The 135,964-nt window shown below is 36.4% G+C and overlaps 4 protein-coding genes and 3 pseudogenes across 6 annotated transcripts; 5 read left to right on the top strand and 2 right to left on the bottom strand.

The window, feature by feature from the left end:
- The first annotated feature begins 16,929 nt into the window (after positions 1-16,929).
- Positions 16,930-17,618, top strand: LOC104605851 (putative calcium-binding protein CML44 pseudogene; annotated as a pseudogene). Its single transcript, XR_016081228.1, has one exon. The product of XR_016081228.1 is annotated as a putative calcium-binding protein CML44 pseudogene (transcript).
- A 16,754-nt stretch (positions 17,619-34,372) lies between these two features.
- On the top strand, positions 34,373-35,282 carry LOC104605879 (putative calcium-binding protein CML44 pseudogene; annotated as a pseudogene).
- A 16,727-nt stretch (positions 35,283-52,009) lies between these two features.
- LOC104605852 (putative methyltransferase PMT11) lies at positions 52,010-70,755 on the top strand. The gene is made up of 9 exons (XM_010270788.3): positions 52,010-52,919; positions 54,871-55,020; positions 55,127-55,397; positions 55,668-55,778; positions 62,924-63,083; positions 66,765-67,022; positions 67,194-67,316; positions 69,845-69,922; positions 70,147-70,755. The coding sequence occupies exons 1-9, from the start codon at positions 52,248-52,250 to the stop codon at positions 70,349-70,351; spliced, it is 2,028 nt and encodes a 675-aa protein (XP_010269090.1). The 5' UTR covers positions 52,010-52,247; the 3' UTR covers positions 70,352-70,755.
- Positions 70,756-74,639: 3,884 nt separating this feature from the next.
- On the bottom strand, positions 74,640-82,892 carry LOC104605853 (BTB/POZ domain-containing protein). The gene is made up of 2 exons (XM_010270790.3): positions 82,419-82,892; positions 74,640-75,495 (listed from the first exon to the last, which is right to left on the bottom strand). Exons 1-2 carry the CDS (start codon positions 82,707-82,709, stop codon positions 75,028-75,030), a joined length of 759 nt encoding a protein of 252 aa, XP_010269092.1. The 5' UTR covers positions 82,710-82,892; the 3' UTR covers positions 74,640-75,027.
- Positions 82,893-92,370: 9,478 nt separating this feature from the next.
- On the top strand, positions 92,371-102,309 carry AAK6 (P-loop containing nucleoside triphosphate hydrolases superfamily protein). Of its 2 annotated transcripts, none has more exons than XM_010270791.3 (3): positions 92,371-92,691; positions 101,697-101,842; positions 101,923-102,309. In XM_010270791.3, exons 1-3 carry the CDS (start codon positions 92,497-92,499, stop codon positions 102,110-102,112), a joined length of 531 nt encoding a protein of 176 aa, XP_010269093.1. In that variant the 5' UTR covers positions 92,371-92,496; the 3' UTR covers positions 102,113-102,309. The 2 variants fall into 2 exon arrangements, with proteins under 2 accessions (XP_010269093.1, XP_010269094.1); XM_010270792.3 differs by having other exon boundaries at positions 92,374-92,691; positions 101,926-102,309.
- A 34-nt stretch (positions 102,310-102,343) lies between these two features.
- LOC148802989 (telomere repeat-binding factor 1-like) lies at positions 102,344-109,687 on the top strand (annotated as a pseudogene).
- Positions 109,688-111,913: 2,226 nt separating this feature from the next.
- On the bottom strand, positions 111,914-119,336 carry LOC104605855 (Pentatricopeptide repeat (PPR) superfamily protein). Its single transcript, XM_010270793.3, has 2 exons — positions 118,926-119,336; positions 111,914-112,959 (listed from the first exon to the last, which is right to left on the bottom strand). The coding sequence occupies exons 1-2, from the start codon at positions 119,301-119,303 to the stop codon at positions 112,546-112,548; spliced, it is 792 nt and encodes a 263-aa protein (XP_010269095.1). The 5' UTR covers positions 119,304-119,336; the 3' UTR covers positions 111,914-112,545.
- Positions 119,337-135,964: the final 16,628 nt, after the last annotated feature.

Raw genomic sequence — 135,964 nt, 5'->3', positions numbered from 1 at the left:
CTTTTTCCAGCTCTTACTTTTTTTTTGGTATAAAAAGTCAAATTTCATTTGAAAGATCAGAAAACTTGTTACAAACTTACAAGGTAGTTGTTCCCTTTGAATGAGAGATGCCATCCACCTTGGTATGGCTTCAAAGAAGCACCTAGAATTAGATAGACCTTTTTGGGCCAAGGAATGAGCTAACCCCATTCACTACACCAAATCTAACATTATAACTTGTACATGAGTTTAATATGTCAGCAGTTTGAAGCACTTGAATTAATTGATTGCAATCACTTTCCAAAATGAAACTTCCTCTCCAAAATGGTTCCTTATAACAACTCCAAAAGCTTCTACCACTAAATCATTAAAGCTTCCATCGTAGTTAATTTTTTACACATTTACAGGGGGAGGGTGCCAAAAAAGATTTTGAGATTCCCTTTCATGAGGAAGTGAAGAATCTGGCCATCTTGGTTGCAAAGTCTTCATCCTCTCCTTCCAAAGCCTGTTAAGAGTTTGCAAAGTTGTATTTGGGTCAGGATGATCTGAGTTTTCAAAGATAGCTCTATTTCTAGATTTCCACAAATTCCAAATTAACAGAGCAGTAAAACTAATACCAACTTGACATGGCTACAGAAAGAACCAAACAATACCAACTTGACATGGCTACAGAAGAATAAGGCAGGCATAACTGATTCTAGTTCTTTCCCACAAATTGGACAGGAGGAATCATCAGAAATTTTCTTTTTAAACAAATTTTCTTTCATTGCAATTGCATTCCAATAGCATTTCCAAATGAAATGGGATAACTTTGTATCTATTTTAAGCTTCCAAATAGTTTTCCAAATCTTCTGACTTTGGGAGCTTGGAATCCTATTTGGAGATGAGCTCTCAACAATGTTTTATTCTGCTAATTGTTTGGCTTTATAATATGTAGATCTAACTGAAAACTTCCCAGATGCATAGACTAGTCTATTTTCCCAGGAACCCTCAGCCAGCTTTAAACTTAAAATCTGATTTGCTATTGCTTCACTAAAGTTCTTTCTTATAATATCCTCCTTCCAGCATCTTCTATTATTGTCAATTAGCTCACTAACCCAGATTGGGGATCTAATTCCAAGGTTCGGACCTATTGCTCTCTTTTCTAGAAAATTTTCAAGCCAAGGGTCTTTCCATATTCTCACTTTCAAGCTTGAATTGATTTCCGAAAGGACTTCATTTTTAATGATTTTTTTACCTGCCAATAAACTTTTCCATCCCCATAAGCCTGACTATTTTAGATTGTCATTTAAGAAGTCTTTACCTCTTAAATACTTTGCTCTTATCAACTTAACCCAGAGATTATTTTTCTTTTATACAAGCTCTCCAAGCTTGCTTTGCTAAAAGAGCCAAATTGAAGTACTGTGGGTCCTTGAATCCCAACCCCCCATTGTTTTTGTTTTTCCTAATTGTCTTCTAGTTTAACTAGTAGCTTTTTTTATTTCTTTTAAAGAACCCCACCAAAATTCTATTTGAGTATTTACCATCTCCTTGCAAATTCTCTTTGGGATTAAAAAGTAAGTCATAGGGTAGGTTGGAATGGCAGACACCACAGATTTCAAGAGAACTTCTTTTCCCCCTTGAGATAAAAATGAGTTTGCCCAGTTGACAATTTTTACTTGGGTCCTTTCTACCAAATAGTGGAAAAGGTCCTTTTTAGATCTACCTACATCTATTGGTAGTCCAAGGTATATAGATGGTTTTTCCACATTTTTATCCCTATGCTCCTAGTCAGCATTTTTTGCAATTTTGGATGCAAATTTTTACTGAAAATAATCTCAAATTTAGAGAGATTTACCTGCTGGCCAAAGGCTTTTTCATAACTTTTGATTGCTTCTAGAAGAGTTTGACCTTCTTCTGGAGTGGCCCTTGTAAAGAAGAAACTATCATCTGCAAAAAAAAAGGTGAGAAATCATCGGTGATTCCCTATTAATTTTGATACCTAATAGTTTCTTTTAAAGGACAAGGTGTCTGAGATGGGCTGATGGAGCTTCTAAGCAGAAAGGAAATAGGTAAGGGGATAGAGGTTCCCCTTGTCTGATTCCTCTTTCAGGTTTCAATTCCCTGCCTAGAACCCCATTTATTAATATCTGGTAGGTTACAGAGGTTATACACTCCATGACCCATCCTATCCATTTTCTTCCAAAGCCTATCTTTTCCATGACTTTTTCTAGAAAACTCCATTCTACCCGATTATATGCTTTGCTCATGTCCAATTTCAGGGCCATGCAAGATTTTTTTTTCCTTTTGTTTTCTTCATGAAGTCAATTACCACATAAGCTATTAGAATGTTATCTTGAATTACCCTGCTTGGAGTAAAAGAACTATGATTTTCACTTATCATTTGGTTGAGGAGTGGTTTAACTTTGTTTACCAAAACCTTGAAAATTAATTTGTAAATTGTATTACACAAACTTATAGGATGAAATTGGCTTGCTTTAGTCAGGCTCCAAACTTTTAGGATTAGAGCTATGAAGGTTTGATTAAGGTTTTTGAGAAGTAGGTTTCTGTTGAAGAAATCCTTGATAGCTCTTGTTACGTCTTACCCTACTATATCCCAGTATTTCTAAAAAAAGATACTTTGTAAACCACCTGTTTCAAAGCAATTCTGATCTCTTCTTCCTCAACTTCCCTCTCTAACCAATTTTTCTCTTTCCAGAGATTTTCTTATTAACATTGTTTAAGAACTGATTCCAATTCGTAGGTTTTGAAGTTTTGTAAACATCCTCAAAGTGATTGTACATGATCTCCTCAATTTGGTTCTCATCTTCCACCCACTCCCCATTATCTTATTCTATATTCAAAATCCTATTTCTGCTCCTTTTCATGGTTGTTGAGTAAAAGAATTTTGTATTCCTGTCTCCATGTTTCAGCCAGTTTATCCTCGATTTTTTGGTCTACATTTGCTCCTCCCTTTTAAGCTAAATCTCCATCTCTGTTTCTAGTTTCTTGGCTTTGGTCTTATCCCCCCACCTACTTTCCCAATTTCAGACTCTAAGTCTTTTTTGATTGCTTCCAACTTCCTATGAACATTTCCAAAAGTTTCTTTATTCTAGGATCTCTGTCTTTTTTGAAGCTTATTTATTTTTTCTTCTAATTGCACTTGGGCTGAATCCATTTGTTGAATCTTCCAGGCATCTTCTACTATGTCCTTAAGACATTCATGGGAGAACCACATTTCTTCTATTCTGAAGTGTCTCTTTCTCCACCTTAATGTGTTCTCACTTTCCACTAAGATGGGGAGGTGATCTGAACCCACAGTAACCAAAATTTTTACATATGCTTCTTCATTAATTGCTTTCCATTCTTGATTGCACAGTGCTCTGTCCAGTTTTTCTCGAATGCAATTTTCCCCATCCCTTTTGTTTGACCAGGTAAAATTAACACCGTGACTTTGAATTTCATGAAGACTACACTTCTCTAAGAGTTCCCTATTTGTCTTTAAATAATTTCCACTACATTTCCTTCCACCCTCTTTTTCATTTGAATTGAAAACAAAATTCAAATCTCCGCAACACATCCAAGAGACTTTGACTAGTTTTGCTAAAAATTCCCATTAAAAAAAAGACTTTCCTTTTTTTTCTATTTGGCTCACCATAAACAAAGGAGCAAAACCATTTTTTACCATTGAAATCTTTGATTTTAACATGAATAAAATTCTGATATAAAAATAGCGCTTTGTTGACATTTCCCTCCTTCCAAAATAATGCTAGACCTCCACTTAGACCCTCAGCATCACTTCCCCAACAATCCTAGAGTTTGAGAAATTTCAAAATTTTTCTCACATTTAAGAGGGAATGTTTAGTTTCCATCAGAAACACAATATCAGGATTTGTGGTCGTTAAGGTCTCTTTTAGGACTTGAATTGTTAGGGGAGATCCAAGACCCTGACAATAAATCACCAATTCTCAGATTCTCTAATTCTCTGAGATTTATTAATATATTCATTCTTTTTTCTTTTTTGATTTTTTTTACACAAGTCCATCAAGGTGGCTGATGATGTTTCTTTCCCTCTACTTATACATAAATGAAGGTTTTGTTTATTCCCCAATAATTCTCTATTAAATTTCCATCAATGGATCTAATAACAAACTTTGATTCTGTTGCCTCTTGACTATCATTGACTAATACTTCTTCCTTAATAGCTTTGAAGACAATATTTCTAGATTTTCTTTTATTTTTTCTCCTTCCTTTTTTGATTCTTTCCAAAACAACTTTTTTATGTTTCTACCTTTTTTTTAATACTTTTTTATACAGATTTCATAGGAAATTTTCTTTTTTTTTCTGGTAATAACCCTTTTTTAAAACCCACAAACTCAAAACTTTAAACCAATCATGAACCAAATTCCATTCATTGTAATTCAAATCATGAATGCTATTTAAAAAAGAAGGAAAAAGGAAATTAAGTTGTACCTCTTCTTCATGAATTGCTAGACTAGAACTTGATTCACCCAACTTTGGATTTTGAAAATGACCATCCTTAGCTGCTTCTGGGTTTACGTCCTTGGGATGGTTTGCATCTTCTTAGTCTTCTACCATTTGTTCGAAGTTGACCTCCTCCTCTCTTAGCCCTTGGGTCTACAAAGTCTCCAAACACATTGGCTCTTATTCATCAGTGAATATGAGAAATGGGTTTTGGTTCTGTAGATCCCCTATTCCTTGGATCGAGTTCAGGTCATACGAACACCTCACTCTCTTTTCAGCCCAACTCCTATCATTTTCCCTTCATCCTTGTCAGATGGTATTTCCTTAATTATTATTCCCGATGCCTTTGTTTTTTTGTTGAACATCACTTCGAATGCCATGTCATCTAGGCCATCATCATCTATCTTGTTTTTTCATTTTTTGAATTTTGAAATATCTCTCAGAGATCCTTGTTTAAGATTTGCTCCCTCTTGAAATTTTGCCACCTCGGCTTCCAAAATCTCTTCCAGTTGATCTTGTAGCGTATTGTCCCCTTTTTCCTGCGCACTGTAGCTAGATGTCTTGTCAAACCTTTCAGACATCAGTTCTCTTTGATTCTTCTTGGATTTGCTTTCTTCTCCGATTGAACTTCGTCAGTGATCATCTCTCACTGGCGAAATCACTACATGAATGGTATTCCTTTCCAGCCAACCCAAGTTTACATTGGCTTCTTGGGGATGCAAGCTTTGAAAGAGTCTGCATTTTACCTGCATGTTAATTAGGTTGTGGCTTCCCCTATGTGCAATTCTTTCCGGTGAGTTTTCTTGTTGGAAACCTTGGGCAATTATGGCTCATTCCTCTACAACTCTTTCTTGTTGTTCCTTCTGTCTCGCCAATCGACTATTACTATTCCCTTGGTCATTCTTGTTGATAAACTCAAAGTTATCTTTGTCCGAGTTAACTCGCAGCCATTCCCCGAGAAAAACCACTCCCTCTTCTTGGATCCATTAATTGTTTTGTCATTCTCTCTACAAGTTGATCCATGAATTGTTCTTCAGAGACTCGTGAACAGTTAAACTCCCGATGCCCTATAAACCCACATCTGATACAAAAGATTGGGAGTTTCTCGTACTGAAAAGAATACTAGATTTTATTTCCATCACCATCCTTATCGGAGTTACCAAGCACCAAAGGCCTTCTAATATCAAACAACACTCGGATTCTATAAATCCTTTCCCAATCCAGATCCTCCTCCTCAGAGTCTTCCTCTTCCTTGTCTTCTGCTAGCGGGGTTCCTACAAACTCACCATCTTCATCTCCCAAGCCCAAAATCTTTTCTCCATAGGTGTGTCAATTATTCTGACATAGATCTTCATTTCAGTAAAGTTCAAACTTCTTGGTATTGAGTTTGGTTCTCACCTCCTTAAAAGTAGAGAATACCCTTGAATCAACCATGGTTCTTGGTCCATAAAAAGCTCCAAATCTGATCTTTTCTTGAAGACAAACCAAAGCACTTCGTCTTTGAGCCATTTCACCTCATACTGATTATTCTACCAAAAGTTTTTAACTTTTTGGAGCACTCCAAATGCATCCATTGGAGTGCTCCAAAAAGTGCTTTTTTGCAGGTATCCTCTAGTTTCTTCCTCCGGTGATTGATTTGTTCTTCATCATGCTATATACTGCAGTGATCTTCCATGAGACTTTTTCTCCCTCCTTTATCAACAGAATCCTTATCTGGAGATTTCAAATATGAAGAGTGAAGCTTAGATTTTCTTGGTTGATTACTCTCTCTGGTGATTGATTTTTAGAGCTCTTGACTAGAACAAATAGAGGATTTTGGTTATTTGCTCACCAGAGCACACTGTTGCCACACATGTCGCTCACTAGAGCACTAGTCCCACTGTCTAATTAATGTAATTTTTCTAGCTCTTACTGGGTCAATGAAAAAACCCATTTAGCTTGGGGTAGGCTGGATGACCAAGTGTTGAAAGCCTTAGTCATTGAGATAGTTGTCTCAATTTGAAGGGACTTGAATTGGTCTTGCTCCCAACATATAGGTTAGTTGTGTTCCCCACCTCAAAATGAGGAAAGGAGTGTTGGGGAAGACCTATAAATAGCCTTCTCTCACAATGTTGAAAGACATGTGTGCTGAGAATAGAAAGTTTGGAAGGGCAAGTAACCTCCACTTTTTTTGAGCCCAATTCAGATTCAACTTTTCCCTTCTATGCATTTTCTCTCAAGTGGATTAGTGTCTTGGGATTCCATGTTGTATTTCTGTTTTCCCTCTTTGTGCATGCAGATTTGGAGTAGCCAAAATATTGATTGCATCAAGGAAGAATGAAGACATTCAAGTATCATTCTTCAAATGGGATTAACCTGTTGTTATATGCCGAGGTGGGCTAGACATAGTAAGGTTTGTACCCAAACTGTCTATGCCTTAGGCATGAGAACTCATTTGCTTATGCCGAAGAGGCGACTAAGACTTGTCTACCTATGCGGAAGAGGCAATTAGGACTTGTTTGCCTATGCCGAAGAGGCGAGTAGGACTTGGCTGCCCATGCCCAAGAGGCGACTGAGACTTATCATAGTGTCGAGGTCTTATGTCAGCTCGACATCATGACCCTTGGGCTTCTGGGAGTGACTCGCAGTCCTCTCTCCAGTTCGGTGATCACAAATAATATTTTCTTAGGTTACCGATGTTCCACGCTCAAGGTACTTGCTTCCCTTCCAGAGTCTCGAGCTCGTATGTACCTTTCCCGAATACCCATCTTACTCGGTACGGACCTTCCCAGTTCGAGCCAAGCTTACCAACGCCGGGCTCAGGTACCATAACCTTCCGAAGAACCAGGTCACCGATGCGGAAGTGTCACTTTTTGACCCAAGCGTTATAGTACCGAGCTACTCTTTGTTGGTAAGCTGCAGTCCAGATGTATGCTAGGTCTCGTACTTCTTCCACCAGGTCCAGGTTAGTACGGAGCTCATCATCATTCGTCTCTTCGTCGTATGCCTCCAAGCGTAGTGTAGGCACCTCGATCTCTGCTGGGATCACCGCTTCTGTGTCGTAAGTGAGGTTAAAGGGAGTCTCACCTGTGGTAGTCTTGATGGTAGTCCGGTAGGTCCAGAGTACACTGGGCAGTTCGTCTACCCATAATCCTTTGGCTCGAGCTAAGCGAGCTTTTAGCCTATGAAGTATAGCTCTATTGGTGACTTCCGCTTGCCCGTTCGCCTGGGGGTGTGCCACCGATGTGAAATTCTGCTGAATTCCCATTTCGGCACACCAATTTTGAAACTTAATATCCTCGAATTGCTTCCCGTTATTGGAGATGAGTACCTGAGGTAGCCCGAAGCGACACACTATATTCTTCCAAAAGAAGTTTTGTATGTTGCGGGCTATGATTGTTGCTAGAGGTTCAGCTTCCACTCACTTCGTAAAATAGTCTACTAATACAACCAAAAACTTCCTCTGTCCTATCACTGGCGGGAATGGGCCAAGTATGTCAATTTCCCACTGTGCGAAGGTTCACGGGTTAGTGAGGTATTTCAGATCGACAACAGGTCAATGATGGATGTTAGCGTGCCTCTGATACTTATCGCACTTCTTGACGAGCTCGAGTGTGTCTACCCCCCAAGTGTCCACCGCACAAGCCTTCATGGGTGCCGCGGAGTACATACTCGGCCTCTGAGGGTCACAAGTAGTGCAAGTAGGGGAGAGTGAAGGACCTTCTGTACAGCTTTCCATCTATAATGGCGTACTTAGCCGACTGGCGCTCTACCCTTTGGGCTGCGTTGTGTTCTGCAGGGAGGGTCCCGTGAAGCAGGTAACTCACGAGTGGGTTGATCCAGCTTGGTTCTGCTTGAACTACAGGAGCGACCTCTCCTGCCCCCTAGAGAATGCTAGGCTGAGGTAAGTCCTCTATGTGCACGGTTCGCATGGTTGCAGCTTGTACTGGCTAATCGGAACAAGGCATCGGCCTCATCATTCTCGGACCTCGGAATCTGTCTAATGAAGTAAGAAATGAAGTCGCATAGGATCTCCCTAACTTTGGCCAAGTAAATAGCGATAGTGGGGTCGCAGGCTTAATACTCACCGCTGACTTGGTTGACTACGAGCTGAGAGTCGCTGCATATGACGAGGTGCTTTACCTTCATTTCCCTTGCTAGGGTGAGCTCAACGACCAATGCTTCGTACTTTGCTTCGTTGTTCGATGTCGCGAACCCAAACTAGAGTTTGTATCCTAGCTTCACCTCGCTTGGGCCATACAGAATTATTCCTGCACCGCTTCCTTGTTGGTTGGACGAGCCGTCAACGTAGAGAATCCAGGGCTCCTCATCCCAGGTTGGACATGCTCTGACCGGGACTGGTGCCGCACTAGTTGATGCTTCCATCGTCTGTTCGAGCTCGACCAGCTCAGAGTTGCATTACAGAATGTACATTCTACCACAATGTCGATCAAGGCTTGGGCTTTTATAGCCGTCCGAGGTTTATACTGGATGTCATACTCACTTAGTTCAATGGCCCACTTCATCAATCTGCCAGACACCTCGGGCTTCAGCAGGATCTGTCATAGAGGCTTGTTAGTGAGGACGATGATGGTGTGGGCTTGGAAGTATGGACAGCACCCGAGCTGCTATGACTAGCACGTACACTAGTTTGTTGATCTCCGGGTACCTTGTTTCAACATCCTACAAAAATTTGCCAACATAGTAAATGGGTCGTTGGACCCGATCTACCTCTTTGATCAATACCGAGTTGGCCACCTTGTCACTCGCGGAGAGGTACAACTTTAATACATCCCCTTCCTCGGGTTGGGTCAGAACAGGGGTGCTAGCTAAGTATCTTTTTAGCTCGTCAAAGACGAGCTGACACTCTATAGTCCACTCAAAGTCTTTACTCTTTTTTATGGCTTTAAAAAAGGGTAGGCAGCGATCTGCTGACTTGGACATAAAATGGCTCAGGGCGGCTATCCGGCCATTCAGCCTCTAAACCTCTTTTAGTTTGCGAGGTGGTCTCATATCTAAGATGGCCTTTATTTTTTTCAGGTTGGCTTCGATGCCACATTGGTTGACTATATAACCCAACAATTTACCCGACGTGACCCTGAAGACACACTTGTTGGGATTTAATTTCATATTATATTTTTGTAAAATTTTGAAAATGCTTTGCAAATCATCTAACAAAAAATTTGAATACTGGGTCTTCACGACCATGTCATCAACATAGCATTCGACTTTATTTCCGATTAGCGGCTCAAAAATTTTGTTTACAAGTCTTTGAAAGGTTGCCCTAGCATTTTTTAGTCCAAAGGGCATGACCTTGTAGCAATACAGCCCGAGCTCAGTTATAAAGGCAGTCTTTTCTTCATTAGCGGGGTCCATCCTAATCTGGTTGTAACCAGAATAGGCATCGAGGAAGCTCAGCAACTCATGCCCTGAGGTTGGGTCCACTAGGCGGTCGAACTTAGGCAACGGGAAGCTATCTTTCGGGCAGGCTCTATTCAGGTCGATGTAATCGATGCAATAGCGCCACTTCTCGTTGGCCTTTTTTACCAGAACTGGGTTGTCTACCCAACTCGGGTAATGGACTTCCCTAATGAAATCTGCAATTAAGAGCTTCCCGACCTTTTCATCAACTATCCTCCAGCGTTCTAGGGCGAGGTTGCGCTTTTTTGTCTAACTAGCCTGACTAAGGGATCGGTATTTCAGTTATGAGTTAGAACCTTGGAATCTATTACGGGCATCTCTGTCGCGGCCAAGCAAATATATCTAAATTTTGCAGTAAGAAGCTTACCAGCTGAGAGTGAAGTGGCTCCTTGATCGAAGTGTCAATCTGGAGAGTCTTGGTTGGGTCATCGGTTGAGACCAGGATGTGGACTGTCTCCTCTGTTGGTGCAGCTCGCTCGTCAGCATACTTCGTTGGTCACTCGAGCTCGATGTCAGCCACTAGCTTTTCTTTCCCCTTGAGAGCGGCTATGTAGAACTTGCGAGATTCAAGCTGGTCACCTTGCATAACTCCTACCCCATAGTTCGTTGGGAACTTCATTGCTAGATAGTAGGTGGATAGTACCACACGTAGGGCGTGCATAATAGGTCGACCTACTATGGCATTGTAAGGAGAGGGAGTTGCGACTACCAGAAACGTGTGCTCGAACCTCACTATATTTGGCCACGTGCCGGCCTCTATAGTTATTGAGACTCGCCCGAGAGGTCTGACCTCCTTGCTGTTGAAGCCTACCAGGGGAGTATTTGTCGGCTTTAGGTCGCTTTTCTGGAGCTGTAGCTTGTCGAAAGTGTCATTGAACAATATGTCTGCCGAGCTACCCGAGTCCACCAGGATGCACTTGACTTCGAAGTCGTTGAGCCTCAGTTTTATCACCAAAGCGTCATCGTGAGGATACTGGATCCCGCGCGCGTTATCCTCTGTGAAGTAAAATGTCTCTTCAAGTCGAGGTCACTTTGGCGGGTTTTGCTCCTTGTTTTCTAGTTTGCGGACTGAGGATCGTCTGGCTACTAAAGTACACCCTGCGATGATGGACCCACCAGTAATCATATTGATTACTCCGCGGATCAGTCTCTCCTCGGGCAACTACTGCGGCGGTGGCTCGTTCTGCCTGTTGCTGGACTCGAGGGCATTCCTTCTCTGGTCCCCCTACCGGTTTGCTTTCCGATCTGCCTAACTTCTTTCTTCTTGCTGTACGAAAATTTGTAAGTATCCGCGACGGATGAGCTCCTCTATCTCGTCGCAGAGGTTTTTGCAGTTATTCGTACTGTGCTCATGGACTCTGTGGAAGTGACAGTGGACATTCCTATTTCTTGTTGCGGGATCTCCCCTCAACCTAGGAGGCCACTTGACAAAGGAGGAGTCCTTGATGGCCATTAGGATTTCTCCTTGCTTAGCATTGAGAGGTGTGTAGTTCATCCTTTCAACAGGTGTGGTCCTGGAGCGTCAATCGAACTTGTGAGATCCCAAAGGATATTGGCTCCTAGACTTGTTTCCTCCTCTGCTCGGGGACTTACTCTTTCTTCTTTTGTGCCCGTCATTACCTGCATTGTCACTGTCTCTTTTTCTTTTTTCTGTCGGGTTGTCAATCTTCTGGTTCATTTCCTCTTCGGTTCCAATGAACTGGTCGGATAGCTTGAGGAATTCCGTGATGTCTTTAGGTTTATTGGCCACCACATGCCATTTGAACTCTCTGTGAGTTATTCCCCTCTTGGTTGTCGTGAGTCTTACCACCGGGTCTAAGTCGGGGAACTGCAGGTAGGTGTCGTTGAAGCGTTTGATGTAGCTTCTAATCGACTCCCCTTCTCTCTGAACCATGTTGAGGAGGCTCTCCTGTGACTTCGGACACTTCTTGCTGGTGATGAAATGCAAGGTAAACAACTCAGCGAACTGCACCCAACTCTTGATCGATCCCGACGCGAGGTTCTAGTACCATGTCAGCGTTTGCTCTTTGACTCGCCAGTTGGTCTGTAGACGGGTCTTGCCCCTTCATAGTGGGTCCATTTGGTTCACAGTTTAATTCAGAATCGGAATGGAAATTCCTTAGAATCAGAATCAGAATGGTCTATTCCTATAATCTGTTAGAATCAGCCCCAACTAGGTGCATCTGATACTGGAAGGAGTTCACATGACCATTAGGATCAAAAGACCCGTCATATTTGTCCAGGGGAGGCATTTTGAAATCTTTGGGCATCGGGGTCGCCAAGAGCTCGGGAGACAGAGGAGACGACCTGGAATGTAGGGGTAGCTCCTAGTTCCTCATGGGATCCTGGGTTGGCTATCATGGACGGAGAGGATTTGCCTTGAGTCCGCACCCAGAACTCCGAACCAGTTACCTGCGAGTGAGCATCCCTGGATCTGTTTTCGAGGTTCCCTTGCGAAGTAGGTGGGGTGATCTGACCATCTCTCCTCCCGCGGGGTGAGACCTGACTCTTGGGAGGAACTAGGAATTACGAAGTCTCTTTGCCTCGCTGGGGAGATCGAATGATGTCTTGGTTCACGCGAGGTCTGTTTTGATTTTGCTGGGCCCCTGGGTGCCGAGGTGGAACAGACTGCTGGCTTTGTGGCAATGGGGGGAACTGCTGTTGGTCGTCAAACTATGACTGTCCAACTCCGGGGGGAACCACAGATGGCTTAGAAAAGGTTGCGCCTACCACTGGGGGAAGTGGGGCGTTCACCTGTGTGGTGTTTGGTGGCATGGTCTGTGTTGGAACCCCAGCCACAGTAAGCGGGATGGTGAATTGGCCAATGCACACTGAAGGAAGTTGAGGTTGCCCCCCAGAGACGTTCATCCCGTTGCTTTGTCCGGCGTGACTGGAAGATGCCATTGATTTAGAAGGTTGATAGCTTGTAAGAGGGATGACTTTTTGATCGAGTTCCCACAGACGACGCCAATTGATGTAGCACGATTTGACTACTCCCTGTTGGAGGATGATTTGGCTTCTAGTTGGGCAGCGAGATAGATGAATCTGCAAGAAATGATTAGAGAACCCGGGGTGTTTAACTCGTCGAGGTTGCTCCGATGCTTAAGTCAGTAAACTGATGCGAGCTGAAAAGCTTTGAGAGCTTGGAGAGCTAGAGAGCTAGAGAGTAGAAAAATCACGCGTACCTTGTGTCATTGGGGTTGGTGCCTTTATATAGTTGAGCCCTCACAGGTTTTGTGGATCGGTTCCGAGATCTTCGTCCTGATGGGATCCGTTTATGCTTAAATTGGGGATTAACGTTATCAATTAATAAAGATTATCAATTCCGCCCAAACCGGGCGGGGAGAAGATAAGGCCTACCGTTACGCGGCGTGATCCCATGAGGTTCGGAGTTTGTTGGAGAGACTTCCGGGATCGTTACGTGACGGTCCAGATCGGTAGCCCCGAGCTGATACTTCAGTCTTTTAGTTCCGAACTGGATTGACTGCCGAGGTTACTATACGCCGAGGTGGCCCTTGTGCCGAGGTGACTGAGTACTCGAGCTCAATTATTATGAATTAATCTTGCCAGGCTGAACTGACATCTCTTGATCAAATCGTATCCACGTGTCCCCTTTTCGCTAGGTCGGGCCAAATCACCCTTCATCACTTAGGTTCCACAAAAGCGGGCATTATCCTCTAGTGACCACCATTCCAAGATCTCCCAATTTGAATTGGATATTTGAACATACATTTAATCTTTGATGATTAGGCCATTAGATAGTGTTGATTGAAGGAGGAAGAGGAGTAAAATGAAAAATGGATAATAAGAGAAATGGAAATGAGTAATAATAGGCAGCAACCATATGGCAAAAATGATAACTGCACAGGAGGCAAAGTATGGGAAGTCTTACTCTTGGAGTGTCCATGGGGTCTTTGGTATAGTGACATTGCATTTGGGTTGATCAAATCAAATTATATATTAGATTCTCGATGAATTGGATTTGGACATATCCTCACCGAATTCTAGAATCCTAGCTTGGCCCTAATTGTATAAGGTCACCTTGTTTGGGAGTACTTATTGGATAAGTGCTTATCATGATTAATGCTTATGAGTGTTTGATGAAAAAGTGCCTTTTTTCAAATAGAGGTAGTATAGGTATTTTGAAAATTACATGGTGGGCCAAGATGGGTCAGGAATACAATAAGCGCTTTTTCAAAAAGTTCTCAAAAAAAAAAAAGCTAAAATTTTGAGGTTATTAAAAATGGGCTTAAGCCTTCGGCTTGAGCCTTAGGCCCAATGCATAGGGTTGAGCCTATGTTGAACATAAACTCAGGCCAACCTGCACAACTTGCAGCCTAACAGTCCAATCATTTGGGTAAAATGGATCAACCAATAATGTTATAAAGTTAAAGAATAAAATTAAATAATAGATAGAATTACAAAAACAGAAATGTAGAAAATTTTGGCTATCTCAAATACTATAAATTTGTCATATTAAACAAAGATAAGTCTGACAAACAACAAGAATTGTTTTTAAAAGTAATTATTAAAATAGAAATAGAAAAATTATACAAAACACAGAAATTTGTCAGAAAAATTGTATACATCTCTAATATTATATGTTTATCATATTAAACAAAAATAAATATGAAAAATAAGTAATACTTTTATTAACAAAGCAAATAAATTACAAAGTTTAATTTCACTAACACACCATGCTTTAATTACTTATCTTTTTTAATGGATTCTAAAAAGGATATTAAAATTATCATTGCACACCAATATGTGCTTATTGGTGTGGTTCCAACCTAAAATAAGTGCTTTTCCGTTAAATGCTTAAAAATAAGCACCACCAAACGAAGGCTTAAGATTCTCTCAAGGGCTATATCTTTCACTTGAGGGAACCTCTCCCTCCTTCCACAAACGAGCATAAGTTTTTTAGAGATTTGACAAAATGAGAACTATTATTACAAGGGAAAAAGTGGATGGGCAATTTGGCATTTGCTGGATCTCAAAGAATTACAAGAAAATCCTCCGTTCTTTCTATGGTTTTTTTAGGTAAATGGGCTACCATAGCCTCCTTCAAACCACACCAAGACCCCCAAATTCGAGTTCAGATCTGCACCCTCACAAGGGGGCGCCCCACAACGTCGCACAGCACATCCCCGCCGTGTATTGGGAATATCTCCTGATGATGACATCATCATTTCTAGTACATCATCAGGAGATATTCCCAACACATGGCGGGGATGTGCTGTGGGATGTTGGGGGGGCCTTGTGGGGTACAGATGTGAATTCCCCAAATTCTATCTCTCGTCTCCACTACGACTAGAAGAGTTTGCATTTTTGGGCTTTTAAACTAGGCCCATTGAAATTTTAACAATTCCTCAACTCGAGCCCGCCCAAGTTGCACCTCTGTCTAAAAAACAGAGAAAGAAAAGTTGCACCTCGGTCTAGCCGTCTAGGTTCCAATTTGAGCTTTGGGTGGAAGCAGCTTCAAAATGCTTTTACTTTAAATGAAACTTCAATGAAGCTCCTTTGATGCTTAAAGCTTTTGCAAATGATTAATTAATGTCGAGTTTGGATGGTTTCAGGATTAGTGTTTTTCAAAAGCACTTTGGTTTTAAATTAGAGTCCGATCTGCTGCTAGCAAGATCAATGATATTATTGTTTTTGTAAGTAATTCTTATCAAATGCTCGAAACACTTTTTGGCCCATTTTTAGTTTTTGCATTTCAAAACTCAAAATTAGGAATGGCAACAAGGTTGGTTCGGGTTGGGATTACATTCTTTGTTTTCGATTTTAACTTTGAAATAAATCCTTATCCCCAACCCCAATCCTCATCGGGGAGAAAAGTTATGCTCCATCCCTGATTCCCGATGGAAATGGGTTCTCCATGGGATCCAAATCCCAAAAATTTTTTAATTAACAGTATTTTTTTGAAAAATAAATTTACTTAAAATAGAAAAAAAATTAAAATATAAATTATATTATTTTAATATATAGGGTAAAATACAAAAACATCCCCTAAAGTTTTTGACAATCATAAAAACCTCCCTTATAGTTTCATTTTAACAAATACCTCCCTTGAACTTTTGAGAAACTCAACAAAAACCTCCCTTCTATCATCATCCCAGATGGAAAACATTAGACTGATGCACTAGTTTTTTTCAAATACCCATTCTACCCTTTTATAAATTATTTTACATACAAAATTACTGAATTGATCCCATTTTAACTCAACAAAAATACATATTTCAGTAATTTTGTATTGTATGTAAAATTACTGAGATGATCGTTCAAGGATGTTTTTGTTGAGTAGAATGAGTATTTGAAAAAAATCTGGTGAATCAGTCTAACATTTACCGTCTGCGACGGTGACAGAAGGGAGGTTTTTGTCGAGTTTCTAAAAAATTCAGGGGTGGTATTTGTTAAAATGAAAATATAGGGGAGGTTTTTATGATTGCCAAAAACTTTAGGGGAGATTTTTTTATTTTACCCTAATATATATTGGGTTTGGGGGGCATGGCAGGGACTCGACTCCCATCCTCAACCCCGGGGTTGGGGATCATGGGAAAAATTGTCATCCCTACTCAAAACTAAAATGATTATCTGAATAAATTCTTGTGAAAAAAAGGATGAAAAAAAGGAGAATGACTGATCAGTCCAGGTTAGAATTTTGTGACTCCACTGTACATGGGATGAATTGTGGCTGTGAATTGATGCCAAATTCATGGGCAGGATGTAGTTTAGGGGGTTGTGATTTAGAATTCTGCATAGGGTTGCAGAGTACTTAACCCTAACCTGTTCTTTGCCACAAGAAAACCAATAAAAAGATTAGATTTTTCCCCTGAATGGTTTCTCCTACTTCAGTTATGTTAATTCGGGCACCAATCTTTCATATACGTTACGTTGTTGTGGTCCATAGATGTAGACTGACCGGCAGAGAAACGGCCCTTAAACTCTTCAGAAGCTTCTCCGAAATTTCCTTGCCGACTTTTTCATCATTTCCACCTTCGTACTCAATGCGGTACTAGCTAGAACAAAGTGGAAATTTCGCCTAAATTTCATCATCCCCATTGCACCTCTATTTATACAGAAGCTTTGCATACGGAATATGTGTGCAAGGCTGCAAATGCAATGCCACCTGCGCCATATTGTTCCTGAATTCTGATGACTCCTGCTGCAGCATGGCTAGCCTCAAGTCTGTTGACTTGCACAGGATATTCAAGAAGCTGGACCAGAACGACGATGGCTACGTTAGTCTCGGCGAGCTCAGCTGGCTCCTGGACAAGGTTGGCATCCGAACTGGCCCTGACGAGCTCGAATCCATCGTGGGACGAGAGAGATTAGACCTGCAAGAGTTCATCTTCTTCTATGAGCAGATATCGAGGCCAGACGGGGCGGAGCCTGCAGCTGGCTTTGAGGGAGATGAAGAAAGGGACCTTGTCGAGGCGTTCAAGGTGTTTGACCTGAACAAGGATGGATTCATATCCTGTGAAGAGCTTCAGAAGGTTTTGTCCAGCCTTGGACTCTGGGAGGAGAGGAGTGGATGCAGTTGCCGGAGTATGATCTCTGAATTTGATACCAATTCAGATGGGTTGCTTGATTTTGAGGAGTTCAAGAGAATGATGCTACTTACGATTCCTTGAGCCTTTCTGTATATGAACTTTAGACTTCTCGTTCTCTCATACAAAATTAAGGTGTTAATGGTTAATAATAATTTTGGATTTATTTTGATTTTATTGTTATAATATATATTTATAAACAGGTATAACACCTATATTTATGTACATGTATGGCATCCATGAAATTATGTATATAGTTATATGGTTATATATATATATATATATGTATTATATATTATTATTTATTTATCACATCACAGGTTATTCTGGATGGTTGAACCACATACCAGCCACACTAGAGACAAATAGGTCAGGGTTGGTTTTTAAAATATTATGGAAGCGGTTGATTTTATTGTATTTTTTTCGTTTGCACTTCTTGAGAAAATGACTAACCAAATAGCCACTACAGAAAAAACGTTTTTTGTCACCGTCGCCAAAAACTTTCGACGACATATGCACAAACGTCGCAGTCATATACGTTGCGAAAACTTTTGGCGATGTTTACGAAACAATTGACGATGTTTGACAAATGTGCTAATTAAAGCGTTTTGGCAACGTTCATAAGCGTCGCTGAATCTTAGAGGTTTCGCGACGTTTATAAACGTCATCGAATCTGAGAGATTTCACGATGTTTATAAACGTCCCCAAAAATAATACATTTTATTTAGACTTTTGCTTTTGGCGATGTTTAATTAAACGTCACTAGAACTTTTATAGATGCTTTAATAAGCATCCATCACCTGTTTGTGTAATTTGCCCAATAAGGCATTTATCAACCTATAGGCTCAATAATTCTTTTACCAACCTGTAATTTGAATTCACATTTATACACAATGAAAAAATTAAAAATAAATCTTTTTTACAATAAAATATTTGATAGTTGTATGTTTGAAACCAAAAAATGAAAAATATATACATCATCTAAAAAGGACTTTCTTCTTCCCCTTCAGATTCCCCCTTTCCCTCTCTCGACTTGTTTGACTTGCATGAGACGCTCCTTCCCTTTCCTGATTTGTTTGAAGTGCATGAGATGCTCTTTCCCTCTCCTGACTTATTTCACGTGCATGAGATACTCCTAATCCAAGTTGTTGGGTATCTTGTAGAAGACAATGAAAATAGAATATTATTTTCATGCCAAAAAATTATAAGTGCATGAAAAATAAAAATAAAGTTGGGATGACTTACAGGGTTTGCTGGCGAAGCATCATGAGAGGCGTAGAGATTGTTTTCCGATCCATGACTCTACACAAAATATATATTTTAAAATTCAAACAATAACTTATGATTGTTTCTAAGTGATTAGTCCCATAGCTAGTAAAGAAATTATCAGATTCAGTTAATCCTTTCTTTTTATTTGATATATAAATTCAGTTATCAAATTCGGTTAATTCAAACTAGAATCACCTGAAAGGCATTTTCTAGACTCCATAAGTTACTTTACCAAAGAGGTTGGATTTTTCACAATTGAAGCTATAGTCTTACAAGGGTTCAGCATTAAGCATGGAAATCTTTCACTTCACTCAAAATTCCAACATATTTATAAGAATCACCAAGGACCACTTTCTTTTTAAATTCGTTAACTGACATCCTTGCTCAAATGAGTAAGATATTCACTATGGACGCAAGAGCTTTACCTTCTTCAATATGGTGCCTCAATTGCTACAGCCCTTTCTCTACATTGTTCATCCGTCTGATGGTCATTTGAGAGTCATCCTCCACCTTCAACCTTTGAAAGTCAAGGGAGAGCATGAACCTCAACTACTGCAATAATGCAAAGTCTTAGCTCTAATTGTTGTTCCATAACAAATCAGATATGAGCACTGGGTATAATGAATCTTCCCATCTGAATTTATGAAAATACCTTGGTTTCCAGAATTTCCAAGGTTTCCAAAACTACAGCCATCAAAGTTCAGTTTGGCAACTCCAGTCATGAGATGAAGGAAATCAATTCTACATCTAAATACTTCTTCTAGAAGATGTTCTCGGAACATCTTGTTATGCTCTCTTTGCCTCATACACCTCATCATTATCAATTTGGCAATTAATCCTACTAGACTCTTGCAGCATAAGTGTAGACAATTCTAATTGCCTCAACATTAGAATGGATCATCTTCCGATGTGTAGAAATTCATGAAGTTCATGTGTATTCCACCAACATCTCTCATACTTAATGTGGCTGAATTTCTTTCTAGCATTGAAGCAAGTTGAGACGTTCAGCCCAGTAGTTAAGCCTACAACTATTCGGCTCATTCTCTCACTCGCCTTGTCCTTTCAATGGGATATTCACTAATTAGATGTTAGCAATGCCTTTCTTCATGGTGCCCTTGATGAAGAAGTATTTATGAAACAACCTAGTGACTTCACTAATCCCCAATTCCCTAACCATGCGTGCGACTTCACAAGAGTTTATATGGCCTCAAACAAGTACCTCGTTATTGGTTCACTTGACTTTGCAATTTTCTCCTCTCTTTCCAATTTGTTGAGTCAAGGGATGACACCTCTCTCTTCATTACATGATCTAACTCCAAAATGATTACTTTACTTGTATATGTTGATGACATACTAATTACTGGCTCTAGTTCCACTACCATCTCTTCTCCCATTTCTGAGTTATCATCTTAGTTTGCTCTTAGAAATCTTGGTCCTGCTCATTACTTTCTGGGTATTGAGATGCATCACACTCGAGATGGTATTCATCTGTCAACACAAGTATATGCATGATTTACTGGTACAGGTTCATATGTATGAAGCAAAACCTGCCTTCACTCCGATGGCTTCCTCTACTCGACTTTCTATTGATAGTGGAGATTTATTGAACAACCCCACTCAATTGCGTAGTATTATAGAGAATCTACACTATTTGAAGTGTACGATTACTCATGGATTATTTCTTTGTCCCTTGTGTTCTCTCTCTCTGGCTTCTCTGATGTTGACTAGGTTGGTTGCCCTATTGATCGCCGCTCTAGAGTGGTTATGCAATTTTTCTTGGTCCTAATCTCATCTCCTGGAGTTCTTGGAAACAACCGGTTTTCTCTCATTCCAGTACGGAGGTTGAATATCAATGCCTTGCTTCTACCGCTGTTGAAGTCCTCTAGTTAAAGATGCTCCTCTTTGAGTTTGGCTTTCCTCCTCTTAACTTGCTACTTTATGGTGTGATAACATGGGGGTCAAATTTCTTACTTCTAACCCTGTTCAGCGTTCCCATACTAAACACATTGATCTCTTGATATTCATTTTTATCTGAGAGAAGGTTGTTGATCAATCTATTATCATCCACTATAATACATCTCTAATTTTGATCAGATGACTGATATCCTCACTAAAGCCTTACCTTATTCATGGTTTCTGGACCTCACTCTCAAGCTCAATATCTATCAACCCCCATTGACCTTGAGGGGGCTGTCTAGGGATAGTGTTTATCCCATTGTTGTTATAGATTCTTATCCTAATTAACCTCTAACTCTTATCTTTGTAACTTATCTCTTCCAAAATACATGTATAAATATCTATTGTTCAATCAATGAAATCACTAAGATTTTCATTCAAACTCGAGCTCTATTAGGAGCTTCAAAGTGTGCTGGTGAGACTTGACCTATAGTCAGAGAACGATGGGGTCCGCGAGCAAATTGTTTGTAGGTTTGACACCAATTCGGATGAGTAGCTTGATTTTGAGGAGTTCAAGCTCATTATGTTGCTCTACATTCCATGACAATATGCAAAGAGAATGAGAGACATTCTTTGTGAGATTCAAAAAACATTGTTTCTTTCTCATGGTGATTGAGATCATTTCATTGTTTCTATTAGATGGGAATGGATTGGATTAATGGTCAATGAAAGTAAGTTTTCTTCCTTCTCCCTCATACTCTTATTTTTTCTTATGAGAATAATCAACTATTTCATGCCAAATTAACATGGTTTTCAAAACCGGACCAGACCGGACTGGACAGTCGGACCAGAAAAACTAGGAACTGGTTAGGTGACCAGTTCCATTTCCCCCCAAAACCAGATTTTCTAAAAATAATCGTTGATTTTGGTCAGTAAACTGCTGAACCAAGCAGTTAACTGTTCAAACGGTTTTAACCGTTTTTTATTTTTTTTACTTTTTTAATTTTTTTGTTAGAACGGGCCGATTGTTCAGTTCGAACGGTTGGACCATTTGACCCGGTAACCGGACCCTTGACCGATTCAGTCTCTAGGTCGGTTTTAAAAACCATGCAAGTTAAAGGAGCACTGAAACAATGAAACACAAGAAAGAACAATCATCCAGATTTTCTCAAAAAAACATTGATTTTGGTCAGCAAACCGCTAAACCGGACGGTTAGCAGTTCAAACTGTTCAAACCGTTTGAACGGTTTTAACCTTTTTTTTTAATTTTTTTTTATCAGCACAGGCTGACCATTCGGTTCGGACTACGGATCGATTTTAAAAACCATGCAAATTAAAAGAGCACTGAAACAGTGAAACGCAAGAAAGAGCAATCATCCATTGTAAAACTGAAACAAGAACCATCATAAACCATCATACCCAATAAGTAATGAGAGCAAGTAATTATATTAAACTCAATGTTTTAAAACAAAAACTAGTCCAAAACGATGTGATGCCAGAAGCTTCTTAAGCAAAGTTGAAATAAAAGGAGTCCTATCACAAGTTCAAATCAAACAATATTATTTTTTGGATTATGTCTAAGTCAGTCCAACTACAATCCAAGTTTTACTTAATGGTTAATTTTCTATTTTCTATATATCTTCTATTATTTATTATTTTTAATTTCTATTAATTTTATGAATACTTAATAATTAATTATTTTTAAATAGAATTTAAAACGACTTATATGCAAGTATGTTAATTACATGGGTATAACATATGAGAGCATATATGAGATGGATTGGCATCAAACTTAATGGGCCCATGGTCTGAATGAATATCCATGTACTATTTTCTATCTTCTATATAAGATTGTCGTGGTGTGAAATTCTGAATGAGTCCATGTATTATGTGGTTTCTCATTTCTATATAAGATATGGGACTGTATATGGGAAGGGTTCACATTAAAAGTAATGGGCCATACATGTATTATGAGGTTTTTACAAAAGATATAGGACCATATATAGGAGAGGTCAGCATTAAAATTAATGATGGACTTGTGGTTTGAACGAATCCATGTGTCATGCAGTTTATATACAAGGGGCTATATATGGGACGGGTTGATATCTGGGTTATTTTTGGTTTCACCATTTTAGTTTTAGGGTATTTCGGTTCAATTAATTCGGTTTTAGGGTATTTTGGTCATTAGATTAAAGTTTTGTATTTGAAAAATCGATTAACCAAAAATCCGGATTAACCTTATTTCATTGTGGGATTAATTGAAATAATTGAATAAGAAATTAGTTCAATTATTTCTATATTTCCTTAATTTGCTTTTGGTTTGATTGTTCATCTTTGAATTTTAATTAATTCGATTTTGATTTTTAACTAAATAAACACCCCATGGAGGTTATGGATGTGGATGGGCTATCTCCATTGTGTAGCCCTATAAATCAAAAAAACAAAGAAAAAGTTGTACCTTACGGGATGGGTTGTTGATTAAATAGTTTAACACATTAATTCAATAGGGCTGAATTGGGTTCTTCCCTAACTAATGTTTTTTTTCAAATTTGAGTGCTATACAAAAATAATGTAGAGCAATAATGTGAGGTGATTGTGTGTAGAATGATCAACAACAGGGGTGGAGCCAGGAAATTGTTATAGGGGGGGCCAAAACATAAATGAAGTATTGATGCGCCCATAGGGGGGCCAACCTTTGAGATGGAGAGTGGGGGGAGGGGAAAATTTAAATGGAAAACTGTATTATAGTGGGGATTTTTTGAACCATAGGGGGGTGGGGCATGGCTCCCCTCGGTCCCCCTGGCTCCGCCCCTGATTAATAACAAGTTTAAAGAACAATCACAATGAATCAAAAGCACATACAAGATTTATAGAGATTTGACCAACTCATGCCTACGTCCTCTCCCTGGTAGGGGTGTCAATTGGATTGGATTTGGCCCAATTGATTTGGTCCAATGTGAGTCCATTACAAATGGACCAGGTCCAATCCAATCTAATGAATACTTTGGACCATTTTGGACCGGTCCAATTAAACATTTGGATTGTCCAATCTTCTCAAAATGATTTTATTTTAGATTTGTTCCAATCAAACCTGGTCTATTGACACTTGTATTCCTATCTTCTATTAATGGACCAAATGTTGGTTCAATCAGATCCAATCCAATATAAATCCATTACAAATGAATTAGGTCCAATTCAATCCAATGAATACTTTGACTTCTTTGGTGTCAATAAGTCTTTTAACTAGACAGACTTACAAGTGCTATCTCAACCTTTATAGTGGTCAATGTTTAAAAACTCAACAACTATCAACAAGAAATCCACTAACTAATCAAATATGAAAATAAAACACAATATAATTCATCTACAAAGACTGATATATGCAAATACAAAATAAACTATTCAAATACAAGAATGAGCACAAACAAATATGGGCTATGCACTTGAAGAGAGTAATGATTCTTGGAGAGAATCAATGAAACACAAATAGAATTTTCAAGCTTTTCCTGCCAATACATTTGGGTGTATCAGTACTTTAAACCATGCAAGACTTTAGCCCAATTCACTTGAGTTTTTCAACTCAAACTCATGTACATATAGCAAGAATCAAGCTTAGAGAGCTTGTGACCATTATAAAGTTGTTGGGAAGAGATTTACTCTAAAAAATGTTTAGAACTTGTTCACAACATTGCTAAAGGCTTACAAGAAGAGGAAAGAGCAATCAAGGCTCAAAATATCGATACATATCAGGTCGTATCGACCAATACATATCATATTGGGGGCTTCCCGATATGCCCATACAAGGGGTGTTTCGAGGTCTTGACTGGTTCAGAGGGTGGAGGGACCTTAAATCGGCCCGCCCCTTTGAACTAGATCCAAAAAAAATACTAAAAAAGAAGCTATCGATACTGCTTGATATGCTACTATCGGCGTATCAGGCGTATCGATATTTCGAACCTTGAGAGCAATTGATCCTTTAAATGGTCAAAAATCTCATTTATTTTCGTGAAGTAGTTGATTAGTACAAGAAAATGATCAACTACTTCAATCCCATCAGAAGTAGGTAGTCAACTACCGTGTTCAAGTAGGCAACTACTACTCACTAGAGAGAATCTTTTCTCCCTCATAGTTGATTGCTATCTCTTGGTAGTTGACTACTTGATGCAATTTATTCTCAATTAATAGATAGTCGAATACTATCTTTTCATTAGTTAACTATAGGCTAGAGCCAATGTGACGTCAGACTCAATTGTCATAGGTAGTCGATTAATGCCTCATGGGTTGTCAACTATTTAGTGACACTAGTCTCGACTATCAAGGTAGCCAACTACTACCTTATGGGTAGCCAACTACTGACTATGTCCAACCTTAGAACCTTTTGGTAGACGAGTCCAAAGGTCCGGGTGGTTAACTTTTTGACCTCCACATTTAGAATTTCATAATTAAGCTTAATTTAAAGTTTGGGGAAAGCCTAAACACTTTTTTCTAACTTCTCCTTTGGTCTCCAAGGTCTTGAAAATATCAAGATAGGTCTCAATTAAGTCATTGTTGTGCATCTTGCAAATGATTACATTAAATCCTAAGAGCAACAAAACAAGTTGAAATTCTAGAGCTTGATGTCTTCTTTTTCTTGTTCACGGTAGCAGTAGAAATCACTTATTGCAATTTTGGATAAATTCCTTGTGAAGAGAAAGAAGAAGAAGATGAAGAGTTTCAGCGATAGAGAAGAAAAGGAGTAGGATGTCAACCAGAATTGAATTAATTCTGGCTGCCAACCTCTCTTTGTATTATATACTCAACTTAAAAGAATAAGAGATTATAAGAATGCCCTTAGTAGGGTGGCTACTTAAGTAGCTGAACAGTTACAACTTAAAAACATAAACTAATGGGCTTAAAGCCCAACAACTTCCTAACTTAACAACTTAAAAGTAAGAAATAACGAGAAATCGGCCAACTCAATAGTCCCCCTTAAGTTGGGAGTAAATGTCACACATTCCCAACTTGCGTAGATCATGCTCCAACGTGTTTCTTGCAACACTTTTTGTGAGAACATCAGCAAGTTGTAGATCAGAAGCAATGTATGAGAGACAAACTTCCCCAGAAATCACCCTTTCTCTGATGAAGTGTCTATCCACTTCGATGTGCATTGTTCGGTCATGCTGAACTGGGTTATGGGCAATGTTAATTGCTGCCTGATTATCACATGACAACATCATAGGTTCTTTTGCCTTTACACCAATTTCTCCTAACAAGGAACGGATCCAGAGAAGTTCTAAAACTCCATGTGCCATGGCCCTGTATTCTGTTTCTACACTTGATCTTTCCACCACTATCTGTTTCTTACTTTTCCACAAGAATAGGTTACCCCCAACAAGGGTGTAGACTCCTGAAATATATCTCCTATCATCAAGGCATCCTACCCAATCAGCATTTGTATAAGCCTCTAGTTTCAAATGTCCATGATTAGTAAATAGTATGCCTCTGCCTGGGTGTCCCTTCTGATAAGCAAGAATCCTATCAATAGCCTCCTATTTATGGACTCGTGGGGCATGCATGTATTGACTCACCACACTCACTACATAAGAGATGTTTAGTCTTGTCATACACAAATACAGTAGCCGCCCCACAAGTCTCTGATATCTCCAAATGTCCTTTACCAGCTCACCTTCCGATGCATTAATTCTTTGATTCTGATCAATAGGAGTACTGATTGCCTTTGTTCCAAGCTTCCCTATTTCTTGTAGAAGATCCAGAACATACTTCCTCTGGGAAATGAAAATTCCATGTTTTGATCTTCCAACTTCAATGCCCAAGAAGTACTTAAGCTCTCCAAGATCCTTAATTTCAAATTCCCTGTGTAGATTCTTCTTCAAACTGCCAATCTCACTTAGGTCATTCCTTATGACAACAATATCATCCACATAAACAATAAGGACTGACACCAAGGATCCCCTCCACTTCACAAACAAGGTATGGTCAGATTGAGCCTGAGAGTAGACAAAAGCAACCAAGGCCTTCCTGAACCTATCAAACCATGCTCTGGGTGACTTCTTAAGTTTGCATACCTTTCCCTTTTCAGCATCATTGTAGAAACCAGCAAGAAGATCCATATACACTTCCTCTTGTAGATCTTCATTTAAGAAAGCATTCTTCACATCAAGTTGAAACAGGAGTCAAGAGTATGTGGCAGCAAGAGAAGGAAGTATCCAAACAGAAGTCATCTTTGCAACTGGTGCAAAGGAAGGAAATGAAAGGAAAGCACGGTAGGAAGGAGAAAGTCCACTGTAGGATAAATATTGTGAAATACAATGAGAAGTACACTTTCTCTTCCCTTTTCTAAGAGCAATAGGAAGGTCCAGGTTATCTTTTAATGGGATTAGTAGAATCAATGGAAACTAAAATAGTAGAGGGATCAAGAGAAATACCTGAATCCGTGTCAGCTGAATCTGGAGTCTCCAAGGAACCGATAAGAAGTGATGTGAGTTCTACTGCGATGAAATCAACCTCCCTGTGAAGGCTCTGTTGTGAATAATGCTAAGAAGCAGGACGCAAGGGAGGTGGTAAGGTAGGTGACATAGGAGGATCAGACATAGGAGTGGACACAGGAACTGGAACCGGAAGAAGGATAGACTGCTCACTCACTTCCCCAAAACACTCCCCCTAAGAAGGATTCTTTGAGAAAAAGTATGTGGACTCAAAAAATGTGACATCCATAGTAACATACTAACTCCTAGAGACTGGACTATAGCAGAAGTACCATTTTTTATTTTTTGCATATCCAAGGAAGATACACTTCTTTACCTTCGGATCAAGTTTTGAACAATGAGGACCAAGAATATGTGCAAAGCAAAAACACCCAAATACTTTGAGAGGAATATGGAACATCTCCCCCTCAGGAAAAATGAGACTAAATAGGGTGTTGAATCCAAGTATACGGGAGGGCACCCTATTAATTAAAAAGACTGTTGTGAGAACTGCATCACCCCAAAAATGAACTGGAGTTGTAGATGTTATCATCATGCTTCTTGCAATCTCAACAATGTACTTGTTTTTTCTTTTTACAACACCATTCTGTTGTAGACTGTAGGAACAACTGCTCTGATGGACAACACCATATTCTAACAAATACGAAGCAAGATGCTTTTCAAAATATTCCCTAACATTGTCTGATCTGAGCACCTTTATTCGTATCACAAACTATGTTAGCACCATCTGATGAAATTGCCTTATCAAGGATGGTACCTCATCTCGGGATCTCATTAAGTAAATCCAAGAATATCGAGAAAAATCATCCACAAATAAGAGAAAATATCGATCACCACCCATAGAAGGAACATGATAAGGTCCCCACACATCAGAATGAATAACATCAAAAGGAGATGAACATCTTTTATTACTAGCTTTAAAGGAATGTCTACAATGTTTTCCAAGTTGACAACCTTCACACTTCAGACTTGACAAATTAACAGACTCAAAAAGCTTTGGAAACAAGAAACTCAAAGAAGAAAAAGACATATGACCTAAACGATTATGCCAAAGCATAATCTAACTCACAGACCCTAACTCACTATCCCTGCTGACATAACAACCCTGATGAGGAGGAAGCACATCCAAGAGGTAGATTCTATTCACTACATGACCACTCCCAATCGTCCTCTTTGAATCCAGATCCTGCAAAACACAATGACCAGGAGAAAAAATTACTAAGCAATTCAGGTTCTTAGTCAAACTACTAACAGATAACATGTTAGTATTCAATCTGGGAACATGAAGGATGGAGGGAAGGGAAATGGAATCATTAATCTTGACAAACCCCTTCCCAGCAATGGGAACATGAGATCCATCAGCTGTGAAGACTGTCTTTGCCAGAATAGAGCTGGTAAGAGGAAAAGATAGTGAAACTATGGGTCATGTGCTCTGAGGCTCCATAATCTATAATCCAAGGAGGCCCCTCCTTACCTGTAGTAGAAACATAATTTGCAGTGGCATGTAAACTACTTGTGTGAGCAAAGAAAGTAGAGTGTGCTCCACCAGAACCACCTGTACCTAGTTGTCCACCTATTACTAAATTAGAACTGATTGTATCCTATTGATTTTGGAACTACCCATATCTCTCAAGTTCGGCCCTCACTGCAGCAGTTGCAACAGACTCTAGAGTAGTTGCAGTGGGAGGGGCCGGTATGTCACCAGTGACTTCCATGTAAGCATTTCCCTTCTTGTTTATTAGTCTATTCGGCACCAGATGAGGATGAAGCTTCCAACAAATATCTCTTGTGTGTTTATGCTTTTTACAGTAGTCACAAATCAAATCATTTTTGTCTTCCTTCTTGATTTCATTGCCACCCCAGTCTCCTCTTTGTTTATGTCTCACAATGCAAACCATGGCTGATTGATCAAAAACATAATATTTTATCATCACATTTCTCTTGCTCTCTTCCCCTGACACAAAGGCATATGCCTGGGTGAGAGTAACACTCTCCCTGAAAAAAATGTGTTGTCTTGCAACATCATACTCGAGATTAAGGCCAGCAAGAAATTCAAAAACCCTATACTTCTCTAAAAGCTTCTGATAGGTAGTTGCATCCTTAGTGGTTTCCCAAACAACTGTCTCCAGATGGTCAATCTCCTACCACAGGGTTTTAAGGGCTGAAAAGTAAACAGCAATAGGTCTATCTCCCTACCTTGTAGCAATAATTTGATTTCTCAACTGATAAGTCCTAGCAACATTCTCCCTCTGTGAATAGGTTTTTGCAAGCCCATCCCATATTTCCTTAGTTGTATTTGCCCACAAAAAATTTTTACTTATATGGGGCAACATCGAATTACATGGACAAGTCATCACCATATAGTTTTCCTGTACCCACCGAGAGCTGTTAGTTTCGTGTTTCACTTCTTCACTAGTGATATACCCTAATTTTCCACGAGCACCAATGGCCATCTTTGCAGATTGTAACCATTCTAAGTAATTTGAACCATCCAACTTAACTGTGGTAATGGTTTCAGCCCCGAAAAGGTCTCTGGCACCTCCTCCCACTGGTCTCATTTCACTCCCGGGCTTGTTTTAAACTCCGTTACCCTCCAGAATTATCAAAAAGGGGATAGAAGGTTACTGTAATATGCAAGAATATCAAATAAATAACTTTTGGTGCCCTAGATGGTCCTCCCAAGTAGGACTTGAACCGTCCCCCTCAGAAAACTCCAAGGAACCCTAAAAAATCAGGGTGCCACTTCCTAGGTCAAAATTGAAGAGTCCAACAGAAACATGACTCTCCCCCTTTCTCTAGTTTCTCCTGATTTTGATGGGAAACCCTAGACCAGTTACAGGGCAAACAGATCCACCAAAAACTAGGCTTACCTAAGATCTTCGACCAGCCTCTTAAATCACCATGCAATCGGCCGATCTAGGGTTGCATGATAGAACAACTCAAGGAACCTTCAACCTACTCTGATACCAAGTAGAAATCATTGATTGCAGTTTTGGATAAATTCCTTGTGAAGAGAAAGAAGAAGAAGGTGAAGAGTTTCAGTAGTAGAGAAGAAAAGGAGTAGGATGTCAACCAGAATTGAATTAGTTATGGCCGCCAACCTCTCTTTATATTATATACTCAACTTAAAAGAATTAGAGATTACAATAATGCCCTTAGTAGGGCGGCTACTTAAGTAGCTGAACAATTACAACTTAAAAACATAAATTAATGGGCCTAAAGCCCAACAACTTCCTGACTTAACAATTTAAAAATAAGAAATAAATAACTAGGCCCAATAACTAGAAATTGGCCCAACTCAACAGTAGCATAATTTCTTTCTTGGAGAAATTTTATTCCATCATCTAATACTGTTGTTCCCCTATAACTTGGATTATTAGTGAAGTCAATGAGTTTATCAGCAAATCTTTTCAGTTCATCTAAGGAATCTTTAGATACAACTGCACACATGTCTTTTCATGATATTAATACTTTCAATGAGTTTATTATTAGGGTGAATGATGGTTCAGCCCAGGGTCAGAATTTTTAGGCCCAAAGTACAGTTGGGGTGGGTGCCAGCTCGGAATTGATGCCAATGGCATTCACGGGCGGGCATTGGTGTATAGAATGGGAGTTTTTGACATTTTAAATGTTTATAGCTCTATAGTGAAATTCAGAAATCTGCATTGAACCTATCCATACTTTTTCGTTATTATTATCACTAAAACACATACGATCAACATGGGTCCCTTTCAATCTTATTCAACCATTAAATTAATAATTCTTTTATCCGGAGAAATCCATTAAATGATTCATGATCAACAAAATGATAATTGGCATTAAGAGGCATGTATACTGTTAGTAGGGGTGGTAACTAGGTGGGTTTGAGTTGGGTTGTAAATGGGTTGGATTCAACCCAAACCTGCCTTAACCCAATTCACCTGCCCAATCCATTAACCTTTGAACAACTTGAGTTCTATGAGAATTACTTAAAACTTAAAACTTTCTTTTGAGAACTTAGTTGGGCATGGCTTAGTGGTAAAAGTGATTATCTTCCATACAAGTGTGCAAGGTTCAAATCGCATTACATGTACATTAAATTTAAGAGTACTTGATTGTATTTGGGTTTTGGGTCTGACTGAGCTGCTTGGGTCCGAACCGGACCAGGCCAGCCTAAACCATGTGCTTGAGTTCGTAAATAGGTCGAGATTGAATCGAGTGCAGTTGAGCCATTCAAACTCATGCTGGATTGAACAACCCAAACCAATCAGGTGTGGGCTGCTTTATAATGTCCCTGGTTGAACCATTCGGATATGGATTGGATGATTCAAACCAAATTGGTCATGCTGGTTCATGTGCCATCCTTCGGGTTGGTTACATTTGGGATATTCAAACCAAATATGACCATGTTAATCTGAACTAGATCTAGGTCAATTTGGACTTGATGTGGTTGGGTCCATTTTTAGTCCCAAATTGGGACAGTCCAAATCGCATGCTTGTGTTTGGGTTAATTTGGTTTGGGTACTGGGTTGGGCCACCAACTAGTTGTATTTAGGTTAATTCAGATCAAAGTATGGGTGAATTGAATTGCCCCACATCGGATTAAGCCATTGAACCATTTTGACCAAGTTTAGGTTTATGACAATATGAGTGATCTGTTGGCCCAAAACGAAAATAATTTTAGTCAATAATTTTTTTGCAATAATTAATTAGAAATTAATGCATTAGTTATGAATTATAATTTTGAGTTGATTAAAGTGAAAAAAAATTAATAAAAAATTGTTAAGTAATTAACACTTGTATCATTAGTGGTTAACCCAGTGGGTACCCACAACTCGACCCAACCCAACCTACCTTCTTTGATATTATTAGGAAAGTAGTCTCCCACCCCTAACTACTGTTTAAGGTATTATGGAACCTTATGGTTTGAATGGTTGGCTTTAAATGCTGGCCTATAAAGCTATAAACCCAAATGATATAATGAGAAAGCCAACACATGTGGGAAGTTGACAGAAAGTCATAATAAACACCAAGCAATACAATTAGGAGGTGTTTGGTATGGCTTCCGTTTATTTGATAAATGGTGTCATATCATCACCAAATCAGCATTTATCCCATCACGCTGATTCGTATGCATAGGTATTGATAAAATTTGGTCTTGATTTATGTGCGTGCCAACCATTGGGATAAGCTTTATTTTAACGCTTCCCTCAATGGTTAAGTGTTATTCACTGTTCCATTGATGTGGTGCCTAATGGCATCTAGTTGTCAACAAATCCCAGAAAAACGTTTGCCAACCACTTTTTCTCCGTCTTGAAGACAAATCAAGTACAAATTAATTAAGGTCAGTATTCATTTTTATGTACTAAAGTTTGAAATTCCAATGCTTCTAAAATGTAATAACTACTTTTAGAGGTACATCTGAGTTGGTGAACTTTTCTTAGTGCTGATATTTGAATGTAGAGAATGTTGTTCTAATTTTTGACATGTGAATGTTGAGTTTTGAAAAAATGACAATTGACTATTTTAACCATGGATATAAATAAGCTTGTTTAACTATTTAATAAACTAATTAACAATTAATTAAGTATAAAATGATTAAAGATAGTGGAATTGATAAAAAAATATCAATAATTAAATAATATTTAAATAATTGAGCATTTAAAAATTAATTAGATAATTATTATTTAATAATTAATTAATTAAAATAGGTATTTTAATTAACTATTTATTTTGATAAGTATTTTAGTAACTAAAACAATAATTATCCTACTTTATAAAATATTAATTAGAAATTATTTAATAATTATTTTAATTATTTAATTAATATTATTAGATATTTATTAAACAATTACTATGTATTTACATGATCAGTAATGGATACTTAAAATAAATAATTACATAGTTATTTTAATAAATACATAACTAGTAATTATAAATAGATAATCATTAATTAATATATAAATAAATATCAAAATAATAAAATAATCATTACTATACAATAAAATAATTAAATAGGTAATTGAATAAAAATATATAATTAATCAAATAAGAAAATAAAAAATAATTATTATAATTATGAAATAATAGTTAACTAATAATTATATAGTTAGAGTATTAAATATGTAAAACAAACAATTAATTAATATTCCCATATATACATATTTATAAATTATGATTAAATAATTAATAATTAAATAAATAGCTAGTAAAATAATAATCATTACTAATTAACTATTAAAAAATAATTGAATAATTGTGCATTTAATCAAGGTTTTAAAACTTGACCCGAAAATAGAACCACTTTGGCCATTGGTTTTTGGGCCCTCCAGGCGGTGGGTTAAAAAGGAAAAAAAATCAATTTTGATGGTGAGAAACTTGGAATGAATGCCTTTTTTCTTGCAAATTATTAATTGATCATGCTTTTGCTATAAAGTCTAAGGTGGTGTTTTGCAACTGCTAAAATATGTGCTGCACAAAAAATGTGGAAATTTTTCAAAATAGAAAAAGATGCTCCATTCAGCATTTCAGTAACTCCACTTGGCTATTTATCTACTAAATGTGATTCATGACGACTGAGATTATTTCATTTACCTCCAAAAGTTTTATTAAATATGAGAAATCACCCTAAAATTAATCTATTTTTATTTTAGAAATCATTTTGCATTCCACTTTAAACACCTATTACAACAACTATTGAATTCCACCAAAACTTTCATATTATTAATTATAGCAATAACTTGTAAAGATTTATTGCTTTTATTAATTATAGAAATAAGTTTTAAATGTTTTAATATAGAAACCTAGAAAATGTATCGAACCCGATTAAATGAATTTTGCATAATAGTCATATTTGAGATAAGGTGGGTATGATAAAGATAGAATTTGAGATGGATTAGGGCAATACTTGGCTCCTACCCCTTGAAGGACATGCATCCTTCCACCTCTTGATTTTCATATTTAAACCCTAAAACCTAAACCCTAAACTCTAAATTCTAAACCCTTAAATCTTAAAACTTTAATCAATAAAAGTAACTTTTAAATTCTAAACCCTAAAATCAAAATTCTAGCCAAACCCTTGACACTAAAGCATAAATCTCTTAAACCCATCCTAAACTTTATATTTATTGTATAAAATGGCTTTGTTAGCTAGGACGCATGTATCCTCCAATGGGGTAGAACCATGTATTTTCTCCCACTAGAATCCCTCACTTAATTGATTGCATGGCTGATGTGGGGTGTAATTATAGGTTACACAGCCCCTAACACAGCCATAAAGTACAGCTAATATAATCCAGATTAAGTAGAGAAAGCATGTCTTGGTTGTACATTTTAAGGTTGAAGTAACTCCCTCTTCGCTGGGAGAAACGTTTGACTGTTTGGAGAAAACAACCAACAAACAGCGAAGCGTTCCCCCTTCCCCGGAGGGATCCCGTCATTTCATTGAAACCCAGTTGGTAATTGATATATATATATATGAGTCGGTTTCTATCACAAAGATGAAAGCAAATAGAATTTTGTCCAGAACCCAGTAAAGAAGAGGCAAGGAAATTAGCTGAGAAAACTCCAACTACAGAGCTCTGATTATTTTTCTTCTTCACCAAGTATTTAGGACGATTTCCTTCACAATATAATCCTCATTTCCTCCTGCAGCTTGCAACTATCTGTACAAACATGTCTGGTGGCCACCTTCAGCATTCAGACTTGGAGAGGATATTTTTGAGGTTGGACGTCAATGGCGACGGCCGTCTATCCATTGATGAACTAGTTTGGCTCCTTGACAAGGTTGGTGGCCACATTGTCCCAGGCGACCTGGAAGAGATTGTGGGAGAAAAGAGCCTAGACTTAGAAGAATTCATCCTCTTCTGCAAGTCGATATCTGATCCAGTCGAGGAAGCAGATGAAGACTTGATGCAGGCATTCAAGGTGTTCGACCTGAACAATGATGGGTTCATTTCTTGTGAGGAGCTTCAGAGCGTGCTGGTGAGACTTGGGCTGTGGTCGGAGAACGACGGAGGCTGCGAGCAGATTGTTTGCAGGTTTGACACAAACTCGGACGGGCAGCTTGATTTCGAGGAGTTCAAGCAGATGATGTTGCTCTCCATTACATGACAATATACACAGAGAGTGAGAGACATTCTTTGCATTGTGAGATTCAAAGAAACATTGTTAATTTCTTTCTCAAGGTGATGACTGAGATCATTTCACATATTGCATTAATTGTTTCTCTCAGATGGGAATGGATCGGGTTAATATATATATATAGGGTCAATGTTGTTAAATTTTCTTTCTTGTTCTTATTCAATTCCTCTTAGTTTTCTTAGGAGAATAATCAACTTTTTCATACCAACAAAGAATGATATCAAAGTAGGAGGTGGGTTATTCCATCTCTGAACGAGAGAGAGAGAGAAAGAAAGAGCTGTGGTGGTGAACTGGTGATTGGTCCACTATATCTCATGACCTACCGAATGCTATCAAAACCATTAAATACATATGGTGGGAAAAATGACTAAAAGTCAGATATGACCGTGGGAATTTTCCTAAGCTAAAATCCTAAAACCGTGGATCAAGACCTTCATGTATTTACATACGACTATAAATAAGTTACTTGAACATTAAATAAATATATATATATATATATATAATATATAAAGTGTGAAGATATTGAGACAACTTTAAAATGATAGAAGAAATAAAACGCATGGTTTTCGAATTGCCGTTGATCCGGATGGTCAGACCGTTTGGCCTGGTAATCGTCCAAGCAATTGGTTCCATTTTACTCTAAACCTGGTCTCTGGCCAAAAACCGTTGAATCAGTCAATGACCCGTTGACTCGGGTGATCGAATCATCGACCTATCGACCTATTCAATAGTTTTTGGTCATTTTTTATTTTTAATTTTTTTAATTTTTGTTGTCAAAATGGGCCATTCAATCGAAATAAACGGTCAAACCGCCAACCCAGAAACCAGTGGCCAGAACATTTTATTAAAACGTATAGATACATACTCCATGCATCAATTTTCAAAAAAAAAATCAATATAATTTGACTTAATATTTATTATATATAAATTTTAAGGACAACATCCAAAAGAAGGTTTACTTAATAGTCAAACTATATTTGATTTTAACAAACAAATATAATATATTAATATGTGTAGTGCTGGCCTAGTTCAAATCTTTCTACTGCATAATTGTGTTTTTTATATGAAAAATTATAGGTGTTAAGAATTGCATGTTTTGAATTTGAATATTGGGTTATTGAGTTACTGTGTGTGAATGTGTATAAGAGAGAGAGAGCGAGTAATTATTAGATCTGTTCATAGGTTGGGCAATTGAGCCTTCAGATTCGGCCTATTCAAATTTTGGCAAAATCTATGCCCAAGCCTGATCCATTAACGGGTCTAGTAAATATATAGATTATAGGAATTAATTAAAAAGATTAGGATCTGGGAATGAGATAAATTTGACTTGAATAGGAGAATTTTTAGAGAGAGGGATGGGATGGGATTAAATATTAAAAATTATATACGTATCATACAGGTATTGGGCGGTTGGGCCCCAGCTAGAATGATACATATCAGCTGATAGGTTGCTAAATTTTAAACCCTGTGCTGCTATGGCCCCCACCAGTGATGAAGATCGTTTCTTTTCTGCTTAATCTTGCCCCCTTTATGTGGTGGCTTATTTAACCGACTTGGAAAATTTTCAGTAATTCCCATAATACTCCTCATGTAAAGCTATAAATAGGAATGCCTATACTTGTTTGTAACCACTTCATTTTCTTTGTACATAAGGCTTAGTTTGGAAATAGTATAAATATAAATATGTAGAGTATAAAACATTGTACTTTGTATCATTTTCTATGTATTCGTATTGTACATATTTGTATTTGTATTAGGCTCAGTTTGGAAGGAGTACAAATACAAATTTATAGAGTGCAAAACCTTATATTTTGTATTATTTTGTATGTATTTGCACTGTACATATTTGTATTTGTATTCTTTCCAAACTGAGGCTAAGGAATTAGGTTGAGAGAATGAAAGTGTGTGGCAAGTCTGTAATGGATTGTAAGAATGGGCACTGATGAGATTCTAATGAGATCATGTTATTGCATTTTTCTTGTTTATAGTGAAAAAGAAAGCTTTGAGGTGCTGCCCATGAACGTAGGCAATTCAGCTGAACCATGTTAAGCTTGCGTGCTCACTCTTCCTCTTTTTCTTGGGTTATAATTGTCCATACCTATTTTATAACAAAGGGTGTTTGATCTCCTGCTCATTTGCTAAAGGTTTATGAGAATGGTTCTTTTCTTTGTTTGGATGTAGGTGGATTCCACTGTTGGATGTGCAAAGTTTGTTTGCTCCTACTTTCTTTAAATTGTCAAAGAAAAGGAGAAGATTAACGTTGAGATGTGTAAAGGCTGTTGTTAGTTTGACCATTTTGGAAGAAAGAAATTCCAAAATATTCACAAGGAGAAAAGCAAGGAAGCCATTTGGGAGGTGATTTTTATCAGGGTAGTAGTACATTGTCTTAAATCTATGGAATTATTCAATAACATGTCAATAGATGATCTATCAAGAAAGTGGAAAGAAGTTGTTTATTAAGTGTCGGGTCAATAAGTCTTAGTTCTAGTTTGGTCCCCTCCTCCAAGCAGCTTTTGCAAGATGAGTTTCAATTGAAGTAGTATTGGTAACTTGGAGCTTTCAGGTATTCGGGGTATTTTAATCAAGGATTAAAGTATTGCTATCGGGTATCGTATCGGATAACTCGGATATAGATACGGATATGGATACGGATATGCTTTGGAAATGCATAGATATGGACGAAAAACATGAAAACGCTTGGATACTTTAGAAAAATGAATATTAATTCCATAAATATATTACTAACAATAGGTTTAATGTCGAAATATCTACAAATAATGTATAATATATATATGAAGAAATATATTACAATTAATACAACAAAATGCATAGATATCATACAATTTTATTGATATGCATCAATCAAGATTTCAAGAAACATATTATATAGATTTTTACAAATCAATACATGCACAAAGCCATTATTATCTTATTTTATGTTAAAGTCCAAGGAATAAAACATACACAACTATTATGTTTCAATTATTATATCATTTTTTCTATTTTACTACTTTTTTAACATTAACAAAAATGTTAACTAAAAATTAATTCTCAAAATTTTGGTAATATTTTCATTTTTGTAAACAATAAATATGTTATTATAAAATGCAAATCAAAATTAATTGATAATTTATAATAATATATAATCCTAACTTAAAATATATCAAATCTATTTAAATTTCAAAGATATATAATAGGAAAATTCATAAATTTTAATTACTATAATAACTATTTCATTATTAATATTTTTTTATAAATTTATAAAATAAAAAAAATAATTTTTAATATAAATATAGATTAGTGGATTTGATAGATTCAATTTATATTACATTTTTAAAGATTTTATAAATAATATTTTTATTTTTGTAAACTAATAAATACATGGTTATTTAATGCAAATTAAAATATTAATTAATAATTTATAAAAATTTTGAGATATATATCATGTGAAAATTAGTAACTTTTAAGTATTAAAATAATTATTATATTATTATATTATTAATATTTTAAAATTATTTAAATTAAAAAATAAAATTTTTGATATAAATGTGGATTTGGTAGATTATTTATTCTATTGGTTTATAAAATATTAATTTTAAATATTATTCTTTTTAATTTGTAATTGGAGTTGTTGAAGATAAATGTATGTTGGTTGTTAGGATTTTATGTAGATATTAAGTAATAAAAGTTAGTGTATTCCATTTATTAATACAAAATTAATATTAGCTCAGTAGTTAGAGATGCATTGTTAATTGGCACTGAAATGTTGTGGTCTTGGGTTTAAGTCATGCAGGCTGCGTCTTTTTGTAGTGAAGTTGTCAAACGGAGGTTCGATATGCTCCCGGACCCATATCGATATTTTAATCCTTATTTTTAGTATATGAGAAAGGGAAAATAATTGCAGGCGGCATTGGAAGGTGTACAAAGACCTAAAGAGATGAATATAAGAAAACTAATCATGAGAGGAGACTCTAAGGTAGTGTTAGGCTGGTTGAAAGGAGACAAAAATGGACTGTGAATTTATAGCATTGAAAAGAAAAAATTCAGGTGGCTGTCGAAAGACATGGAAGTAAATAAAAAAGTAAAGTGGGTTAAGAGATATGTACACTCCTTTGCTGATGGGTTAGCAAAAGAAGGGGTAAATAGGGGTGCTCTGTTTCGGGCTCAATTGTAATTTTTCAGTTTTGTTTGTTTCTTGTTGGGGGAGACAAGATAGGTTATCTCCTCCCATTGTATCCTTAATCTTCCTCAATGAAATCTTCTGTAATTGATAAAAAACCAAGGGGCTGTTTGATAATGGCTGAATTGACTAAACAGAATTGCGGCATATTGAGGTGATTTCTTTTCTTTACCTCTAAATATTCGACAATATGACTATACCATTCACTAAAATTATGTTTGGTTTGAAGGAAAAACATAGCCTAAAAAAAAGTATTAGGTAGGGAAAGGAAGGGAAAGGCAGGAAAACCTATACAAGCTTTGTAAATGTTTCTCTTCCTTTCCCTTCCTTTCCCTATTTTTCCTTTAAACCAAACACAGACTTACAAGATTGCTTTTAAGTTTCAATTTTCAACTTAGAAGTATGTCAAAGTAAAAAGGCCAATATACAAGGCGGATTGTAACCATCCAAATACATAGAATTCTTTTCCAGCTTTCCACAAGCCTTGGGAGGCTATAGAAACATAATCGTTTAGGTCATTTTGCAGATATTGTGGCGTTCTGCCCAATTTCTTGGATGCTAGATTCACATGGCCAGACATGTCCTAGCATTTCTAATCGGATCAAAGGTAGCTCACTCGATTATAACCAGGAGTTATGAGGTTACATAAACTGGTTCAACTGTCCAACCCAATCCCTATCTGGTTCAGGTTTTCAGAACTGTGCTTTTCAGCTCTACCATGAAATATTCAAACCTTCATGGTCATAGCTCATAGGGCTCGGCGTCTGGATTATTAGACAAAGTAGGCCAGGTTACACGGCCCAAAATTTAATCTAGACAAGGCCCAATGTTTTACAGACCATGCTACCGAAGAAAAATAAACTTACCCATATCTATCTGAGAATCTGAGATTATCGACTTGGTTACTGATGTTATAAACAAGGTTCAAAAAATCGATACGTATTGACCCATATTGGTTGATGGGTATTATATCGGGAGCACCCCGATATGCTCTTATAGAGGGTGTATCAGGATTTTGACCGGTTCAGGGGGTGGAGGAACCTTAAACCAGCCCTTCTTAACCGGATTTGAAAAAAAAAAAGTACCAATACTGCCCAATATGCCCCTACTGGCATATTGGGCATATTGATATTTAGAACCTTGCTTACAAAAGAAATGAAAAATCCAATTATTTTGGACCAAGCCCGTCTAGAATAATTTTTTCTTTTTTCTGCGCTAGGTTTAAGCCCAATAGAATTGTAGAGTTTGGGCCCTTGTCCGACCTACCCTAGTCCACTTCACAATAAGATGGAGGGTCCTTTTGGGAGGGATTCTTAATTGATTGAACAGCAAAGTTACCAAAAAATAGGCTTATTGGAAAGTTGATTTTTTTGAGTTATTTAAGCATATCTTTCACTTTTTTGGATTGTTACACCAAATATGTCTCCAAGGCTTTCTGTGTGAGGCCTACCCTGCAACGCTAGAAGCCACTGTCCCACTACATGAAAGCCCTCCCAAACAGAAACAGGCACAGAGTTTTCCTACATGGTCTCAAATTCATCCAAGATTTGCTGGGGGGGAGAGAGAGAGAGGATAGGTGTGGTCAATGGTTAGAGACAATGAGAAAAATAGATTTAAGTTTAGTATCATGGTGGGAGACTCTCTAATCAGAAATCAACTCGGCTCAATCCAACTCAGCTTTAACCTCAACTATATGGGTTGGCTGCATGAATCTCGTGTCATAGTGGGAATTTATCATGAATCCATGTTTTTTTTTGAATTTATAAATATTTAAGTTTGTTTGATTTGCAGTTAGGATTAGAATTGGAATCAGAATTAGAATCCTTTGGAATTGGAATTGCCTATTCCAAACATAGCCTTAGAGTATAGGGATTGGGGAAACAATTGGGAAAAGTTGAGAATGATAGAATAACTAAGATATGCACGTGTATTTTAATTCTTAGGAAACCAATATAATTATTGTTAATATTTATAAATTTTAATAATCAATTGTTTCTTAAATATTTCTATATGCATGCATTAAGAAGAGAAAATGTCAATCCATACCTCGGTGGGAATTGGTAAGGATTGTAATAATCCAACTGGCCTAATTTGATGCTCTTTCATTCTTTGGCAAGTATCACATGCTCGTATAAAGGCCTGACTTGTTGCCTCATACCCCTCTAGTAGAATGTGGATCGTAACCTCTGAATGGTTTTCAAATATCCCCCCTCATGAGTGGAATTATGAAATTAGGCCATAATGTCAAGTATCAACTGAGAATCTCTTCTAATAAATAAATACACCCCTTGAAAAACAATACCCTTCTTTGTAGCTCCAAGGTCCAATAGCTTCTATTGTACATATGGGTTGTTTAGATGTTCAGATTGAATGGCTTCTATCCAATAAGATATGGGTTGGATCAATGCTAAAGATTGTCCCATATAACCCTCCTCCCCATTTTCTTCTTCAAATCGTCTTTATAGTGCATCAACTACCCTATTTTTAGTTCCCCTTTTATGTATGTGTTTGGCTCCGTTTACATTTATTGAGTAAATATTGCCACATAGACGCCCCATCAGCAAAGGCATCATTAGTTGCATCCGTACGAATCGATATTTACAAAATTCTGTGTGCCTCTCCCATTTCAAGAAGCTTCATTTTGGACCTTTGCAGATGTGGTGCCTAATGGCGCCTATGTGTTATAAATGCCCTCATTAATTGCTTTTCTCGGTTTTGCAGCTACACAAATACAAAACGTTTATTTAATAAACGTAAAAGGAACCAAACACCCTCTATATTTTATTGAAAAATCATATCCATCATCTTGTAGAGCCATTGCTGATGTGCTATAGTGGTGAATGGTGATTTTTTACTCCCAAAGGCACTTGATGCTTTTTTGGTCAAACTAAACAATCAATTTGTGACATCAAATCCAACTTAGAATGGGAAACTTATCTTTGACTGTGACTTGATTTAGTGTATGCATGCGCCACTTCTTTACTAGGATCGCCGGAAAAGAATATGGGCTGCAACTAGGTTGGATCATTCTAGATGCTAGAAGCTCTGCAACAGTTCTCTAAATTTCCGCCTTTTGGTAATATAGGGTGACTTTGATCATGGGCCCTAATAGGGGGAAGCCCACATGGCTCACTAAGCACGTCCTGGAACTGATGCAATACGATGGAGAAAGTCCTTACTTCAAACCAGTGGAATTGGATTGTATATATGGTGTGTAATTGTGACATCACTCCCTTTCCACACTTTCTAACGACCTTCTCGTAATTTGTTTCCTTGGGCAATGTAATCTCCCTCCATCTAAGCAAAATCACATCTGCAACCTTCTAAAATGAAAAAATCCCACCATATAGAACTGAGAGTGGATAACCATTGAATACCTAATACAACCTCATAGTAAAAGTCCAACAACATTGGCTCCCCTTGTAAATACAGCTTCACACCTGTGCAGTTTCCAGACGTGACCAGCTATTGCCCATTTTCTATAGAGACCTCAAAGCACAAGTTACCACTGGGAATGAGCTCAACTCAGTGAGAGAGTTGAGGGCTGAGAAAATTATGTGTACTCCCCAAGTCAATGAGAACCACCACCTTCTCATCTCTCAAAGTGCCATCAACTTTCATAAATCTTGGTACGTGAGAGGCAGAAATGGAATGAAGGCTGGGTGTGTCACTTGATTCTCTTTCGATTTCCATCTCAGCATCATTGTCCTCCTCCTCCCAACATCCTTCAATTTTGTTACAATTGTATCAAAGACCCTTCTCGTGTTATTCCCGCAGTTCATTGGGTGTCATCCGTCTTATAGGAAGTGCTGAAGAGGTGGCCTCTATCTTGTTCACTGCTCAAATCAACGAGCTTCTATGGTTGCAGCACACCAAACTGACAAGTTTCTTATAGCTGACTTGGTGAACCGGGGTGAGATGATTGACCCATGTGAGTAATTTTTCGAATTGCGTTTGGTATTCCTGCACAGTACCGGTTTGTCTGCTATCATTCACAAAAAAGTGATAACTCCACTCTCTTAAAAAATGGCATCTTCAAATGTTATGGTAGTAACTAAGTTTTATTCAAACACAACCATTTCAAAAGTAACGATTAAACAAATAATTTAATTTAAAAATATTCAAAATATTAAATGGATAAAAATAAAAATATTTCATAAAATTGACTAAACAATTAATACAAATGGTTTGAGTTTCATTCTTTTAGATGAAATAGTTTATTAATTGCAAACTAGATTTAACTTTTTTTTGGAAGCATAACCTAATTTAGCTTTTAAAAATAAATTTATCAAATAAATGGTAAATACCAATTAAAGTGAGTCACTGCTTACAAATAAGACCTCATTTAATCTCTTAATTAAATCATATTAAAAACAATATAAATTAATAGTGATTTTCAGACAAATTAGGCCAAAATAGATTGTCAATTACAAAGATATAAGACCCATGTTAATTTTTCTAATTTAAATTTTTTATAGTTAAACAGTTGCCCCTTAGTATATGGGGTCATTCTCTATATAAAACATGATAAATCTCTTAAACCAAATAAAAAGCCTAACCTAAATGTTTAATATAAATAATTTAAAAAATTGAAATAATTCAGATTAATGATCCCGGAGTCATTAAAATAAAAGTAAAATTCTCTCAAGTCACAATAAGTTCATGCATGAGCCATCCATACGTGGCATCATGCATGCTAAGGTAATCCGATTAAGCTATTGGGTTAGTGACAAACTCATATGGTTATAATAAGTGGTTTAAGCATGGCATGGTGGTAGATCCCTCGTCTCTCAATACTTCAATACTTGGGTTTAAATCTCTTTGCTTGTAGCTTTTTGAACGTATAAAGTTTATCGTGTATAGTATAACATTTAAATAAGAAATGTAATTAACTTATTGAAATGTGAAATAAACTTTGGTGGCATGAGTTATTGAGAAGAGACCAAGTGAATAGTGTGAGTTAATGAGAAGAATAGGAATTAATGAAAGGGAATGGGAAGAAAATTTTGAATTCGGGTTAATGAAAGGGAATGAGCAGAAAATTTTGATTTCCAAATGTCTTACAAAATAGGACCATACTGATCAATGATACTTTAAACTTTGGCTATTTCTAAGCTCTTTCAATTGTGTTCATTTCTGATCTTGCCACTCATCCATCTCGACTTGCTAAACACATCCTTACATCCTTATGATTTTATTTATAAGAAAAGGTTGGAGTTGTATTGAGATTTATTGGTTGTTTGGGTGTCCTTATTGGATAAATATGATCCTAATAAGCACTTTTGAATGTTTGGTGATAAAATGCTTCTTTCAAATGGAGGTAGTATAGGTATTTTGAAAATTATGTGGTAGGCCAAGACGGCCCAAAAACACAATAAGCACATTTTCAGAAAACAAACTTTGGATTTATTTACAACAGGCTTTTTTTTTTTTTTGCAAAAGCACTTATTTGCATTTATTTCCTAAACCATAAATGCTTATTGATTTGGTCCCAACTTAAAATAAGTGTTTTTTTTCCAATAAATGCTTAAAAATAAGCACTCCCAAACGGGGGTTAGTTCTTAAGTGTCAAACTGTCAATATTTAAAATAAAAAATCTATTGTTAGATGATGTAGCTTAGGTGACCAAACTATCTAAGTATAGATCTTCTATCAATAGAAGGTCACTGCAGCAGCACAGGAAGATCTCCCATGAATGACAAACGAGATATTTTAATGTAGGGCATAGTTGGCTGTTGGGAGAGTTTCGTTGGTAGCATAATTATCTTAGTTTAGTTTTCCTTATTTTTAAGGGAAATTGTCTAGAATTTACCATGAGTTTTCAGCATTTCTCTTAAACTCACCACAACTTTTTAAAATGTCTAAAATTTACTATGTCATTAACTTGACGTTAAACAAATGAATATATTACCATTTTAACCTTCACAAAAAATATGAAATATATACATATATTTTAATAATTAGACATGAAAAACAGGAAAAGTTCAAAAAACTTCAAATATAAAATACATAAAACACAGAAATTTCAAAAAATATAAAAAAATTAGAGAAATTGCAAACAAAATAAAAAACTATTTTCAAATTATAGAAACTATAGAAATTGAAAAACAAAATCAGAAAATAAAAATTGTACAAAAACACCAAAAATTATAGAAAACACACAGAAATTGCAAATAAATAACAAAAATATAGGAAAATTTATAGATTGTAGAAAATAGAAAAAAATGTAAAAAAACAGAAACTATAGAAAACATTGGAAATTATAAAAAACACTAAAAAGGCAAAAAAAACATGAAAATTGAAAACTATAAAAGACCATTTTTCCTCTAATTCGCCATCCAAGGGTAATTTGGTCATGAAAATTGTTATTTATGCTGATGTGGACACCTCTGTTAATTAAGTTTTGGAAAATAAAAACTTATTGACACTGTGAGTTTTAGACATTTTGAAAAGTTGTAGTGAGTTTAAGAGAAATACTAAAAACTCATGGTGAGTTTTAGACAATTTTCTTATTTTTAACACCTATGTAGATTAACTAGGTTTCCTCAATAAGTTCATTTATGATCCTGTCTTTTTTTTAATTATTTTTATTGATAAATAAATACCAAAAATAAAATTGAAAAATGCAAAATCATCACCTTGGTGGAGAATCTCAAGTAAATAATTAAAGAAATCAATTTTCCTTATTTTTTATAAATATAAAAATTAATTAAGAGAATTCTATAACAATAGAAACTATTTGAGAAATATATAATATTTGAAATGTCTATTTAAATTAATATTTTAAAATTCTCATCTATCAAACAAGTAGATCCAGTTCCTGATCACGTGGTCATTTGATAGTAAAATAAAAAAAAAATGGATTTTTTAAAAAACAAAATAATAATATAAAATCTAGGGAATGTAAAAAGTCAAAGATCTTACGAGGAGTACGATCGGACGGCGTATTCTCGATGTCTCAAACTTTTAAATCCTTGATCTTCCCGCCACCTTTATTACATAAACCATCCACATGCAGCGTGTCGGGATCCACGCAGCCGATTAACTGACCCAAGGCCCGTCATCAATCACGCCGTTAAATCTAAAAATCATTTAATCTAGACACTGGTATCTTAGACCGTCCGGCTATCTTGATTACATATTAGTCGTTGATTTAAAATTTACTGACTTTTCCGACAACTCAGCAAATAATTCAGTTTTTAATAAAGTAGTAATCCCTCTAGCCAAACGTTGTGTAGGCTGCGTTTGGTTGCGGTGCAATTTTATTTGCACTAGTATTAGAATGCACATGAAAAAAATGCAAATTTTAGTTTAACTTTTTTTTCGGCTTTTACTTTATTAATTCCGGCTCATGTCTTAACTTACTTCAACTGCAATCCAAACAAAATAAGCTAAAATTTAAATGAAAAATAGGTCAAAACCTACACTCAAATCATTTATACTGTCATAGTCTTGTACCAGTACAATACAAATTTATTTGCATTGCAACCGAATACAGCCTTACGCATGGTTTGTTTGCAATACAATTTCATTTGCATTTGTGCAAAGGTATGATAGTGCAAAATGGTTTGAGTGCAAGCTTTTATTTATTTTGGGTAAGGGTGTTCACGGTTCGATTAACCAAACCATGGGCTAATTTTTTAAACCGAATCGGGGTATTGAACCAAAGCCAATTGGTTAACCATTGGTCGGTTCGTTAGTTTTTTTTGGTTTTTTATTATTTACAATGTTTATTATAGAAAAATATATAATAAAATACTATAAATATATATAATATTTTATTTTTAATAATAAATAATATATTATATATTATAAACATATATATGTATATATTTATATATAATGCATATTTATTAATTTATAATGTATGCATAATATAAAATATATATAATATATAAATATACATAATATATATAAATATATGTATACCGATCAGTTCGATTAACCGCCGATTTTCTATTTTGATTAACCAAAATCGAAACGGTACCTTTAATTTTTTTTAAATACTGAACTGAAACCAAACGGACCAATTTGTTTAGCCAAATTTTCAGTTCGGTTTTGATCAATTCTTTCGATTGATTTTGGGAATATTACAGGGGAGGCTCTAGCTTTCAGTTGCAAATTGCAATTGAGAGCTACCTTATGCTTTTAAAGTCCAAGTCCATTAATTAACGTTACCGTGAAGATAAATTTACCAAAATGGCCATTGTTGGGGACATAAGGACATTGAGCAAAGATGTGATGAGTCTATTCTCCAAGGGAATCTTGTTGGCAAAGATGGGGAAATTTCTACCCTCTAAAATAAAAAAATAATAATAAAAAAAAACCATTTTCGACCATAAACTTTGTTGAAAAAGTCATTTGTAGCAAAAAAAAAAAAACGAATTAAGTCAACGGTTTGATCGTGGGGGTCAGTGATGATTTTAAAATAATGTAATTAAGCGAAATAACTAATTGACTAAGTAATTTAGGTTAAGTAAATAGAGTAACTAAAGAAATTAAGTCAATTAAACTAAATAAGTAAATTAAGTCAACTAATTGATTAAACCAATTAAGCAAATTAAGCTAAGTAAATAGAGTGATTAAACAATCAAAGCTAATTAAGCTAAATAAGTAAATTAATTAAACTAAAATAAGTAATTAAAGTAATTAAAGAAATTAGCTACACTATTTAAATTAATTTACTATTAGTTACACTAATTAGGTTAGTGCTTAAGTAATAATTTACTCGTAATTGTTGTTAATCATTTACTATCAAATTAACTATTGTTATTTTAATGATTCTAATTTGATAAAATCCCTGAAGTAATTTATTTCAAGGTTAATAAAATTTATTTTTTAACTAATAGATTTTTAGGGTTTATAGTGGCCCATTTTCAAACTTTAGGGTCTCTGTTTTTATTTACAAACTAGCGGGGACCCGTGCTATGCATGGGAAAACGAAACGCAATTTTGACAAACTATTGTAATTTATTTAGGTTCATATTTGATAATTTGAAGTAATTATCATCCTAAGTTCTACTAATTTTTGGAATTTAATGGTTATTTTTACAAAGTTATACTAATTTCATCTATTTTATCATATTTTATGGAAATTAGTGATTATTTTTCCCTACGTTCTACTAATTTCTAGTCATTTCTATTATATAATAATTTATGATAATTCTTGGTAAATATAATATATTATGGAAATTAGTGGTTATTTTTGGCTAAGTTCTACTAATTTCTGGTAATTTCTATCATATCCTAATTTCTTGGTAAATATATACTAATGTATTGTATTTATTATATGATAGTTTATCGGTAAAATATAGTAATGGAATTTAGTGGCTATTTCTGGACATTTCTACTAATTTATGATAAATTTTGGCAAATTATTTTAATGTGTTTAGGATTATATTATTTGATCATTTCAAGTAGTTATCATCCTAAAATCTACTAATTTGTGATGATTTCTTTTGATTTACTTTTAGTAATTTTTTATAAATATTGGTAATTTATGTCTAATGATGGTAATTTCTTTTAATTTATATTTGATGATTTTTATAATTATTTGACAATTGTTATTCTTACATTATTTGAGAACTTTAGGTATAACAGTTATCAAATTAAAAAAAAAAAAATCAAATAGCAATATTTTTAATTTACAACATGTAACAATATTCAAACCACAAAATCTATAAATTTAAACCAAAATAATTCAAGGTCCAAAGTATCGACATGTATCAATCAATACGTATCATGCCGGTGGCTTCCCGATACACCCCTATAGGGGTAGGGATTGTATCGGGTCAGCCACTGATTTAGAGGGTAGCTAGGCCTTAAACTGGACTCTCTGAACTGATTTTGGAAAAAAAAAAGTAAAACACAAAAAAAGCACTGAAACAGGGTTTATCGGCCCGTGCCAATATTTAGAACCTTGAAGCAATTCATTAAGCTAAATGCAAATAACATTTTTAACTAACATTATGTAACAATCTTCAAAGCACAAAACCCAAAATTTTAAACCAAAGAAATTCAATAAGCAAAAAGACAAACATTATTTTTGTTAACATTATTTATTAAATATTTAATTATTAACAACATTTATCAACAATAGTAAATAACTATAATATTTTATTAAATAATCAATAATGATATTTTTTATAATATTATTTAGTTATTTTTAATATAACAATAATTATTAAATTTATGAATAGGATTTATTAGCAATATTCATTAAATTAATAATTACCAAAATTAAATTAAATTAACAATATTTATATATATCAATAATAGTCAGTAATTATAATATTTTACCAAATAATCAATAACAATACTTTTAATAACATTTTCAATTATTTTTAAGATAACATTAATTACTAAATTTATTAACAACATTTATAATTTAAATTAAAATTAAAGTAAATATATATTTATTAAAAATATTTATAATAACAGTAATCATTAATTATAATCACTAATTATATATTTATTAAATTACTATAATAATTAGTAATTATTAAAACCGGGTTACTAAATTTAATAACAATATTTATAATTTTAATTTAAAGTAAAATTAAAGTAAATATTTATTTATTAACAATATTTATAATAACAATAGTTATTAAAATTGGGTTAAAATAATAATAATTAATAATAATTGCCATTTGGTGAAAGGAGATACCCCCCTTTCTTATGAATTTATATATATATATATATAGATAGATAGATAGATAGATAGATATACACACACACACATAAGATGTTTTATATCATAAATCTAATTTTTAAATAATTGCATTGTAATTTTTAAATTTAATTTTAATTTTAATCTTTTGGACTGACTGACCAAACCAATAAATCAACCCAAACCGGTACAACTTGAGTGGGTTGGTTTTCATAAAAGGTTAGTCGGTTTTAGTTGGCCAACTCTCCAACCTGACCATGTCAAATTGCTTGGCCAAATAGCTTACGACCGAACCGAACCAACTCATGAAGACTCATAATTTCAGCTAAATTAATAGTCTCATCTTTGATAAATAACAATAGTTTATAGCGAAAATACACAATTATTGAAAATATATTGTTAATGAAAAAAAATACAATAAGTACTAAAAAATATTAACTTAGTAAATAAATAGTATAATCTCAAGTATAGTTTAATCTCTAATAAATATTAATTAATAAGTTATAACAAAAATACAATAAGTACAACAAATTAAATTTAAAAAATTCAATAATAGTAGTTTAATCTCCAATAATTATTGAAAGTTTTTTGTTAAATAACAAAACAAAATAAATTTATACATAATCATTGAAAATACATTTATCACATAAAAAAATAATTACTGAAATACAATAAATAATAATTTTAGTATATATAATTATATAATAAATACAGATTAAGAGTTTAAAAATATTATTAATAAATATTATTTTTTTTGAATTATTACTTGATATAAGTGAAATTAGTTATGTACAATATTATGTAAAAATATTAAATTATTATTAATTTCAATATTATGTTATAATTATTTTTCTACTTTGAAGATTTTTTTTGTAATTTATTACATAATTTCGTTATTTTAACTATTTAAAATCTAGTTATGATAAATATTTAAATAATCTATAAAATATTTTACATTTTTTGTTATTTGAATTTTATTAATTTATTTAAAGCTATTACATATTATTAAATATTTGTAAAACATTTAAATTGATAATCCAAAAGAAAACATAATTTAAATTGTTAGTACATAATTTCGTGATATATTTTGTAAAAATATAAAATTATTTTTTGTGTTTTTAATCAATATTTTAAAGTTATTATATAGTTTTATTAGAATATTTAAATAATTCTTAAATTTTTTAATCCAAAATTTCTTTAAATAGATATAGATAGAAAGTAGGGGAGAGGATAAATAGGAATTAGAGATAATTTGGGAGAGAAACTTTCTGCCAAAGTAGAAATAATTTTGGAGATAAATAGGAATTAGAGATAATTTAGAAGATAAATAGGAATTAAATAAAATTTTGGAGAAAGTGGGGGATAGTGGGGGAGGTATTTTGGGAGAAATTTTAAGAAAATAGATTATTTAGGTTATTTGGAAAGTGCATGTCATTGGTTGTTTAAAAAATGACAAAAAAAAAAGAGAAAAAAAGAGAAAATTTCTTGACTGCTTCCTTTTAATATATCTATCTATCTATCTATATCTCTCTCTCTATATATATATCTCTCTCTATATATATATGGCGTTTTCACCAAAGTCAAGGGGTTGTGAACTGAAACCAAATTAAAACCCAATTAGATAACTGGTTGACTGATTTGGTTCTTTGCTTTCTTGATTTTTATATTTACAATATATATTATAAATAAATATATATTTATAATATATTAAATAAATATTGAGTTAACCGTTAGATTTTCTTTTAGGTTGACTGGAATCTGATTTGGTTTGATTTTTTGGTTTTTTTGGTTTTTTTTTTTTTAGTTTTTGTTGAGCACCCCTAGTTGGGGGTATGGCTACCCCGGTTGTTCAGCTGCATGAAGCATAAAAAAAAATAAATAAATAATTAAAATTGCACTACCATGAAACAAAATTGAACCAGTATTTGCATTCCTTTCATTTGCAAGTTGCAACTCCCATACATTTATACTGGTACAAATGAGCCCAGTTCTGTTCGATTCGTTTCTTCGTTTTCGAAATATTCTTGCTCGTCAGTCGTCACCTTTGAGACTTGCGAGGCTTTCCATATTAACGAGGAGAAAACGAAACGAAACGAAACCCAGTTCTGCAATTGTTTTCTTCTCACACTACCAAGAGATTTCAAGAATATGCAGAACCGATAGATTCAAATCCTCTTAACATATACACATTCTCTTCTTCTTCTTCTTCGATTGGATCATAGTTTCATGAAGCCATGAAAGGCATCAACAACCCAGAAATCCTTAAGACTTCATTCTTCATAAAACTCTCAGCTTTTGCTCTCATCTCCTTCGCTTTGTTCTATTTCGGAAGACACTACTCCGATGGCTACGACCAACTCTTCTTCTACAACTCCCGCCAAGAAGACCCAGTTGATGTTCAGTCCCCATCTGTTGCCATCTCCCCAAACGCCCACAAAGCTTCCAACCTCGACTCTCTCACACCCAATCAAACACTAACCACAACGAATTCTCCTCCTCCTCCTCCTCCGCCGCCGCCGACATTGCCGCCACCGCCACCGCAAGCGAGGGTGCAAAGAACGGGGATTCTGGACGAGAACGGGAGGATGTCCGAGGAGTTTGAGGTGGGGGAGTTTGATCCGGAGTTGATTGAGAGTTGGGGGAGTCTGAGTCGAAATGAGGGAAAAGCAGACGGTGGGGAAGGTAAGGTTAGGCTTAAGGTGAAGAGATTTGAGCTGTGCTCAGAGAGTATGAGAGAGTATATACCTTGCTTGGATAACGTGGAGGAGATTCAGAAGCTGAAGTCGACGGAGAGAGGGGAGAAGTATGAGCGGCATTGTCCTGGGAAGGGAAAAGGCTTGAATTGCTTGGTCCCAGCGCCTAAGGATTACAAGGCTCCATTACCATGGCCAAAAAGCAGAGACAAGGTAAAGAAAAACACCTATTTTTCATTGAATTTCTTTGAGATTGTTTTACTGTTTGTTCAGTATTGTAGTTGATAATGTGATATACGGAGCCTACAGGGCTGTAACTTCTAGTCTTCAATTTTGTATTAACACTACTCTATAGTTCATACTAAATCTACATGAAAGTTCAGTTGAAGCCAAAGAGGGAGTTCTCTTAGCTTATTCTATGGATCTAGGTATTTGCAGGTTCAATGCTTGTATGTACTCCAAAGCTGTGCACTTGCACCTGACTTGTCCTGATGTTGGTGAAATAGATTTTTATGAACTTTTTTTTTTTTTGGAAAATAAATATATTAAGGAAATCTGAAATAAAGATATGAACGTTCTATGTCAAAGGCTGTGTGGCAGATTGCTTCAATGCTAGTTTTATACTTGAATACAAAATAGACTTGCCAGAAAAGAAAAGAGGATATTGGGAACAAAATCCATTTGGCCAAATGCAAAGGGCTGTTAGACAGAGTTGAACCTTCTAATATCAAGGAAAAATAAGTTACAAATATTCATTGAGACAGCCAAAAAGACACTTCCAGACTTTTTAAATGGAAACGCTATCTTCATCCATCCAAGTACCAGCTGGTTGTTGACAATGAGTTTATAGAAAGATCCGCATACAGTTTGTCTCAAGTTTTTATTTTTTCAGAGTTGCTTAATTTAGCATGAAACAGTTGTATTAGATGATGCAAATATATAAAAAACAATGTATAAAATGTCAGTTAATATTTATATAGATTGCTGATTGTTATAACTCTAAATCTAAAATTAACCAGAAATGTAATCTGCATTTGGATTATTAGAAGTATTGAAATAAACCTTTCTTTCATATCTGACTTAAGTTCCAGTTTTTCATCATATTTCTGTGTCAAAAACCATTTAAAAAGCACAACTAAACACGAGAAACCTGTGATATTGTTCTGCAAATATTATTAGCTCCTCCTTAGGAACTCCTTGGTATACTTGGAAGAAATTATATAATTTCTGCAAATATTGTTCTGCAAGTCAGGCAGGGTTGCCTTTCTACATGCTTTTATATAATTTTGTTTTCATATTTATCTAGGAACCATGAACCCTAATTGACTAACTTTCCATCTTCTCTTTTTGTTTCTTCAACCATCATTATATCTCCTAAACGCTTTTCATACTATACTTCCCATGCTTTCTTTAGGCTCCTTTCTTATATTTGATTGGTTCTAAAGCTAACTCCTATCTAGCAAATGATTGTTTCAAGTTCTCTTCACTATATCTTCACTTTGACTATTGACCATTTAGTACAAAGAAAGGCACTTTTACCCAGCTAAAAAAGGCCATTACTCAATGTTGGTCCCAGCTGTCTGGGGTCTTGGGTGGGTTAGACTGGATATTGTCCTAACCTTTGGCTTTTTTATTTTTTTTATTTTTTTTTTGTTTTTGCACAAAGTGGCTATTTTCAGACTCGAAACTGCATTTTCACACTTTCCATCCTGAGAATTTACCATTGCTCCAAGTAATGACCCTTCTTTGGACAAAATTGGGTCATTCCTGACTACCTAGTTTTCCTAGTGGAATCCTGGCTGGATAGAACCTTCAGTAAAAGGGGAAGAATCTTATGGAATTTGTATCCTTTTGCTATTTGTTGATGCATATGGAAGGAGAGAAAACACATGAGGTCCAGGTGTTAATTTGGCGCATTCTAAGAACTATTGTATCTTGGGTTCCATCTTCAAGGGTATTGAAGGGTTTCAATTTTCAAACTTCTGTAATGGGTGGGTGGTGATCAATCTTTGAACCTTGAGGATCTGTTTTCTTTCTTTTTTTTTTTTTTGGGTTCTTTGTTTTGTTTGCCTTTAGGGTTGTTCTTGTATGCTGGTTTCAGTCTCCACTTGGCAATAAAATTTCTTTACTTATAAAAAACCAAAGATATAATTATTGATTACAGGTTTGGTCCAACAATGTACCATATACACATTTGGTTGAAGACAAAGGGGGTCAGAATTGGATATCAAGAGAGAAAGATAAATATAAATTTCTAGGAGGTGCAACCCAGTTTATCCATGGGGCAGACCAATACTTGGATCAGATTTTGAAGGTCTGTTGTGTACAAAATTCAGAGTTGTTTGAAGAGAGATAAATATTCAGTTCTCTCTGTCTTCCTCCATGTGACATTTATTCTCATTTCTGACCTGAATATGCAGATGGTTCCTAATATAGCATTTGGTCATCATACCCAAATTGCCTTGGATGTGGATTGTGGAGTAGCTAGTTTTGGTGCCTTTCTTCTTGCACATAATGTAAATACTCTATCCATAGCACCAAAAGATGTTCATGAGAACCAGATTCAGTTTGCTCTAGAGCGTGGTGTGCCTGCTATGGTAGCAACCTTTGCAACCCAGCGTTTATTATATCCAAGCCAGGCTTTTGACTTGATACACTGTTCAATGTGTAGAATTAATTGGACCCAAGATGGTATGGGTTTATTTATTTCACATTTCAAGTTTTAAATAAGTATAATTATTTTAACATGGTCAAAGTAGTTATTCCGGTAAATTTATAGCATCAATTTGGACACAGATTTAAGTATGATAGTTACATATATACATGTATAGGCACATCTGTATATGCATATACGTACATGGTACATGTATATGTGTCTCTATGTGTTTATGTATGTCCAATACTTTATTGTCAAAACTTTTCCTTTCAGTATTGATCATGCTTTTTTTTCCTGTTGTGAAGATGGTATTTTGCTCCTTGAGGTCAACAGGATGCTAAGAGCTGGAGGATACTTTGTTTGGGCAGCAGAACCTGTTTATAAACATGATGAGAACCTACAAGAACAATGGAAAGGTAGCTATCCAAATAGATGCTGTCAAAAGTAAGCTTTAAGAACTTATTAATCAATAAAAGTTTCGGTTACCAATCAAAAAGAATGTGATTTTAGAGTTACAGATTAAGGAATTTGTATTGTTCATTGTTTTGTTTAATGTAATTGCAGAATCCCTGATCATCACTTGGTGTTTTAGTCCATCCCTCCTTAGTACTCATTAATGTTACCTAGAATGGTAATTGAAAATAAATAGGAAGGGGATTACAACTGGCAGAATATTAAATGACATTCAGTTTCTAACTCCATGATGATGACCGATGATTCTCAAACCTGCGATTATGCTGCAAGTAATCTCAATTCAATCAAGTCTTGTACCAACTATCTGGGGTCAGCTACATGAATCCTTTTCCACCATTCCATTTTATTGATTATCATATTCATTGTTAGGTTATGGTCCCTTAAATCATTTCTCACTATCTCAACCAATGCTCTTTTTGGTCTGTCCCTAACTCTTCTAGACCCTTCAACTGGTAACCTATCATTTCTTTTTACTGGTGTGGGAGATGGTCTTCTTTGCACATGACCAAACCATCTTAGTTATACCTCATGTAGTTGTCAAGGCACCGCCTAAGCAACAAGGTGCCCTTGGAGGCTTGCCCCGCCTAATCGCCAAGTAGTTTTCTATAGTGTGTTATAAAAAACTTTTGTATTCTTAATTCTTTGAGGTTATAATTATAAAATAGACATTTTTAAACTAAAATATTCATTTTGTGTGTTTATATACTAATTTCTTTTTATTATTTTCTTATTTGTTAGGGTTTAATCAACACAAACATTGCTAAGTGCTGTGTTGAACCCTCAAAAACTTCAAAACCTGAACCAATAAGCAAGGAAGAACATAAAATGTTGTCCAATCAACATATTTTCTTATTTTTCTTTACTAATTTTGTGTGTTTATATACTAATTTCTTCTTCTTCCACCTTTTCTTTTCTTCTTTTTCTTCTCATGAATATGTTGGAATATGTTGATTTTCTATACATGAAGTTTATACTTCTCTTATGAAAATTATAGATATTTATTAAGGAAATATGATTATAGAACCTAGGAAACTACCATAGGATACATGCTTCTACTTACAAAAATCCATCGCCTAGGCAACTAAACGACAAGGTGCCCCTGTCACCTAGCCTTGCCTTGGCGCCTTGAAAACTTTGTTTATCACTATTATAATCCAATCTGCCTTTGAATTCTGTTAGAATAGTGACTGTAGAAATAAGAGAAAGAGGATAAGAGGAAGAAGAAGAAGAAGAAGAGAAGAGAATAAAGGAGAGAAGTCTGGTTCGAACAAGAGAGAAATTCAGTCTCTCTTTAGTCGGCCAGATCTATTTATATGTTTCTATTAATCATAAAAGGACACCTTTGCCGCTACTTAAGTGAGGGACACAAGTACTAACAAAACTTTACACATCAACAACTTAAACATAAACATAAAGACTAAACTACCCCTACATAGTCGACATTAACACTCCCCCTCAAGCTAGTGAGTATATATCATATAGTCCCAGCTTGTTACATATGCAGTCCACTCTTCCCCAACTCAACCCTTTGGTAAACAAATATGCCCATTGGTTTCCTGTGTTAACATATGTAGTATCTATCACTCCACTTAGCACCTTCTCTCTCACAAAGTGATAGTCAACCTCTATATGCTTGGTTCTCTCATGAAACATCGGATTAGAAGAGATATGGACTGCAGCTTGATTGTCACAGTAGAGCTTCATTGGAGTATCAATAGTGTATCCCATCTCCTGTAGAAGGCTCCTCAGCCACACTAATTCACAAGTAGTATGAGCCATAGCTCTATATTCTGCCTTTACACTACTTCTTGCTACAACTGTCTGTTTCTTACTTTTCCATGTCACCAGATTACCCCTAAGAAAAGTACAATTGCCTGTAGTGGATCTCCTATCAGATATAGAACCAACCCAATTAGCATTAGTATATCCCTTTATTTCAAGTTTTCCTCCACTTCTATATATATATCAAGCCACAACCAGGAGCCCCCTTTAAATACCTCACAATCCTTAGAACTGCATCCCAATGTGGAACCTGCATGAACTGACTTACCACACAAACTGCAAATGAAATATCTGGCTGAGTAATGGTTAGGTAGTTTAGTTTACCTACTAGCTGCCGGTACCTGCCAGGGTCTTCAAACTCTTCACCCATATCACTACTCAGCTTAGCATTTGCTTCCATAGGTGTTTCAACTGGTTTGACACCTAACAATCCTGTTTCTTCCAACAAATCAAGAACATATTTCCTTTAACACAAATTAATACCATGCTTAGACCTTGCTACTTCTATCCCCAAGAAATACTTTAGTTTACCAAGGTCCTTTATCTGAAAGCGTTCCTGTAGAAAGATCTTCAACCTATCAATTCCCACTTTATCATTTCCGGTAATAACAATATCATCTACATATAGCACCAATAGGATCTTTCCAGCCTGAGAGTCATGACTAAAGACTGAGTGGTCAACTTGGCACTGTTTCATACCAAACTTCTTTACCACCTCATTGAACCTACCAAACCATGCGCGAGGAGATTGTTTAAGTCCATAAATGGCCTTCTTTAGTCGGCACACCTTACCATCCTCCCCCTGAGCAACAAACCCCGATGGTTGCTCCATATAGACCTCTTTAAGTAAATCGCCATGTAAGAAAGCATTCTTGATATCAAGTTGAAAGAGAGGCCAATCATACATAGCAGCTAGGGATATCACAACACGAACTGAACCAATCTTAGCAATCGGGGAGAAGGTATCCGTGTAGTCAATACCATATGTTTGGGAGTACCCTTTGGCAACCAATTTAGCTTTCAACTGCTCTACACTACCATCAAGTAAGTACTTAGCAGTGTATACAACCGACAACCTACTTACCAAGAGGAAGTGTGGTGAGGTCCCATGTATAATTATGAGTAAGAGTTGAGAGTTCTTCCATTGCATGGCGCCACCCTGAAGAGGCAAGAGCTTTCTGGACATCCGTAGGGACAACAACAGAGGATAACAAGGAGATAAACTGGTGATGGGAAGCAGAAAGGTGAGTGAGAGAAACATAATTAGAAATAGGATGAAGGGTGCAACTGCGTTTACCTTTTCGCAAGGCAATGGGAAGATCAAGTTCAGAAATTGGGGTTGGGGCTGGTGTGGGAACAATTGCCGGATCTGTTGACGATGATGGAGCTGGTGGAGGAGCCAGTACATGTTGGCGATGTGTATGCACTTGACGAATAGGTGGTCATTCAACAGGTGGTGGCACCGGAGGCAAAGATTTAGTCACAGCTAAAACAAGTGGAATGGGATCCGCAATTGGAAGTGGAAGGGAGGAGGTGGTGAGGAAGAAGAAACAACACCTAGCCCCGAGAAAAACGTAATGGACTTAAAGAAAGTAACATCAGTACACACAAAGGAACGTTGAGAACTAGGATTATAACACTTATACCCTTTCTGGGTCTGGGAATAGCCAAGGAAAATGCACTTAATGGATCATGCATCTAACTTGTCCCTTCCCGGTCTCAGATTGTAAACAAAACAAACACACCCAAAAACCCGAGGAGAAAGGGGAAACGGAGACAAGGTAGGAAACAAAGTGGTGAAGGGAGAATGACCATCAAGGATAAACGTGGGCATTCGGTTAATCAGGAAGCAAGAAGTAAGCACAACATCACTCCAAAAAGGTTTGGGTACATTCATATGGTGCATGAGCGATCAAGCAGTTTCCAAAAGATGACAATTCTTTCTCTCAGCCACCCCATTTTGTTGTGGGGTGTAGGTACATGAAGTCTGATGGATAATGTCATGTTGTTCCAAATATTCTTGAAATGGTGTAGAAAAATATTCACGGCCATTATTGGAATGAAGAATTGTAATGTGGACACCAAATTGGTTGCAAATTTCAGCATAAAATTTTTGGAAAATGGTAAACAATTCACTTCTTTCTTTCATTAAATAAAGCCATGTCATCCTTGAATATCTCATCAACAAAAATAATAAAGTATCTATACCCATTGTATGGCATTACTTTATTAGGACCCCAAACATCTGAATGAACTAAAGAAAAAGGACTCGACATACGTTTATCAACCCTAGGAGTAAAAGAAACACGATGATGTTTCCCTAACTGACATGGCTCACAATCCAAAACAGAAAGATGGCTTAACAAAGGAACAAGAGACTTCAAAACTTTCAGCGACGGATGACCAAATCAATAGTTCCACTAGAGAGGAGAAAGGGATGTCTGGAGAGTTGTTGATGTACTTCCACCACCATCAAGGTAATACAATCCACCAGCTTCATGCCCTCCACCAATCTTCATCCTCGTCTTGAGATCCTGAAAAACACACGAAGAAGGGTAAAAAGTGATAGAGCAATTAAGAGACTTGGTCAACTTACTAACAAACATAAGGTTAAAAGGAAATTTGGGGACATACAAAACTAAGGATAAAGGTAAAGGGTCTATGTTAACATTACCAACACTACAAATGGAGGATGTGGAACCATTAGCAAGGGTAATAGATTGTGACGTTGGGCAGTGAGAGAGGGAAGAAAACACACCTGGAGTTCTAGTCATGTGATCAGAGGCTCCAGTCAATAATCTAGGGATTGGGTGTGGATGCCAGACAAACCATACCTGAGTGTGCAAGAGTGGCTGTATTTTTTTGAGATGTGGCCTGAACAAACCTCTCATATTCATCACAGGGAACACTCATCATCTCCTTCCCGAGAACATCTGTGGATGCAGGGGGCATCTGATCAGCTGAATGGCTCTCCTGTCTAAAGTTGCTATTACTAGTCATAGCATGATTGGCCCAAGTTGAAGGTGGGCCATGCAAATCATAACAATAATTGATGGTATGTCCATCCATACCACAGTGTGTACATCTTCTCGGACCTGAACTACGTCCTCTGCCACGAACTCCCCCTGAATCTCAACCTCCACTACGACTACCACTACGGTTATACATAGGTCCACCACCACCACTACGGCCATATACCGGTTCACTGCTACCACTACAACCAAATTGAGCTCCCCGAGCTCCACCTCTAACACCATGGCCCCTTGATACTGCAAAGGCTGATCTATCGGAAACACTAGAATTCTCGGTAGATCCAATAGAAATCCTCCTAAGTTGAGCAAACACCTCTTCTAAGGAAGGGAGAGCTGATCCTCCTAGTATCTGTGCCCGCATTGGTTCATATTCAGACTTCATCCCCACCAAAAATCAGGTCACATCTAGTTGTTCTCTCTACTGTTGCTGAATTTTAACATCAAAGGTGAGGGGGTGATACACATTCAGCTCATTATGAGTGTTTCTCATGCTAGCATAGTATTCCTCAAGACTCTGATTACCCTGTTGCAAATTAAAGTATTCCTGATACAACTGATATACTCTAGTTGTGTTGTTTTGGCCCGAATACAGTTTCTTAGCATGGTCCCACACTTCCTTGGCAGTATCAAGAAACATGAAATTCATACTAATCTTGGGTTCTATACTGTTCCATAACCATGTAATAATCTAAGCATCTTCTTGTTCCCAGTCACCATACTCATGACAATCAGTAGAGGGTTTTTCTTCCCTTATGTGTTTCACTTTCTTCTTTGCTTTAAGAAAGACTTCTACAGATTTTGCCCAAGGTACATAATTTTCTCCATTCAACTTGATAGAGGTCATTTGAACATTCAGGTAGTCAGTAGGAACCATCACACTAGTTTTATTGTCACTATTGTCTCTCATTGCTGAATTCTGCACACTGCACACTAAACCACACTGTTCTCAGCACCTGTTATTGCTGAATTCTGCACTCTCTACACCACAACCCTACCACACGACTACCTGAAAACTCACCACACTACTCGAAGATCACTCCCCCTTCAAACCACACTGAAATTTGCATAAACCCTAACACACTACAACCTGAATTTCCACCATACGATCTGGAACATATTCATCATTTGATTCACAATAAAAACTGCATAAAAAACCACTTACCTAATTACCAGAAAATCAGACTATACCCAACACCCACTGCATCACTCGAATCAGCCCTCTTCTCTTCATCGATTAGGGGAGGGCTTCCTACAAATCACTCGAATCAGCCCCTTCCCTTATCTCCAACTGATGGTGAAGAAAAAAGAAGAAAACCCTAGACTGGATGCGTGAAGATCAGAATCCTGGGCAGATTTGATTTGCTCAACCTGGCTCTGATACCATATTATAATCCAATCTGCCTTTGAATTCTGTTAGAATAGTGACTGTAGAAATAAGAGAAAGAGGAGAAGAGGAAGAAGAAGAAAAGAAGAGAATAAAGGAGAGAAGTCTGGTTCGAACAAGAGAGAAAATCAGTCTCTCTCTAGTTGGCCAGATCTATTTATATATTTCTATTAATCATGAAGGGACACCTTACACAAGTACTAACAGAACTTTACACATCAGCAACTTAAACATAAACATAAAGACTAAAATATCCCTACACAGTCGACTTTAACAATCACCTATTGGAGCTACTCCTAGGTTCCTTCAAACAAGTTCATTTCTAATTCTATCCTTTCTAGATTTTCCCACTAATTCATCTCAACATTCACATCTCTGCTACACTCATTTGTTGGACATGTTTCTTGATTGTGCAACATTCAATTCCATACAAATTCATTAAAAAAAATTCAACTCCATACAACCTTGCTGGCCTTTTAACTATCTAAAAATTTTCTTTTTAGCCCAAGTGGTATTCTCCTATCACATAGGACCATGGATGCACTCCTTTTTACCCATCTTGCTCTCATTCTGTCGGCAACATCCTCAATCTCTCCCTTGTTGTGGACTATCAAACCAAGGTAACAAAATAGAACACAATGAGATATCTTGTGGTCTCCAATCCCGAGTGTATCGTGATTCCACTGTTATTATTAAATTTACATTGCACATATTCTGTTTAGTACTACTTATTTAAAATCCTCTTGTTTCTAAGGCATTTGTTCATAAATCCAATTTTGCTTTTAATCCCTCTCTAGTTTCATCAATTAATACTATGTCATCAGAAAATGACAAACGCCATGGGACCTCCTCTTGCAAGTAATGCATATGTTGGTTTATTTATGCACAGATATGGAAGAACTTACTTTACGCCTTTGTTGGGAACTTGTGAAAAAGGAGGGATATATTGCCATATGGAGGAAGCCTTTAAACAACAGCTGCTACATCAATCGCGGCGCTGGAGCCCAACCTCCACTATGTGATCTCAGTGACAACCCTGACAATGTTTGGTATCTCCATTGACATAAACTTGTTAGTTATGTGAATGCATAACAAAGGAATATTTGTAGCACTGGAATGAAAATAATAATTTCTATAATTTTTTATGTTTAAAGATTTTCTATATTGGCAATTATGAATACATAAGAGAAAACCATTGGATACTTTATTGTAAAATTAGGCTTTGGGAATTATTTTTCTTATTTGTTTGTTTCTTCTAGATATTTTCTAATATCTGTATATTTAATAATATTCTGAATAAAGCAATTTCAAGACTATTACATTGGTTTGCTTTCAAAAGCTTGGCTCCATGCAGTGAGTTTTTTCTTTCTCCTCCTAGTAACTTCTGTCAGTGGACCATTTCACTAATCAGATCCTGTTTACCAGGATATCAATAACCCTGCATAATCAAGAGGCCTGAGGAAATAGAAGGCCTTTTCTGAGATGTGCCACCTTCACTGGGATTACACTGTTTGGTCCCATCTATTAAAAAAAAGTTAGGATAAGGAAAATGCCAACCAAGATTATGTGGTAGATAATTTTGCTTGCCTCGGTCCAATATTTTCAAGAGTTAATTTACTCCATAATCTTTGCCAGCTCTAGCTTTTCTCGTTTCCCTGTATGTTTGAATTGTAATCACTCCTTCACAGTTCACACTTGGGTGTATTTGTGTTTTGTTTAAATTTTTATCATTGTCTATTTTCTTATCTGGGATAGATTGAGTCCTTTTTTTTTGATGAAAAGGTAAAGTAATATATTGGACAAAAAGCAATAGCCAAATCTGCACAACAAGGAGCTGTGCAGTGCTCAACCAGAAGCTGTACGTCAAACTACAAGAGTACTCTGTAAGCGTAGATACAAAAAGAGCTCCCGGATTACAAAAGGAGCTATAAGATCTATTCCTGAAAAGATTATGAGCCCCTACCCATGAATACATCCTATCCCAAAAACCTTTACATAAATTATCTTCTGAAACAAACACATTTTCAAACATTCTTTTGTTTCTTTCTCTCCATATTGTCCAGACCACTAAAGCTGGACCTGCTCTCCAAATTACCTTGCCTTCTTTCGAAAGCCCCTTCAGATGCCAGCTCTGAAGAACTGCTAGCACATTTTCTAGTAAACAGAACTGAGCTTCAAACAGCCCCAAAAACCTTATCCAGAGGAGCTGAGCAACTCTGCAATGGATTGTCCAGATCGAATCCTTTTTGCAATGGGGCTGAACCCTTGATTTAATCTTGGGCATCATTAGCACAGAATAATGTAATAGAAAATCTATTAAGTCCTGTGTGTCATTGACTTGTGGACCACCTGTTTATACACCGCCCTTATGGCATGAAAATCTACCCTTTTCTTGTTCACTTTGAATGTGAGCTGAGTTTCCATAGATCCCTTAGGCTGTGTTTGGTTTGTGGGATGAAATGAGAAAAAAGAATATTCTTGAATTTCCCTTCCCACGTTTGGTCTATGGGATGTCACGAGATGGGATGGGAAAAGGTAGGATTATTTGTAGTTCTAAATTATTGGGAAGTAAAATCACACTATTTTGGTGTGAAAAAAGTGGGAAAGGAGGGGGGAACTTGTTTAACATAAAAAAAAAAACAACTTGTAGTCTTTTTAAGACCAACCTAGAAGGGGACCACTTTTCTGTCCACATGATGGGTTAGCAGTTCAACCAGTTGGGTCAAATGGATCAATCTGTGATGTCATAATTAAGTAATATGGACCAAATAACCATCACTTGTATAACTCTCCATACTGCCCTGCCTTTGTTGCTATATATATATATAACAACAAAGGCAGGGCAGTATGGAGAGTTGTACCAGTGATGGTTATTTGGTGCATATGGATTGGAAAGGAACTCTCAAATCTTTAACAGAAAAGCAACTCAGGAAGATGAGAACTTCTACACTAGCCTATGCTTGGATTTCTGTTAGAAATGAATTTAGTAATGTTACTTTTTCATTCTCTGTTCGAGAGAGACTGTTTAGTGAGCTAAAGGGTGGTACTCTTCATGCTTTTTGTTTCTTTCAGCAGAAGATTATTTGTATATGTTTAGTAATGTTACTTTTTCATTCTCTGTTCGAGAGAGACTGTTTAGTGAGCTAAAGGGTGGTACTCTTCATGCTTTTTGTTTCTTTCAGCAGAAGATTATTTGTATATGTTTGTTCAGTGTCTCACTAGGGGCCATTACTTGGTGTAATGGTAAAATCTCAGGCTGGCAAGCATGAGAACACAGGTTCAAGTCTGAGGGCAGCTACTTTCTGTGAAAAAAATGCCAAAGGTTAGGACCATACTGAGTCTACCCCTGCCAAGACCCCAGATGGCTGGGACGAACATTGAGTAATGGCCTTAATGTCCTGTACAATGTTTGACTGTATAGCTTTGGGGTCTATTTTGCCCCTTTAATGAAATTACTTTACCTTACAAAAAATAAAATTCGTATTCTGTATCCAAAGTTCCTAATCATCTCAAGCTGCCAGAGTAGCTTGTACCACTTCTTGATGAAGTTAGAAAATCATTGTAAATCTGAAATGTATTTGGAAAGAAGAATGCTGCATATTAACAGAACTTGCATTTCATATACAACTAGTACAAGAGTAAGTACAGCAGCGGATGTACAGTAAGGAGCTCTATGATGGGACTCAAAAAGGCCCAGAAAGTATACATGTGCTAGTTCTGTGTACTGCCTATACAGAGTTGTAAAAAGTAAATAATGATAAGGGGATTTCCTTGAAACCTTTGCAAATAGTCAGCCATGATCTGGTGGTTCCAATTGCCTTATTCAAGATTTATTCTTGGGGAGTGCTCTTGTTGTAAAAAAAAAATGTCAGCATTCCTTTAATTCCAGATGGTCCATATTACCACAAAAGGAAGTTTGTCCCTTTATGTCTTTCCCCTCTTACTAAGGCCCTTGATCTGCTAGCTGTGGAAGAAGTCTCCAGTAAATGATGGGAAGCACCCATATACTTTGAAGGTGTTAAAAATCAAGCCTTTATGCTTGAACAATAAGAGAAAAAAAAATAGGTGACTCCTCCACCCTAGCACATAAATGGAAAGAAGTATCAATTATGAGCTTTTCTAGGTGCTCTAAGGTTGAAATAACAAACTAATAGAAGATTCACCATCTGCATCCCAAGCTCAGACACTGAAAACCATATCTTGTGGTTTAGGGGAGTCAGCCTGTCTCTTCTGAAGCATAGGATCCAAATATCAATTTCCCAGTCATTGAAATTGGTTTATTCAGAACAATTTGATTAGATTAAAGATTTTGGCACTGTCACAGGGCCTCAGGTTGACGCTTTCATTGAGTTTTGAGAGGTTGGAGGGTGATTAAGATTGTTATTGAGAGGTTTATTCTATCAAATCAGATAGGCTAGGCTTTGGCTTCCACAAACCACAATGAACATTCTTTTCAGATGGATTCCAAGGTCAGCCAACTATTTTGCTGATAGTCTTGCAAATGGCAAGGTGAGTTGAGTTGATTGTGTGAGATTGATTCTCTCCTCAATGGAAGTCTTTAACCTGTAACTTCAGTTCAGTAAAAGATGGATGAGGTCCCTCCATGGGGTTTTTTAGCCTGTACTTCAGTATAATCTATCATGAGCATGAAATAGTGCTAGTCTTCAAACTTCCCTTCCCCAAAAAATGTTGGTTTAACAAAGCTTTCACTGTTGTCATGCTTCTTGCAGGTATGTTGGTCTTAAAGCATGTATAACCCGACTACCTGAGAACGGGTATGGAGCTAATATTACTGCATGGCCTGCTCGCCTGCATAATCCCCCAGATAGGCTCCAGAGCATAGAAATTGATGCTTATATATCCAGAAAGGAGCTCTTTAAGGCTGAATCAAGATATTGGTATGAAGTAATAGAAAGCTATATCCGTGCTTTCCATTGGAAGAAGTTAAAGCTACGGAATGTGATGGACATGCGGGCTGGGTTTGGAGGGTATGAACTAGTGTATTTGTATTCTTTCAACATTTCCCCAGTTTATGATCCCATGTGGGTTGGAGATGGTTCAAATTCTTTTCAAGTTTTGGATACTTCTTTAAAGAAAGATGCGAAATCAATTATGATTATTCTTCTTTAGTGATTGGTTGAATATTGTGTTCATTTCAGGTTTGCAGCAGCATTACATGATCTAGAGATTGATTGTTGGGTGATGAATGTTGTCCCTGTTAGTGGGCCCAATACCTTGCCTGTTATATATGACCGTGGACTCATAGGAGTAATGCATGACTGGTATGCATATTCCACTTACAAGCTTTAAAATATGTTTCTGTGAGCCTAGTGCTGAATATATGTGACCAAATGAGAGGCATGAAGAATCATTGTTGTACACTTTTATTGTTTAGGTGAATATACTCAGATCAATTTTCTCAACTACAATCAATTTCTTTAGAATTGTAACATGCATTTGTTTGCAAAGTAAATATGAACTGATGTTGCTAAAGCTGGATTTCCCCCAACTTGGCTACATTCTTGGAATTTTAGATGGATGAGTTTATAATGTCCTGCCCTTTTTGGATTGAATGCATGTTGCTACTTAATTAGTTTCTAGATTGTTATGATTGTTGCATATAATCCTGTGATTTTTTTCCTCTTGAGGAATTGTATCTGTAAGAGAAATAAATTAAGAAGAAAAGAAAGATAAAGGAGAGAAGAGAAGAAAAAACGAAACAGTGGTTAATATAGAAGCAAATAAAATGTATATGGGGGTTTTATGCCTTTAAGATCCTCTTCATAGTATTGAACTAACTATTGAAGTGACAAGATACACCAATTACAATAGTAATAATAAGAATTTACTTTAATCAAGAGTATATTTAGCAAGTAATTTCCAACTTGGCACAGATAAGATCTGAAATTATGTTAGTCTTTTGTAGTGAAAAATTATGCAAGACTCTTCTTGAAGTAGAAATCAACTTTCATGTATTTATATATCAATGCATATCAGGACATCAGTGTTTGGTAATATGAATTGTAGTCTGAGTGTCACTGTAGAGGTACTGGAGAAAGACCTATTTAGCCAACTCTTTATGCTATTACACCCATAAAGACTGGAAGCTACACAAACATTTACTCTATTTTGTCTCAGCATTGGACTGTGTAAACAGTATTTTACTGACACATAACTATAGGAGGTTTATCTAAAGAATTGAGAGGGTGACTATAGCAGAAATGCAAGTTATAAGATTATCTATCTATATTATTCACTTCAAGGGTTTCTCCAGAAAAAAGGGCATACCATCTGGTGGTACCAATGAAGAAATGGAACCTATTTTCTGATTTAAAAAAAAAAGAAATGGAACCTATCAAGTGAATGGAATTATTAAATTTATGGAGCACAAGCACCACTGAAACCAGTTTCTACATTAGTTGCATGTTGCCTGGGAGAAACCGATGTTCTTAATCCCCACGTCAGTTGCCACTATTTTGATTATCATCACAATTGTGGAATATGGATAGCCTCTCTTGATAACCTCTATGGGTAACCTGCGCATCAGTAACAAAGGTTGTTCTTTCAATCAATTTCTTATATCTTGATGTCCTAGTATTGCTTGTATGTTTGCAATTCTCTTGTATCCAGTAGAATTGGGAAAAGGGGAAAAAAAACTGTACATTCTGATGACAGGTTCTACTGCGCATCAGTTGCCACTATTCTCTTGTCCAATCATATTCTAGATTGAGCATGTAGAAGAATGTCTAGGCAGCATTTACTTTGCTGTGGATAGAGGACAACAAAACTTTCCTTGATATCTCTTTTGCTGCCTGTAAGCATATGAATTCAAAAGTTTCCAAGTGACATGTAGCTGCATAGAGTAATAAGAAATGCCATAGTGATGAAATTCTTTTCTTGCCCCTTCTATACATAGCACTCAGCAGGAGCACCATTTTTCACCCAGCTCCTGATGGTATATCTTAACTTCTTTTTCCCTTCTAAAAATTGTAACATAAGTTGGAGTATCACAGCTCCACAGGTCCTTTTTCTCATGCAACCAAAGTGCGGTGATTGCAAAAGTACTGAACAACATAACCTTGTTCTTAATTTCTTGTGATGAAAACGATCATAGGAAGAGAACATAAAGAGCTTCTAAACAATCTTCGAACTGCCAAGGATGAATATTAAGAAACTAAAATATGGATGGGGGAGCTATGAGGAATTGCTAGCTAGGTCTATGGAAACTATTTAGGATACAGGTGCTATGGAGACATTTGGTTCCACGGGAACTGTCTAGGATGCGGGATAAGAAACTCTCTAGGATTTAGGAGCTACCAGGAGTTCCACCTCCCATTGTAGAAAAGTCAACTGAAGCTCCATGAAACCGCCTGTATAAAGTTCCATTTCTTCAAGATCATATTAAGAAGCTAAGAGCATTCTGGTTTTGCAAGCTCTATCCAGGATTCATCATTTTTTCAAAAAGAAGAAAAGAAAAGAAAGAAAAACCTTTCAGTTTCTCTATAAAACCTTGTTTCAGAGAAAAGACTTCAGTTTTCCTATTTCCCCAACACTGTTGTTAAACAAATTTATGCTATGACAAGATTGCTCTCATTTATAAATATAAGAATGTGCAAATAAACAATTTCTTGATTTTGGTGCCCATTCAAGACATGATTTTATTTTAGATGGTCTAGGCTTTATTTTCCAAAATCAATTCCTAAGGGCTTTTATCTTTTAATATTCACTTCACTTTATTTTATTGGTTTGCATTAGTACTTTAATGGGATTTTGTTATTATGACACTGCTAACTGAAACTTCCTTTCTTAGGTGTGAACCTTTTGATACATATCCAAGAACTTACGACCTGTTACATGCATGGGGTCTTTTCTCCACCGAACAGAAAAGGTATTGATTGCTGTATCCTATATTGAATGTTGTTTGTGTACACAAAAAAAAAGAAAAAAAAAAGAATGTTTGCACACTACACTCTTAATAAGGTACTCATAGCACTTTCTTCTGGCATGTCTTACCATTCTCCTATTTATTTTTTGTCAGATGCTTCACCCTCATTTCTTTTCTAAAGGTAATGCTCATTTCTAATATTTTCTATTTCTTAAAATCTGTCACAGATGCAACATCTCAACTATCATGCTCGAAATGGATCGAATGCTAAGACCAGGTGGGCGTGTTTACATTCGTGACTTAAGATCTGTTGTTGATGAACTTAAAGAGATTGCGACAGCCATGGGTTGGCATGTGGTAATATATGACACAGCCGAGGGACCTCATGCTAGCTGGAGGATCTTGATGTGTGAGAAACAGTTGAATGCTTGAATTGGTGAAAATGGAGCAAAACAAGCTAGACTTTTGCTTCTCATTTGTTCTCTTTGCAGAATGCATTACTTAACCTTGTAGAGAGTCTAAGGATGATGGATCTGCAACAACTGATGGATAGTAAAAGATGGATAGTTCAAATCTCTTTGCAGTTGAGTTGTTCCCAACTAAGTATCGTTTAAATTTTGCTGTTGTAATTTATGTTCTGTATATTAATGGGGACTGGCTTTCAGAATAATTTAGTTACTCCTGGTCACCTTGGGAGTAACAAAAAAAAATATGTAGCTTTGAAACCAAAGTATAACTTGGTCACCTACAAGTTGGTAGACTCTAGCATGAAACTTCCAGTTATGGACATTTATATTAAGTGTCAAGGAATGAGATAAACAATGCACTTGCTGTTATTGGCTGTTTCATATTTGTAGGTACTAGTTACTACTATTCCATGCTTTTGGATGGTCAAGAGAATCATGAGTTCATGCTTTTGGTGTCTCTGTGAACATCTTTATGAACTAATATGGAGTATACAATTATACATCAATAAATGAAAGTTTTGGCTCTCAACATCTTTATGAATTAATAGTGGAAAACATGCCAAATGTAACATCAACAAATCATCTAGGACAGAAACTTGTCTGCAGCTCAACGTGCGGCACATTAGAGATTTTGCAACAGCATCCTTCCTCCAGTTTCCTACCCTTCTTTCAGAAGTTCTTAGCTATCATGGCAGCTAGAATTCCTCAGCAAAGAAATGCTCCTCTGTTTATACTAGGGGTGTTTATGGGTCGGGTTGGGTTGGTTTATTGGGGTTTTCCCAACCGACCCGACCTGGTCGGGTTACCTGAGGTGGAAATCGAAACCGACCCATTGATAGGCCAAACCGACCTGGTCGGTTTGAGTCGGGTTGGATCGGTTTGGGTCGGTTTCGATTTTGCTTCTATACAAAAGGACACCTAATTGAATTCTAATTGTAATTGCCTAATGGGTTGCCTATTTGGTGTAAAAGGTTTTAGAAAGTTAGAAACTATGATAGATTGCTTATTCTAATTGTAATTGCCTAATGGGCCTTCTAGTTCTAGTAGAAGACTAGTTATAGTTAAGTAAGAAACTACTCAAACTAGGAACTACCGAACTAGTAGAAGATTAGTTCGGTTCGGGTCGGGTTGGTTTCGGTTTTCACACAAGAAAACCGAAATCGACCCAATATATCGGTTTATATATTTTCCTAACCTGAAACCGACCGGTATTGATGAAAACCCAGCCAACTCGGGTTGGGTCAATCCGAGTTGGTTGGGTTGGGCATTCTTATGAACAGCCCTAATTTATATCCGAGTAGATGAAAAAAGTGCCTTTTCACCTTTGTCAACCTTTGTCAGGGATCTCTACTTTGTAGATCAGAGTAATTAGCAATTGTTGTCACATAAGATATCCATTTTTAATGATCAAGTGTTGCTACTTGTTACCCGCCTCCTACCTCATGGATTTAAAGCTCTAGTATGTTTGCTATTAAGCAAAGGCCATTCTTGCTGGCAAGTATTTCCTAGGTAAATTTTTTTTACCTATATTCTTTTATTTTTCAGGTAAATAGGACAATGACCATTTTAGCCATAAAAATCCATTATTAAAAAATAAAAGGACCAATTTTGTCTTATCCAAGTGTTGGCAATTTTCCTTTTAAGTTGGAAAGTTACTTATCCACCTAGGAGATGGGTAGGGGTAGCCACAAGCCAAGTTCTTCACTACCTACTCAAGCTCGGCTCGGGAAAAGCTTGGCTCAGCTCGGTTTCAATCAAGCTTCGAGCCAAGCTTGAGCCTTATATATATATATATTATATATATATATATATATAATAAAATAAAATAAAAATATTTTTTTCTCAAATCGAGCTCAAGCTCGAGTCGAGCTCAAATCCACCCCTGGGAGAGGGAAAATAAATTTGTTGTGGATAAATTTGAAAAAAGAATATGGGTATCTTGGTCAATGGTAACCAAAATCACATTGGCCAACTTTCCCCCCTCTCAAAATACAAAAAAAAGGGACTGGCCCTAAGTGGAACAAGAACCCAACTTGTTTTGATTAAAAGAACTTCTAAAGTAAAGACATCATGCTAAGTGGGTGATTGACCTGCAGGATTAGGAAGACCCGTCATTTTTCTTTTAGATGGTAAAAAAATAACAAATTATGAAGATGAGTGGAACATTAAACAAGGTTGCCAAAATGTGTGGGCCCCATGTATTTTATTACTGGCATGGAACCTTATCATTGGCTCCACAGCAATAGCCATTGCGTTTAGCTAAACCTTGCTCGCTAGATTCAATGTAAGCTCACTACTAACAAGTGACTGATGCTCGAGCTTCACTACTAGATGAAGGTAAATGTGTGGTTACTAATTCCTAGCTGTGGCAATTGGGCAGGTTGGGTTGGGTTGGGTTTGGTTTGGGTTGAGCTTCAACCCAATCCATCTAACCTGCCAACCCATTAATGAACCAGTTATATAAAATTAAATGGGTTGGGTTCAACCCAAACCCGCTTTGACCCAATCCAACCTACCCAAACCCATTAAACTAATATTTATGTACTTAAAATAAAAAACTTAATCCCACTTGACAAACAAGTTGGTCATAGCTTGGTGGTAATAGTAGTTGTTAATTACACAAGTGAAGGTTTAAATCACATTATATGCATTTTTACTTTTACACAAGCGGCAAAACCATTTGACTGTGTTTGGGTTTCGTGTTTGACCGAACCACTTAGGTTCAAACTGATTAGACCAACTTGAACTATCTAATTGGATTGTCTTTAAGCTAATCACATCAAGAGTGGTTGAACCGCTTGGATTTGGATTAGTTCAGTTGGACTAGACTGGACTGGTTCAATCAATGATGGATTGACTTGGACCAGCCCATATCAAGTTTGTAAATGGGTTTGGGACCGAACAGATTGGCCCAAAGTGGGTCAATGGAAGTAAAATTAGACCGGTCTGGACTTGGGTGGGGTTGTATAGATATGAATCGGCCCAGATGATCCAATTCGAGTCAAGGCAAGCTAGGCGGATTTTGGGTCAGACCGGACCAGGTCCAAGCTGAACCATCCTGCCCTGCCCCATTTATGGTTATCCACAACCTAACTGATCCATTCCATTTAAATTGACCCAATGGGTGATCAACCCATTTCCAATCCGCCAAGTAAATGGATGGGTTGGGTGGATCCAAACGGGTTGATGAAAAATTGCCACCCCTACTAATTCTTGCAGTCCTACCATTGGTATGCTGGAGCTGGAATGAAAAGGTAACTAGCTGATAGTTGAGCTTGTGATTAAAAGATAGAGAGGGAGAACAATTGGTTACAACCTTTTCACAGGTTCAGACCTATACACAGTATAATTATATATTTACATTGAAACAAGGTTCAAAATATACGCCCAATACACCAGTAGGGGTGTATCAGGTGAATCGATACCCTTGTTTTTTACTTTTTTTATTTTTTTTCGAAACCGGTTCAGGGGGGCTGATTTAGGGCTCCTCCACCCCCTGAACCAATCAGACCCCCGATACACTCACTATAAAGGCATATCGGAGGGGTCCCGGAACAATACATATGGGCCAATACGTGTCGATACTTTGAACCTTGCATCCAAATAGTAGAGCTGCTTGAATTCCTGATTACATTTCCGTGTTGTTCAGTTAACTCTGTGAGTTTGTCTTATACTATCAATTTCAAGCCTGGATGGGTTGTGTCACAGTTGGCATAAATATTTTGCCAAACTCTTATGTCATGGATACCGAGTTGTCTTCTAGTGCTGAACTGCTGGTGCTAGGGCGTTCCCAAGAAGTGATGGACTTTGACGCTAAACAGAACGGAATGACAAAGCAGGATTATACATCTTTCAGATTCTTATAACTGAACCTTTACAATATTGAACATAGAACAGGGGTTACTAAAACAGTTCAAGCGTCCAACTACTACATCATCAGACCTCCACTGTACACTTAAAGAGTGCAATCTCTGCCCCTGGCATTGACTGTCAGAAGCTGCAAGACATGATTTTACATTTCTTTGTAGGTAAAAGGCCATTATCCAATGTTAGTCCCAGTTATCGGGGTCTTGGTAGTAGAGTGGATATGGTCTTAACCTTTTCACATTTTTTTGCACCAAGTGGCCACTCTCAGACTTAAACCTGCCTTTGCACACTTGCCCACTCGAGATTTTACCATTAAACCAAGAAATGGCCCCTTCTACATTTTTCTGTAGGCAATTCTTCAAAACCAAGATCAACAAGTATCAATCTTTGCCTAAACGTGCATTTAGAATTTTCTTAGTTAGAAATGCCAGTTACAATCACCAACAGGACATTACACAATGACCATAATATGATGAAAGAAATCAATATCTGATTGTTTCTCACAATTCACAAAACAAATGAAAGACCTTCAAAAAGGAATACCTGAATGTGTCTTAAATTCTTGATGTATCATATTACTTTCTGAGAAGAGTGCAACACACAAACAAACCATTAGCAAGACTCCTGAACCACATGGCAATTCTTGCCAACTGCTGCATGGGTGAATCTTTTTGGCAGCAGTCTTGGTTTGTTTGGTGAGAAAGCATTCATGGTTTTCCACTAGTGGACACAATATTACTCTATATCATTTTTGAACAGTGTGACTACACTTGCTTATAACAGTAAGGATGAATCCTTGGGGGCAGCCGTATTGACCTGCTTGGCAAGATAGGCTTCATAGATTTCCACAACAAGGCGAGGATCCTTCTCCACAAGCTCCTTGTACTCCTCCCGTTTTGTTAGCTTTTCCATGTTGTCAATGATCAAGGAAAGAGATGTCTCAAGCAGGTGCTTGGCATTGTGCTGGTGAGCGAAGGCATAGCTCATAACAGCACTGTTCCAGTTCAATTTGGAGGTTATGAACTTCTCACAAAAGCCTTTAAGATGCTTCACCTGGTATTTCTCTGCCAATACCAAGAGGTCATAGGCCATTTGCTCATCAAGTAATGCTTCTGCAGTGTACAGGTAATGGACAAAGGAACGAAGGACATCATAAGACACATCACTGATCTTTATGGTCCCACTCCTTCTCTCCTCCATCTCATTTTCCAGCATTGCTTTAAACACTGGAGATCTGCTTACCTGATTATAAATAAAATAATTAAAGAATAAGGCAAGTAAGAAAGAAAGAACAAACGAGTGTTTTTTGTTAACTAGAAAAGCATGGAGGTTAGTAGTTAAGCACCCATGTATAATCAATCATATGTAGACAATCATGTCATAAATTTTGCTAAATCTACAGTTATCTTACAATAACCAAGCTATTAATTCTAGGGGACATTTGTATTGGGCTCAATTGTAATAATTGTTTTGAGGTGAGGTTTTTTTTACCTCCCTCTTGTGGCTCCTCTTTGTAATATCTGTCCATATTAATGAAATGTTATCATGCTATCTATCAAAGAGAGAGAGAGAGAGAGAATAAAAAAAAAATCCTCTCTTGTTGGAATTTATGCATATTTTCTAAAATCCAACAAGTAAAATAATAAATTGAGGTCAATGACACTTATTTTCTCTTTAAGACTAAATGTGGAAGAACAATACTAAGAAAATAAGCAAGAGGAGAAAAACGTTATAAGAGCAATCTTAAGCATATAGTTTTTTTGATTGGTAACTTGTAATTTCATTGATCAAGAAAAATAAGAATGTGTGTACAACTTCCAAGCAGCCCCAAGTGATGACCACTGTCACGGTGTCACCAGACTCTTTTTCTTTGTGTACACCTTGTATATTTGTACCCCAAAAATAGCAATATAAGATTCCTATTTTCTATTAGTGCACAATGAATCATACACATGTTCATTGTGCAGTAATAGAAAATAGAAATCTTATATTGGAGTTGTTCTCAGATTGGAAGGGTTTTCCCAGATCTAAGTAAACAAGATGATAGGATTTGGACTCTACATCCTTCTGGGGTTTTCAGTTGTGCTTCTTTTTTCAAGTTGTTGTCTGTGCCTTCTCAACCAATTACTCCCTTTCCAGTCAGAGATCTGGTGTCATCCGATTCCCCTCAAAGTGAGTGCTTTTTGTTGGGAGGTCTTCCATGGTGCAATCAACACTTGTGATATTTTACAGAGGAAGAGACCTGGATGGTGCCTCTCCCCAAATTGGTGCTGCTTGTGTGAATCCAATGGTGAATCTGCTCTTCACTTGTTCATTTCCTGTCCATTTGCTTGTGGTATTTCAGATTGGTTCTTTTCTCTTTTTGGGTGCAAGTGGAATACTCTGGACAGATTGGACAGGTTGTTTGATAGATCCACTTTCAGCTGGCCAAAAAGGAGGGGAAGACTGATGTGGAGGTGCACAAGAGCAGCAATAATATGGACCCTATGGGAGGAAACAAATAAGCGTATATTTGAGGAAAAAAAGAAGCAAGGAAGCACTAATTGAAGGGATTATGGCAAAAGTGGCCTTCTAGATAAAGACATTGGAGTTGTTCTCAAATTTTTCTATTGATATATTAAGGAACTGGAGAACAATTGCAGCCTCAACTTCAGCTAAGTGGAAGACACTAAAGGACTGGGAAGAGGTAGGTTTCCTGAAATTAAATTTCGATGGAAGTAGTTTTGGGAACCCGGGGCCCTCTGGAATTGGAGTGATTTGGGGAATGTACACACAAGTCCCATTGGAGTGTGTGACTCTGTAACAGCAGAATTGAAGGCAGTACTTTATGGGATGCAGAAATCTTTGGAAATGGTGTTTCGGAAGCTAATAGTTGAAGGCGACTCCAAAATAGTAATAAGTTGATTAAAGCAGAATGAGAAGATTCCTTGGTTTTTCAGAAACAAATTCAAAAATTTCAAGAGGTTCTCAAGGGATATGCAGCTGATATTTCAATGGGCTCCTAGGTCAGCAAATGGCTTAGCTGACCATCTAGCAAAGCAAGGGGTAAATAGAGCAGAGTGCTTCTGGGCTCAATTGTGAGACTGATCATCAATTTGTCTATGTATTCTATTGTTGGTAGCCGAGGCTGCCCATGTTTCTGTATCATCTTTTTTCTCTAAGTAATGAAATTTAATTTGATTACTGATAAAAAAAAAAAAAGATCTGTCGTATAGAAGGAGAAATAAACAGAGACAACTAATATAAGATTCCCAATTGAATCTCTACATGGATGACTATTATATTAATATCCATCTATTCCAAACACTGCTTCACATTTGTTTGACACCCTTCTGTTTCTTTTTTCCTCCAGCTTCACAAAAGATGGTAGAGGCAGAAAACACCACAAGTTACTACCTTACTATAGAGGAGATGGGCCGAATGGCCCATAGACTGTCATTTCATTATGGGCCTTATTCTGGGCCCATACTCTGTAATGTTCCATTTTTTGTATTTTCCTGCCCACTCAAGGGCCCCTCTGTAATTTGTCAAAGATTAACTTCTTAATAAGATGTTAGAGTGTTAGAGAGGGGTTATGTTCGAACCTCTTACTCTCTAACACTCATTGCCGCCAGCTCTCTCTTCTCTTCCTCTCTTGCTTGTTTATTTTCTGGTTTGCATCTAATCTCAAACAGTTCCATACATCAAGTGGACTGTTTTTCAACTCTTACCTATAGTGAAATTCACCCTCCAAATAGAAGCTTGATCAAATATCTAAACATCACCTAGATATCTAGAGCAGCAAAAAGTATGGCAGATTTTCTAGCTAAGACAAGGGTCATAAGGGAAAAGCTTTTGTGGGTTGTACCAGGGGTAGGAGGAAAATTGTAAAAAACACATTTTGATCAGCAAGACACTGTAGCACTTGTCGACTACATTTCTTTTTTTTTATCAATAATAGGATTTCATTAAAACTAAAGAAGAATTATATAGCAGAGGAGAGGTAACCTTTCTTACCTCTCCTCACCAGAATTAATTTTAGGGATAATTCCTTATACATACCCTATGTGTTCAGGAAACTACCTAAATGTACCTTGTAGTTTCAAAAACTACAAATAGGCCATCTGTTAAGAAAATGCATAATACCGTTTGAACATAGCCATTAACCATTTCATAATCCCATTTTTACCCTCATATTTTCTCCTCTTCAATCTCAGGACTGAATGAATTCAGGGAGGAGGCAGTAGCTCCTCTCTCTCTCTCTCTCTCTCTTACTAGCCAACGAAAAATGGCAATGAAAATTTCAAATAGATATTTTGTTTCCCAAAGATAGATTAGTTTTTTGTTTCCTTTATAAAACCCCTGCTAAGATGGAAGGGACCATCATCGTTTTACCCTTTTTACTTGTTTATTCTTTAATTTCATTATTTAATTTATTGTTTCTTTTCCAGATCGAAGGTGTCAGATCTTTGTTACTGCCTACCCAAAAGCATAGAAGCTCCTCTGATTACAAAGCACTTGATCTTCAGAAATTCCAGTGCTTCCATTTAGTATAATGGCAGGTTCCATACGATGGCCGATCCACTTAGACATTTTCAGGACATGCTAAATTATTAACCAGGTCAGTGATACTTAAGAGTTTTGAGTAGATCAAATGAAGAGATATTATATGCCAATGAGGTTCCCATTGGCATATGAAGTGACAAAAAACCAGTAGTGCTATCCTGACGGAATGGGTCTGATTTTCTGGTTGGGCAGAAGAAGATCCACTCTCAGTAGCGATACTTAGAGTTTTGAGTAGATCAGATGAAGAGATATTATATGCCAATGAGGTTCCCATTGGCATAAAAAGTGATAAAAAACCAGTAGTGATATCCCAATGGAATGGGTCTGATTTTCTGGTTGGGCAGAAGAAGACCCACCCACTCTCAGTGCTTTCCAAGGCCCGTAATAGAACTTTGATTTCATGAGAGACGCTGGCACTGCTTCTCCTGGGTGATCTTTCCAATAATTTTCCTGTTCAACATCATAAGATAGAAATCTTCAAGTTTCCAAAGCCTTCAGTAGTCATCGAGTTCCTGTTTTTAAAGACCATGTTTTGAAAATTCAAAGAACAGTCAAGGGCATGTTTGTCCTGTAACTTTTTTCGTTAATCTTAACAGCTGAATGCATTAACAAAGTATGGTAGTTTTAGAAAGTACAGGGCATATTTAAGTAGTTTAGTAAAGTTATAGGGTATATTTAAGTATTTAACCCTTAATTTTATAGTACAGGTTACAATTCTGCTCAAACATTTGATTTCTTCCCACCCCTTGTTTCGCTCGAGCATCAGCAAAAGCATTAGTAGTCCTTTTAACCCAGCTGAATTTCACTTCCATATTTTGTGTCAGCCATTTGAATTTCTTCATCTCACCATTGAAGATCCAGAATCCACTTCGTCCCTTTTCCAACCACTCCACTACCAGCTTTCAATCACATTCTATATTCAGTTTGCTCACACTCATATCCTTTGCCTTTTGCACCCCTTCCAAGACAGCCAGAACCTCAGCTCTTAATGAGTCTCCCACATCAATTGGACCTGAGAATGACCCAATAACCTTTCCATCCTTATTCCTAAGCACACCACCAATCCCAGGACCTGGATTGCATTACTCCCATCAACATTTAACTTGATAAAATCATTATCTGGTGGAGTCCATGTAGGTTTTACCCAATGAACCACTCTAATCAGAATGGTCACAATAATTCCTTCATTGTTTCTTTCCGTTTTAGAGAAAATTCTGGAATTTCTTCCCAAATAGTCCAGTTCACTGCAGCTCTTACGCATCTTCACATCACTCAACCTCTCTTCTTAGGCCACAAAAAGAAAGCAGAGGTAAACAGGCTTTGCACATTGGGTGGGGGAGTCCAATGTGGAGATAAGCTCCATTTGGGAAGCAAGGGGAAGATTAATAAGTGGAAGCAAGTTTTTTCATTAGCATTATAAAGAACACACCAATGTAGGGATAAGCTCCATTTGGGTCTTTTGATTTGGAGTAGATCAGAAGTATTTTATTCTTGTCTCCTACATTTCTATCTAAAGGAATGTATAAAGTTGTCTGTTTCTAATAAACCTACAATTTTCTGTTGCTTATCTAGGCATCGCCTAATCCCAATAAATTGAAAAAAAAAAGTAGAACTGCACCTTCCATGTGAATATACAAATAACTTTGGCTACCTAACTTAAAACTAGGTAACCAAGGCAGTTAGGTGGCTCCTGATCATTATGGCTTTCATGCAAAGGCTCAACTTATCAGTGCCTATGCAACTACTATTTTGCATGGTTGGCATCTAAGTGACTCTAGGCAACAAGGAGCGATGAGTTGCCTAGGTGCCTTGTCTAGCACCTAAGCATCATCTGGGCAATAGAATTTAACTTTTAACAGCATGCATATGAATGGGAAAAACACAAACACTCTTTACTATACACTGAATTTCATCTAAATACATTATAAATTATCTTATCTAAAAGAAAATAGCATTTAAATCTATTATTTCAATATTCCAGTCATAATATTATAATATAAGTTAGTGTTTAATAGAAAAATTGCTATTCAAAATATTATTAGCAACTAAATAAGGAGATAATTTCAAGAGAATAACAATAAGGAAAAAAGACAAGGGATGAATCCCCCTATTCTATTTAATGTGTGTGAGAGAGTAATTGTAGAAAAATAAAACTTCTTCTATCCTTCTCTTCTTTATTTCTCTCTTGTCAAAAGTCCAAATCCTTTGATCTTTTATATTTTAATAGTGAAGCCTTAAAACAAACCATATGTGCTGTATATAATATATGATAGGATGTTTCAAGGGTGCCTTCTCACCTAGGCAGTATCTAGGTAGTCCTTGAAAACTATGTATAATTTTGTGAAAATTCACTCTATTATGTGACTAAAGGAAAATAAAAAGACCTTCTACCCCTCTTTGGGGGGGGGGGGGGGGGGGGGGGTTAAGAGAAAGTGGGTGTCATCCTGAACCCTAAACAAGTTAATTCCCCAATACCTTATTTAATTTTGTTCTTGCCATGTCATCTGTGTTCCTCTATATACCAAGATACTTGCTTAGACAACCTGACGGTCCTGACCTATTTGTAACTTGCAGTACAATCCTATGGTTAATCTGGACCATTGATCAGAGCGAGACTCTGGATCAGCCATGTCTTCTTCTTAAGTCCACATTACACATCAGTCCTATACCCAACTTTGTATTGGAACTTTTTTACAATTGATAATAGTTGTTAAACTTTCAAAATTTACATTTAAAAGATGCCCATCGAAAAGGGCATATAGGAACATGTAGCAAGGAGTTATGGATCAACATTATTTCCATGAAGTAAAGGTTGAGAGACCTTTTTGGCCCCAAAGTAAGCTACCACATGGAAGATTTTTTAGGTGGTTTTCACTTGCTCACTAAACAGCTTGATTAGCATACTAGTTCTCTATATTAGTTTAGTCAATAAATGAGGAATGTGTAGTGTCTTGATTGACATAATTAATTAAACTTCTTAAGTACCAGATACACAAGCTCACAAAAATCTAAATTGAATAAAATGCTAAAACTGAAATGCAGAAAACATCGAACCGTGAAGTGAGAACCTTGGCATAGGTATTTCAGTTTGTAAAGGAATGTGAAAAATCCAATTGGCAGGAGCAAAATAACTGTTGGGCATTGGTAAAACAACTAACCAATAGAAACATGAAGTTCTTCAACTCCTAGGGGATAAAAATAATTAGTTGTTCATTTATACTAATAGTCAACCCTTCCATTTTTAGTGGGAGGATGCCATCATGTCAGGTTACATACAAGAAACAGCCAGTAGGAAAAATGAAGTACAAATTCTGTGGGTAAAATCAGTTGACCAAACAAGCACAAAGGTTTGCTTAAATCATTGTTTTGGACCAAAGATGAAAAATGTTTTAATCAAAGCAAGGAAGTAATAGAATATTGTTAATAAAACCGCAAAGGGTGTCATCTATCAACAGAGCCGAAAGGGTTTGCTTTAAAACACTGAATGGGGTCAAAGATCAAACGTATTGGAATCAATCAATCATTTCTTTAGTTTATTTTGATACATTGATGAAACCAAACTACACGCATCAAAGGAGACAGTTTTCTGATTTCTCGGAGGTTTAGGTTAGGGTACTTACAAGAACGGCCTTGTGGGCTCGGACAGCGGCTTCGCCGCAGTCATCGTCTGATGATGCGACGAGAACGACATCAGTGAAGCAAGAGGAGTACTGGTCATCGACTGGGGACAAAAACCTAAGAAACGCAACCTTGGCTTTGAGGTCTTCGATCTCGCGCTTAAGCTCCTCCTCCGTCTCGCTGGCCTCCTCGTAGCACTCCTTGCAGGTGCCGGCGTCGCATGCCCGATACTCCTCCCGACATGAGATGCATCGCATCCTCCTCGTCCTCGTCTCCGTTTCGGATTCGGACATGGATGATCAATGGACCATCGTCTGTTGCCTGTCGTAACGTTCATTTACCGGAGGATGCCACGTCCCTTCTCCCTCTTTTGCGACAAAAAATATTATTCAGTTTTTGCATCTCTTTTTATCTTTTTTGGCTCGGTAATCAGTTTTTGCAATTCCATGCATACAAATTTGCTTTTTCTTTCGTTTGGTAAAATAAGCATACACAATGATGTAAATGTAAATTTGGTTCGGTTGTGTTTCGTTGCCGTACAAATACTAATTTTTAGACCGGAATCCAACTTTTTCTTATTATTGACCAACTTTGTGGGGATGGGATTGGCTCTCTCTCAGCATAATTGCATGAACTCTACATTTACCACGAAAGCAAGGAATCCAGCTATTCGGATGATGGTTGAGATAACCAAGGATGACGCATAGCAATCACTACAGCGTCCTCCTCTCTCTAGCCATGTTGATGCCAAACATAGCGGAAGAGCACAATTAAGGAATGTTTTATATGGACAAGGAAGCGGATTTCGTCAAAAAAGAGGAAACCCCCCGAAGACCTTGGCAGGCGCCCTCATCTTGACAACCCCAGAAGCCCTATCCATATGGGACAAAGACACCCAATTATAAATAGGTATTTCCCGCTCAAGGTAAGGGACTTTTGGAAGAACACTCTTTGAACACCTCTTCACATTATCTCTTCAGCTCGAACCAATACTATTTCAACTTGCTTGTCCCAGCTACATATTTCTATATCCTACTAACTTGAGCATCGGAGTACCTACCCAGGGGACGTCTTGATTCAGAAAGTAGCGTCAGCGGAAAATGTAGCAAACCCATTGACAAAGCCACTATCACAAAAAGTGCTTGAGAAACACGTGAAAAGCATGGGACTCCAGCTTGTACCTGATTGGACCTAAGTGCAAGTGGGAGTTGTTAGACAGTTTTGTATGCCCTTAGCTTCAATCAGAATGATGTACACTATGAGTTTATTGTAAATGAATAAAAGTACATATTTGATTCATGTTCCCTTGGTATGTTTTTGTGAAATACCCTTAAACTGGACACTTAATGAGACTCGTGTTAGTTTAGAATGTTCACAGCCAGTGGGTCGGTCTGGGGAGACCTATCCTGATAAGGCTGACACTGATGTGCCACCAAGTCGGTTGGGGTGGTCTGTCTCAGCCGCCAGGGTGAGACCCCAGGCACATGTAGTGTAGGATCAATTGAATCTTTGAACCGGACCATATTTCCAATATTGCCCTGGACCTTGGAGATTAATGGGCAAAACTGGAAAGTTACACCCGACCCCTAGACTCAATTATGATACTGCACTAGGTGTCGGATTGGGCTATCTTTGATGTACCAATCAGTGAGATCCTTAGCGGGGGTCAAAACCTGGGTATGTTGGGACAGTCTGAGAATTCATCTGAGTGGGTGATCATAGTGACAGGATTAGCTCCTTTGTCGGACAAAGGTAATGATCGGGGATGCACTCTCTCTGATGGAAACCAAGACTACCGGCAGCCGATTTCAATCGTTGAGATTTGTCTTGCAAAATATATTTTATATGAGATATAAAAGTATATATATTATGGTTTCTAAAATGTTTGCAAAATGTTTTAATTCCCGGGATCCATATAAGTAGAGAGTACAACACTGTTCCTTGCAGCCGAGGGAGAGGTCCTCTCTTGTCGGGCAATGTTTGATCATCATGGGCTGAGAGGTTGAGTGTAAGACCATTGAGGATAATACCTGATTGGCTAATCTTGCATCTGCCCACAGTCCCTGGGTGTTACAAGGTGTCTTGGCCCAGGGACCACTTAAGGTAAGTGTTGGGCCCATAGAGCCCATATGATGGGTTTCAGGGGGTGCACTGTCCATAACAGTGTATTCGGCCAGTCCTTGTAACAAAGGGTAGGCTGAACCCATGTGGCTGATGTGTAGATCAATGCTTAGGTCCCACGCCATACAAGGAAGCCCAACTGGGCAAGAGTTAGGAAGGCTAAGTGAGCACATAACCTTAATGGGCCTCAAGCCCATTTCGAACTGAGCTAATTTAATGAGTTAAATATGAGGCGAATTCTGAGATGGATTAGCAGATGGGATAGGGTCTTAACCCTGTCCACTCAGAGAGTCCAAATCTGAATGTGATTTAGATCTGGAAACCTCCAAATGAGATTAGGAGAATGATGATCTAATCTGCAGATAAGATAAGGGTTTATCCTTATCACCTAAAGGGATGACTAATCCAAATATGATTTGGATCAGCAACTCCTAATTGGATTAGGAGCTGATCTTTAGGGTTACAAAAGAAGGATGGGGCGGCAGCCTTTAGATGACACACATTCACATCCTCTTTAGAGCTGAAATCACAGAAAAAAGAATTAAGCAACCCTGCAGAATTCTTTCTTGTCGCCTACCTTGCCAGTTCAGTGGGAAAAGTCAAGATTTGATCTTGATATCAGTTCTTTGTGAAATGACTGATAGGAAGCTGTGCTCACGTGCCATCCTACTATTTCTTACGAAGGACTAGGTTCTTAGAGAAGAACACTACTGATTTTGCTCCATCCTGCACTGCGTCATCTTCAGTAGGAACAGTCTTTGGATCCTTCCTTGGGCGTGAACACCTCCATTCGGAGATATTACTTCTCCGTATCAAGTATAATCCTCTCCTACTGCTTTTGTTCAGATCTGGTTCAGTTTTTTGTTCAAGATTGATCCTTGAAAATATGATTTTCTAAATAGGGAATACGATTCCCAGTTGAAAGTGAGAGAAATTTTTTGAAATTCGCCCACCTTATTCCACAAGATTTGGGCATCCATACGATGGATCTCTCATCCCTTCAGGTTCACCGTCTAAGTAGCTGCCGGCCTAGATCAAGACCGCCGCCTTAGATAAAAGAGACCGCCACCTTTGGTGGTTGGTCCGAGGCGGTCCAAACTTTTTTAACGCAACAGTCTGTCAAAACTTCTGGCTTAGTGTTATTAAAGGCGGCGTTTTCTACTGCTTGCTTAGGTTTTGTCAAAAAAAATGTTTGGTTCTTTAGGTAGCAGTTTGAACCGTCGCCTTTGTTCCCTGCCACCTTAGGTTTAGTCCAACTCAGGCGCTGGTCTAAACTGCTGGTTTAGATCTAGATGACTGCTGCCTTAGGTCTTGTTTATGGCTAATCCGACGGTTACATGACCACCGACTTAGATATATATATATTATTTTTATGCCAGGTTAATTCCTATATTTGTTGGCACCTCCACTTTTTTATTGATTCATCACTTTAATACCTACTTAATAAATAATTCATGACAATTGATACATGAAAAGTTAAGCAACTTAAATAAAAAATGCAATTTAAAACAAAGTATATTAAATTAACGGTTAATTAATATCCAAATCAAAATTTTCAAATACAATATCCAATCAACATATAAAAATACAAAGACTTTAAAAAATTCAATTTATCAAATAAGGTAGCATAATTGTTCCAATGCAAATCCACATAGCATAATTGTTGAACCTGAAAATTAAAAACATATAGCACTTATAGAGGAGCTCTTTCAACATCAGATGGTGTAAAAGAGTCCCCAACTTTGCTTAGTTCCTGTGTATAACCATCAGCGAAGTAACAAATCAATCAAACCCTAATGAAATCAAAAGGTGAGTTTATGCTCATACACATCAAACATAAATAGCTCAAAGTCTTACCATATAAGAAAAAGTAAAAACCATACATGAGCCATTCAAAAACGTCTCCTTCATATGAGAAACCCAATATTCTGGTCTAGAATCTATTATTTATGAGGAGGGAAGAACAGATGATTAAGATAAGGTTCAATTAGATGGTATAAAAACACTGCCATAGAAAATTAGTGAAATTCCCTTTGAATATGAAGAGGATAATGAGTAGGACTGTAACCATCCAATCAACAAAGATCACATTGAAAATTCTTTAGTGAAATTCCCTTATTGGCCTTGTTTACTTCCATGCAAATTGAAAATTCTCTAGTGAAATTCCTTCACAAGGTGAAGGTTTCCAGAGATGTAAATTTAACCATCCATTTGGTTCCCCCTTCAGTATAATACTGATCGACAATGGTTGTAATATGTAAAAAGTTGATGTCATTAACTAACTAACAAGATTATCTATGTTAAATTGCTAATGCTAAGCAAAGCTATAGAAGAACCAAAGAATAAAATGACTAAAATGGCCCACCCTCTTCTGAACCACACCCAACACTAACCCAAACCAAACCCATAATGGTAATGCATTGGACCAGAGTAAGGCCTCTAAGATATATTTTGACTTCTAGCTTTTGGGCCATTATTCAACTAATATGGCATACAATATCAAAATTAGTTGTTAATCCCATGTGTGCCTGTAGAGAGAGCTAATGGCATTTGTCCAATAATAAACATTCCTAGAAAGAAAAATTTAAGATCTTTGGCTCTTCCTTCGCACTTCGCAGATTACAGACTTTGCCTGCCGACTGCTAGAGAAGAGAAGGTTTTGCACTTTGCGCTTTTGGTTTCATTCTTCCTCTCTCCATTCGTTCGCCGACTGTCGGGTGCCGCCGCCGCCGTAGCGGCAGTGACTAATTATAAAGGAACCATCGTATCTATTGTTCTTCCTCTCTCTCTCTCTGTTCATCCGCCAAGTTTCTCCCTGTAACAATGAGAGCAGTGGTATGTATTTAAGTTTTCATTTCGAGTTTGAAACTGTATTTAAGTTCTCTGAATCTCTATAACTGCATTTCTCTTTCAGTCCCTCTGTAACTGTGTTTCTTGGTTTTCATTGAGTTTGATCTTCGATTAATTAGTAGCCATCGTTATCCTATTTCTGTCTTACTGTATTGGACCGTGTGATTAATGGTTTTTCTTGTATGAATAAAATTCCTGTCGCTGTCTTGCTCATGTCAATAGTTTCGGGGCGGGGACGTGTCGGGGATTCTCCATACCCGAGGGGGCGGGGGATAGGGGTTGAACCTTTACCCCGATATCAGGGAGGGATGGGACAGGGACGGGTTAGGGGATTTTAGCCACAGGGAGGGGATGGGAAGGGGGTGCCCCGCCCCGCTTCCTTTCGCTTAACGGTTATCTTTGCTCAAACCTCAGTGTAGAGAAGTTGCTCGAGAGGCTCGTGCCAAACACAAAAAAGAGAATGTATTGAACTGGCCAGTTATTAGTACAGGCATGGCCCCACCCATTAGACAGGAGGTAAAATGGACCAAAAAAGAGTGGAATTTAATTGGATATTGCCCACATCCGAATATGTCTAGGAATGGGTCGAATGACTCAATGTTCCATCAATTTGATCTAACTTAAGCCTGATCCATGCTATCAAAGGCCCAAGGCTGATCAGTTTGTCATGGGTTAAGACTCCCTTCTTTCCTGTTTACCTAAATTCTTTATTTCCAGCCAAGAGGCTAAGAATCAAGAATGCTTTAACAGTAAAATCTCTCTCTCTCTCTCTCTCTCTAAGAGAGATCTAGAGAGAGAGATTGAAACCCATATCATCTCTCCATCTTGTTGTTGTGCTATGGATGGCCGGTTGATGAGGAAGAGAAAGAAAGAATCATAGTTGTAGGAAGGGAAGATCATGATGTTGAAGAGAAGTGGAGAACAAAGCTTTAATTGATCTTTTCAACATTACCGTCTTCCTTCCCTACTCTTTGTGGTGTTGTAATGCTGGAGGTCCGGATATTCAAGAACAAGATATCACGCAGAGCAATGAAGGTATCCTCTTTCTGTTTTACACTTGTTTCTTTTAATTCCTTTTTCTTTCTTTTTTTATTTGTAGGGAAGGGTGGAGTTGGACCGATACATTCTTGGCTCCTTAACTTAACCTTATGGGTGCCATCAAGGGTGTCTTATCCAACTAGAGTAATGAACTGTTGCTTCAGACTCACGATATCAAATCAGCCCCCCCACAACGTCCCACAGCACATTCCTGCCATGTATTGGGAATATCTCCCACTGATAATTCTAGAAACGATGAGTGCCATCATCAAGAGATATTCCCAATACATAGCAGGGATATACTGTAAGACTCTGTGGGGTCTATCATGTGGGGGGCTGATTTGAACTCCAGACTCACCTTCGGGGGGGTGGGGAGTTTTTGCTCAATGATATTATTGCCTGGTTTCACTGCTTCTTCATCAGCTTTTCTCCAGGCCAAGAGCCAACCCCTCAGAGTTGGCATGGTGCTATCCATTCTAATGCTAAGACTCGGGACAAACCTTTTAGTTTCTCTCTCAAAACATCTTCAGACCTCCCCCATTTGGATCTGTAGTTTTAAATTTTGTTTTTGGTTCACATGATAAAATGTAAGGGCAAATGCAAATTTGTTGTGTAAAACTTAGTTCAAATTGATTATGTGCAACTTACGTCAGATTTTATTTTCTATATTTTGTTTCAAACTTCCAACAATATTGGGCTTTGACAAGGTTTTTTCTTCAATATTACAAGATGTAGTTGTAGGTATTCTTGGGTCTTAATATGTACCTTACGACCGAGGTCTTTCCATGCAGTCTGGATGGGCCAGAAATAAAGTGGGCTAGGCAGCCTATGAAAAGTGAACACGCTAGTGTTTCATATGAATGAACCCACATGGGACACACATTTAATGCGTACCTTACATAACATTGGCGAGACCTAGGGGTGGAATTGAGTCGAGCTGAGCCAAATATTTGGCTATTCGAGTTCAGTTCCTTCATAAATTACCAGGCTCAAACTCAAGCCTGAGCTTGATTCGAACTAGAGACTTGAGCTCAAACTCAGTTCGAGTCAAAAGTTTGAAAGTTCGAGCTCGGCTCGGCTCGAGCTTAGTTGCCTCTGATTGTAGGTCTCCCTCATTTGCTAAAGTGATGAACCGAAGTCTCCCCAGCAGCCAAGGTCTCCTCCAACTGTTGAAGTGCTGAGCTAAGGTCTCCCTAACAGCTGAGGTGCCGAGCCGAGGTCTCCCTCAATAGCCAAGGTGACACTATGTATATATATATATATATATATATATATATATATATATATATATATATATATATACTTGATTAGGTCTACAAGCCTCACAAGCCAAGCTTTATTAAACTCGAGCTCAACTCGATTAGCAAATGAGCCTATATATTAGGCTCAAGTTTGACTCAAAACTTAGTTTAAACTGAACCGAGCTCGAATAGCTCGTAAACAGCTCTACTCATGACTACCCCTAGCGAGACTGGATCCTTATGAAACGATTCTCACACTTTACTCATAGGCTCTTCCTCTTGCAACCATGCATAACATTTCCGTATTTCTATGTTTTTATTTATGGGAGATATTTGTAATGCACAGCTCCAAGTGGCTGTAAGCATGTTATAAGTACAGTTTTGCGAAGACTGAATCTGATTTCAACACTGGCGTGTTCACCCTTGATAATTGAATTGCCTATCCCACTTTATTTCTAGCCCATACTGTCCCCTTTACACCCCGATTTCAACACTGATGTGTTCACCCTTGATTTCAACACGCCAGTGTCCATCCCTGTAGAGGTGTATCAGTGGTGGCTTCTCGATATGATACGTATTGACCAATGTATCCAAATTTTGAACCTTAGGCCATGTTCGGTTTGAAGGAAGAAGTAGGAAAAGGAAGGGAAATGTGGGGAAACTTTTACAAACCTTGTATAGGTTTTTCTATGTTTCCCTTCCTTTCCCTACCTTTTCCTTCAAACCAAAGATAGCCTTAGTGATCACAAAAAACAACAATGGCGGTTGGTGGAGGCATGTAGCAACGTCAACGGTTGTATACAAAGGGTAACTCTGGTTGAGAAAGAAAAGTGAGAAAGAAAGGACTAGGACATCAAAGAGAAGAGAGAAAGATCAATTCGATTATTAATTAAAATTCAAAGTAGAACTCTTTAGTCTTATCTTTTTTATAAAATAACACTTTTATTCTATATTTATATATTTATAATTTAAAGCCTAAAATAATATATATAATTATATGTATTATATTATATTAATACGGTTAACGATTTAGTTTGGTTTATAAAATTTAATAAACCAAACCTAAACAATAAACCATATTTTTCAAAATTATGAAGCCAAACCAAACTGTTTTTTATTACATACAGATCTAACCAAATCACAAATTTGATTTGGTTCGGTTTGGTTTACGATTTGATCACTCCTATAAAAGGGTTGTTTTCTTACATAACCCAAAGAAAAGCATTTTTTGATAAACACTAACAAAAAAAAAAAAATTAGGCTTCATGGGAGGAAACACGTAGTTGGCATTGAACTAGAGTCATTTCATGTGCTACCCCGTGTGGCCCCTTTTGGTTTTATAAAAAAGTTAAAGTCATATATATAGGTAATGTGCCAAGTTGGCACTTTCCTGCTTCCTGGTTTCTTCCTAAGGCATTTATCTTTTTTCTGGTTTATTTTGAATTTTATAATTTTAAAATTGAACAAAATAATTCAAGTGACCAATCACCTTTAAGACTTTTAGCACTCCTCGTTAATACATCATTATCTCTCTCTCTAATTATTAGTAAAGATTAATTATATTGAAATTGAGATATTCAATGATATATTATTACATTTAATAATTTATTTCCATTCAAAATTAATCAACCATAATAAATATAATTTAGTAAGTTACTTAAATAAAATAAAAATAATTATTAGTTATTGTTATTGATAAATATACTTTTATTAATATAATAAAAATAATTAATTAATAAAAGGAATAAGATAAACAGAAAACTAATATCGATTTAAAATTAATATAAAACTTATACAAAATTATCAAACAATTATTAGTTTTATAATTAAATCTTATTAAAATTTTAAATTTAATAAAAACTTAATATACTTAAAGAAATTCAATTTTTACTAAATTTAAAAATTAATACAAAAATATTAATTTTAAATATAGTTTAATTATCTTAAAATTAATTTAAATTTCATTTAAAAAATAAGGAAATTTATGAAACCTCTTTGGGTTTTCTAACAATCCTATGAACCTCCCTAGTGTTTTGACCTTAACAAAACCTCCCCTATTGTTTTGAAAAAAGATGCAAATGCCTTCATTTCCTTAGCATTCTAAATAAAAAATGTTGATGTAATGCATTAATTCTACTTCACTTCAGCCTTTTTACCTTATTTTGTCCAAGAAGAGTAAGGATAATTATTCTTAAAATTTATCTGGAAAAATAAATTACAAAAGGGTAAGGTTGAAATTTTAAATTATGTATGATAATGCATTAACAATGATAAGACTTCAATGTCTTTGTTATCAAAAAGCCAAGGGAAATGAGGTATTTGCACTTTTTTTCTCAAAACTATAGGAGAGGCCTTTGTTAGGGTCAAAACACAAGGGGCGTTTATAGAATTGTTTAAAACAGGTGTTTTTTTATAATTTTACCTAGAAATAATACAAAAATAATAATAAACCAACAAAAATTAATAAATAAGTTTTTTTTTTCAAATTTATCTAGATAATAAGAAATTTGTCACTTTTAACTTAAATTATGATTGTTTTGTCATAAAACTCCATCTTCAATTTTGTTTTTCTATGATAAACAGCAATGAAACGAAACACCACTCTCTCATACGGTTTTTCACTCCCCAGCCGGATTGGATTTGGTTAGATCGGGTCTCTCATAACCAAACCGGACCGAACCCTACTAGTCGCCATTCTTTCTTTTTGCAGTTGCAGATACTAGTGAAGCTGCAAGTTGCCAAGTTCTGAGCCTTCTGATCTCTGACCCAAATTCAACGAAGGAGAAAGCAGAAAACGTAAAAGGTTGTTGAAGCACAGGTCTTACCTTCCATGGCACAGAATAGCAGGAAGAGGCCCAATATTCTAATGACGGGAACCCCAGGAACGGGCAAAACTACGACCTCATCTCTGCTGGCCGACGCGACGCAGCTTCGCCATATAAATGTGAGTGAACTGGTGAAGGAGAAGAATTTGCATCAGGGATGGGACGACGAGTTCGACTGTCATGTCATCGACGAAGACTTGGTATGCCATTCAAAACCTTAAAACCCTAGATTCCATTTTCTCTCTTCTGATAGCTTGTGATTGTTTGATTGATATAAAGAACTGGGTTCCTAGGAAAGTAAGTGGTTGTCATCTATTAATGGGTTTTTGCTTGTTTTAGTTCTTGGTTGTTCGTTTATAAGCTAAATTCGAAGATAGGTTGATGGAAAATGCTTTCGGGGAATCTTTGGTGACTCCTAGATGGTCAAAATTCATGATTTTTTGATGATACAAAGGGGAAATAATGCCTATGTTGTGGTTGGTGAGAGCATTCTATTTGTTGGATGTGCAAGTGATGACGAAGCTTCTTAACTTGGGGAGTAGTGCAGTAGGAGAAGGTTGAGCTACTAGAGTTCCATTTGCTGAAACAGGTGAGGAAAGAAATTATAGGAACTCCCTTTTGTATAGGCACTTTGATCGTAGGGATAACTCGATAAGGTTTATAAAGGAAAATGGATATAGATGGTATTTGTAGGGAACATGGAGAAGGGCATTAGAACTCATCTGGCATATGAAGGATAATGGTTTAACAAATGTGAGATCAAAACCTTGTTACAGTACATCATGATCCTTCCACTTTTCTCAAGATTACCTCTCTAAATCAGAAAGTCTACCACCTGAGAGGATTTTTTCTATCCTTGCCTAACCTGAACATGGTTAAGCCAGTTTGATGTGAAGCTGAATTGGTAACATCATTTAGAATTGAGGCCTTGAGCAACTTGACACAACCCAAATACAAGTATTTTCTTCTATGCCTTTGTGTATTAAGATATGTAAGGAACAATGATTGGAGTAGTTCGGCCTAATGATTGGATTCTTATAATGAGTGAGAGAAGATGAAAACTCAATTTCTATTGGTATGTAAATGTGGTCTTCCATGTTACCATCTTTCTACTTGATGAATTTCAGACTATCAACTCACTGAACTTGGCAAAAGGAACTTTTACTTTTATATCCAAGGATTGTTATTTTTATGAGAAAAATGTATCGAACTTCTTCCATCTAATTGATTCTATTATTACCTCTATATGTCTTGCATGTAAAATGCACTAGTATTAAGACATGTTATGTTGTGGAATCCACAAATTATGAGGAAGTAATGTTGCCTACAATCTACATTGTATAGGATTCACTAGTTGTAAGGATAAGGCTTATCTGCAAGCTTAAAGCTTTCATGCAGCCAAAATGCCTTGCTGGGGTCAAGTCACCAACAACATGACAGATGATCTATGTCAGGTTTGGTTTGTCAGTGACAGAGTAGCAGCATCATTGTCCCCTATGCATAGGCAAAGATGAATTCAGAATGAGAGCTAAGAAGACAGGCTTTGAAAAAGGAGTGGTTTATTGTGATTATGGATGTTGTTGTTAGAATATATATTACAGTTGATAGTTACTTTCAACTATCATCAGTGAGCCTCCAAAATTTAGTACTACAACAATAAACAGCTGGCTCTTCCTCATTTTGGCTGATTTACATCTCATCCTGGCTCTTTTTGCACAAACTACCCTGTCTTTCCAGTTTCTCACTGCCATTCCTAAACCAGTAATAATTCTCACAGGTCCAGGATGTAACACAGGTTATCTTTGACCATCCTTATGGGAGAGGCTCCCACTGGCCAACTGGAGGCTTAGGGGCCATTTGATAATGACTGAAGCAGCATAATTGAACAACTTATTGCTTTATCTTTTAATAGATAAAATAATTAAATAACAAATATTCAAGGGTATAATAGTAATCAACCCAGCTTCAGCCTGATCCATTAAGGAACTCGCAACCTACTTGATAACTTGTTTACTAAAAGACAAAGCAATATGTCATTATTCAGCCACTTCAGCTATTATTCATGTACTCCTTAGACTCGTTATTAGCAACTGAATGCCCATGAGCGCACAGATTCTCTTCCTTACTAATGATATGCATACACTGCCCTGTTGGGATGAGTCCCTGTACTAGAAAACACCTATTGTGGAAACTTCCAAAACTGCCAGCATAGCAAAGCCTTGCTGATTATAATCCTTCACCTTCATCACCTAGGAAATAACCCACATGATATCTTCTTTCCCTTATTGACTATTGAGTCAGATCAAAAAGGAAGTGGGGAATCATACTAAAGAGCCTTTGTATAGGGCAGTAGAAGAATAGTGCTCCATTTACTTGGTTACTCCAGACAGCAAATGTAGTCATCTTCAGTCCCAATATTTTTCTGAAGGTCTCCTGCTGGTTGTGGTGGAGACTTGGGATCGAACCCGCCTGTACCTGGGTTGGGGGGTGTATGGGCTACCCCCACTGCCTTCAAAAGAAATCAAAAATATTTTTCTGGAAAAAGGTAACTTGTATTGTAATAAAAAAAGAGGAAGGGTGTGCATGAGTGGATTGTACAAGGGCCTTGAGAGAACCTGAAAAGCTCTTTTAACAGCTATTGGCACCAATTCAACCTGCAAAGCTTAGTGGAACCCTTATGTTCTAGAGGATCTGGCACAGCTTATCTGTCCTCTGAATAGATCTGTGGTTTCTCTTCTTCTGCACAAATGGAAGATTTGTTTGGGGACGTTTTTTTTGTTAGACAATTCAGTTTTTGTAAGTTGATTTGCACATGAGGCTGCATCTCGTGCCTCCTTTTGGGATGCCTATCTGTACACTTTTTGTTTTTTTTTGTTTTTTTTTTTTTTGTTTTGAAAAAGAAAACCAGAGGTTTGAGGCTGGAGAGACTTGGGCTAGTTGACTAAGGGTGAGAGATTTGAGGCTGGAGAAATTTGAGGCTGGTGAAGGGAGAGAACTCAAATGTTTCGAAGAGGGTATCCCAAAAAACTCCTGTGGGGAGAAGGAGATGGGAGTCAGAGAACTGGTATAGTCGGGAAGAGTTTGATGCAAGAACGAGAAAGAATTTTTCCTATAGTAAAGCGACGGCAGCAGGAGCTTGGCCAGAGTATGGTGCAGCAGAGCTGAAACAGTGTGGCGACAATCTGGTGGTGCTCATAGATCAACAGGGGGTAGATGAGAGAAGAGAGTTTCTAAGAGGCTGCCTTGTGGGGAGATCCCGGTGGGGAGTAGGGATTAGAGAAGTTGGGGATTGGGTGAAGAGAATACGGAGGGAGGTGGGAGGTGTAAAGATAAAGAAAATGGTGGACGATCTCTTCCTATTTATCTTCCCGTCGAAAGATGAAGCGGATTGGATACTTAGAAACGACCCATTGCAGATGGGAAGAAATCAGCTTCTTCTCGATTGGTGGGGGGCAAGTGTTGGATGCTTCTATCCGGAATCGGATTCTGACTCTGTCCATAACGATCCAATCTGGGAAGTTGCAGAGGTCTTGGTTGTTGGAGGTCAGTGAAAGGGAGGAGGAGAAAGACGAAGAGGTGGGGAATACAAACCATCAGATCTGTACACAGACACGGTCAAGATGGTGCCTTGGGAATACCAAGAGGGGGAGATTCAAATTTTAAACTTTTCGCAAGAGAGGGGATTTATGGTGGTGGACCAACTAAAGACTTTAATTAAAGAATGTATTGAGGAGATACAAAGGGGGAAGGTAGTGGGGGACAAACTGGCAGCCTCGGAGGATAGGAGACAGGTGTTAGAAGAGAATCTCCAAATACACCCGATCACAGTGGAGCATACCCAAACCCAAAACCCACATCGAAACTGCCCAGTTTCTCACCCAGTGCGGGTAAATGAAACCATTCAAGCTGGGAAAGCCCTAAGGGAACCCAGATTACCTCGGCAGGAGCAAGTCAAGAGCGATCAGGTTCATCTCGGACCCCGGTGGCTTAGCCAACCCCAGAGAAGGTCAGGTAATCACTCTTCTCCAATAAAGCGAAGGTCCAACCCTCTCTCCTTCACCTTGGAGAATACAGACGAAGAATTTGGTTTAATCTCTACTCCTAACCAGTCGTTGCGGCAAGATTCAGAGGATTGAAGACTGACTTCAAACCAACTCTCTATTATTCAGGTGGAAGAGGAACCTATGGAGGTGCAGCCGATAGCAGTGTTTGAGTCATCTAACTAGAAGAAGAACCAATCTGCCGCGCAAGAGAGAAAGAAGCTGATAGCTAATCCGGGAATTAACCATAAAGAAACTTTTCAAGTGAATGGAAATACCCCACCCATCGTCAATAAAGGAAAAGGTGTAACCTTGGCGACACAGGAAGAAGGTCTTTTAAACCATCTTCTTCCTCTTCTTGGGTTTCTTCAAAATTATTGGGGTTAGGGAAATTTTTGGGAGTTTCGTTAGAGGGTCTGAAGGAAGAAACAACTACATTCATGGAGGGAATTGAGTATAGAATTCTCATGGAAAGGGGAAAATTAGCAGCCAAAAAAGGGGCACTGCTTCAAAAAAGAACAAGGAAATGATGAGATTAAATTGGAGGCAAAATGACAGGGCGGTGAGCTACGAAGGGGGGGGGGGGTGAGAGGGAGTAAGAAGTAGAAAGGGAGGTGGTTGGTTTTTTATCTGTCAAGTTGTTGATGGATTTAAAAATATTGTCTTGAAATGTTAGAGGGCTGGGGTCGGGCAGAAGGAGGTTAGTAGTGTGTGAGGTTGTTAAAAAAGCCAAAATTCAGATTCCTATGCTTCAGGAGGCTAAGCTGGAATCTATGGATGCAGGGATAGTCCGGAGTATTTGGGGGGAGGGTCAGGTGAGGTGGAGAGCTAAGTCGGCAAGGGGCAGTGCTGGGGGCTTGGCCATCCCTTGGGACCCAACTGTGTGTAGAGTGATTTCACATAGGGTGGGTTCTTTTTCCATCTCTCTCATAATGGAACTTGCTAATGGAAGCCTATGTCAAGTGACTAATGTGTATGGTCCTACTGAAGCAAACCTTAGGAACTTATTTTTGGAAGAATTAGCAGAGGTGAGAGGCTCTACTTCTTGCCCTTGGGTAATTGGAGGGGATTTCTATATCACTCTGTCGGTTGAAGAAAAAATGTAAGAGGCAGGAGATCAAGGGGGATGAGCTTATTTGCTAATTTTGTAAACAATTTGAAGCTCATTGATCTACCTCTAGTGGGAGGAAGCTTTACTTCTCTGATTTCAAGCAAGTGATCCTTCCGAGACCTGTCTTAGACCATGCTCCAATCCAACTGATCTGTGGCAGTAGGAACAGAATCAAAGCACCTTTTAAGTTCGAGAATGCATGGTTTGAAGAGGCTGACTTCCTTCCGTTATTAAGATCATTTTGGTGTGAAGTGCAGGTGGAGGGGTCTAGCTCATTTGTTTTAGCAAAAAAGTTGGGTGCAGTTAAGGAAAAATTGAAAATCTGGAAAGTGGAAAATAATCTGAACTCAGAAACAGAAAAGAGAGCTTGCCTTAGCCTAATTGAAGAAATTGACAGAGCATAGGAAGCAGGCCCAAAGAGTTAAGAATGAAAAAAGCCCAAGCAAAGGCTGTATTTGACAAATTGGCAGTCAAGGAGGAATTGAAGTGGAGACAGAGAGCCAAATCAAAATGGCTGAAAGCAGGGGATAGGAACACTCATTATTTCCATAAGTTGGCAAATGCTAGAAACAGAATCTCATCAATTAGCAAGCTTATTTGGGATGATAAGGTGGGTGAGTCAGTTGCAGAAATCAAAGCAATTACAACTTCTTTTTATAAAAATCTTTATAAAGAAAGTTGGAAATGCAGACCTTTCCCCCTAAACCTTCCTTTTAAAAGGTTGAGTGAAGATCAAAGATGCTCCCTTCAAAGACCATTTTCTAAGGAGGAGATTAAGTTGGCAATCAGCAATTTGGACAATGAAAAATCTCCTGGGCCTGATGATTTCTCCAACATGTTTTATGTTAAGTGTTGGGATTTTGTGAAGCAAGATATTCTAAATGCTTTTCAAACCTTCCACACAAGTGCTTCTCTGCAAAGGAGCTTGAACAATACATTTACCATTCTTATTCCCAAAATTGAAGGGGCTGTGCACTTAAAAGACTTTAGGCCAATAAGCCTTCTGAACAACTTCTACAAGATTCTGGCCAAAGTCTTAGCTGAAAGAATGAAGGAGGTGTTAGATTGTGTGATATCAAACACTCAAAGTGCCTTCGTTCCAGGTAGGCAAATGATTGACTCGGTTCTAGTTGCAAATGAGTTGATTGACTCTAGGAAGAGAGGGGATTCCTGGTTTGGTGTGTAAGCTGGATATAGAAAAAACTTACAACCATGTTAATTGGAGATGCTTGGGTGAGTTTTAGAAACAAATGAATTTTGGGCAAAAGTGGAGAAACTGGATGAAAGTTTGTATGTCTTCTCCTAAGTTTTTCTATTTTGATAAATGGCCAATCAGCAGGTTTCTTTGAGAGTTCTAGAGGGCTTAGGCAGGGAGACCCCTTCTCTTTATTTGTATTGCTGAAATTCTAGCTCTCTTTAGTCAGAAGGCAGCCGATTCTGGTTTGTGGGAAGGATTTGCAATCTCCCCAGGGGAGGAAAAAGTTAATATCCTTCAATTTGTAGATGATACCTTATGCTTTATTGATGCCTCTCAGGAGCAGTTGGAAAACCTTCTTGGGATTCTCAGTTGATTTGAAGTAGTGACAGGTTTGAAAGTTAACCTCAACAAAAGCCAAATCACCCCAGTGGGTCAGGTTCCTAACTTGGAAGAGTGTGCCAATGTTATGGCTTGTCGGGTGGAACTGCTTCCGATGAAATATCTGGGCCTTCCATTGGGAGCTAAATGCTCTTCTTCAGCCATTTGGGATCCTATAATCGAAAGATTGGAAAAGAAACTGTCATCATGGAAGGCAAAATACCTTTCTTTTGGTGAAAGAGTGACCCTCCTAAAAAGTACCCTCTCCAACCTTCCTACTTATTTTCTTTCCCTTTTCCCTATCCCATCAAAAGCGGCAAATAGAATAGAGACTCTCCAAAAGAATTTCTTGAGAGGTTGGGAGGAAGAAAAGAAGATCCACCTTGTGACTTGGGATCAAATATGTCTCCCTAGGGAGGAAGGGGGTCTGGGATTGAGAAAAATTAATGTGACTAATTTGGCTTTGCTTAGCAAATGGATCTGGAGATTTGCCACTGAAAGGGGTATCTGGTGGAGAAGCCTGATAGCTACCAAATTTGGGGTTGATTGGGGAAACTGGAGAACAAGAGATCCTCTTCCTAACTGGGGCTGCTCTTTATGGAAAAGCATAATGAGGCTCCCTTGTTTGAAGGGGGTATCAGTCTTAAAGTAGGCAGAGGGGACAGGGTTAGATTCTGGAAGGATCATTGGTGCTTGCCTTTGGCTGAAGAATTTCCCCTTCTCTATCAGTGTGTTTCCAACCAGCATACTTCAGTGGCTGATTTATACAGTCTCGGGTAATGAGGTGACTTGGGTCCCCCAGTTCAGAAGAGGCCTTTTTGATTGGGAAGTACAAGAAGCTATGAGCTTGCTGGAAACCTTACAGGTTCAGAGCATTGACTTTAACCAGGATGACCAGTGGATTTGGAATTTTGGACTTGGTCCAATGAGGGTAGTTTGTCAGTAAAATCAATGGCCAATAGACTCAACAGTAGAGTAGCAGTGAGGGACTTTCCTTCTATGCAGGTTTGAAATTCAATTAGTCCTTCAAAAGTAAATTTCCTTGTCTGAACCATGGCTTTAAATAAATGCCTGTCCAGCACTAACCTAGAAAGAAAAGGCTTGCAGATCCCTGATAATTCTTGTTCTCTTTGTGAAACACATCCAGAGTCTACGGACCATCTCTGTATTCACTGCCCGATTGCTGCCCAGGTGTTGTACCATTTCTTGAAGGCTGTGGGGATATGTTGGGTCATGCCAAAAATTGTTAAGGATATGCTCTGTAGCTGGAAGATCAGTAATTTGAAGAAAAGAGGGAAGCTGGTCTGGACTTCTATCCCGGATGCAGTGCTCTGGTCTATTTCGTCTGAGAGAAACAGAATATTTAATCATAAAGTGAGAAGGCCTGAGGAATAAGTACAGATGGCTGTTAGTAAACTGATATCCTGGATTTCAGTTACCCCAGAATTCAAACATGTAAATGTAATTGGGGTCCCCAGGCCTGCCTTGTTGGCAGGTTTCTGTTTGTACTCTCAAAGTTTAGTCTAATAAATTTACCTTACCTTTTCAAAAAAAAAAAACAATTCTAGATGTACTTGAAAAAAATTTCCCATGTATACTGGAGCAGACCAAAAAGGATATGGATTGAAGTAGTGTGAAATGATTTAAGCACTCATAATTTAACAATGGATTTGGCATCGAACAGAACTGAATGGTGAAACAGGATTCATGTAGCCAATCCCATATAGTTGATGATGATCTCCAAAGTGATTGTAGCTAGACCCTAGATATCTTTTAGGATGACAGACCAACAAATAGATGGTCTTTCTATCCACCCAAGAAGAAACACCAGGACATGAACTCCTATTAAAGGTAATGTTGTGTCTAACACACTAATACATGGAAAATGAAAGTAAGTTCCAAAAAATGGTGCTAGTGCGGTAGTGCCACTGTATCCCTAAATCATCAGGAAGAAATTAGCACTGAAGATTCCTGGATGTACCCAATCTTCTGAACAGTTGAGAATGAGATCAGATTTCATATCTATATGGCAGTGCAGCAGCCAGCAGATGTGGGATGGATTCCTCCTCTACTTTAGAGACAGTGCATAGATTCTCAATGTCCCTTCAATATTTTTTTTTTACTTGGAAAGTGAACCCCCACAGCTTCACTATGTTTTGTAAACATTCAATTTTGAATTGACTCATTTTGGTTTCTTCTTTTAATTTGATCTATTAGTTGCCCCAAATTAGTAATGAATGAAGACTGCTTGGAAGCTATTCTCTTTATTTACTTTTGACAATGATCATTCAAATTCTAGTGGATCCTGTTCTAAAACTTAATGGTCTTTACTTTTTCTTAGAATTTACAAATTAGATATGAACAACCATTAATCATCTGTAACATAGCTTGTTTGGATCTTGGAGTAGCCAAAGTTATCTTTCACCTCCATGGGGTTACTTCTCTAATGCATCAAATAATGAGAAGTAATTATTTCAGGTGTGTGATGAGCTTGAGGACTTGATGGAAGAAGGGGGAAACATTATAGATTACCATGGTTGTGATTTTTTCCCTGAACGTTGGTTTGATCATGTAGTGGTCCTTCAAACTGACAATTCAGTGTTGTATGATCGCTTGAGCAACAGGTGACAACTTTGTACCTCTCTATTTCTTTTATTCATTCCTCTCTGGTTCCACCTTAATGGCTAGAATTTTACATGCACAGCAGAGGCTACATGGGCCGAAAGCTTACAAACAATATTGAATGTGAAATTTTTCAAGTGTTGCTGGAAGAGGCAAAAGAAAGTTACCAAGAGGACATTGTGGTGGCAATGCAGAGCAACTGCGTTGATGACATAAGTAACAACGTTGCCACTTTGACAGATTGGGTGAGGAGTTGGCAGCCAGCATCATAGTCACATCACTATTTTCTTCTGGGCATATCCTTATATGATGCTAAAACAGCTACATAGAACCTTTATCAGTGCTAGGAAGATTTATAAAAAGGCTGTTTGCATGGAATACCTCTTTTTGTGTTTGTTTCTCTAAGAGAAACTTGTTAAAGCAAACATGGTAGTCTACTATTATCAAAGCTAGATGGTTATATTTGATATATTGCTTTATCTCGGCTGGTGGTTGGGATTAGTATGTTTCTCCTGCAGCATACATTTGTTTCTCCATTTGCATCGTTTCCAAACGCAGCCGCAAGGTTGAAAGAAGAGCTCAGCATTCAAGTGATGGGCAAGGTTCAAAATATCGAGAGGTATTGGTGCATGTTGACTAATAGGTATCGGTTTTTGGAGTCACCTGTACTGCAAGTATCCCACTTTCATTGATACTTTTAATGATGGCTTTTTTTTCTATTTTTAATTAACTCATGGTTTTAGGAAGTGATTTGTCACAGGTTAAAGGGGTTAGAAGAGCTTGGGTAGACAAAAAAGGACATGGATAGAAGTGGTAAGAAAATGATTTATGCATATTTAACAATAGATATGCCAATATGGCTTTACATAAAATTGATTAGCGAAACAGGATTCATGTAATCGACCTCATATAGTTGGGAATAAGGCATGGATGATGATGATGATGTCTTTCAATGATAAAACATCATAGGATGTGTCGTAATGTTTGAAAACGCCCTAGATCCTTGTAAATATCATTTCGGTAGATTCAAAATCGATATTATATTGTACGATGTAATATTTTGAACCTTGGATACAGTATTGGTATCAAGAAATCCACAATGTAATGTAGGCTATGCCAAAAAATAGGAAAGTCCTTTTCTGGTGCAGAATAATGTATTAATATCACCTTAATTTTAATATTATCAAGTAGATACCAGAGCAAGAATACTTGAGAAAATCTGTGAAATTCTTTAGGCTCAGTTTGGAAGGAGTATAAAAACAAATATGTAGAGTGCAAAATAATGTATTTTGTATTATTTTTTATGTATTTATACCCCTCCCAAACTGAGCCTTAAGAACTTTTTTCAATTCTTGTTTTTCTGTTATTTTCCTATTGGGTTCAACTATGACACCAGAAAGGCATGATACTAGAAGAAAAACTCGTGACCAATCAACCGGTGTTATAAAATGTAATAACCAACCAGATGGTATTTATCGAAATTCAAAGGGATATTTGGTTGGTCAAAGCCCTTCAGGGAGCAAATCTTTCTGGCATTACAGATTTATTCTTTCTTTCAAACCAAACGCAGCCTTCATTCAGCAACTATATGTGGAAATTTGACGAGGGAAAATGAAAACAGCATTCACATTCAATTCCGTCTATCTTGTATGCAAATTACTTGTGAGATTGGGTTTTATAGTTGTGTGAGTGATAAATTTATGCAAATTATTTATGGGATTGGATTCTATAGTTGTGTGAGACTGAGTGTGATGAATTTGGGCACTCTTAATGATTGGTTTTTTTTTTTTTCTAACAATAAATTGTGACCAACCGGTATCATAAACATGTTAACCAATCAAGTGGAATTTATTGAAATTCATGGGTGGATTTTGATTGGTCAAAACTTTTGGGGTACCATGTCTTTCCAGCATTATAGATTTTCCCTTTGATGAAAGATGGGATTCAGACGTATTGCCAAGCCTAGGAGATTTAAAAAGAAAAATGGTAAAACCGTAAAAGACTTAAACTTACCTTGACCTTTAGTTTTTAGAAATTGATTTAAATAGGGATGCAAACGGATTAGATCGGATTTAAATCAGGGTATATCCAAATCCTATGACATTGTTTATGTTAGATCTGATCTGATCCAAAGTTCTGATCCGATATGATAGGCTTCGATTTGAATTCAAATCCTATTGGTAAGTTGGATATTCCCAGATCGGATAGGGGTGATCCAAATCTAATCTGATTTCTGATTGGATCCTATTATCCGATCTGATCCAAAGATCTAAACAGGGGTGATCCAAATTCAACCAAATAGGATCGGACCATGATCCGACTCATTTGCACCCCTAGATTTAAACATACTTTAAATTTTAAAATGGATTTAAACATACCTTGTGCTTCATTTTATTTCAAATTTTCAAAAAGAACAAAAAAGAAGACATTTAATGACTATTCAATATGTTAGTGGGTGGACCTAAAAAGATTTTTGGCCTTCTCCTAATGGGTTCTCCAAAGAAATGAATCACAAAAGAAGGAATTGCCCTTAAAGGCTGGGATTAAGAAACATGGAGCACAATATTGAAAGACCCATTGGCTTTGCATTCAAATGGATCTGAAGGACAGGACAAATGGAGGAATCTGTTTTCATGGCAAATGGGTGGGGATTCAAGGAGAAGGCTTAGATTAGCAATTCAAAAGGAGCCAACAGATCCCAAAGCATGATCATAACACAATGGCGCTCAGTACGGTAGTTCAAAGTGATGATGCCAAAACTCTTGCAATCTTTAATAGTACTGACACATTGCAGATGGCAGGCCTGAAAAAAAAGCATCATAAATGTTGGATAATCTTATATAGGAAGCTATAACCAATTTGAAGGAGCCCACTGATTCTAACAGGACTTCTATTGTTTTGTATATTGAAGACCACTGCTGGTGCTGGGCATCGCCAAATTTCAAGTGGTTGTTGTCAGAGGAGTTGAAGTTTTTGACAGCAAGTGGGAAATTGGTTAAGGTAAAGGGCAAGCGCATGATCGCACTAAGGTCATCATAGAAAGAAGATGCTCGGAGTGCAAATACCGGAGAGTTGGGGTGAAAGTGAATCAATTTTTTCACAAGCTATTCAAGCTTAGCTCGTGAAAAATTCAATTTGGTTCTGTTTAAACCGAGTTTTGAGACAAGTTCAAGTTCAATGAAGGTCAGCTCGAGAGGCTTGCAAACATAACCGTGCCTAATACATACATACATACATACAATAATTTTTACTATATGTATAATAACATTATTATTTTTTATATGTATCATGATAAATAGTTTTTTATAATTCTTAATTTTTTGCATGTAAAATAAAAAATAATTTTTATATGTATAATTTTTATTTTTTATAGGAAGCGTGGCTCATAGTCAATCTCAATCCAAGTCGAACTCGAATGTACAAGCTTTTGAGTCGAGTCGATTCGAGCTCAAGTTTCTAGCTCGAGTTTTGGCAAGTCGAGCTCAAATAGCCAAATGTTTGGCTCAGCTCGGCTCAAATCCACCCCTAGTGGAGAGAAGAGGGATTATTCTAGAGAGGAAAAGTCTCATCTATTAAAGGGATATAAGGGTAAAATAGGATTTTAAAAATTGTAAATGAATTCACATGTAACATTTTATTGATGGAGGGTATCTTTAAATCCAATGGGTTAGTGCACAAGGTATATTTAAGTCAATTTCTAAAAACTTAGGATATGTAAAAAAGAAGGGCCTTTTTACAGTCCACTCCACCTCAAAATTCATAAAGTAATTCCCCAAATGTATTTATCCCCCTCCCCCCGGTGAATTGGGAATCTTTCCCCCTAGCACTGACCCAAACTATACAATCACATTATGAATTTTGAAGTGGACTAAGCTCAAATTACCAAAAAAAAAAAAAAAAAAAAACTTTAATGCCTTTATGGGGGCAGGCTGGTAGTACTCTTCCCTCTTGGGCTAATTTCATAATCGTATTCAACTCCACTCTCATATCTGCAGCTTAAGCCAAACACAGACTTAAGACTTCACTCACTGACTATTCTCATACAACAAATTTTGAACACCAAGAGAAAGTTTGGAGTAAAAGCTTAGATAAAGCTCTATTTTGTGTTGGATACAATGATATGACTAGAATACACATGATTACAGTAGAAGAACTCACAAAGAATCTCAAAGATGCATTAATAATGCTAAATTTAAAGTTCATATTATTATAGGTAAAGCATAGGCACATACAGTTTTAACACTTTCTTTGATTCTAATTTATTTTAAATTTTAAAATTTTAAACTCACACCCACGACCCATAATTAACTCTTCTTTTAAGATATATTAATTCTTGTTATTTAATTCCCCATCTATCCTCTTTTAATTCACTCCCCAAACCCGGCAATGACATGAGCTTCGTGCATTGGGCTCCCCTTTTTTATTCAATTCCTATCAATTTTAAATGCGGGTTCATAGAACTACATTATACTAGCTTCCTGTCCTCTCTCTTTTTTTATTCTCCTTGTAGGGGATAAGGGATAAGAAATGGATAGCAATTCTTGCAGCAAGATCTTCAGGAGGGATGGGTTGGTTACAAGTTATTACAAAAGCTAAAATTTCTAAAAGAAAGTTAAAAGCTTGGGGAAAAGAAGAATTTAAAGCCTCTAAAGATGAGAAAAGGAATATTCTTTTAGAGCTAGAAGATTTAGACATAAAGGAACAAAGTGGATCTCTAAATGACTAAAGTAAAGTAGAAGAGTTGATTTGAGGAAATTGTGGGAGAAGGTAGTCAGAAGAGAAAAAAATTTATTGGAGGAAGAGATGGAGAGTGAGATGGCTAAATGAATGAGATAATAGCTCTAGATTCTTTCATGCTTACACTTTAGGAAGGCATAGTAAAAATTGCATCTCTAAATTGAAAGTGGATCAAAGGGAAGTGAAGAATGTTGAGGAGATCACATAAGCTTTTTTGTTTTTCTTGAGAAGCTTGTACTCTAAGAGCTTGCAACCACTTCTTGAGGAATTGAGAAGTCCTAACCCTGCCTTTAGAAAATAAGTCTTGGCTGAAAAGAAGTGCTGGGATATTGTTTAGCATGAATGAAACAGGGCTCCTTGGCCAGATGGTTTACCCTTGTACTTCTTTTAGAAGTGTTGGGATATTGTTAAAGAAGATCTAATAGAGTTCTTTAGGCATTTCTACTCCTCTACCATTGTAAACAAAGGATTAAATTCAACCTTTCTTTGTCTTATCCAAAAGAAATGAGGATTTTAGAGGTCAAGGATTTTAGACCAATAAGCTTGGTAGGAAACATTTACAAAATCTTGGCCAAGGTGTTAGCAAAGAGGCTCAAAGAAGTCTTAAGAGAGCTCATATCCCCAAACCAATTTGCTTTTGTCAAAGGAAGACAAATTGTGGACAACATCCTAATTGCAAAATGAGTGTGTAGAAGACAAAAATGCTTCTAGGAATCCCAAGCTTCTAGTTAAATTAGGCATCGAAAAAGCTTATGATAAAGTAGATTAGGATTGCATCTTAGACTGCTTAAAACTTGGAGGATTTGGTAGTAGATGGATCATGTGGAAGAAAGACTCCATTGGTTCTTCCTGGTTTCCAGTGATGGTTAATGGGGAACTAAAAGGTTACTTTAAGGCAAGTAAAGGGCTCATACAAGACTACCCACTCTCTCCTTTCCTCTTAACTCTAGTGATGGATATTTTCAATTACCTCTCTGAAAAATTCAACCTTCTTAATCTGATGAAAGGGTTTGAAATAGGGAGGAATTTGATTCCTATTTCTCATTTACAATTTGTTGGTGATATCATATTGTTTCCAGATGCCTCCATAGAAAACACCACCAGCGTGAAAAGGATAATTGGATGCTTTGAATTAATAATCACGTGTTTGAGGGTCAATTTTAGCAAAAGCAGCATTGTAACAATAAATTCTGTAACAGAGGATCTTCTAAAATAGTTCAAATCAGTGTTGGAATGCAAAGTGGAAAACCTCCATATTTCCTATTTAGGGATGCTTCTTGGAGGAAATCCAAGATCCTAAAACTTTTAGGGGCCAATGATGGAGAAGTGTGAGAAGAAGTTAGCATCCTAGAAGAGATGTTATCTACGATCTATCTAAAGGGGGAAGACTTACACTTCTAAAGGCCATCCTAACAAACTTGTTGCCTATCTATTTCCTCTCAATGTTCCAAATTCCGATGAAAGTAACAAATCTAATTGAAAAAATTCAAAGAAACTTTCTGTGGGATGGAGGATGGGAAAAAAGAAATCATTTGTAAGGTAGGATCAAGTTTGCAAGCCAAAGGAGGAAGGGGTCTAGGAGTTGGACATCTAAAAGAAAAAACCATTTCCCTCCTGGGTAAATGGTTGTGGAGGTTCCCCATTGAATCCATTGCTCTTTGGATAGTTGTCATCACAAGCAAATATGGATTAAACAACGGATGGGATAGCAACCTCCTTTCAAACTGGGTAAACTCTTCAAACCCTTGGAAAGGTATAGTCTCTTCACATTCTGTCTTCTTTCCTTTTGTTAGAAATAGAGTGGGGAGTGGTTCTAAAATAAAATTCTGGAAATACCTTTGGTGGGGGAATTCTACCTTAGCAGCCTCATTCCCAGACTTTTCAACATTTCCCTAGGCAAAGACTCAAGTGTTTCCTCTTGTATCCATGACCTTCCTACTGTCAACAACCTGAATTTATAGCTAAAGAGACCCTTAAGGGACTAAGAATTTTTAGATCTTGTGGCTCTCATCAAAGTCATAAAGAGGTCTACATTTCCCCCCACTCCCCTGATACCTAAGTGTGGACCCTACACCCAAATGGTGATTTCTCTTCCAAGTCTATTTAAAGCTCTAACAACAGGGGAAGACAACTCATTGTTCCCTTCTAAGAAAATCTAGTGTAGAAACATCCCTTCTAGAGTTCTTTCTTTTTTTTTTTTTTTGTATGGGAAGCTTGTCTACATAGTATAAACACATGTGATCTCCTTACAAAGAAAATCTTGGGAAGGCTTTACATTTCTCCTCATGCCTGTTGCTTGTGTATGCAAGATGGAAAAACAGTTGATCACCTTCTTATTCATTGTAAGTTCAGTCAAAAGGTCTGGTTGCACTTCTTAAACCTAGCAAGTTATCATTGGGTTTTCCCAAAGCACATTCAAGACTTTATTCATTAGTAGCAAGGCTATGGCCTAAGTAGAAGAGGCAAAGCCTACTAGCAAACGGTGTTACATGCAGTAATTTGTGGAGTTTGGGAGGAAAGAAACAAGCGTTTATTTGAAAATAAACTCAGAACTCTCAATGAGTTAATTTCATATATTTCTTATCTCTGTAATTTTCGGGTGGCTAATCCAGAGTTGTTCCAAGATCTCTCAACTGAATATCTTAACATAAATATACAAACTATTCTTTTATCTTCACACTCCACTCAAACTCCCTTAAGGTAACCAGTAATATTCAATGATGGTGTGATGATTTTATAGTTTGACAAGAGTGTTGTAGCTAATCCAAGTTTAGCTAGAATTGGGGGCACCTTAAGAGATGAAAGAGGTAATATTTGCTAGGTTTTCAATGGCCCAATTGGATTTACTAATTCAACTAAGCCTAAAGTGTTGGTTGCTCTCACTGGAATCAGAATAGTAAAAAGCTTGGGTATTTAGAATCTCTCCATAGTAGGAGACTCAGCAAATACCATTAAATGGCTAAGGGACAAGGAAGGGGTCCTTAGAGGTTGAGCCATTACTTGGAAAAAGCAAGGGATTCCTTGAACTATCTAAATGCAAATTTTTTTTGGATCCCAATGGAGCTAAATCCTATTGCAAATGACTTAGCTAAACTAGGTACTTGCTTAGAAAAGTTGTATAATGACAAATTTCCTCCCTTGTAATCTCTTTGGGGTTCTCCCCTGTTTTGTACTTCCTCTCATCTTTTCTTTCCTACTTTAATGAAATTTGGTTAAACTTTTCTCAAAAAAAGGGCACTACATTATACTATAATAATATATTAAGGGTTTATTCGTTTGCATTGAATTCTGAAATCGGAATGACTCTGAAACTGTAATAATTACTTTAAGAGGTGTATTGGAGTTGGTGAACTTTTCTTAGTACTAAGGTCTAAATGTAGAGAATGTGATTATGAAATCTGAATGTTGAATTCTGAATAGGGGTGTAAACGGAGCAAATTAGAATCCAATCAAGCTTGATTTGAATTTGAAACCGATTAAAAATATAAACATTCGAATTCAACTTGATATTCGATGGTTTTTTAGAACACTAAGTCGAATTCGAATTCGTTTATATAATCGAATATTCGATTTCGATTCGAATTCAAAAATTTTTTTAATGTCAATCTATCCCAACTTCACCAAATGAATAAGAAACCCAGTTCAAAATTTTTTCTCATTCTCTATTGATCCAACCTCTAAGAAACAAAAAAAAAATACAAATAAAAAAAAGTTTTTGAATAATAGCCATCGATTTGGTATTGCAATGTTGGTGTGTTCTGCAACAAGCATAGAGAGATCACTATTGGTGTATTCTACAATGGAGAGATTGTTGATCTCCATATTCAACTCTACAAAATGCATAGAGAGAGAGAAGAAGAGAGAATGCAATTCAAAAATAAAAAGTCAAAAAGGTTTAAACTTGTAAAGCTATAACAAACCATAAAAGGCGGAGAAGAAATGCAGCTATGAACCGAAGAAGAACTGAGAAGAAACACAAGCTTGAATCGAAGAAGAAGAAGAAAGTGAATAGTAAAGTTGAAATGATTCCAATGCAAATAGTGTGAGATAATAAATGGCATGCTTCTTATTCAAGAAATCATCATAACAAATGTTAAAATAATACTAATGAGACATGCCTCTTATTCGAAAAGTCATCATAGCCTCTGAAATAGTTTGTCTTTATTCAACTTTTGCTATTAAAATAATATAAAAAAAAAGCTTTTTAAAAGCCATCATTCAATGTACTTTAATAAAATAATAGAATCAAGTGTTATTCGAATTCGGTTCGATAAATTAATCGGTATAGATGTCTTATTCGAATCCGACGGTTAATAACATTCGAATCATCTGAATTCGATTCGATTATATCCAATCTCGAATACAAATTTGGATTTTCGAATATCATTTACTCCCTTAATTCTGAAAATTAACAAATGACCATTTAACCTTGGGTATGAAAAGTGTTGACTTGGTCATGGTTTTCAAACCGTTGTTGACACGAACAATCGTACTATTCGGCCTGAAAACCATCTAGGCAATCGGTTCTATTTCACCCCAAACCCAATCTTATGGTCAAAATGTTGACTTGATCAACGGCCCATTAATTCAAACGGTCAACCCGTTTGACCCAATGAATGGTTTTTTATCGTTTTTCATTTTAATTATTTTTTATTTTTTAAATTGTGATGGGCCATCCATTCGAATCAGGTGGTTGAACTACTGACCCAAAAACTGATGGCCAAAGCGATTTCAATTTTGGGTTAGTTTTTAAAACATTGGGTTTTATTGTTTGATTATTTTTATTAGCATGTTAATATTTAATATTATTTTTATATTTTATTATTTTTGTTTAAAACATTATTATTGATAATATCATAGAAAGAAAGAAGAAAGAGATTATTGTTCCATGTCCACATGAGATCTCAAAGTAGAAATTGTTTCGAGAGTATATTTGGAAAACAAAAACAACATTGTGTGAAAGGATTGGGGTGATCTGTAAATTAAGGCTGAAGATTTAAAGAGTGAACCGAACCCTCTTAAATGCACTTTTTGTACTCTTTAAGACTTCAGCGCTAAGCGCTATCTAACAGGCCCTAGGTGTAATTTAAACTTTAGACTTGGTACTAACGGTGTATTTGTGGGATTTTTGGGAGTTCCACCAATTTATTACACATCTTTTAAAATTGTCTTCGGGATTTTACTTTGAAACTTTCTTGGAATAATGTGACCAATGATGATAACGAAATCCAACTTCAATTTGGGTTATTGGCTCCATCCTAGAGAGCAGAAGCCAATGCCACACTCGAGTGCAAAGAAATTGACATCCACTGATAACCAGCATCAAGAAGATTGCATGAATTTGCTTTTTTTTTTTTTCTTTTGATGAATGATTGCATGAATTTGCATTGGCTCAGGCCATTCTAGCTCTCCTACAATAATAGAACAATGAAATCATGTCAAATACACCTTTCTTCAATCTTTTTTTTTATGCTCGACTTTTCTTTGCCCTATCAAATGATAAGGTAATTAAATGAGGGAGAGAGAGAGAGAGAGAGAGAGAGAGAGAGAGAGAGAACTGTTTTAAAAGTAACATACTGGGTTCTATGACACCCAGATACCTGTACAAGGGTGTCGTATTGTGTTGGATATTTCAACTCTTAGTTTAAACAGACAATTGTCCAGTCATGTCCTTGCCTTGTATAGGCGACATAGATTGGGCTGACCATCTTCTTTTCTTCTGTCACAACAAGACATCTCACCTTCAATAACTTGCTCCACAACCCAAAATGTTTGCTAGATTGGATGTATTCACCAAACACGATTCTGTGTGTTCTTACAAGGCCTTCATAAACACTGAATAATGTCCAAGTACCCGTATATAATCTCTCCCTTGTGAAAGTTCTGCCTCTGATGAGCCTTTGCCTTTCAGAACTCTGCATAAGAAAGCAAAATTTGGGTGCATCTGTAATGAATTTGGCATCCTTAATCATCTTTGCTCTCTCTTATCAATTTCTGAATTATCAAATAGATCTTCTGGTGGATCATAGACGATCATATCAGGAAACAGATCCAGGAAATCTTCCTTTACCCTCTCCCTCAATTCAGGATATGGTATGAGCCCTTTCAAGATAACACGGTAAGGCAAAGAGATTGGAGGATCAGGAGATTGCCTCATCTCTTCATACAACTCCATTGCTTCAGAAGGCAATCCACTGTCTAAGAAGGACCTGATAATGTCTCCATAAGTGTGCTGATCGAACAAGACTTCCTCCCTCCTCAAATCCACCCATACTCTCTTGGCCTCATCCACCTTTCTGTTCCTAGCAAGCATCATAAGCATATCCCTGTAAAAGAACATATCTGGGCGATACCATATTTCTTTTCTCACCACATCATATATCTGTAGGGGAAAAAAAGAAAGATTAAAGAAATAAACACTAAAAACAATACCACAAGATGAAACTGAAAATGCACTAAACCAGTTTTCAAGTAATGCTCGCAGCAAAAAAACAAAATAAAATAATGCTCATTTGTTATATTCTAGGATGAGTGAGACCAGAACAATGAGCCATTCTCTACATTTCATATCTATGAGACAAAATAGAGTAATATCCTACAACTAAAGGGAAAGAAACGTGATTCAACAAACAAATTTATGCTGACCATAAAAGATATGCAGAATACACCAACTAATGTGCCAAGGAAGCACAAAAGAGTAATCTCTAGGGTATTCCGAGAAAAAACATATTTCAGCTTTTTGCCGAGAAAAAGCTAACATAGGTAAACAGCTTAAAACCATGAGCCAAGAAGCACCAAATCATTTCCAAGATGAAACCACATTTGAACTCACTAGTAGGTTTCCAGCAGCTATTTTAGTCAATGGTTTTCCAACAGCTAGTTTGCAAGTGGGGCTTTAGTTAAGTAGCAGTCAACAGCTGGTTTTGCTTTAAATGCTCCAACAGCTATATTTTTTTCCATAGAAAATCCATGTAACTTCAAGTATGGGAAATGAGAGATGTAGATATTGCCTTTTCTTTTATATATCCAAAATTTTTCTTTCAAAAGTTCAATAAGTTCCCTCTTGAGAGAGTGAATTCCATCTTCTTTGGGTAAGTGAGTCCCTGAATCTTGTTACATGTAATCAATTGTTTTATTTATAAAATTTCATACATTGTTAAAGAGTGTGTTATCTGTATATTTTCTGTCTTTGTGCCCAATTCCAGTATAGGATCTGCTATTAGAAAGAAAACGAAAAGTTTCTTATAGAAGGGATGGAAGAAGGAAAAGAAGTTTCATCTTGTTGATTGGAGAAAGGTGTGTAAGCCGAAAAAGGCTAGAGATTTGGGGATAAGGAGATTGAAGGAAATCAATCTAAGAAAATAGTCCTGGAGGTTTGGTGAACAGGAGGGTAAATTATGGAAGAGGGTCATTCAGGCTAGGTATGCCGTAAAAAAACATGAGCTGGGAACCTGGAGATGTCTTTCAAATTTATGGCTGCTCTGTTTGGAAGGGAATAGAACAGGTGTATAGTCTGTTCAACAAAGGATTGAGGTTTGAAATTGGAAATGGGCAGAAGGTAAAATTCTGGAAGCATTGTTGGTGTGGTGCAAGTCCCTTTAAGGATGTTTTTTCTGGATCTTTTTGAAATAGCAGTGGATGAAGATGCAAGAGTAGCAGACTGCATGCAAGTTCAGAACGGGAGCATTGTTTGCACACTTCAGTTCAAAAGAAATGTGAATGACTGGGAATTACACCCCATGACAGAGCCAGGTGGACCTTAACAGAGAAGACAAAAGGGTAAAAGACAGGTACTTACCAGAGAAAACTTAATGAAGAAAGGAGTAAGGAAGCTGTGTTAAGGGTGGCACATTGGGTGAAAACTTAAAAGCTTTTTGCAGTCTTTAAATTGAAGATTTTTTTAGCTCATGGGGATCAATAGCTCACTCATCCTCTAGAAGACAAAAAATAATTGAGGTCTGGTCACCTCCATGTGCTGGATGGAAGAAATTAAATTTTGATGGCAGCTGCATGGGCAATCCTGGACCTTCGGGTATTGGTGGGGTAATCAGGGAGGAAAATGGAAATATTCTAACCATGTTTTCAGGCCCTATTCAACATGGAGATGCGGTGAGATCAGAACTGTTGGCAGCTGTGTACGGGGTGGAGAAAGCCAAAGAATTGGGGATTGACAGATTGATTATTGAAGGTGATTCCAGAATTGTTGTGGACTGGCTGAAAAGGGGGGAAGGAGTACTTTGGCAGTTAAAGAATGAATTCAGGTGATTCAAGCAGGTTTCTAAAGATATGACAATCCAAATAAAGTGGACTAAGAGGTCTGCAAACAGCATGGCAGATGGGTTAGCTAAACAAGGCATTCAGAGACATTCCATGTTTATGGGCTGTTTTGTAAATATTGAAAGTGATTTCGGGCTTTCTCTTTGCCCACAATTCCTTATTGTACTCTAATAAATCTTCTTTGTGTTGCTGATCCAAAAAAAAAAAAAAAACTTAATGAAAAAAGGAATGAATCTGAACAGAACAAATTGTGTGTCTTGTAAGGGTTACTTGGAAACTGTTGATTACCTTCTCATCCATTGTGACTTTGCTTATATGTTTGTACTTTGGAGAACGGAGAAGGGTACATGCTGGCCAACATCAGTTGCAGAATTTTGAAGAGGTGGTGGTTGCAAGATTTATGCATGAAGGGTAAGGCTGCATGGAACATACTACCTGCAGCGGTTTTTTGGGTTATGGCAGGAAAGGAATGCGTTAAAAACAAGAGGTTCTTATATAAGTAGGACTAAAACAGAGTATACGGCATATAAATTTAGTAATAATAGGAGTATATATAAGGATACACTTAGGATTGGAGACCAAGAGATAACTCAATGTGAACATTTCAAGGTAAGGCTGCATGGAGCATACTACCTACATCAGTTTTTTGGGATATATGGCAGGAAAGGAATGCCTTAAAAAACAAGAGGTTTTTAAATAAGTAGGACTAAAACAGAGTATATGACATGTAAATTTAGTAATAATAAGAGTGTAAATGAGAATACACTTAGGATTGGAGACTAACAGATAACTTAATGTGACTTCTGGTCATTCTCCTTTGTACTTTCTTTCTTTTTCAAAAAAAAAAATATTTTATTACCACAAAAAAGAGATAACTCAATGTGAACATTTCCGGTACCTTGGTTCAATAATTCATAACAAGGTAGAAATTGAAGAGGTTGTCACCGAAAGAATTAGAGCAGGATGAGAAAAATGGAGGCGGTAGGACTTTTATATGATAGGTGAATAACACTTAGATTAAAAAGAAAATTTTATAAAACTCTTGTAAGGCTGGCTATGTTGTATGGAGCAAAGTATTAGGCAATCGAGAAATAAAACCTCTAGAAAATGAGTGTGGTAGAAATGTGAATGCTTATATGGATGAGTGGAAAAACTAGAAAGGATAGGATTAGGAATGAAGTTATCCATAGGAACCTAAGAGTAGCTCCAATAGGTGGTAAAACTAGAGAGAGAGTACACTAAGATGGTTTGGGCACGTGCATAGAAGAGTAGAAGATCACCAACTACGCCAATTAGAAGAAGTGATTTATTACACATTGTAGGGGATAGAAGAGTTTGGGGTAGACCAAAAAGGACATTGGTAGAAGTAGTAAGAAATGATTTAAGCACTATTAATTTAACAATGGATATGGCTTTAAATAGAACAGATTGGCGAAACAGGATTCATGTAGCCAACCCCATATAGTTGGGATAAGGCTTGTAAAGGAATGGAAGAATTTTCCAAAACAAGGAAAGGTCAACATAGTCAGTGGTGCAGAAAATAATTGGAAAGTTACACTCTCACTAGCAACTCATAAGTGCTTTAAAGGAAATAATTATAGCTCATTTTTTGTACATGATACTACTCTTTTTGTAAACAGCCATGGGTCAATATGTCTAAACAAAATAGGAGGGATGTTTCTTGCATTCCCATTACCCAGCTCTAGTTGTACAGGGTTTCTTTTTGATAATGAAATCCTATACTTTGCCTTTTCTCGAAAAAAAAATCCATCCACTTTCTTCTCTTTTATTTCTTTTTAAGTTATATCTTCCATATTATTTCTTGTAACTTGAGCTACATCAATAGCATGGATTAGGGTGCAACTTAGGTTTTAAATCCTTAGTTTAGGCCAAAGAATATTAATGCAAGAGTTCTGATTGCAAAGATCTTTAACCAATCAGTTTTCAACTTTGTAAAACTGAGATGCACCAGAGTCCATGTCATGAGAACTTGAGAAGTCAAGAGCTAAAGCATTAAAAATGTTATTTATGAATTATGATTTTCTGAGTTTCTCAAATAAGAGGAAGTACATAGAAAGGGCTGATTGCCCAAAATTATAAATCTGCCTTGAGTAACACAAAAGAAATCCACAATAAATTAATTAATTAGATAACTTAAATTGATTTAATATATTTAAGCATATGAGCAATCTCCAGTCATAGAAATCCACATAAAGGATATTAGCTAACTCTAATCCTCATAAATCAAAATTAAGAGGATGAATCACCAGTCAAATAACAAGAAACTCATTCATGGGAAATGAGCTTTCATTGTTTCATTAATGAATAGTGTTATTCATCCAAAAAACAAAAATATGTGATGTGATCTATACTATACTCAAATAGAAAGGCAAAGAGACATCTAAGGTTAAGCACATGAATAAGGCTGAGTATGGATTAGAAATATTTCAAGTTCTAGAAAAATTACAATTAAGAACAAAATGTTTGAAATTCATTACAAATTACAGTTGCAGTTTAAATGTTGAAAATAAAGTGAAGGAATGGGATTGGAATATAGCATAACAGAACAGCTTTCAAGAACTGAGAACTTGAAAATATTTAGGACTCATTCTAGAATAAGCAATGGAACCAATGCGAAAATTCAGAGAACTCCTCTGTAGCTGCTGCTTGGCATGGTTTGTACTTTGTACATGGTGAATTGATGATTTGCTGACTAACAAATAGGAAACTATAATTCAACAGTTCCTATCTATTTGTTGGTATTTGGAATGGTTCACCCCTGGTTGAAACATTCAAAAGGTGGATCCAACATCCTCCAAGTGTAATAAAATTTTCTTTGGACTGTTGATATTACTATTATATGTCTCCTGCGGGGGTCTCATTTTTATTCTCCTTAGTCCTTACATACAGAATATTATTGAGGAACTCCTTAGTCCTTACAAAATATGGTATCAAGCATTTATCTGAATGCCACAAAAATACAGGAGAAAAAGGAGGAAAAAGGTCGTAAGCCATTATACTGGATTATGTTCAGGATTAATTTAACATCAAGTCTTTCCATTTCTCTTCCTTTGTCTTGTAAAAGCAGTACGGAGCCTCAAAGACCTTATCATCATAATGCCTAAAATAATTTCCTTATTTTCTAAGAAAACATTGAAAGAAGGCTCTAGAAGGAAAAGAGAGATGCAAAAGAATGTCAGTTGAAATAGAAACAAAGAACTTAGGGCCAAGGTTCAAAGTATCAATACACCCGATATGCATGAAGCTGTGTATGAGGTGTTTGACAGCCTATAACTTGTTCTAGTATTTTTTTTCCAAAATTGGTGGGGTATCAGCATTTGGCCTGCCAACCCCCTGAAAAGACTCAAAACCCCTTTACGTCTCGTATTGGAGGCTTGCTAAGGACCTTGAGGACTTAATACTTTGAAAAATGAAATGTAGACTGGTGGGAGAGGATGTGTCTAGTCAAGCCAAATTGATTAGAATAAGGCATAGCTGAGTTTAGTTCTCAAGAAAGGTTATACTTCATTTTGTGTGCAGGGGATCAAAAACATTTGCATAAATCATAACCTTATTGCTATTTAACAATTTGAGTCCATTGTTAGTGTTTTATCATATAGGAGAGTACAAGCTAGGATACGTAGAGGGTTCCAAATTTCCAGTATCACAGTCACAGTCAAGAGATCTCAAGGAAAGTGTTAATAGGGAAAATCTGAATTGCAACGCCTCAACCATATCCCAGATGCCAAAAGCATAGGAACTAATTCACGTAGGAAGACGAGGAACAAGGAAAAAGCTTAATAGTCACAACACCATCTTGGTGACCGGTGAATGATTCACTCGATTCTTTTGCCATGTTACAAAAGAACTCGAAAAACTTTAGTTACCAAAAGGAAAACAAATGAAATTAAAAAAAAAAAAAAAAAACAGCAAAAAAGAATTCAACAACTAAGAAAACAATCCATACCATACTCCACATTGTTTTTTCTTTTATCATTTCATAAAAGTCAAACTCCAAATAGAAACCAAAAAGAACAAACTAGAAATGATCAAATTCACTAAAACCCATACCTTCATAGAGAGAAAAACTTGATCTTGGCGTTGGAGCTCAGCCAGAACCGCAAAAAGATCAGACTTAAGGAGGCGAGAGACATGTGACTGCACAAATCGGTCGAGCTTAATTGCATTAGACATTAACCTCTTAAGTTCTTTAACAATGATAAGACCTTCCTTTCCCATCTCTTTTTTCCGCCTCCATATTGACAAGCTAGGGCTTGAAGCTGACCCAGAGAAATGACAGACAAAGCCTTCTTCCTGTTTTCTGTTACCATTTTTTGATCCTTCATCCCTTTGAAGAAAACCAATGGCTAGGGTTTTCAAGGCAGAACTTCTATGTCTTGCAAGCCCACTTGTTGTTCTCTCAAGTAAACTTCGGGCTAAACGCAGCATGGCATTCAGTATATCAGATGTTGGAAAAGAGGATGATACAGAAGTGGAAAAAGTATCGTCCCATTTATTAGTCCTGACCGAGGTTCAGGAGCCGACCCGGAAACTGAACCGCCTTGGGGCTGTACACGGATCGAGTCGGTTCGGTTTTACCTATTTGTGCCAACCAAACCGACACTGTCGGGTTCATTATTAGGCCAACCGAAACCGATCAATAATTGCAAAAAACCGAGTTTGAACTTTTTTATATTTCTGTCAAAAAAAAAAACCCGCAACCGAATTGATTCATCATAACATTTATCAAACTAGAACCGATCAACTTCATTTTAAAACTGACCCACTTCTGGTTGAATCGGTTTTGGTTTAATTGGTTTGGTCAGCTTATTTTATTTTATGAACAGCTCTACGGATGTATTTGGGATAAGTTTAGAAAATCAAAGGGTAAATTACGAATAGGTACTTTATACTTTAAAGGCAGTGAAATATCGGTACCTTTAACTTTCAATTACAATACTTGAATACCCTAAACTCTCAAAAATAGACATTTGAGTCCATCCATTAGTATTTCGTCAATTAAATATTACATAATGCCAAAATTACCTTTCTATTAGTTAAACTTATATGGCCTACCTAATACCGTATAGGTTATTAAGTTAGTCAAGGGACTAGCCACTTCTCCCATGATGACTAATACCATATATGATATTAATGAGACCGTATAAGTTTAATTGATAGAAGAGTGGTTTTGGCACTATATAATGTTTAACTAGTGAAATACTAACGGATGAATCCAAGTGTTTATTTTTTAGAGTTCAGAGTACTCAAGTGTTGTAATTGAAAATTTAGGGTACTTATATATAATTTACCCAAAATTAAAAAAATAATTAAAATAAAAAATCATTGTCTAAGTCGAACAGTTTAACGGTTCAACCGTCTAGATCAATAGTTCAGTGACTGATTCGATGATTTTTTGGAAAAATCCGAGTCAAGTAAAAAACAGAACCGAATAAGTGATCGGTTCCAATGTTGAAATGAACAGTTTGACTACCCAGTGAATAACAGTTTTAAAACCATGATTTGACCTAACCCACTTATATTTGAAATTTATAATTACCTATGATAATAATAACTTGAAAACTTTATTTTTTGATAACATAACTATAGATGAAAAATGGTCGAGCCACATATGGCCTATATGGGCTAATGTCGGCATGGTCCAACCAAGCTGAAACTAACCATTATATAATGGCTATATAGGGGGTATAATGGCAAAAATATGCCCAATAGGCAATAGCTATAATTAAGTAGGTATTTTGATGGGGTATTTTGTTTATTTTACCAAAAGGGGTGCAAAAGATGACTAAAATCCACCCCTAGCAGCAATAAATAGTCAGTTTAGGGGACATTTCAAGTAAAGTGATAAATAAACTTTATATATAACCAAAATGCCCCTCTCAACAGCTATAAATGGTTAATTTATAACAGTTTTTCTTTTGTTAATTCAATTATTTCTAACCCTTATAAATACCCTAACCCTTACCCATTTTCTTCAAAACAACAATCAAATACACTCTCATTCTCATATTCTTATAATACTCTCAATCTCTCATACTTCTATTTTTTTTTTTTAATTTCAACAAGAAGGAGGCTTTGTCTCAAGTTAAAGTTGGCAATTTAGGAAACTTTGGATTCAAGTTGAAATACCAAATTGGCATATTGGACTTCAAGGACCCAAGTGCAATTACCTGGTTAGTTGGATTTTTTTATTAATTTTAGATATTAATATTTATTAAAATGGTCTGTTCCTCTCAGACTCCCTCTTAAACCCAATCTAATCTAATGCTGACCCTAAACATTTTAAGGTAACAAGAAAGAAAACAACACAAGGCTCCTGCTGGTCATAGAGGAGACTTAGGATCAAATCCCGCCTACACTTGGGTTGGGAAGTTATAGGTCGGGGGATGGGCTACCCCCCCCCCCCCCCGTTGTGTAACCCCTTCAAAAGAAATAAAGAAGAAGAAGAAGAAGAAGAAATAAAGAAAACCAAATATTTGTAAATATTTTACCATCAAGGATGTAATGGGAAAGAGCATGAGTGCAATAAATGTAAAAGTGTTTTTTGCTATCAAAATATTGTTGGCACTAGCCATTAGATGTCCAACATAGAAAATTTTGATATTTTAACTTGGTAGAAAGCATAAAAAATAATTGTCCTATACTTTCTGCCATGGCATATGATCTACTAGCCCCTCCAATGTCTACAGTAGCATTGGATATTATTTTAGTGCAGAAAACAGGGTATTAATCTGTTAGATGAGAGGAGGAGCCAAATCTGGACGATAGATGAAACATTAGAGATGTACATTTGTCTAAAAGGTTTGTTAAATGCAAAAGATAGACTACAAGATAAAGGAGGGCATGACAAGTCATCCAATGTATCACTAGAAGAAGAGGAAAGTGGGACCGGTAAAATTTTTTAGATCATTGGAAATTTTGAAAGCTTCAATTTTATTTGTACTTTGTAAGTTATTTGTAAACCTTTTCAATTCAATTGTAATTTTTTATTTTCTATTTTTTAATAATTTTTTTTGCAATTTTATTTAATTATTTTATATTTTTTTGTATAAATTGATTATTCATAAGGAATAAAATTTTAAAATGATTTTTTTTTCAAATTGTTGTTGCAATCACTGAATTTGTCATTTATCCCTTCAAATTTTCATTATTTTTTGAGTTTTTGATTTTTTGTAATGAAAACAAAAAAAGAAAGAAAATGAAATATTACAGGCTAAAGCCCAAGCTAGTGATGGGCCCCACCCCCTAACGTACACAAGCCTTGCCAGTACGACCAACATTACACCTCTAGGGGTAACCTCAATAAAAATGATTATGTTGATAAAACAAGTATTTTTTTTAATCAACTTTATTTTATATACAATTAGTCTATGAAATTTATCATTTCCGGCACAAAAATTATAAGAGAAAACAGGTTCAGGTCAGTTTAAAATAACAAAATCCGATCCAACCCAATTATTAATGGAGCAAACCACAAAACCAAACTGACATAATTGGAGTTCGGTTCTATTAGGTAGTCGGTAGACCTGCCCCATTGAGGGCCCTCCAGATAGTTGGGACTAGCATTGGTAACATTGGGTAATCACTTTTTTTTTTCTAAGTCACATTGGCATGATTAGAGAAGAATGACCCAAAGTAACAAGCTTGAACCAAGGTATAAAAGCTAGACAATTTGGGAATTTTAAATCCTATATCTGAAATGAAAATTTTCAAAATTCCAAACATTTGGTCAAAAGTATTTTTATTCATTAAGCTATTAATGTATTTTTAAATATTTTTATAATATATTTATGTCATTTATTTCTATGATGCATAACCTAAAATTTCGATGAAGCAAGTGACACAAGATCCTGAAATTCTTTAAAAAATCCAAAATTGAAATTGTGTGAAATTTCACCTAAGTTTTACAAAATGATTGTCCAAACAAGTCCGAAATGCTATTGTCCACAAGACCCTATAGCCACACACATAAAGGAACATCCTTTGTACTTTAGACTGCCTTTGTTAATTTGCAATGTAAATGCAGATTCGATACATATATGCACTCTGGTTAAGTTTTACAAGCAATTGGTAAGAATGCATTTGTGTATTACAAATTACAACTATCACAACTTCCATGTTTGTATTCATCACAACCAAAAAATTTGTCAAGACTACAAAACTTATCAATGTAAAATTGAACCAACTTTGATTTTTAATGAACCACCATATTCATATATGTACTAAACATGTTTATATTTGGACTACAAACAAATGCAGCCTTATGTTGTCATTCATGGGAGATATTCTATTCAACTGCTTTAAAGCACTTTGGATAAGCTACTCAAAGAAGCTGAAGTGTACAATCGGATTTTTCATTATATAAAGCTTACTAGCAAGCAAACCCATGTGATACATGGGGTTGAATAGAAATTTGGTTACATTTGGATTGGTAACTTTGGGTTTCACACAGTTAAGCTAAGGTCCATGTTCAGGGTTGGTCTTGGGTTGGCCCTCAACCCCATCTAGTCCATTTGATTTATACCCGCAGTTTATTAGAGAGGGTCAAAAGGGGTTTAAAGATATGTATTTAAGAGATAAGTAGAATTTTGTTAGGATTGGGTTTATGTTAGGGGTGACCATTTTCAGGCTAAGTTCACATCAAGCCCATAAAGTTTAGGATTGGGCATGGGTCCAATACTTCAGGCCCATTTTTAACCAAAAAATTATGTTATGTTTTATATATTAAATATTATAAAATATATAATATATTTAATATTTTACACATAAAAGCTAGGCTCAAAATTAGTTCTGGCCTGCGCCAATGTAGGTCAACGCTCAAGCTTATATCTCAAGCTAGAATAATGCAAACCGAATCAGGCATGTGCCCAAGCTTTTGCCCTTATCATAGGTGCACAGCTTGGCTTTGCCCAACCCATGATCACCCCTAATTTAGGGTTACAAGTCAGGTTGCCAAATTTGAAGAATTTCAACTACATCAGGTTTGGGGTGGGGTTCATGCCCATTTAAATTTAAAACTCCCAACCCAACCCAAGTTGCACCCCTATTTGGGTTTTGTCTTTTAATATCAATTTGAGACTTAGCTAGAGTCCATTTATGGTTGTTCTTGGTTTGTCCCTTTAACATAACCAAATCCATTAAATTTATACCCCTACTTTATTAAAGAGAGCCAAAAGGAATTAAGAGAGTCAAAGAGGTTTAAGAAAAAATTAAAGATCTAATGGGGGAGGGAAGATGTTAGAAACATTGGCTATTGAGAGTAGAGTGTGTGTGTTGTGAGAGAGAGAGAGAGAGAGAGTAATGATGGATTTTATTAGAAACAATTAAGGCCTAAAAGGGTTTTGTTTTAGTAATGATGGACTTTATTAGATACAGTTAAGACTTGAGAGGATTTTTATTTTGACTTCTTACATTTTTTATAATTTAATTTAAAATAACTAACCACATGCATGAGAAATGAGAGGAGGAGGAGGTCCATGTGAGCTTTGTAGTGAGAGGACCCCTCACTTTCCCTCTTTCCTCTTTCTAATATTGAGAGTCTAGATCACCTGCCAACAAAACATGTTTCAACCATCTACCAACACAATCAAACACTACCACACATCTCATACATGGCAGGTCCCAAACTTTTATGATGGTCACAATCTCATGGTAAGATGTGCATTGTTAGATTAAGGCATTGTTTGGTACCGAGGCATTGCGTGCCCGTTTTGAGTCCACATAAGCACCACATAGGATATTCCACTTCAGTGGTCAAAAACCTATTTGGTTAGACCTATTTTAGTGAAAACGATCAGAATTGGAAACAGCTACAAATATGTTCAATTCACAACTGCTAGCAACACCAAAAAGGTGTTTTGAGCGAGAGGCTGGAGCTTCTCGCAATGATGGTATGACATGGCGCTTACGTGTATGCTGAGTTGGCAGTTGGTGAGTGTTATGCAGTGCATCATGATGCACTATTCTAGCTTTGGGTTTTTCCTATGGAACTAAGCAAAAGAGAAAATCCCTAACAAAGGAGAAGTTCGAACAAGAAGGTTGACGCCACTCTTTGCTTCAAGTTTGCATCTCCCCCCCCCCCCAATTCTTCTTCCATCTTCCTTGCTTCATTTTTTTTCTTTTTTGTTTGTCATGCATTGAATATCATTGTCACAAACAATGGCATTTGAGAAAGGATTTCTGTGAAGAGAACTGAAGAAGATACTCGCATGTAACTTTATTCTCCTCTAATTGAGATGGTTTTATTTTTGTTCCTTTTAGTTTAAATATTACTTTCTTTGGAATGTTAATGCTTGTGAATGTCTGAGCATGAAACTAAAAAAAATCTATACGAATGTTTGAGACCAAAACAACGAAAAACTATGTAAATTTTTTAGTGAAAAGATAAAACTATGTTCTCTGAATGGGTTATCTCCATTTTTTGGTTCGGTATCATTGCTTTGTATAGGCTATATCCTATGCATTTTTTTTTTATTGTTGTATTAGGTTTTTTATTTTTTTATGTGTGTACTAGTTTTAGTTTTCTCTTTGCATTTGATTTTAGTTTACTCTCTATTGGGTCTGTTTTTAGTTTCAGGTGTTGCTCAGGATGGTGAGCCCCAGTTGCTTGTTATACGTATAATGTCACTAAGAGTAACAATAGGATTATTTCAAACAAGCGTATGTTGTCCAATAATTTTCTACTCAAATATAACATGTTTAAACTTTCAACTAGTAAGGATTACAGCTTAAAGAATATCTAATATATCTTCATAGTTTTGGAAAACACGTCTGATACAACTAAACATGATGCCTAATAGACATAGCTCTATTAACTAATCCTTCAATATTGTGGTGATCAACCAAGGAGATTCATATGCATCTCTAGGTCTTAGATTTTTCAGTTACTTGTTTGCCATAACGCCACATAGAGGAACAATAGCATGACAAGAGCAATATTCAAAGGGGCTATGACATGAGGGGATTCAAAAACACTAAATATTAATACAAATGAGAAACACTAAAAACAAGTCCATGACATGAGGGGATTCAGAAAATAGGTGACAATGCTTAAGCATCAACGAGGCCAAAGATCTATGAGAAAAAAGTGTTGTGTTTAAATTCGACTAAATTTTTGTCGTTGCTTGTGTTTATTTATAGTAGTTTAAAATAGGTGTTGATTATTATTATGCAATCAGAGATCTATGAAAAATATGAGATGGGATACATGCAAAGAGTATACTAGCCCTTGGGAGTTTTTGCATCCCATAATTTATGGTTATTATTGCATTGCTTTCTGAAGTAAGGTCACTTCTAGATTGGACAATATGCTATTGTTGGAGACTAAATGGAGATTATGTCTCTCCTTTTAATTGGGGGATTTGAGATCAATATAATATTGTTGATATGATGGTGAAAAGTGTGACAGGATGGCAACTGAGCTCCTTACGGATGGCATCGTGAGACTGGGGTTTGATGACAATGCTTCATGGACAGAGGTAGAAGAGGCAACATTTATAAATCTAATGGTTAAACAAGTAAATGATCACAATAGGCCCACATCTACATTTAAAAATGCAAGTTGGACATATATAAAAGAGAATTTCAACCATATTTATAACAAAAATTATGTTCATGCACAATTTAAGAACAAGTACAATGCACTTAGGAAATGCCGCATCGAATACCTTAGATTGTTAAATCACACAGGAGTGATGGTGGATCCCCTAACAAGAAAACCATGTGCCAATGAAGAAGTCTGGAATGATATTTGTAAAGTAAGTGTGCCATTAGATGCATTTCTATTACCTATTTTTTAATGATTATGTTTATTAGTCATTTGGCACAAAAAAAAAAATTATAGCACAATGGAGGGGCATGTAAGTATAGACTAAGGGCCTATAACTATTGGGATGAGTTGGACTTTATTTTCTATGGAACCCAAGCTACCAGAGGTAGAGGTGTATCTAGTTGTCAAGATTATGACACTATTCAAGCACATACTCCACCTATTGTCAATTTGAATGTAAGGGCACTCCATTGATAGGAGAGTCCATTGCTAACCCAACAGAAGTTGACTTCAATGATGAATCACCCGTAGAGATGGTTGAGCATAAGAGGAGGGTTGGAAATCCACCAACAAACATGAAGAAAGGCAAAAAATTCCATTCCTCCAGGCCTTAACAATGCTTTGGATTCATGGGCCGAGTTAAAAAGACACAAGCTTCAAATGTAGAAGGTCATTTTGGAGAAAACAATTTATGGTAGAGGAATCATCATAGAAGATGGGAAAGTCCAAATTATTGAGAAAACAAGGGATAGATTGGATGTGGAGAGAGAGAGAGAGAAAGAAAGGGAAATGGAGAGAGAATGGAAAAGGGAAAGGAAAGAGAGATGGAAAGAGATGGAGAGAGAGAGAGAGAGAGAGAGAGAGAGAAGGAAATGAAACATGAAATGGAAAAGGCATGGGAGAAGGAGCACATTGATAGGCGTATTGCAATACTTGACTCAATATTCCAAGTACAAGAACTATCAGCTACGGGCTACTTCAAGGCCACCAATATCTTCAAGATGAAAAGTGGAGGAATACTTTCCTCGCGATGAATTCAGAGTTTTAGAGTTTTTTGGCTTCATGACTTTATGAGAGATGGATCCTTAGATTAATCATTCTCATTGGTTTTTTGGGATATTTTTTGCTATGGCATCGGTGTTGCTTCATGCTACGTACTTAACTTAGCTGTTTGTTGAACATTATTGGCTTTGTTTTCTTGTTTTCATGGGCTATGTATTGGTGATGCCATTTTTATGCTTGACATTAGTATTTGACTTGGTGCTGGTTAAAGAAAACTTTAATGATAACATTGTTTGTCTTAGCTAATTTTCATATCCATATTGTGTGAAACTATAGATGTTTTTCTTGTTTACATCATTAAATGGATCCCACTTAATGTACACGATTTAAGATTGACACAAATTCAACAGATGTTGGAGTGATTAGATGTATTATTATAACCATCATTCTATGATTATATAAACCATCAATATGCAAACAACCATGCATAACATCTAAACTCAAAGGGCATGATTAGAGGTGTAAACCGGGTCATGCCGCCCGCGGCCCGACATGACGAATTGCAGGCCATGCCAAGCATGATGCAATTGTATGGGTCGTGCCGTTTGTAACCCGTATGCCGACACATCCCATATGTATATGTATGTATTTATGTATGTATGTATATTGTATAATATATTAATATATTAATATATATAATTTTATTATATTATTGCATATATAAATAATATTGTATACATCAAAGTTCATATAAAATAAAATTTTAAGATCTTTTTTTTTTATTTTTTTGTCTATGTTTTAGTTTATGTTAAAATTTTCCTTACTTTTCAAAATTAAAAAAAAAAATTATCTTCGCCCAGTTTGCGGCACTGGCCTGGCCCAAGGCTTAATCCGTGGACCAACCCGGCCCATGGCATGGCACGGGCTCAGGCCATGGGTCATTCTTGGTCGACCCCCCAAAGCATCCTAGGGGATGGAAGCACGAATTGAATCGGCCCACGGGCTGGCACGACACGGCCTGCACTTTGCACGGGCCGCATGCAGACCATGTCGTGTTGGCCCAACACAACCTGATTTACATCTCTAGGCATGATTATGTCTGGTCAGACGTGTTGGAAGACCTTGAATATACAGACAGGTGTTACAATGCATTTAGGATGGAATGTCATATGCATTCAAGAACCTAGAAAATTTCATTAGGCGAAGAGGATTGTTGAAGATTACACGACACACTACTGTTGAAGAGTCCTTTACATTTGTCTTACACATTGTTAGGGGTGTAAATGGATCGAATCAGATTTGGATCACCCTTACTCGATCCAAAAAGATCTGAGCCAATATATGTTAAATATTTATTTATAAAAATATAAATAATACATATATAGATATGTTATTTATTTATTTATATTATATTTTTATAAATTTGTTATATTGTTTATTTTTTATAAATGTATATACATAACAAAAATAATTAAAAAGATACTTGTATTTTTGTTTTTTATTTATTTAAATTGGCATATTTTATTTCTCTTTTAATAATTTATTAATTTTTAAAGAAAACAAGTCAAACGGATTAGATCCGAATTACCGATAGGATTCGAATTTAGATCGAGACTTATTAGATCTAATCAAATACTAAGATCGGATCAGAACCACCAGGAAAGGTGTTAGATTGGATTCAAATATACCCTAATTCGAATACGATCTGATCAATTTGCATCCTACACATTGTGGGACTGAATGAAAGGAATCGATAAATGGTTGAATGATTCCAACATTCATCGTGGACTATTAATACACATCTAAAAAAGATTGTACAAGCTATTTGCAAGTTAGGAAATGAAGTAATAACTCCACTAGTGTTCATAGAGGCCCACCCCTTTATTAGGATGCCAAAAAGATTCTACCTAATGTTTAAGATTACTTCTCTATTAATTATTAAGTAGATTTTATATTTTCCACACCTAAGAAGTGTGAAAATTTTTTATTGTATATTTTAATAGGACTGTGTGGGGGTAATAGATGACACACATGTATCAAACAGTGTTTCAGTTAATGAACAAATTCCTTATAGGGGGAGGAAGAAAGTATGTATGTCAAATGTTTTAGCCATATGTGATTTTCATATTCTTTTCAAATTTGTGTACATTGGATGGGAATGTTCAATACATGACTCTAGAATCCTTATTGAAGAAATTGTTAGAGCAGAAATGTGATTTCTCATACCTCCACCATGTACTTTATTTAACAATATATACTTTATATTCATTGCAGGGAAGTATTACCTTGTTGATTTTGGCTTTGCTAATGCACCAGACTTTCTTACTCCTTACGCTGGAGAGTTGTATCACACAAGTGATTTTCAAGGACACTGTAGTAGGTTTAAGATCACATGAGAAATATTTCAATTACACACACTCTTCCCTATGTAATGTGATCGAGCGTTATTTTAATATCCTCAAAGGCAAATTCCCAATTCTAAAGAACATGTCGCGTTATGAATTGGATTTTCAATGGTTCATAGTCATGGCATATTTCATAACATACAATTTCATAAAAAATGAGGCACGCAAAGATGCACACATTGACATATGAGGGGGAGAAGGCATGCCATTAGATGATGATGATAATTGTGATGAAGCCAATGATATTGGTGGTGGTGGTGGTGGCATAGTCGATCAACCAAAAAATATGGAGATGAATATAATCAAAGACCTACACTATGGAAAAGATACCAAAGGAATCATCCATAGTTGGTTTTACAAACGATAGTGAACTGAACTCATGTTGTCTTCTTTTTTCCCATTGTATTTGAACGAGTTGTTTAAGCTGGTTACACTAATATAGTACTTGTGCTTGATATGTTTTTTGCGTTTAGATTACTTACAACTTATTAGGATTTTCTATTTAATTGTTTATCATGTTAAATGACTTTATAGAAAATACATGGTCGATGGGATATGTCTACCGAATTGCTTATGTGGAAAGGGAGAGGGGATCATATGCACGTTTGTTTTTATGTTGCCTAGTAAGAGAGAATCATAGGGGTTCCTTCATTTGGGTAGACCAATATCTTGATACACACCAAATGCCACCACAACTTTACTTTCACTAGCTAACTTCTTCCAATGTTCAATCACAACATAACAACAATGCCTCTCATTGCATATTGTAGTTGCAACATAATTTGCTTTATTCTATGGGTTTGGCTTATGATGATAATATTGATATTTAAGCTTCTGAAGTGAATCAAGTTGATTGTGTTAAACTAAACAACCACTTCTTATTGCATGTAATTATGTTAAATCAATAGACCATTTCTATTTGTGATATGTGTTAACTTGCACCATAATGCATTCATGTATATAAAAACAATTTTAAGTTTAAAGGCAAAGATTTTATGGTGTAACATATATATATATATATATATATATATATATATATATATATATATATATAATACTTCTAAAGCACCCATCACCTTGTTTCAATCGATTAATCCCAAGTCCAAGAAAATAGAACATTATGTTTCCAGTTTATTGGTCAGTCTTTTTCATATCATAGTTGAATCCATTAGTTCTTCTCTTTATAATAAGTAGCCAAATAGCTCTTCATCACCATAGGGAGAGAACAATGTCAGAATATGAAAAAAAAAAAGGAAAAGCAACTTGTAATAAGGCCGAACTGAACACTGATAATGCATTGGAACGAACAAATAGTGGTTGCATGATAGGTAAAACCTTTCATTACCATCTATGCTAGTATAGTGTACAACACATACACTGAATCAAAGAAACACTCTCAAGAAAATGGTTTTAACCAAACAAAATGTAGGTGAAACCATTGCATTCTATCCTACATGGTAGCAACATTGCCAAACAAAAAAAAGAGTCATTTCGTGGCCGTTTCTAGTGAGGTGTTACAGTGATTTTTTCAGCAGAAAACACCTCACTGAAAACGGCCACAGTGCCAAACACCTACTAAGCTGGTAGAGGGTTGGAACGTGTTTTTGTTGGTAGAAAATCCCAACTCTTACTATAGATATAGGTTGTCTCTTCATGTGGAGCCTAACTTGGAAAGTCAAAAATTATTTGTTTCAACCCTCCCACATAGGCACTTAGTAAGAATTGAGATCTTCTGCCAAACACCTACTAACTTGGAAACACCTCAACATGGGCATTTCCGAATTTTCATCAAACACAATTTCAAAGATTTTCGTGTAGGGGCCCAACTTAGAAAGTCAAAATCTGCATCCCCAAAACCCTCCCAAATGACACTTAGTTTTTGTGGTGCTTATGATATAAAACAGTTATATTTAGTAAACCTTGCTTAGTTGCATTATTTTTAATGTAAAATGAAGGGAAATTTCAGGTAGAATCTTTAAACTATATTTTTTTTCCAACTGTAATGATGAGTCCAAAAGCATCCACTTTACGCAAGAAAATACTAGTGGAATATGCATATTCCATTTACTAATTCATACTCATTTACTATTTATATTGAATAATTTCTTAGATGTTTTTTTCCTAAACTCAATTACATGGTTATTTGTCATTTTGCTCTTATGTTATATTACATATAAAAGCCAAGAACAATGTGATCTTTAGAGATCTGAAGTCTAATATGCTAGTGCAGGTTTCTTAAAAGGCTCATTTAATCTTAAATTAGATTCTATGTGGTGTGGTAGCTTGAACTCTAATTGTAAATCTGAAATGCCTCATAAGCTCTCTTTCTAATTGTTAACAATGGAAGCTTAGAAATTTCATGTTGTGCATGGACAAAGATAAGTTCTAATGGAAACTTGATCACAAATTCATATATTGGTAGTATTGGATCTTTAGCCAATCTTTTGTTTCTTTACAGCTTTTAGAGAAATGCTAAATAATATGTACGGGGTCCTACGAGTGGAGCATGTTGCTGCAAAGAAAGTGATTAACCTTGAAGAAACCTTGATAATGCCAAAGATTATCGTGGAATCAGATGCATAGTTAGTGATGAAAGCCCAGAGGGATTAACATGACCTTCTAGAATGAAGATTGTATAGCTATTTATATGATATTTCAGATTCCACTTTGTATTTTAAACCATACATGAGTTTGCTTAGTTCATGGTCCATACTATTGGCAAGAGGGTTGTCCTTTTTTTTCCTTTTTAGTGGACTCGTACTTGGTTTTGATAGGTATGTTATTTAGAACATTTGTATCATGACTCTTTTGATGCTTCTTAATATAGTTATACTTGTTAGTAGAAAAAGAAATGAAAACAAATGGTTGCAATGGAAGGATAACTTCCATTATTTAGGAAAATTCTAAGCATATTCCTATGACCATGGATTTTGAAAGAAGCATGCCTATTAAGAAATTATGATTACATGACAATGCCTAGTGTTCATGGCCTTAACATAAAAATAGCCAATATTTTTCCTAACAAATACCAAGTACATTAAAGTAACATGTAAGAGGTACTTGTGAAATGAAATCTATTGGTTTCATCACTTAGGCTGTTTTTGTTTGATAGAAAATAAGAGGGTAAATTGCTGAAATGTCCCCTAAAGTTTGGTAATTGCAATTACCTCCCCTAAATTTTTTGACACAATTGCAAGTAAACCCCCTATATTAGAATCTTCTAACAATAGGCATAAAAATGTCCAAAATACCCATAGAATTATTATTAAGGATGGTTTCTACGAAAAACAATACAAACATTATAAAAAATAGAGAATTTAAAGTCGCAACTTTACCTTTGAGCGATTGATATCAATGGAAAATTTGAAAAATAAATTAAATTAAAAAAAAAAGATATTGGAAGGGTTTGGTCTAGCAATTCATATGAAGAGAAAATTTAGAAAATAAACATTTTGCTCAAAAGCAACAATATAAGTATTTTGGACATTTTTATGGCTCTTTTTAGAAAATTCTAACAAAGGGGGTCTAATTGCAACTATATTAGAAAGTTCAGGGGAGCTGATTGCAAATACCAAACTTCAAGGGAGGTTTCAAAAATTTACCCAATAAATAGAAATAGAAAGTTGAGGGAAAGTTCTCAAGGAACTATAAAAAATGGGATGAAGTCTTCTTTATTTTTTCAAAATAAAAACCATAGGAAGGATTGAGAAATCAAAGCTTGTTTAATAATGAAATGCTTTTTATGCCTTCTCTTCAATCTCTTCTTTCTCCATTGTTTTACACAATTACTAGTGGTTTTTATATTTCCCATTACAAGAATTGCTAGTAAAGTATAATAATGAAAAATGACCTACAATTTTGAACTTTGGCGCAATTTTGTTTATTGAAAAATGCAAGAGATATGATTTGTTTATTTATTTATGAAAAACACAACAAATGAGCATGCAACATCAAACTTCATAATTCCATTTCATAAATGTCATGTAGGCTAAACCATGGTATTCAAAACTGGATCAGACCGAATGGTCGGACCAAAAAACCAGCAACCGGTCACCTAAGTGGTTCAATTTTCCCCAAAACCATTGATTTTGATCAACAAACCGCTGAACTAACTGGTTAACCATTCAAATCGTTTTGACCATTTTTCAATTTTTCAATTTTTTATTTTTATTTTGTCAGAACGGGCTGACCATTCGACCCGGTAACCGAACCCCTGACCAGTTTGGTCACCGAGTCAATTTTAAAAACTATGGGCTAAACAGAGCCTACAAACTTATCTAGATAGGTCCTCCCAATCCTAGTAGTTTAATCATGCCCTAGAAACACATAATTTCTTTAGTATATAATATAAGAGCATTCATTATAGCAATTAATTATACATCCTTTTGTTGATATCAAGATATTAGGTTATGGTTTTTTGTTAGATTTTGAAAATTAGATGATTATAACAAGAATCTTTGTTTTTGTGGCCATTGGATAAGGAGCATATTCTGGAAAGCGGTAAGTCATAAAAAGGGTAATTTCTTATAGTTGTAGTCATTTTAAATTTGCCATATGTGGGTGAACTTGAAATCTTTTGGGAACTACTGATATAGAAATCTATCTTTAGGGAAAACTTTGAAGGAATATTATTGCAAAAACCTGATCTTAGAAAGCTTTTAGTTTGAACTCTATATCTTAGATTAAAACATATAACAAAGGAACAACATTCACCATTTAAGTGCATAATAATTAATCTGGGGGTGATTGATTTGGGTGCATCCCATTTTTTTATAAACCAGGAACATGCCTAGTGAGAAACAAAGAATCCCATATTTGTAACAAAATAGTTGATGCATAAGATGATAGTACAAATGAGTTTTTCATGCTTAAACAACCATTGAAAATTCCATATGTGACCTTTCATTACCAATAACTAGGGGTGTTCATATTCGATTTCAAACTAACCCAACTCGATTTGGTTGGTTTTTCAACACTATCGGTCGGTTTCTAGTTGTGTAGGTAACATGAAAACTGAAACCGAACCAAGTTAGCTACTTTCTGATTTTCTAGTCTTTTCCTAATCAGGTAATCCCTATCCTAGTTTCTTCTTTCTAGTTACCTACTTATTTTTAACATAAAAAAAAAAACAATAAACAAGATCCCTACACCTTTAGACTTGCTAAACTTAGAAATTTTCTCATTTGATGCTCTCAGTGGAATCTTGGAGACAATGGAGAATGGACATGTTGGAGACCTGGCTTCTTGCACTTTTGGAAAGAGTTAAAGAGATGTTTTACTCTCTAAGGCATGCTTTATACCAAAAAGGAGTCCTAGGGTTTTGAATCGTGATTTTTCTTTGGTTCTTCCAAATTTCAATTTTCATCAGTTCATCTTCATCCTTTACTGGTCCACCTCAAGCACTCTCAAGGCTTCTTTCGAGTTTCACCCACCACCATTACAACTACGATTCTCCCATCTTCTCAACTCTCATTCTCTCAAGTTTCAACTTCTCAAGGCTCAAGCAATAGCATCACATTCACAACTTACTATTTTGCTTTTTATTTAATATTTTTAAATTTTAATGCATGTTAAAAGTTGATAAATTTTATTTGTGTTTTGTTTAAGCTTTGAAGAAATCTGGTTATTTATGATATATTTGCAAAAAAAATTCAGTTCTGTATAAAAAAATAATCTATTTAAATATATGTTTTAGTTTTAATTTAAATATATATTTTATATTTAAAACTGTTAAATATAGATATTTCAGTTTTACATAAAAATTGAAAAGAAATAAACTTGAATATAAATAGATATTTTAGTTTTAAAATAATAAATATATATATATATATATATATAAATATATATTTCACTTTAAATATATTTCCAAAAAATATATTCTCACTGAAATATATCATATGTATATATATATATCCAAAATATAGTAATAGATATTTATATTAATTTCATAATTTGCACAAAAACTATATATTTTAATTCTAAATATATTTCAAAAATATGTATTCTGAATTTCAAAATCTGAAATACATACATACATACATACATACATACATACATACATACATCAATTTTAAATATATTTCCAAAATATATATTCTGAAATACTTTTTTATATATTTTAGTTTTATTGATGA

Source organism: Nelumbo nucifera, chromosome 1, assembly GCF_055504915.1.
Source record: "Nelumbo nucifera cultivar China Antique chromosome 1, China Antique-T2T, whole genome shotgun sequence".
NCBI classification, from domain to species: domain Eukaryota; kingdom Viridiplantae; phylum Streptophyta; class Magnoliopsida; order Proteales; family Nelumbonaceae; genus Nelumbo; species Nelumbo nucifera.
Note: the sequence above shows the minus strand (reverse complement) of the source record. Positions and strands in the feature narration are given on the sequence as shown.

What these genes read in the sequence shown, in the direction of transcription:
- LOC104605855 (XM_010270793.3), bottom strand. Translation starts at nt 119,303, where the DNA reads ATGCTGCGTTTAGCCCGAAGTTTACTTGAGAGAACAACAAGTGGGCTT. An exon ending in AAGTTTTTCTCTCTATGAAG is followed by an intron (nt 112,960 to 118,925) that starts GTATGGGTTTTA and finishes TTTCCCCTACAG; the next exon opens with ATATATGATGTGGTGAGAAA.
- LOC104605853 (XM_010270790.3), bottom strand. Translation starts at nt 82,709, where the DNA reads ATGTCCGAATCCGAAACGGAGACGAGGACGAGGAGGATGCGATGCATC. An exon ending in GAGCCCACAAGGCCGTTCTT is followed by an intron (nt 75,496 to 82,418) that starts GTAAGTACCCTA and finishes ATTTATAATCAG; the next exon opens with GTAAGCAGATCTCCAGTGTT.
- AAK6 (XM_010270791.3), top strand. Translation starts at nt 92,497, where the DNA reads ATGGCACAGAATAGCAGGAAGAGGCCCAATATTCTAATGACGGGAACC. An exon ending in ATGTCATCGACGAAGACTTG is followed by an intron (nt 92,692 to 101,696) that starts GTATGCCATTCA and finishes TAATTATTTCAG; the next exon opens with GTGTGTGATGAGCTTGAGGA. An exon ending in TATGATCGCTTGAGCAACAG is followed by an intron (nt 101,843 to 101,922) that starts GTGACAACTTTG and finishes TTACATGCACAG; the next exon opens with CAGAGGCTACATGGGCCGAA.
- LOC104605852 (XM_010270788.3), top strand. Translation starts at nt 52,248, where the DNA reads ATGAAAGGCATCAACAACCCAGAAATCCTTAAGACTTCATTCTTCATA. An exon ending in ACTTGGATCAGATTTTGAAG is followed by an intron (nt 55,021 to 55,126) that starts GTCTGTTGTGTA and finishes CTGAATATGCAG; the next exon opens with ATGGTTCCTAATATAGCATT. An exon ending in ATAGGAGTAATGCATGACTG is followed by an intron (nt 67,317 to 69,844) that starts GTATGCATATTC and finishes TTCCTTTCTTAG; the next exon opens with GTGTGAACCTTTTGATACAT.